General features: G+C 51.0%; 2 protein-coding genes across 7 annotated transcripts; both read left to right on the top strand.

Moving 5' to 3' along the window:
* Positions 1-25,894: 25,894 nt before the first annotated feature.
* On the top strand, positions 25,895-30,489 carry TMEM250 (transmembrane protein 250). Of its 5 annotated transcripts, none has more exons than XM_082327446.1 (4): positions 25,914-26,025; positions 27,550-27,729; positions 27,982-28,063; positions 29,887-30,489. In XM_082327446.1, the coding sequence occupies exon 4, from the start codon at positions 30,020-30,022 to the stop codon at positions 30,437-30,439; it is 420 nt and encodes a 139-aa protein (XP_082183572.1). In that variant the 5' UTR covers positions 25,914-26,025; positions 27,550-27,729; positions 27,982-28,063; positions 29,887-30,019; the 3' UTR covers positions 30,440-30,489. The 5 variants fall into 5 exon arrangements, with proteins under 5 accessions (XP_082183573.1, XP_082183572.1, XP_082183570.1 ...); XM_082327445.1 differs by lacking the exon at positions 27,982-28,063 and adding an exon at positions 26,702-27,306 and having other exon boundaries at positions 25,936-26,025; XM_082327444.1 differs by lacking the exon at positions 27,982-28,063.
* Positions 26,000-110,766, top strand: NACC2 (NACC family member 2). 2 transcript variants are annotated; one of them, XM_082327443.1, is made up of 6 exons: positions 26,000-26,025; positions 93,869-94,795; positions 104,195-104,362; positions 107,190-107,295; positions 107,570-107,667; positions 110,230-110,766. In XM_082327443.1, exons 2-6 carry the CDS (start codon positions 93,931-93,933, stop codon positions 110,727-110,729), a joined length of 1,737 nt encoding a protein of 578 aa, XP_082183569.1. In that variant the 5' UTR covers positions 26,000-26,025; positions 93,869-93,930; the 3' UTR covers positions 110,730-110,766. The 2 variants fall into 2 exon arrangements, with proteins under 2 accessions (XP_082183569.1, XP_082183568.1); XM_082327442.1 differs by lacking the exon at positions 26,000-26,025 and adding an exon at positions 86,690-86,718.
* The last annotated feature ends 12,192 nt before the right edge of the window (positions 110,767-122,958 follow it).

The following is a 122,958-nucleotide window of genomic DNA, read 5'->3' as shown; positions in this document are numbered from 1 at the left end:
GGTTTGCACAATGACAGCACGGTGCTAGGCGCAGTACCAACGTATAGGAAGAGACAGGCAAAGTCTGATGAACTCACAGGCTACGAATCACCTTAGTCCTGCAACAGGCTTGCAGTTGGAGCAAGGCAGGAGTGGACAATCCCTTCACATAACACAAAAGGCTCATTTTTAAATGTTTTTTGCATTGCAACACTTCTTTCCATTCCTGCTCAAGGTCTGTGATTCTCCTGCCACCAACTAACTTGCCTGCTTGCTCGGAGGGGGAGATTTGGGGGCCTGCATCTGTACCTGAGAGCGACTGGGCACCCTGGTGGAGAGCAACTTTATCTGTAGAGACAAGGGTAGAAACAGGGAGTGCAGCTGCGAATCCTGCAGCACGGCGCAGTTAACCAGCGCTCCCATCAAAACAAATGAACTGTGAAATAGAAATAAGCAAGAAACATTTCCTATAGTGAGAAAATGAAGGGCAGGATCCATTTTGCCATATTCTGCCCACAAAGCCCTTTCGCTTGAAACTGCTATATTTACTATTCAGATAATGGAGTTGCTAAGAGTGCAGGAAAGCCTGTGATTAGATAGCTGTACAGCCAGAGCTAATTGAAACTCTCGGTGATGAGGATGAAAACAGAAAAGTATTCTGTGAGTTTTCTCCTTCTCTAAAATGCTTTCAACATTCATCAAGAAATTCCTCGCATTTTTCTGATTTTTTAGGCTTCCTACTTGGAGTTTCACGTCTGAGAGTTATTTTGACGGACAACCCAGTTAAACTATGAATTAGGCATTTACAAGCAACTTTCTTCTGTTTCCACAGTTCAGCTGCAGAATATTAAAGGCTTGTAGGTGTTACTGATAGTCATGTATTGCAGCAATAACGTGTCCTACTGCTATGAACGTCGCTGCAGAATTCATCAATTCCATGAAAAATAGTTCCACGTGCACGAGCGCGTAAGTTCACTGCAGCGCGTGTGCCGGGACTGTGCCGCCGCTGCTGACGGCAATAGACATAGATCACTTCGTGACATTGCTGAACGCTTCCCCACATACATATGAAAATGTCTCTCTGAAATGGAATTCACAATTTTGGGCCCTCCCCAACACCCCCATAGGTACATATGTTCTTGGAGCAACTTAATGTATGTTCTTCTGATAGGCACGGCCTCATCTTTAATATCTTCATTTAAGATAATCCTGCCTGCCTGCCTGTTCTCGGCTTGGATCAGTGTGGTGCGGGGATGGGTGTGAAATCTCCAGAAGTTTTGGGTTAACATAGGGATTCTTATTTCTTTTGGAAATTTGCGTTTCTTATAAATGAAAAATAATTAAGTAACGAATATGAAATCAAAATAAATACACAAACAAGTATACCCTTGTTCGGTGCTCTGGTTGGTGCCATCCGCAGATGTAGCTGCTCACTAGATCCAGTCAGAATGAGGACTCTGTAAATAAAGCTTTTATGACTAATATCATAAGCTACGAACGATCTCTCCTGTTGAAGAAGGCTGCTTCTAATGCAGGCGTCCTTCCTTCAGAGCGCTTGCAGTAGGCATTTAGACTTTACTAAAAGCAATAAGTTAATATATCTCTATAACACATCCTATTTGGTATTTGTGTTTCAGCTGGCAATACAAATCAGAGCAGGCGCAACGACGTTCAGACACAAAGTCATTTCCTAGCTAGCTAGCAAAAGTCCTAATTAATTCTGTACAAAGTGGTTTATTAGACCTGCTCACTAAACCTCTTCCTACCAAGCAGAACCAGGCTGCCCGCTGGGCAGAGGCTCAGGGCGCTGCTTACAGCCCACAGCTGTGTAAATGCCTCCAGGCGAATCCCGTTCACCGCTTCCCAGCCCGCCTTCTGCTGGAGGCTGCTGGGCTGGGAAAGCCCTTTGCGACCGGCCTTTTCTTTCCTTTCTGAGCAGATACGGAATAAACCAAATATTCTCTGTCTTAGTGAAGCTGCAAGGGCTGGTCCTACTGGAAGGTACAATCCTAGAAGGGTTTCAGGAATGGTGTTTGGTTTAGAGGAGTACAAATGGGTACCCTAGATATTGCTGGCAGGTATAAGTTACGTTAGTTTATAGAAATATCCTATAGAAGCTCCGAGCTATAGGGATCTGAGCAGACTGAGCTCAAGTTTGCTCTAAAGGAAGAATGACTACTAAATAAAACGTGTATTCAGAAAAAGGCTCCTTAAAATCTGTCAAGAATAGGAGACTTTAATACCTGAGCAGGTAAAATCAGCTACCAGCTTGTGAAATCTGGCTCCTCAGAAATCGCCTACCAAAGGAGTGTGAGAAACATTTACAATTCTGATGCTCTAGGGCAACTTTCTGGTCTAATTTTACACTTAGGTGAATAAGTTGAGCTGCTTTGAATTTAGCCAAGTGTAATTTAGATCATCATTTGTGCCCCTTCCCCTTCTGTAAAGGTGCTGGGCACAATGTAAGACTGCTGCTGAGACACCCAGCTGTCGGGGCAGGACAGCCACAACTGCGGCCCGAATGCATTCATTTGGGGTGTGGGGATGTCTCCTGTGCTTTTGCCAGCTTTTCTTTATCATTTGCCTTTAGTTAATAGAAGCTCTAGCAATAAAGAGCTAATCAACTTTTGATAGGTATCTATGATTAAAAAGAAATGAAAATGCTCTTTATTCTAGAGGGAGAAAAATAAACTTGCATCTCTCCAGTGAAACAGCAGTTTGGCTGTATAGATACCATGGGAGTAGCCTTAAAACCGTAGTACTTAGACCTGGTGATTTGTGGTTCTGCTGTTCTGAGAGCTCTTATGCTCAAAGTGCTTTATACAGCAAGAGGTCAATTCTGGCTGACTTCTAAGAATATAAGCTAGCAGCAGTAATACGTAAACTGAGAAAGATTTGACCTCTGGACTGTATTTACTGATAGGCAGAGGGCATCTTCGGCTGTACCTCAAAGTAGGACTGGGCAAATAATAAGATACGTTAAATTTAAGCCTGACAATCTTTCGCTACTGGGCCTCTATACTGTGCTGAAAAACCTGTGCAAGCAGAAGTCCTGTTAACCACAAAATAAGCGAGCTCAGTGGGAATATGTGTAAAGTCAAACATGCACGTGGATATTTAGAGGGTTGAAGCCCTCCACAAACATCCTACTCAGTGAATGCCGCAGTTGAAGCCATGAATAAAAGATCTCCGTTTGGCTCAGTGGTCTCTCCAGGCGAGGTTCATTTCTACTTACTGATTATTACTCACCAAATGTATAGTCTATGGAAATCTAACTAATTTGTTGTTGTTTTCTGGTAGCTGCATCCCGCTGAGTTATTGATTGTCTGGACTCAAGGTATGCATGTTATTGTAATAGGCTCCTGAGCTGTTAGCACACCATTGATTCAATATTTCTCCGGAGCAAAAGCCTACTGCCAAGGAATTTCCAGGCACTGGGAGGCTGTAACTGCTTCCCTATAAATTTTCTTCTTAGCACTTTGAACTCGGAGAAAACTCTTCTAGTTGTTGCCAGAACACCATTTCTCGTTATTAGCAGCAGAATTGGGAAGCCGATTAAAAAATGAGAGCAAGAGAAACTCCTTTTCTGAAGGGAAGCTTCTAAATGTGTTTTACTGACGGCGCCGATGTTCTCTCTCTTCCCAGCCCTAAGCCAGGGAGGCAGGACACCCTGGTGACGAGAGTGCAGAAGCAGTAACTAAAACCTCAGTTTTGACCCCAGCTCTGCCTTCAGCTGGCTCTGTGACCCCAGAGTTGGTCCCGCTCACGCTCTTGAGATCTGAAGTTACTCGTTATTTTTCCATGCCTCAGTTTCCCCCTCCACAAACGGGGGTAGTGCTGAGGAGCGATGCACCGTCACTGTTTAGCAGTCGTTAAGCACGTTGAGTCGGAGGGAGTTAGAACAAGTCAGTTTGCTCTTTGTTTTGCCCTGCACTTCTGTAATTCCGGGAAGGAGGCAGAGCTCTGCCATGGAACCGCTCAGCAGGTGAAGCGCAGACCCCCGCAGCCTCCCTTGCTGGTGGGGTTCCCGCCCTGCACGGCTGCTTGTGGCTAGCCCTCCTCCGCAAAGCGTTACTCCCGTTTCACAGGATCACGCGCCGAGGTTTTCTCACTGAGCAAGGACGGAGCGACCCTTGTGCACTATCCTCTTAATTGTTAGCGAGGTATGCAGGCAATTGGGAAACGTTTAGAAAACGAGCGTGTGTGCAGGCAACACCTACATGCGTCAGTTGATTGCAGGGCTCTGCAGGATCATGGCTGGGGATTCTCTAACTTCTCACATAAACATATTCAGTTATGTGCTTGACTTTTTTTGGTTGGCAGAGTACTTCTTGCAGGGGATGTAACATCTCCCGTGGAGTAAGTGGCACTGGGTGGGGTGAGGGCTTTATAACCATAGGTGAGGATCAGCTCGTATTTGTCGGCATGGCTAATCCCTTGCCTGTTTCATCACTGATCCTCCCAGCTGAGCAACAAAGCCTGCAAGGAACCAACTTCAAGAAAAAAAAAAAAAAAAAAACACACCAAAAACCTGCATGAAACTAAAGGAAATCAAAAGCAAATTATTTTCCAGATTATAGCCCTCTAGAGCTGCTGAGATATTGCCCATTTTTCACAGCAGACAAAAACATTTTCCTGGGGATCAATTTAGCTTCCAGAAGTCGGCTCCTTTCAACCCATAATCCATCATATTTCCCCATTTGCAATCTCTCTGTGTCTGAGTGTTTTAAGTTTCCTATGAATTATTTTATAAAGAGTATAAAGAGGCCTTTCTTCCTGCTGAAATGAGGGAGTTGCCTTTCTGCCCTATCAGGTCAGATACCATTAGACTGTTGTACAAGGGGGCCCTGCCATCCATACCTCCATATTGGCAACTACCTTAGTAGGCTCATCTGTCAAAGAGATCTAGTAATCAATCACTGCAGTGATCAATATGCAGCTTATGCATTCATCATTCCTTTGAGGAGACTATTAGGATGAAGTTGTCAGTGAAACAGGAACAAAGGGAGAAATATACTGAGATGGCTGAAGGGGGTGAATGTGTGTTGGGGCACGAAAGAGAAGCTTAAAAAGAGGTAATACAGCTCTACCGAAAAAGAGAAAGAATTTTGCACCTTGAGGGAAGGAGAGGTTTGTGACAGATTTATCTGGATGCCCGGGAACGTGGTGCAGAAGGTGACTCATCTTTCAAGAGGCAGAGTGGTGTAAAAATTTCCAGATCTCTTGATTGGTGTGTCACTATGATTTGTGGGCTGCTCTGCCAAGGTAAAATGGGTACCATGAGGAGCTGGGCACAAGCAAGCCAAGGAGGAAGATGCAGGAAAGCTTGCGAATGAATCCATGAGAAGCGCGTTGAGGCAGGGAGAGGACTATTTATTTATTGCTCTGAACTCGTGCCTTTATTCCATTTAATCTGAGCCCAGGAATTATTGCAAACATTGATGATCGCTTCTGCCTTGAAAAACACACCAGGGTCCCTCCAGGTCTCAGCAGCACAGGCACTTGGAGGCATTTCTGATGAGCATAAGCTCCCTGCCTGCGGCACTCTGACCACAGGCCCCCAAAGCACGCATTAAATCTGCCTCCGAGACAGGATGACGTTTCCATGTTTGCCCTGCCAGGCGATGCTCTGTGCCCACCCTCAGCTCCGTGTCCGCAGGGGCACGGTGTGTTTTGCACGCTGGAGGGAGACGAGTGTGGGAACCGGTGGTGCCAGGGTCAGTACCTTCTGGCTGTGCTGCCCTGGGAGGTGGGCGGCCAGCTCGGGCTGGTTGTGCGCCTTGAAGAGTAGGAAATAAAGCACATATCCCCGGGCTCCCGAGCATGGCCCTCCTCAGTCAGGCGAAATGCTGGCCTCTGGGCAGGTACCCCAGCACAGTGTATTTCTCTTCTTGACCTTGCTGTTGAGTTAAGCTGTAGCAGTTTGCGACCTTACCTTCCTCTCAAAGTGTCTCCTGCTGAGGCAGTGGAACCCAGCAAGAGATGCAGGGAGAAGGGTGTCTCTTCCCTGGTGACTGGAAGGACAGATGCTGTGTTTGTCAGCAGGCAGCTGCAGTTACTGGGATTGCTCTGGTGTTGCCCAGACCTTCATGGATGGTGATAAAAGCATTGGATCAGGCAGGCTCGGCTCCCGCAGTCAAAGGAGTAGGGCTGGTACCCAGCTCTCACACCAGGCCTAGTGGAGTCGGGGGAAAGGGTTAACTCGGTTGGACCTTGGAAGTTGCAGGCTCACTTATGATTATTCCCTTATCCGATGGCAGAGCCATTATTTAGTCACTGTAATAATTTACATTAATTGGATGTAATGCATAACAAATTTATGAGACGGGGGCTAGGCTCCGCTTTTGCATGAAACTCATCATTGTGATGTGCTGACCAAGCACGACGGGCTCAGATCTGGCAGCCAGAGGAGAAGTGGTGCTGGCCCACGTTGCCCGGGGGCAGGAGGGAGACGTGCTCGGCCCTGGGCCGGTGTGCAGACAACATCTCTGCGTAGCAAGGCCATGGCCTCTGTAGGGCCATTCCAGGGAAAACACAGGCAAGGATTCAGCCGTTGCATACATCTGGATGTTGCTAAAAACCCTTCAGCTGCGGTCGCTGTGGGGCTTTTGCCACCATTACCAGTTATGGGTACGTCTCTCCAGCAAACAGGAGCAGTATGTGAGAGCCCATAATAAAACAGTAATAAAAAAGATGCAACAGATAATTAGAGCATACTCCCATTGACTTCCAGCCACCTCCCTAAGGCCCGTGGAAGCCCCTTGCTGGTCCCTGTGGCTCTGCTGTCCTGGGTAGGTGACCAGCATCAGCCCCATCAGATGGCTGAGTGGCCCATCTGCTGGCCTCGCAAGGGAGTGAGCACAGCCGGAAAAAACACCAGGCAATGTGCTATAACCCTGAGGCCCTAGTTTCTTCATCTCTAAACACATTCAGCATATTCCTTTAATGCCAACTCCATACAGATCATCTTTGGATATACGTGTGTATGAGGACTGCCACGGAGAAATGGCGTGCCACACCAAAACCCTGATTCGGGGGGATCTTCCTTCCTTCCCAGCTCTCCACACCCCTTTCTCCTCCTGTTGTGCTGAGCTGCAAGCACAGCTCACACCATTTGGAGAGAGGGATATGGTTGTGTCTGCCATAGGCTGTCTCCTGTCTGGTTGCAAATTGAAATGAAAGAGGAAGAAACCTGGAGGTTTCTTCAGTGGAGTGTCTGAGCCAAGCCAGGGGTCTGTCAGCCAGATAACTGCAGACCAGCGGTGACTGGGAGGCTCTGCTCCGGGGTCAGGGAGGACTCGGAAACAAAGAGGAAAGGGAAAAGCCTGTGATGTGATCCTTGGTGCTAATTAGCTTGACCCCAGTGATTGTGTCTTAAAGCAACACTGATGACCTCTGACCGCGAGGTTCTTCAACTGTGATCCAATAAAAGTTGCAGGAATGAATTTTGCTTTGCATGTGGCCCCAGGGTATTTGTCTCTTAACTAATTCGTAAGAAACCTGGGAAAACATAGAATCCTTCCATTAACCTTCATATCCTCGCTTTACAAGACATAGTTTCCTTCTCAGACCTAATGACCATTCATAAAAACATCGGTCACCTCTAACCTCACGGCTCGGCAGCAGGGCACGTGCGCAGGCACGGGCAGCTCTGCTGCCTGAGGACCACATGGACGTGAGAGATGCTCCAGCATCCCCAGCCAGGGAAAACTCCTCCAGAGGCTCTGAACTGACTTTTTATGGGGCCAGCTGCTGGCAGAGATGTATCCCTCTGCCCTGAAGTCCAGCACGCCCCAAGGGGCCAAGTCCTGCTGTGCTGGTGGCTGGTTCCATTTCGGGTGCTTTCTTCCCCTGGTAACCCCACTCTTTTCCTTGCCGGGGTCTCCCTGCGGTGACTGTTGACCCCAGGCTTGAGTCGCTGTGCCCCGGGACCGGCAGGAGCGGAGCCGGCTCTGTAGTCAGCCCTCTCTGCAGGTGCTGTAGCTGTCAGCGTCGCTGTACTTGCACACAGTTTACCTTCTTGTAGTCTTCCCCAGGCACCTTAAGGAGCTAAGTGATTATTTTGCATTCAACTTCGTGCTAGCTGTAAAACTAACTTTCATCCCTCTCTGACCTTGGTGCGCTGATTTCAAGGGCTTGTTTTTTATACCTTGCTTTGCTCCTCTGAAGCAGATCCTGAATGAGGAACACCCTGTTTAGCAGCAACAGGCCAGACCTTAAAAACCGGTGCAGGCAAAATCCCCATGCGTGAATCGGTCAGATCAGGATGCCAGCTGGAAAAGAAGCAAAGCCTCCAGGTCAAGTGGTACAAAGTACCTATTTTTTAGGGACACTTCTCTTTTGCGCTGAGATAAAGAAATGTCATGCTGGCATTTCTCTAGGCAGGATCCCTGGAAAGCAATGAAGAAACTGTCTTGGCTTTCCCTGAGGTCTGGAGCAGAATTGCCCTTTGCAAAAGCACCAATGTCCCCGGCAGGGACAGACACTGTCCCGACTGCAGACAGAAAACGAGGAGAGGGTCTGGCATCTCTTCTGCTCCACGATGGTCCAACCAGTGAGCAAGACTGAAGTCCTTCTCTCTTGACTGTCTCTTCCAGGGCGCAATGTATCTTAGTCATTTATACTAATAATTTATTACAGAATTAAGTGTATTGCATAGGAAGGATGCCAGTAATGCTTTGCCAGTATATGTACAACACTTTGTTAATTAAAAGTATTAGGCAATATAGACTCCATTGTTGTGAATTAATCAGTTTAATTATGAAGAGGATTAAGTATCATAGTTAAAATAATAGCTTTTCTCATAGACCAAGGTGAACGCCTGGCATGTGATACATATTTTTTTCCTTTAAATAGTAAATCATTGCCCGCGTTCATGTTTCCCTTTGCTGCCGCACTGTGTGGTCACCAAGCCGCTGCCAAGGTGGAGCACAGGGGGAGTGAAAGGGAACGTGCTCCCGTGTTCCCTGTCTTCAGCAAACCCAAACCCTTTTGGAGCCGCTTCTCAAAGGATGAAATCCACTCTGCCTGTTTTCTGTGTGCAGGCTGAAGGCCCAAAGGTTTCTGAGCCTGTTCCAGCGAGGTAGCTCTAAGTTTGGGCTCAGGGGAGAAGAGGTTCAGGAACAAAACCCCTCACCTGCACCGTACTGTGCTGCTCTTTCCCCGGCCCCTTCTCTTTTGTCCACCCTCCTTCTAACCCGGTAATCATGGCCATAGACCTTTTTTATTGGGAATAGTGGGATCTTTTTCACACTAAGAGGAAAAGATCAATTTGCTCTCTTCATTTAAAAAATGATTTATTCTCCTTTTATTTCCCTCTCATAAATCAACCCCGGCCCAGGCTCCAGGAGGACAGGCTCTGGAAAGAATAAAACGCTGAAGCTTGGGGATGTAAATAAAAACTGAATCCCAAACAGATTCCAGGCATCCTCTGGAGCCAAAGATTCATCTCAAAGAAAAATAACAGGATGGCATGGGTTCAGGGCAGTGACAGGCCCCCGAGCCGTGATGTCGCGTTGCTTGCACGAGCAGCCTACAGCTGCAGGGGCTCTGCGCTGATCCTGCTATCAGTCACGCTGGAGCGACCCTGCTGTCCCCAGCCAGCAGGTAGGAGGGAGACAGAAAACGGCTCTTGGTGCGAGAGCGCAGCGCTGGGGACCGCACTGCACCCCAGACCGTGCCACCGCGACCAGCAGCTGCCCTACAGACGCTGCTGCACGTGAGCCAGGGCAAGCCCCACTTTACCCAGGGAGATCCAGTTGCTCGGATAGATGCATAGATCCAGTTGCTCGGATAGCTACGCACACGCAATTCACAGGCATGGGCTGTGCCGCAGCAGTCCCAGGACTCGCTGATTTGGTAGGAGCTGCGTGTGCCCAAGGTGCAGGGAAGTGTGGGAATGGGGAGCAATCCCGGGGCCGGTACAAAACCGGAGGCTGCCGCAGCCGGGAAGGGCAAGTGCTGGACGCAGCACGGAGCTCTCGCTCCTCCTGCGCTCTCTTCAGACCCGCTGGTATTCAGGTGGAGGGCTGGGAGCCCGTGTGGCAATCTCACGGGGCTGCTGGAGCTATCGAAAACTATTTCCCTTATTTATTTGGGGGATTACTCTTTTCTCTCAGGTAGGAGTGGAGCGCAGGGGGGTTGGAGGAGGTTTAATCCCCGAGACAAGAGGAAACCTTCGAAAAGGTTAATTGCTGGGCTTTGCATTTTGCGTAGCGTGGCTGCTCACGTTACAGCAGCGATGCCATCTGCTCAGCACGCCCGCTGCCCTGCATAATTCACCAGCTTCGCATGTCGGTGTGCGGATGAGCGCTTGTGCGCTATTCATGAGGAAGTTACCTCTAGGCAGAGCTCAGGTAACCGGTTACCCGACACCCCGGACTGGCTTCTGCTCTCCTGTCCTTTTGCCCTTATTGTTCCTGCCCCCGGGTTGTGGGAGTCAATAGCCAGGGAGGAGGCGGTGGAGAGGAGCCTGCTGGGTGGTCTGTCCCCAGCCTCCTCCCGCAGAGGCACAGGGCACCCTCCTGTCCCCAGCCCCCCACTCCCCACCCTGCCCTGCTCAAGCATCGCCTCCTCGCTGCAGCGGCACTTGAATCGCTCATTTGGACCGGGATAGCAGGTTTGATGCTATTCCCTACCCAACCCATCTCCTTGCCCTGCGCGTGTGGGCGCGGACACGTGCCGTGCAAGGACGCTTCATTTTTCTTCCCCCCCGTTAAAAGCTCAACCCGTTTGGAAATTCCCTCTTGTTTCTTCAATGGCCACAGGCTCATGCAGGGCTTCACCTGCTGCCAGAGGTGTGCTGTAGGGCTCCAGGCTGCCCAAGAAGCCACTTTACCGATCGTATTGAGGTAATTCATGTACTTCAGCAGCACAATGTGATCAGGATTTTTTCCTGCCTCTCCATGCCCAGGCCTTACGTGGGGTAAGTCGTTTCCATGAGGGTTTTTAACTTGATATTGAGTCAGTCTCCTCTGCCAGCGCACCCTTCTCATCTCTGCTGTGTAACCTGAGTTCTCGCCCCTGGTTTAATAGCTACCTCTCCATGAATATTTAACCAAGGATCTTAGCAGATGAGCTCCAGCTAACATGTGGCAAACAGATTTCCAGTACAATAGGGCCTACTAAAGTGGTGATGCATAAAAGAAACAGTGGAAGGAAAGCAAAGGTTCACGTTCTGGAAAGGGAAAGGCAGTTTGTACCGGGCGAGCTCCCGCCGGCTGCTCCAATCATCTGAGAAAGGGGAGAAAGAGGAGCACTGGGGGCTCTGGCAGAGCGTGCAAGGAGCGCCTTGGTGAGAGACAGAGACAGAAACAGCTTGGGCAAATAAACTGGAGCTCTTTTGGTTGGCCTAAAGCCTTGTGTGCGTGAGTTTGGAGTGGTTTAATTGATATCCTTGCAAGGTTATTGCAACCTGCCTTGTGAGCATCCACAGCTTCTGGCCCGAGAGCCGTCTCTAATGAGGCAGCAGCAAACGCGTAGGGGAAGAGTTTAAAAAAGGGCAATCCTGCTGCTGCCCCTCCAGCAGCCCGCTGACTGGAGGCCTCCGGGGCTGAGCGCCGTGCGTGGCCGTATAACGCGCAAACACGCGGCGTCTTGTTCTGGCTCTTTCACGGTGACAACTTACGCAGCGTCCTCCAGCAGTGAGTTCCACAGTTCGTTAATGCTCTGGGGGAAAAAAATTCAGCCTACTGCCTGATAATTTTACTGTGTGCCACTTAATTCTTCGACAGAGAGGAACCAAGAATAATTATTTTTTACTGCTTTTCTTGGATACAATCATGATTATTTGCAGACGTGCTGTATACAATTTCTCAATATACTCGACCTAGGTAAATCTGTGGTTCTGAGGTTCATTAATTGTGAAAGTGAGGATTAATTTCAGACCTAATGAGAGATTAATTTGGCAATTTCCATTCACCAATGAGGTGAAAAACAGCAGTGCTGTCAATAGCAAAAGGTCTTTCTGCTCTATTGAACAGCCTGAATATTAACAATAATCTCTGCTGCTCTCTTCAGCCAAAAAAGAGATGCTCTGACCCCCAACCCCCAAGGACTCATTAATGATAAAGGGCCCAGATTACCAAATTAAACGGAATTACTTTGACCCAAGTAAGGGCAACAGGTTAATTTTTGCATAAACCATGGCCGTGTTCGTGCCTGAATTGCTCTCCAGTCCCATACCCAGGTGCGGGGCTCAGAGGACACTGAGAGGTGAAGGTCTCCAGAAGTCTGTGTGCTGCTGAAATATTGGTTATTTCACCGGCTTTCCCTTGTGAGAAGGATGAGCAGGATTTACAAGGCAGGGCTGATTTGAACCGAAGCAGCCATTTGCACAGAATAATTTCCTTTTCAAGCCCTAAATTCAGACTTTATGGCTTCCCCTCCTCCTTTTGGTCTGCCGCGTGTTCTTCCCCCCGTTCCCGCTTGCCGTTCGCACACCTTGAAGCTGGGTCTGAGGAGAGGTGGCAAGAGCTTGCGCTCACAGCCTGGCAAATGCAAACCAGGACACCCATTCCAGTTTTTAATCCCCGTATGTGCTTGTACTTCAAGAGGAAATACACCACCAAAGGCAGGCGGTGAGAGCTGGGGGGCTTGAAGCTTTTAACAGAGCCGGACTTTGGGTCTGTGGGTAGAGACTCGGCTTCTTGGGAGACAAATCCAACAACTGATGAGACGAAGGCTTGGCCACCTCTTAGCAAGTCCAGCCAGGAAAGCTGGCACAGAGCCTGGGTTAACTTCCACCCTTCTGAGACCAAGATTCTCCCTCCTAATACACACTTGCAACAGGATTTAAAACAAATCCGTTATGAAAGAAATCCCTCGGGAAAATGTGTGAGGCTTTGAAAAAGGAGCCTCAGCAGTTAGGGCTCTTGCTCCAAACTAAGGATGATAGGAGCAGGGTTTGCAGGGTTAGCTTGCTCCTATCCACCTCCTCTCCCAGGGCCTCCTTGCTCCTTCCCAGCTGCTTGGTTCCCCCAGGGCAATGGGTCCTGAGGGCAAACCAGGGTTCCTCTCGCCGCGGAGCCCGGGGTGCTGCCGGCGATGGCCCCAAGGCGAGCGGGGCGCAGGCTGCTCCGTGAGCAACTTCTCACGTTGTGCTAAGCTCTGCAATTTATTGGTGTTAGTCAGGTTAATGAACTATTACTTTGCATATTAATAATATCTTATTACATTTGTTCTTAAGAGTGGTATCATGTTGAGGCAACGAGGATTAATGGCACCTCAGTAATATTTACATATTTACATTATTAAAAAGCAATACATCTTTTAGACAGCCCCACGCATGGTCTAGAATTGCAGATGCTGTTCCTAAGCCCACCGCAGTTTTCACCCCCGATACCTGTCCTGCTCACAGCCGTCCATCCCGGGCGTTCAGCAGGTTTAGCCACAGCGAGGAGACATGGGCACCCGCTGGGCAGAGCCTGTGGCTCCCGACACCCACCTCCGGCTAAGCCCACCCAGCCGCCTGGCCATGCCCTTCACGTCTCCCTCCTACTCCATGGTCCCAGTGAAGACCTCAGCTCTCCTAAACATCTGAACGAAGGGTGCCCAAAGCACCCACCCCCTCAGCAGCGGGGAGGTGGTGGGGGGACCCGGCGGGACGGCGGTTCCCTCCCTGGCGTGGCTAAGGACAGTGGACAGGGGAGCAAAGGTTTGTCCCTCACCAGCAGCCCACGTCGCTCCCCCAGGGAAAGGCTCTGCGAGTCAGCCGGAGGCTCCCAGTCACCTCTACAGTCCTAAACTTAATTAAAGCTGCCAGCTTCTAATTAAACCACTTAATTAAGTGCCACATTGTCAGTAGGTAAAGATGGAACAGACTTAATTATTTAACACAATGACATAGAAGAAAAAACCCACCTTAAAAGCATGACACCTCCTCGGTGGGCAGGAGCCCCCCAGCCTTGCCCTGTGCCTCGCCGCGGTGTCAGCAGCCCAGCCAGCATTCCCAGCAGCAGCCCGATGTGAGCAAGGCCTTTCGGAGCTATTTTGAGTTTCTCTAGAAAGGAGACATCTAAAATTCCCAATAACCGCATTGTATCACCCCTGCCTGGGACACCCGTCTTCTCGCCGGCTCTCCGCCCTCCCGAATCGCCCCCAGATGTGGATCATTAACCCCGGAGCATGGGGGTGGCATCCTGACCCCACTGGATCAATGAGCAGAACCCAGCTGCCTCCCCAAGGTCAGGTCTTTGCCTTCACAAACTCGCAGAGGCTGCTCGGTGGGCGCTCTCCCTGCCCCGGGGCCTCGCAGAGCAGCACTCCGCTTCACCCGCCAGCTACTTTGTCTTATTTCAATCTTCCTTTAAAAACTTCTCTGGCTAAATGCTCCTGTCTGAAGGGGTGATGTAACCTAAGTGACTCCCAGCCTGGCATTCTGTGGGTAAGATTAACGGCAATGTCTTGTCAATAAATCCATAAAGACCCCAAACTCGGTGATGAACGTGCAGAAGGTAAAGGCAATGGTTAATATCTTCAAAATAGGCCCCAGAGCCTTTGAGTGCAGGGAAAGAGGAAAGCACCGGTGACCCTTGTTAATCTTTTTATTGGCTCCAGCAGCTATTGGCACCTTTCGCTGGCCAGAAATTTGCAAGTCTTCGGGGAGCAATGATTTCACAGTCGGGGTCTCTTTGAGAGAGAAAAAAAATCCCTTTGCTCCTAAAATGGGACCATTCTTCCAAATGAAAATTGACATTTTGGTTTGAACTTCACGACCTCCAGTAATCACACTAATGGCCCTAGCTGGCTGGCTGGGAGGGAGCTGGCTGTGGCCAGGACTGATGGGACCTGTATGGATCGCTGGAAATGGGCTGGGAGATGAGGACAGGAGAGGCTGCTAACGGTGGACTCTAACCGGCCAAGGCACTGCAGGTTATTTCTGACCTGCTCTAAAGACTTTCAACTGCATCAGGTTTGATCAGGGGTATTGGCAAAGACATTGGGAAAGCAGTCACTGAGTGCTCTCAGCCATCCATCCATGCACCCGGGCGTCCGTCCGTCCATCCATCCATGCCGAGCTGTTAAAGCTGACGAGCACCCACAGAGCTGTCTGATTAGCAGCAATGGTGTCAGGAGCAGGGCTAGCCGGGGGCAGCTCCTGATGCGCGCTCACCGGAGAGCAGACCACGGCTCCCAGCCTTTCTTGGACGCTGGCGGTGATCCTCAAGGATCAGCGATGGTGGGTGAGGCTGGAGGGGGGCTCCCTGCCAGCCCCCTCGGCCGCGGGGTCCGAGCCCGGCTGTGCACGGTGGTGGCTGGGAGCAGCGCGAGGGTGCTGGTTCCCAGCGCGGCGGTGTGGCAGGGGCAGCCCCTGCCAGGGCAAAGCCGGAGGCAGGTTTCCCTTCGGCCCCTCTGCAGACACACGGTGGGCGAAGGTGCCCCCCCGCTCCTCCTCGCTGACTTCTTTAAGCAAATGCACTTTTCATGAACTCTTTTCTTAAAAGAAGGACAAATTGTTTAGTCAAAAGAGTTGCTCCCTGCAGTAATCCGTAAAAATGAGGGGGGAAGAAACACAATACGCCAGAGTCGAGACCATAAACCCGACCGAGCATGCCCTGAGCAGCCCCAGCCAGGTCACGTTAACTTCCAGGCTGAACACGTTGAATTAATATTGCTCAGCACTTAGCGCTTCCCTCCCTGCGAGGTGTTGCAGGCATTTTTTCTAGGTTATTTTCAGACCTTCAGTGTATTTTCACTGGGAACATGGGAGGCTTTTGTCTTCTCCCTGCTATGTTTTTTCTTCTTTCTTGTTTTTTCCACTGCTTGGCCCTGATTCAAACGACTTCAGGGTGAGGAGGGGGCGCTGGGGCTGAGACACTTCCATAAGAAACCCCTCATCCTTCTGAAACAGCTCCATTTTATAGCTTGTCCATGGGTTGTAAAATTGGAAAACTTTAAAACGTATTATTCTTTAGTTGCAATCCATCACGGGCTGCCCCGGGAGCTGGGTCACCCTCCGGGGCCAGCCAGCGAGGCAAGCAGTAAAGCTCTCGCCTCTTCTGGATGCTGCAGCCGTCACGGGAAATCCAGGCGGGCGCTGGCGTTTATTGATGTCTCTGCAGCAGCCCAGGCCTGCAGCGGTGCCGCGTTTTGGGGAGGTGATGGGAGAGGTGGTACGGAGCAGCCGCTTTGCCCAGCTAAGGTGTTTTAGGCAGGCTGTCCTGCCGGGTGCGGGGCAGCGTGTCGGCTGGGCACAAGCAGACCTGGAGGTGACAAATGCAGCCTTTTCCATGCTCTTTATTTTCCTGGGTGCAAACAGAGGACCTGTGAGACCTCCCTGAGCGAGGCGTCATGGGTCTGGGCAGGAAAAGTAATGCTATTCCCACTAAAAAGCGGGGAAATGCTTTGGGAGTCAGACAGGAGGATCTCGCCGGCCGCCCAGCCCAGCTCCTCCTCTGGCAAGGGCGACCTGGGGGCCGGGGCGCTGCGTTTCCACAATGATGCGGCCAAGAGAAGAGTTTCTCCTTCCTCCTGTTTGCACAAACCTCCCCCCCGTCTGAAGCATCTGTCCATCAATCTGCTTAATACAAAGGACCGATTTTTAAGTAGTATTGAATAAATTTAAATGAAGTTGCCACTGTCCGGAGGCGTTACGCAGGGTGCCTTGAGCCGGCTGCTCCGACTCTCCTGATGGATGGCGGCAGCCCTGGAGTGGCTTGGGAGGACCCGACACACCTCGCCGGGGCAGCTCTGCTCCTTCGGCATGGCCGAGGCTCCTGGCAAAGTTGAGTTCTGGCACCAGATAAAAATTCTTGGACCATTCAGATGGAAATCCCTGCGGATGGCACGCTGTTGTTATCTGCCTGCATCGTGGTAGCCGGGGTCAGGAACTGGCTGTAACTAAGAATGCAAGAGAGTCCTTTTATTTTATTTTTTAAATACCTCATTTAGTAGGTTAATATTCCATGTTATTTTAGGCTTCTTTCTCCATACATCTGCCACCCAAACCCGTACAGATGTTTTAGGATTCTTTAATCCCGACAAAGGACTTAGCGTTAAGGAAAAATGGGTTACATAAAGATCCTTATCTCCTTAAGAAATAAAGCATGTTTTGGGCATATTGTGTGCAAAACAAGACTAAAATAGAGGCAGAACATTCTGGGGCCACTTACCAGATGTCCAGGTTGGAGGACGCGGGTCTGGTTTGCCTGCAGTTTTCCTGGCTGTCCCCCGGCCCAGTGCTGCCGGGGCGCCCCGCGGCAGAGCAGCAGCCCGGGGCACGCGCTGCCGGGGGAAGAGCGGGGCGTGATTTTGTAGGAGGCAAAAGTACCAGCTCGGACACGGCACGGGGGAATTACTGAGCTCTTATAACGTCCCGCTAACAGCAGCCTCCTGGATTAGACTGCAGGAGTTTTGCTCGGGAGAGGACTTTTCCCAGGACAGTACCAGCTCAGGCTGATGCTCGTTCCTCCCTGCCGAGGGCAGGAAAGGTCACCCCAGTCTGCACGCCTCTCCCAGCCCTGAGCTGCCGGAGTTTCCAGGCTGACGTACAGTATTTCATCCCGTAAAATTGACAAAGTTCTCACATTTTCGTGACTCCGCTGATTGATCCAGCCGTGTAAATTACAAAAAGGAGTTGCAATCCTCTGGGGTCTGAGGCAGAATATCAAAAGAGCATGGGCTCATGCTGCTTTAATTAAAACTTAGTTTAATTAAAAACCTTGAGAGCTTTATTAGACTCAGTAATTGATTTAATTTTCTTGTGGAATTCTATTACAATACACTTCCAGCGTGTTGGCTTTGGGATCCTGGCTCCAGGACCGTCCTCCTCCCCAAACAGCACCTTTGCCCTCTCCAAGGGGCAAATCCGAGTTTCCCCTTGGCCGGCCAAACCGGAGCCTGCCGGGGCATTCCCACTCAGCGGGGCTCTGCCGGCTGTTCCTGCCTGAAACAGGCAGCGGCCTCAAAGCTCTCACCCTGGTAAAATCAAGTCAGTCCCTGTCTCTCAGCTAACAGGGCAGCCAAACTGATCTCCTCCTTCAAAAAGGAGCCAGGGCAATAGCCGCACGTGCGACTCGTGCGCTCAGACGCACTCTGATCTCTCCGAGGCGACGTGAGAAACCCTCCGGGGTCTCTCCAGGGCTGTGCCTACTTTGGCACTCTCGGATAACCATGGTTTTTGCAAACAGACTATTTGCAGGGTGAAGGTAGGAAGCCCTAATCCCCATCATAAAAGATTCTGCGGCAATTCCCAAAATCGAGGGTGCCTGATGCCTCGGTGTGCTACCAGACAGGCTGGCACGCTAACGCTTGGCCTTGCCGAGTTCCCTCTTTGCTCCCGGCTCTGCTCCCCGTTTGCTGCCTTAAACTAAAGCGCGTGGGGCTCAGTGCTAGGAATCAGCTGCCGCGTTTCGCCCCAGCCCAGGCTGTATTTCTGTGGCAGAACGGGCTGGCAGGGGGAAGAGCTCCGTGACTTGCCCCAGCGTCACCTCCCCAGCCATCTGGCAGTGGGTGCTCCGGAGGGATGCCTGGTGTCAAAGCCTTTCTGTCTGGGACACAGGGAATCAAACTGTAAAATAAGAATAATAAAAAAAAAAAAAAACCCACCACACAATGATTGTCTGATCTATATTTATTTCATAACATCCAGAATTAATAGGATACAGGAGTTAAAGCAACCATGGCAACTGAATGCAGAAAGGGCTGTCCTTGTAAATAAATGAATTCATAAATAACTCACAAGTGCTGATAAAAAGTCATGGGAATCTAATGCAATGCTAATGCAATTCAAGCCTTCCCTTTTTTACATGCAGTATTATAATATTAGGTGCGCCTTGCTTTGCTCTGTGCTACAAGTGTCATTCTTAAGATAATAGAACTTGCTAATTGTACCAGGAGCCAGGCTGTGATTGATGAGGGCTTGGGGTTTTTGTCTCCTCCGTGTTCTTGCTTGCAAAATGTTGCACCGTTAAGTTACGGGCCGATCTGCTGGCAACAAATTCAGGAAAGTTAGGGAGAAAGGAGCACGATTCGCCCTGCTGCGCTCCCTGAGCAGGGCGCTGCGGGGGCACCCGCCAGCCAGGCACGGCTCTTTGACAAGACACTGCTGTTCAATGTGGATCTAGCTGAAGACAGTTTTTTCTTATAAATCCTTTGTTCCTTTTTTCTCCATCATTTTTATTGATGGGGATGTTGCTGCTGTTGTGATGCTGGAAGGTCATTTTCTCCTTTGCGCTCCACAGTCTGAGCGTAAGCAATGTCAAAAAGACTCCGGAGATGTAATTAAGCACCAGAAGTTTCTCTCAAACTGACACAAAATATTTCAAAGTTGAGGCCAAACTCCCCCCAGGCACCTCGGGCAGCCACTGCCGATTCCCCTGCGAACGCAGGGGCAAAATTCAGCTTAGCAAAAGGGACAAAGGGTGCAGTTTGCCCAGCACGAGTAGGGTTTGTTTTACCCCCCAGGTACCGGCGGCGGCTCGGGGGCCCGCTGGGCCACGGGCCATGCAGGGGGGTCCCGCTGAGGGTCCCCTTCCCACCTCGCCCCTTCGGTCCATCGGGAGGGACGGGACAGGCCACCCACCGCCCCGGGACCGAGGAGCGGGAGCGCGCCTGGGCAGCGCCTCTTCCCTGCAGAGGGGCTTTGCAAAGCCTCGGAGAGGAGGCTTCGCGCTGGGGAATGCGCTGAATTCAAAGCTTGGCGGTTTTTGGCGTTGCTTTTCCCCCTCTCCCTGCTGCTGCCTCGCCGGCGCCGCAGCAGCATCCCTGGGGCAGGAGCACCGCCCGGCGGGACGCGGCCGCAGGCACAGCCCCGCTCTCAAACCCCCGCTTTAAAAAACAAAAAAAGAAGAATTAAAAAAAAAAAAAAAAAAGAACTCTTACAGTAATTTACCTTAAAATATTATGGACGTATTTTGTGCCCGATAACGAAAAGCACCGGAGGATTCCTGGCCCAGTGAACCCCCTAGTGCTGAAACCGGTGCCATCACAGCTCATCCCGGCGAGCGGGGGCTTGGGCGCTGACTGATGCTCTCTAACGATGCTTAAGAAATATAGGCAAACTCTGCTTTCCATTGATCTCAGAAAAATGAATGCTGTCTCTAAATTTGACATTTAGCCAATGCCCAGAGTAGATGGCTTCATTGATTCACGCTGGAGGGACAGAGGCGGGGGGAGCTCGGGGAAATACACCTTTGCCGAGCGAAGGTTTGTCTCTGCTCTCTCCTGTCACTCTCCATCTTCCCGGGCACCTGCCCTTCCCCTGAATCCAGGTGTTGGATAACTGAGGCTTAAGCATCGGAAAAGGGATGGAAGGAGAACTGGCTGGGGTAGAAGTTCAAGTCTGCCTGGATATCTTGGTGGTGTTTGTGGTTTTTCCTCGTCATCTGTTTTTCTCCAGGAAATTGTTGGGGAATGATGGAGCAAGATCGGGTCTGTGTTTCCTCACTGAAGAGCTCAACCCGAGTCCCCCCGTTTTGCCCGGTGCAGGGCTCCCCGGGCGGTTTTTAGGGTTCAGCTGCTGGCGGTGCTGCGATTTATGCGCAGAGCCATGGCGTGCTCCTGTCGCACCAGGGCAAGCTCCCTGCCCCGAAGCCTTTCTGCTCGAAGTGCCGGTGTGGTGCTGAGCACCCTCCTGGGCTGTTAAAATACCTTTGAAAATAGAGACGGGGACACTGGAAATGCTAGAGACGAGACGTGCCCCAGCTCTGCTGCTGGCCCAGGGGACAGGTTGCTGTTGCTAAGATGACCTTAGAGCAGACAGACCTCCTGACGGGGCTATGCCATGAGTTTAAGAGGACCCGTCTGCTACTGCCATGAGACGATTTGAGATACATTATTAATGACTGGAAAAGCAGGGAACTGAGATTCCCAGAGAAAAGGTGTTATTTTGCCCTGAAATGGCACCCTCTGAGAAGTGCTTGGCAGAGCCAGAGGAGCTGGGAGGCTTCCTGAGCCTGCCCGCCAAACCTCAGCTTCACACGGCAGATATGGATTGGATCTGTTTTAACGCCTCGTGCTTACATTAGACCTAGCCTACAAATGAACAGAAGGCAATAATGACACTTCTCCACAAGAGTTTTCTGCATAATAGGCAGTTTCTGACATCAGCCAGATCGGGGCTAGCCAACATGATGCAGCAACAAGCTTTGGCAGGAGTCCTGTCCCTGGCAGAGCGTCCGATTCTATTTTCATTTGTTTTAGAGACAGTTTCTCACCCACCATATGTGCGCAGCTGGCTCCTGCTCCAGGCCCCGGAGGTCAGCAGGAATCTTTCCATGACTCCAGCATCTCTAAAATAACCACCTTCCCCTTCTCCAGGGTGGAGGGGATGGCCGGGCTAGTGAGGCTCTTTCGCTGTGTTATGGGGGCAGTTAAGCCTCCCTGCTATAGGATGACACACATTTTTTATGTGTATCAACCTTTTGCGGGTTCACTGGGATTCCACCCACACCGGCGCTGGTCTTTCTGTCCTCTTTCGTGCGGCGGGGAGGGAGCAGTCTGCAAGGGCCGAGGGGAGGCACCTGCCCCCAGCCCCACCGAGCACCCCCCGGGCTCGCCTGCTTTTCCGGGCCGTGGAGGCTGGCGGCAGCACCGGGCACGTTATTATGCCAGAAAGCATGCTGATGTGTCACGTATATTGAATACATCAAACATTACCGTCTCACCGTGCCTCACACGAACCATTTATTTCTTTAGAAACTGCAGACTGGTCTAGTTTTATATTTCGCAAGTCACTCGTAAAATATATATCTATAAAAGTTATTACGGGAGCTAGGATTCCTGCAGGGACACGGCGGCCTGCCCTCGTTGTGCTCCGCAACCTTGCCATCTGCGCTGGGATTTCCATTTGTACCTGGCGCTGCTGCTTTCCAGCTTTGCAGCCTGTGTTTTAGTTGGGGGGGTGGCGATGCGTGGACATCACTCGCGCCCTCCGTTTCCAGCGCTACCAAAACCCCAAACACCACCAGGAGCCGAGGCTGCCCCCCTGCAGCCCCGCTGACTTCCCGGGGCTCCGAGCGCTGCTCGGGGGCTGCACGCAGGTATCGCAGTGCTGCAGAAGTGGGAACTGGTTCCACTTTCTGCTACAGATATTTTTATTTGATTAGCCTAATATACTGCATTCTTATTTACCACATGCAAATCTCTTCAAACTGATTAAAGTTGACATTTCAGCTACGAGATGAGATCTGGAAAGAAGTAATAAGGAAAAATTATTTCACAAGCTTTTGCACTTCAGATTTGCAGGGAGGATCGATTACATTTAAAATTTAAGGCCCAGACTTGACCCTAAATCTCCTTTAAGGAAAAGGAAAGAATTAATTCCTTAATTCGTTATATTTCAGCTTTACAGGCTGGCTCAGCAAAACCCAAGGGAGTTTGCACAAGATGCCGTTGGCTTTGAATGGTGTTTTTGGGTACGACTGGAAGGCAGCAGTGAACGCTAGTTTGAAAAATATCACGTTAACACATTTATTATCTTTAAGACCTTAAGAATTACGGCTATCTGTATGGCTATAGAATTACTGTGGAAGCAGTTGTTTCTGGGTCACCGAAGGGAGCTTGTTAGCGATCTTCCTGGATACACTTTTCAGCACACAGATTTTTATTTACTGGTTTCTCCTGGTGACCAAACAGTGCTAGGTGCTATACATTTATAACGCACAATCCCCGTTTCAAATAAAAGGTGACAAAAATGGTCAGTTAGCCTCTGGAAAGTATATTTTGCAGAGAGAGAGAAAAAAAAAAGAGAGAGAGAGGGAGAGTTTTGCAATGATGAGTTCATTCCTCCAGCAGCTATATGGACATTGTTATTTTTTGTAAAACAGGTGTAGAAAGGTTAAAGACCAATAAGGGTCTGATTTTCAGAGGTCCAGGTATTTTATAGGGTGGAATACCTTACAGCCTCCTTCGCATGAACCTGTAAACGAGAACCTCTCCATAAAACCTTGCTTACGCTTGCAAAAATGAGATGTTTAGCTCTCCGCAAGTAATAGTATTGAAAGCTTTTTCTCGACAGGGGTCAGACCCATTTTATTGTAAGTGCAGATCCATTCAAAGTGCAAAAGGATTGAGCTAACGGACATCTCAATATTACAGGGTTGTTACGCCGGCTCCAGCCTCAATGACTTGACCGAGGCTAAAGTATGAATCAGTGCCAGAAAGCAGGGCTGGAAGTTGCAGTTCCCAGCCTTGCGTTCAGAGCAAAAGATCACATTCACAAAATGAGTAAAAAATGTGGAGGGAATGCCTACCTAGGTTTGACTTCTTCACTCATCTCAGCTTGAAATGAGATTGACTCCGTGAGGCTAACACTGAAGTCATTCAACCAGACAAGGTCTATCCATGACGGGCGTTTAAAGGCTTTACTGGAAAAACGTCCCCCCCTAAATGGGAATAAGAAGATGTTTCCATTATAAAATGATTGTGACGACTCAGCTGTTAGTTTTTTCCCCTCAGCCTAGAAAGCATTTCTTGCATTCTCGTCTCAGCGTCCTACCTTAGCGGCCCTTCATGTGCAGCACCATAGTAATTTATCATTACCCAGTCTCCAAATTATTCTAGTGTTGATTAAATTAGTAGATGCAATCACAATCTGAAGCGAGTTAATTGAGAGAATTTATTTGGCCCTGACAGTTTTATGCATGTTTGATTAAGTATTATAAGGTTTGTTTTTGATTTTGCATAATTTAACTTTAAATCCTGCACTGGGGGGGGCCATCAACTATTAATGACCGAAATAAACTCTTTTAAGACGCATATATTTGTGATTTATTTCTAAATGTAATATCTTCCAGATTTTTTTTGTTCTGTTGCCAAAGTGACAAATATGTTTAAAGTAATATTTTGAGCCTTTCGGTTCATGTTATAAATCTTGTGAAATGTATACAATTCATTAAAAGTTTTGAAAGAAGTACAAGTTAGCATTTATATTGCAACAAGTGACATATAAATGTGTATGTTTGTCTTCGAAGCGTGCCATAAAATATATCAGCAGTAGCTGGCCGCTGTGACTAGTACTAATGGCCCGCTCTCTGGGCTGATGATAAGTTTCATCACAAATCTTCAACGCTGTCAACACAAAACTGTTCAATCAACAGGAATATGAGTTGTGTCTTTAGTAAAATTAGCACAGGAAAGAAATACAACCCGGAGCGCTGCCGGAGTGTTGTGGGCGGGTTCCCTTCGGGCTGAGCTACAAGCGCTCCTTCGCGATCGTACCTCTTTGAATGTCAAAGCTTCAATTCACGCCTGACCTGAGGACAGTTTATTTTTTATGAAGATACACGTTCATTTAAGCAGCAAAGGGGTCAAAATATTTCAGGCGGAAAACTGAACGGTGCCGTCTTGCTTTTTTTATCCTGACCTAAGAAACGAAAAGGGTCGGTCTCGGCACCGCTGCTGCGTCGCACCCTTGCGCGCACGCGGTTAGCTTGTGGGGTCGCTCAGCGGAGCTGCCTGCGTTTTCTGGAGGCTGGGAAAGACCTTTCCCACCCCGAGGGGTTCCTGCAGGATGCCAGGAGGCCCCCGTGGCAGCACTTGCATTCAGCAGCATCCCCGTAATTCTCCAAGGCAAAGCTGGAAAACCAAAGTACCTTCATAATTTCATTTCTTGGGCTGAAATTCCCCTCTCTGGGCTGTGGCTCCAGTCCCAGGCAATGGCGGGGGAAATAAATGGAACACGGTTCTCCTGCTTATCCTAGTCACGGAACAGATGTTCCCAGTTTCATGCTATTGGGAAAACCTATCAGCTTCGCACCTCCCCTTCTCCCTCCCACCAGAAGGTTGGTGGGAGACACAGAAACGGCAATTTGCTAGGAGTACGCCACCGCTGATTACCTAGCCTAGAATTTCCCCTTGATCTACGTCCTGCACCTCAGGCCCCTGACTGCGTTTGCAGAATAAAACCGCTCTGCAGGGCAGGCGCTGCCGCCCGTGACCCGGGAGGAAGCAAACCCCCGCGCGATCAGCGAGGCAGCTGGGACGCCGGGAGGTCTTTGGCCTGGCGCCCCGGCTGCCTGTGCGGTGCGGCAGGTCCCAGCCTTGGCAGATGGCTTGAGTTATTATTATTTAATGTTTTTCCAGCGTGGTAGTGCCTAGATGGCAAGCAGGGCTGGGAGCCAGTGACAAAGTTCCGTATTCTTTCCATTATGGAAAGTAATTCCTAATTAAATCTAAGGGAAAACAGCAGGGAGGACGTTTCTTTTCCTTATTTTTATGTATTGCTTTTGAATTTTCCTCCACCCGTTTGTTTTTTAGAAACTTTTTGGATCTCTCTGGCCTCTCCAGAAGCGTGGGTCTCCTACATTTGCTTTTTTAAAAGTGCTCGAGCTCCTTCGGCGGGGTGAGGCCCTGGAGCAGCGCGGTCCCTCTGGCAGCGCAGGCAGGACGCCGCAGGCTCTGCCGGCACACGGGCTCCGAACGCGTAACGGCCCGCGCCGCCCCGGGCGCTGAGCAGGCCTGGATCTGGCCCGTGAGCCCAGCGGCGGCATCCGCCTGGCCACGACACCGCGCGCCGTCACGGAAGGTCCAACCCGCGGGCGACTTGGAGAAATCTTTGCCAAGCTCCTGTTTCAGGCAACGGTGACGCTTTTACTGGGGATGTTCCAGCACCCTCAGGACTCGGTCCGACCCCAGGCCAGGGGGTCCGGGCAGCTGAAACCCCTGCGTGTGGCGACGAACCCAGCCGGCCACACCGATCAGCGCTGCTTTCTGCCGGCCCGGTTTACGTTGGAAGCGACCTTCCGGGCTCCGTCTGCCGTTGCACGGCTCGTCTGCCTGGCCCCAGAGGCCGGAGCGGGGCCGCCGGGCCGCAGCCCCGGGCGCAGGCCGCTCCCCTCGCCCCCCGCCGCCTCCGCGTTGCCCGGGCAACGCGGCGCCCTCCCGCTTCCGGCCGGCGGGGGCGGCGCGGCGCGATGACGCCATCGTTGCGCGCCTCCCCGGCCGCTCCCCGACCGCCGCCGCCGTCACCGGCCGGAACCGGAGCGCCGCTGCCCCCCGCACATGCGCATTGCGGCGCTCGCCTGTAGGCCCGGGCCTTCCATCAGCCCGGGCCCGGGGCGCCTGGCCTTGGCGGCCGCCGCCCGGCGGGGAGCCATGGGCAGGACGGTGAGTGCGGGGCGACGCCCCGGGGCTGGGGGGAGGCGGCGGCGGTAGCGGTAGCGGCGGCCCGGGCCTCGCCCTGCTGCGGCGGGCGCCTCCGCCCCAGGCCCCTTCTGCGCCGGGGCCCGCAGCGAGGGGGCGGCGGCTGCGCTGGGCCCGGGGGGGGCGGCGGCGGCCGGTCACCGGCCGGGCTGGGCCTGGCGGGGCGGCGCGGCCTGCGGGTGCGGGCCGGGCCCGGGGCCCCTGAGCCCGGCCGCCCTGGCCCCCGGCGCTGCGCCGGTCCCCCTGAGGTGAGTGGCGGCCGCGCCCCGGTGGCCGTGCGGGGCTGGCGCTGCCCGCCCCGGTCTGCGGGGCTCGGCGGGGGCTGGGCCGGAGTTTGGCCCTCGCAGGCCCCGGGGAGGTCCTGGCCGAGCGTCCTGCCTGCAGCTGCTTTCCCAAGTCGATGCGGTTTAATTTAGGATCTGGTAGGATGTAGGAGGAGTTCGAGTTTCCCCTCCTTCCGGTACTCCCGGCTTTCGTTTATCAGCACTAACCTTTATTTGTCATTGTCCCTCACCTTGTTCGGCTCCTTCTGGAACGCTTGGGTCCCGCTGGTCCTGACTGATGGTCCTGTCATCTGTGAACCTTGCGGTCTTTCTGTCCTCCCTCCTCCTGCACCAATTATGAGTGCCCTGCGCAACAGCAGCCCTTGCCTGGAATGTGTGATAGATAAAGAGAAGCAGCACTGTTTTTCGGTAGCGTTCTCATCATACACTCCATTTTTAAAGGAGAGGGAGTGAAAACTCACCAAAGTGAATCATAGAATCATAGAACACCAGGCGGGAAGGGACCTCAAGCATCATCTGGTCCAACCTTTCTAGGCAAGAGCGCAGTCTAGACGAGATGGCCCAGCACCCTGTCTAGCTGAGTCTTAAAAGTGTCCAGTGTAACTGAATAGTTATCCAGATTTTTAACCTCCTGACGAGGCCGTCGCTATCGTGATGCTGGGGTAACGGCAGCGTGGCTGACATCGAGTTGCCTGCGCCTTAGAGTTGAAACCCTTTGAGCTGTAGGATGATACCCAGAAGAGACCGACTCAGCTTTCCAGCCTCACAGCCATGTGCTTTAAAACAGAAAGGCCTCAAAAAATAATCTTGAGGAATGGGTGTCCAGATCTGTGTCCAGGCGTCGTGTGCCAACATACAGGTTTGGGGGCCTGCTCCTCCGTGTTCTGTTTGGCTGTGTGTGCTCTCTGCATCGTGTTTCATACGCCCTGGATGAACGGTGATGGTTCTGTGATAGGAGAAGGTGACTGACACGAGTTCCTTATCTGTGATTTTTCTCTTTCCTGTCTTTGTGTATGGCATTGAATACAAGCTAGCTGATCCTTTCCAGCCTGTGTCAGTAAGCTGTAATACATATATTATTGAGCGCATTTTTAGAATCTTGATGGGATTGAAAATTCATGCTTGGGGAGGGGCCTTTTAATTCTGAACTTTTTAACAGACAAAATGAGCAAACTGAAACTTACTCTCTCGTTTTATCTTTTAGATCAACTCATATGTAGAATGTTGTGAGTCTATGAAGCACCTTAGCAGTTTCTTTCACTCTTCCTAGAAGGCCAGGTGTCACAGGAAAACTTCACTTTTTTGTTACAAGAATTAAGTGGCATCCAGAAACGGCAGCGGATTACCGACCTTCTGCTGAGTGGATGGCAGCACCATTAAAAATGTAATATTTCAGAAAGTTTCTTTTATTCTCACAATGTCCCTCTGCTCACGGCTGCTCCTGTGTTGATGTTTGACTTTACCTAAAGAGCGTGAACCTACCAAAGGCTATTTATTTATGTGGTGGGCACAGTAAATGGGAACAAGCTGCTGCTGTTCACAGAGAGTAAGTCTCTGCAGCTGAGCCATTTGAGTGGTTCTTTTGGATTCATCTGTTGAAGGTTTTGTCAGAATCAAAACTCCTTTTCTAAAACAGGGCTCTGACGTGAAGCCGGTGTGTTGGGTTTGCCCCCGCAAACTACAGCTTATGCAGGCGGGGTTTGTGCTGTGTCGCTCAGGTACGGCCTTGCTGAGCGCTGTAATTGTGTGCACGCTGATTTCCCTGTGGCTGCTCGGTGACTCAGATTAAGTAGCTATGTAACAGTTTGCTGGAAAATGAGAAGCTGCCTTTTGTGTCCTGGGGAAAGAGGTTGTAAGGAGAGACTGCATCATCAGATATGGAATGCTCTGAATCCAGAGTATATGAATTTTAACCTATCTTGCTAATTTAGTGCTCCAAAAATACCTCTGAAAACAACCACTGAGCAGTTTATACGCAGCATGTGGGAATCACGTTCGGTTGCATGCTCCAGGCACAAAACTGTGTTGTTTTTAAGTAATGTTGGTTTAGTATCTGACCACTTATACAGCTTGCAAAATACGTTCTTGTAACACACTTCCGAGCTGCTTAGTATTTCCTTTCTAGAGACAGGAAATTATGGCAAAAAGGCACTTAAAATTATGGGGATAATTGAGAACAGACCTTGATTTCCTAAATTCCTTAATCATAAGTTAACCCATGCTCCTTTTTATTAGCACCCGATTCATGCAGAGCCAACAGATTACCTGCCCATTTCTGTAATGGCGAAAAGGAGTTAGAACCTGGGGCCAAGCAGAAGAGATCAGAACTGCAGTTTCCATTTACGTGTCGTTTGAGGCAGGAAGCAGTGAAGAGACTTACCCAGCGATGCACGTTGTATCAGAGAAGGTTTTGGATATTAAAGTACAATTTCCTGCAGTCTTATAATTTACTCTGCGATTAGTTTTGTTATAGCAAAATAAAAAATTCTTGAAGTAACTTTTAAATTACTTTAGTTTTAATTTTAAGAGTAATAGGATTTCTGGTTCAGCAGAGGGAGGATCTGCCCAGATCTGAGTGCCGGGGTCTGAACGCCTGGGTGTGCGAGGAGGCTGGGGAAGTCCCTGTTGTTTTCTGGCATTATCTGATGAGTGCATTGTCATTTCATAATTCCCGGAATTTGGCACATCATAAGCCTGGGGTGAAGCAGAGAGCAGCTAACAGCCTCTGCTCATCACTCGCAGAACAACAATGGGTGTGTGGAAGGATGTTAAGATTATAAATCCTAAACACTCCAGAAGATCAAGATATTTCACTTATCTCTGCGGGTCCCACAGGGAGAAATAAACTAGTAGATGTCTTTGAACGGCTGCCTTGCCATTGGATGCAATGACAGCGAGACCGCAAGGCTGGGCTGAGCAAGGGGAGGTACATCCTGTAGAGTGTGAAAAACATGCTTGCCTCATTGTTCTTGCAAGACCTTCCATTATTTTCAGTTTGTTTATTTGGTGAAGCTTTGCCAGGTTTTGAAATGAGCAGAAATCTAGAATCACCGCTGTGTCTGGGCTGTAGGAGTCACTTGCAAAAGTACTTGGAGAACTTTTTTTTTTTTTTTTCTTTAAAAGCAATATGATCCAATGCAAACACGTACATTAACGTTACTACTCGCATGGGTGGATTCTTGCAGGACTGCTGTTTGAGTAAGAAGGATCTGTGAATTAGCCAGGCTAACTCCAGAACAAAGTTCTCAACTTTCCTGCATTAACACTGTAAAGCTTATAAAAGGTTACGACTAGTGCTGATATTGCATGCTACTAGGGAGCTGTTTGGAATCTGACTTGGTGATGATGGAAACAGAATTGTATTTCTATATGTCTGCCTGGGAAACAATGAGCAAAGAAGCAAAGCAAAGTTGTTTTGAGCGAAGAAGTTGAGTTTTGCCAAGCAGTTGTAAGTAACCGCCAAGCCGGAGCGTATCTGCCGTGCTGCCTCTCCTCCTGCTGGGGCTACTCAAATGTGTTTTCCTTCTCTGCCTTCCTGCAGGTTTCTTCCTTCCTGGAAATTCAGCAAAGAGTTAGCGTTCCCAGGCTGTTGGATCTCTTCCATGTTAATGGATAATATTTGATATGTGCCCTGTAAATCCTGCCCTGGGACTCTGTGACCGGTGGGGTGCCTGATGCCTGTAATCCCCATTCCCCGCCGGGTCCGTTCGTTCCACGGCCCCCACACGACCTGCCTGCATTCGGCCTGTGGCCCGGTAAGGACCACTCACTTGGTGCGCACCAAGTACAACAATTTCGACATCTATCTCAAATCCCGATGGATGTATGGATTCATCCGTTTCCTGCTGTACTTCAGCTGCAGCCTGTTTACCTCCATCCTCTGGGTGGCACTCTCTATCTTGTTTTGCCTTCAGTACCTTGGCATCCGGATCTTTCTGCGTTTCCAGTATAAACTCTCCATCATCCTCCTCTTACTGGGGCGAAGGCGGGTAGACTTCAGCCTCATGAATGAACTGCTCATCTATGGAATTCATGTGACCATGCTGCTAGTGGGGGGGCTGGGATGGTGTTTCATGGTATTTGTGGATATGTAAATAAAACAAGCGCATGTGGGCCAAGAAGGTGACTTTTCTTCTACCCCAAAATGTGTCAATATTTTCTTTTCTTTTTTATATAAATTAATTTATTTATCAGTGCTACTTTTTACTGAGAAATTAACGTACTTGTCTCTGGAATTTGTGTCTTTTTGAGGGTTGAGGTGCCATTTTGATTATCAAAGCGCAACACTCAATGGGGTGTTTTTTCTTTGCACACTGCAAGTTAATATAAATTTCTTCCAGTCCATAGGAGCCTACCTTGCTGCTGTTCCCGTATTCCTGAGAAAGGCAGTGATTTATCTGGAGGACAGAAGCCAGATGACTTTGCACCCCATGCTCTTAATCCATCTTCACCCTTTTTCTAAAGGTGTTCCTCAATATCTCGGGCATGTAACATGTATCCTCCTTGGCCACCGTTATCCTTTATGTAGTTTGCATTTTGCCTATTCCCTGCTAAGAATACGGGGCCAAATTCAACAGAGGGCAGGGGGGTCGGTTTTTTTTTTTTCTGTTTTGTTTTTAGATTTGTGCAAGACGTGCTCTTGACCCACTATACCGTTCAGTTTAACGTAATTATCTGGCTTTGAATGGCTTTGTCCTTTTCAGGCAGTTAGTGCTGAGTAATTGACTCTTACCCTAATGGAACAAATGCACTGGAGTGATGGGAGCAGAGTTTGGTATCACGTGCTCTTGAAATTCCCAGCCGCGGCAAATACGTTATCATTTTGCAGTGATTAAGGGGAACGCATTGCAATGCTCCTTAGTGTTTAGATCTTGGTATTTGGTCCTACTTTTCCCTGAGTTGATGAGTTCCAGTTTTCTCACAGAGGTACTTCTGTCTTACAAAGTATGGTGAGATGAGACTGTCTTACCTAGGAGAGATTGAAAGCAGAGTACTGTCTGAAATGGCAGTAATTGTTTTCTGTGATTACAGAAAACATTCTCCTGCCTCTGCAGCAGTGAGAGCGGGGTCACTGGAGGGCTTCACTAACAGCTCAAGAAGGGAGTTACGCATTGAGTTCAGTTTTACTGGTCTTGATCTAAGATCTCAGACTGTTCCTCTGCAGTCAGTCAAGTAACTATTTATCGAGTCCAGAAGCTAGCTTAAAGTTTATTTTTATTTGTTTTTCCTTTTAATGGAACACCCCGCTTTCCCTTGTGTTCTTTAAAGAACTGTTTAAAAACAAGTTGGTAAAAAAAATGGAGACCGTTTTTTTTCCTCCCCTGAAATCATTGGAGTCGATCATAATGGAATAAGCAAGACTGGAAATACGTGACTGTTCTTTTAAGGTCTCTTTGGCCTGAGACACGAATGTGGCTGAGAACAAAGCCAGGTTGCACACAGGGAAGGACACTTCATATTGCAGTTTGTGAGTGTTGCAGTCCTTTGCTGACGTACTTTGATTTGTAGACTTATGGATGCAAAATAGAGAAGCTTCTGTCTGAAGCCCAAAGCTAAAGCAAACCCAGAAATTATCTCATTATCGAGTGTTACAGATAATGCAGACTGAACACGCAGAGCTGAATAAACAATGGGCCATGGTGGTGTGAACTTTAGATTAGCCCCGCGAGAGCCCAAGGCTGTTTCTGCAGGAAAGATGTGGTGTCAGCATGTCACAGACCGGTGTCTGGAAGTTTCCTCCTAACTGTAGAGCTCCCCAGAGCTTTGTTCTGGGATCGCTCTCCGGACTGCGGGCCCTCGGTGTCCTGCAGGTCCGAGCTACAGCTTGCTCTGTGGCCAGAGGGAATTTCCAGTAATTCCCAGCCCAGTGCTTTCCTCCCCAGTACAGCTGTCAGCCTGGGGCATTGCAGCTCTGGTGTGCAGACTGCGGGGCTCCTGGGGTGGCTGCGCTCAAGAATTTCTGCAGGAAACATGTGACAGATGGCCAGCAAACAGCGCGGGTGCGAGCCGAGGGACCCGCCGGGACGCCAGCGAGGCACAGCCGAGAGCAGCTCGCCCTTCGCCGGAGGCGCAGCGTGGAGACGGGTTGGAGGTCGGGTGGTAGGACCTTGTTCACCTTGGAGTGGCTGTGTTTCAGCACTTCTAAGAATGATGAGTAAAAGGGTGATTTGTGGTACGTGTGGGTGCTGCTGCGCTCCCCACCCGCGCCTGCTTCAGCTGGTGGGTGCTCTTTGTGAGGGATACGCTCGACTGCTCGACCAAACCTGTCGTAGTTTGGTTCAGGCTCCCGGAGGAAGTAAAGGTCTAGGCTGTCACCGGGTCATGAACTTCTCTAGTTCCAACCTGTTCTTTGAAAACCCACACAGGAACAGGGCGACACGGTGAGCTTTGATGTACATGAGCTTGGAAACCGGAACAGCGATCATGCGATTAACACATGAATAGCAGGTGCTTCTTCCAAGACTAATTTGGTCAAGGAACAAAGGAGGTTGTGGGTACAAGGAGTCTCATACTTACCTTTTCCGTCACACGTAATTTGACTACGAGCCAACCACTTTATTCCATAAATATGACAGCCTGAGTGAGCTTTTTTTTGAGCTCTCCCTGCTAAGCAGCTGGCTGCGTGGCAGTGATCTCCCCTTGAGTTGGGACGCCTCTCAAGGTTACTGCTCGAGGTTGAGAGACCCCTTACCAAGTGCAGAGCTTTGGTAAGTGTCCGATGTTGTGCATAACCTGGAATTGCAGGGCATTAAAATTTTGTATTGGTAACTTTGAATCATTATTATATCCTCTGTGCAGTAAGTAATAGATTGAACCTTGCCATTGGACTTTGTTAAGCCTCACTTTTACAACATCCTACTTCAATAAAAGCACTTTTGCTGCTGCCTTTGGCAGTGGTTCTTTTAGCAGGCCAAATCTGCTCCACCACACTCCTGCAGCGGCAGCTGAACGAAGCAGGGCTTCTGCGTGGCGGTGCGTTGCTTTACTGCACAGACTTCCCAGCAGCCCTCTGCATCCAGATTCAGCGGTGCATACCAAGGAAAAAAGTACACGTCCTTAGCAAATCACAAAAAAGAAATGTTTGCCAAATGCCCGAATGTTCCTCGAGAGAGACCTTGGGGCTAAGTTGCTTAGAAGGCAGTGGGAAGCGATTCCCCGGTCTTCTTTTGCAAAGGTGGCCAAGTAGCTACTGTCAGCATGCCCCGAATCTCGGGTCTGCGATTGCACACCAAGGTAGGCAACCCCCAGATGAAATAACGGGGAAGGCGGCCTCGAAGGCGCCGGGAAGATCCAAGTACTCTCATTCTTGGTCATTGCCAGCGCTTGGACGCCTTGCAGTGCCCGGGTGCCGTGATCCTACCAGCGGAGCGGGGGAAGCGAGGTCCCTTTGAAGTCACGCTGGCACGGAAGAGGAATGCATTTTCAAATGATTCCTTTTATGATGTAATAATTTGAATATTTTAGATCTACATGAGTGGAGCAGTGTTTGGCACCTTTACGGCACTTTTCAAAGCATTTTCCAACTGGAGCTAATTAAACCTCACAACATCCCGAGGAGATTGCAGAATAAGTAAGATTTTGGTAATGGTTCAGAATGTAAATTCAGTGTTTTTAAAAATGAGATTTTTTTTTTTTTAAAGCTTTTAGGATTACTTTGCCAAAATATTTTTTCTCAAGGAGCTGAGATTCTGAAAGTTTCTTACAAGCTCAAGGGGAGCCAAGCTACAACTGAGGGAGGGAGAAAGAGGCAGAATCAATGTTAGATTGAGTATATGCAAAGAATAAGCTGGGTGGGGGTTTTTTTTCCCCATTTAGTTTAATTGAAAAACCTGGCATTTTTAATAAAAGAGGGGGAACCAAACTTTGTAGAATACAACAAGTAAGGAGACAAGGGAAGCTGAACTTTCTGCTTTTCAAGAGTCAAACAAGTGGCTTGTTATGATATTTGCCAGAAATCTTTCGTGGTGAGCAGGTACTTGCAAGCAGTGCCCCATCGGGGAAGTTCATATTCTTCTGGATTTTTTTACTCTTTCCAAATTCATCAACACTGGGAGGGATGGATCAGGCTCCAAAATGTGTTAAGTCTTCCCTTCTTACTATATAGGTGGCTGTAACTCTCAAATCTTTTGAAATTTTCATTTCAGCATGCCTTCATGCCGATTCCATCCTGAACAGTGAGAGCCGCTGGTTTGTTCCCTGTCTTTTTTTTTTTTTCTTTCCATGTTTGGGCTTTAAATATTGCTATTATACTTACTGGGTTAAAAACAGCCTCAAGAATGATTAGGAAAAATACTAGAAATACCAATTTGGGAGAGCGTGTCCATCCCAGACCCATCCCAGACCCATGCCCCTTCGGAGAACCTCCCGCGGGAGCCCTGCTCAGCCCAGAGCTTTCCGGGTGTCTGGGCAGCGGAGAGGCTCCGGCTGCGTTGCGCAGACTGGAGACCGGGGATGGCGGTACGTGCGGTGGCAAAGCTGCCTTGGCCTGTTGTTCCGCCTGTGAATGTACGAACGAGACGGAAGTGTTGGAGTTTCACCTTGTTAACTCTTCAGAACATGACACCAGCTGGTGTTTTGGGTGCCTGTTAAATTCCATATGAAACATGCCACCTACATTATACTTATTTTTTTAACATGTTGATGGATTGATTGCTTGGGAAGAAAAAGGAGGAATTCTGTCTTGCGATGCTGGTATCGTCGTGATGCGGGGATATCCTAGATCCTCTGTTTGCACTGGTGCAAACAGTCAGAGCACGTGCATGGTAGGAGAATCAGCCCCTCTGTGGTTAAGCCTCGCTAAGAGTTGGGTAAAATGCCTCTTTTTACGTCCTTGAAGGGTCATTCAGCAACGACTGACAGTGAGCACCAGGAGGAGAGCACAGCCTTCTCGCTCCCAGGCTTTGGCTCTGGTAAGCAGACTGTATTGCCCACTACGAGCGCTTGCGTGATTTGAAGGAGCTGTCACTTCGCATTGAGGTGCCCATCAATTAATTACTAGAAGGCGCTGTCTTTCCTCCCTCCCTTGCGTGGAGCTGAGCTTGCAGTGCGGAGCTGTATTGTTTCAGAAGACAGTTGTGATGGTTCCTATGGGAATAAAGAGGAATATTCCTACTATGATGGACTTTGTAATTCCTGTTGTTCTTATGTGGAAAGTACTACAGTGATGTGCAGCAGCATAAAACCCTGAAACAGATGCTGGAGAGGATTTGTTCTCTGGTGACGGGCAAGGTTGGAGCCGGTGGAGGCACAGGCTTCAGAGAACCAGCACGGAGAGGACCATTGCAGACCGAGCTCCTGGAGAAATAAATATTTGTGTGGACAGAGCAGCCCACATCCCCGGGCGTGTATGAGATGCTCCTTTCTGTTATCCCAACTTAACAGCTGAAGAGTCACAGTGGAGGACTTGAAAGAAAGGGGAAGGAGGTTTCCAATAAAGAGAATGATTTGAGCAAGGGTGGATATATTTTCACTTTCAGTGTTACAGAGGAAACAGTAAGCAATGCTCAAAAATGTGGCCGGTGCTATGAGCACAATGGCAGATGGCAAAGTTGGTCGAGTGCTGAGGAGTATCGGGCTCCATGACAGTAAAAGGCTCAGGAATGTACTATATAAATGTGCATTTTCTATTATTAATGTTATTTTTAAACACATCTCTTGAGCCTTTGCCATCTCCTAGGGGAGAACTCGTTTGCCCAGATCCTAGAGTGAGTTTCTACCCTGGGCACCTCGCGGTGCTGGTGCAACTGGCCCAGGCTGGGAAGCCGAGTGACCCGGTGCCCCGGCCCGAGGGCTCCCCAGGGAACGGCCTAGGGGTTCCTCAAAGGCAGGCGCCGTGCCGTGCCAGCGAGCTCAGCCTGCTCCCGCGGGCGCTCCAAAAGCTGAGCCTTGTGCTCGTGTCTGTACAGCGTCAGGATCAGGATTGCCGTTTCCCGTAAAAGCAAGCTGCGGACAGGTTCTGACCCAGTCTGCCGGGGTAAGTCTCAAACAGGCACGAGGAACAGACTGGAGAAGAGACCGGCCCCTTACCCTAAAGGGCCTTACCTGGCCGAAAGCTCATTGTAATTCTTCCCAGGGTCCTCCTAAATCTCTGCTTTTGTTTCTTTCCCTCCCGGGGAGGTAGGAGACAGCATTTACCACCAGCTGCGGAAAATAGCACAGCACGTTTACTTTCAGGAATGGCTTTGGCTATTCTGGAGCCTCTAGCACACACAGATAGCGTCCTGTTCCCGTGAAGATGTTGCTGGAAAATATGAAGCCTTGTTATCTTTCTGCGTTTTTATTTAGCCAAACAAGGTTTCCATAGCTCCTGGACAGCTCTGCTGCTGGGGGGAAAAAAAACCCAACCCTCTCATTTCTTCACCTGCCAACTCTCTGCACTAATTTTGTCTTCCTGCTTCAAAGCAGTCATCGTGCCCAGAAAATGTCAGTTCAAAGCGAAGTTTTGTCCAGTAATGAGCCGGTGAAAATTGTTTAGCGTAAGATCTTCTTGTGCAGCTATCAAAACCGTGCTTAGGTGAGAGCAGGGCTGGGCTGCCGGGGTCTGCTCAGCTCTCGCTCGGGTGGCTTGAAATCAAGACTGCGTGTGCTGCGCTTCGAGGCTGCGTGCTGGTTTGCCACGGGAGTAGCTCTAAGGTGACACAGATGAAAGCAGCATCCCTGCATCTCCCGCATGCTTCTCAAGCAATACATTCATCTGCTGGGGAAAAAAAGGCCACATAACTTGCACAAGGGCTGTATAAACACGACGCTTTTCTGAGCCGATGGATGTCGGGTTTTGGAGAGCCTCTTCCCCCGCTGACCTCCACCCCACACTCCACGGGCTGCAGAGAGCCTGCTCCAAAAACGTCCCGTGTTCCCCGCGCGGGGGAAGTGGGCGAAAGGGAGTCGTTCCTCCGCCGCTGGCCGCCCTCCGCCAGCGCTCAGCCGCGTGACGGGGGCGGGAAGGGCCGCATCCCGGCCTTGGATGCGCAAGGCTGTAGTAAATCAGAGTCTCTAATACATCCAAGAGCCAACTTTCCCCTGCATGGAAAATGCCGTATGTAACACCAAGAGACAAATACCGAAGTCCTTAGCTGGTTCTTTTAAAAAAAAAATAAATCTCCCATTGGCCCTGGTGAGAGTTTTGCCTGAGTAAGGACGTCAAGATTATGCATGCTAATTAAACGAACCACCCATCCCTTCAGAGCCTGCTCTCTGCTGGGAATTCCCCTCTGAGTAACTTGCTCCCAGTGAGGAAAGGAGTTGCATGAAAAATTTCCCAGATGGTGAATCCGTTAGAGAAAATCACAATCTGTTTGTGGCTTTTTCAAGAAAAAAAGAGCACAGGAGACGCTGCAGAATAAATTTGTTGTTGCAAACCATTTGCTCAGTAATGGAGAGAGTTTAGATGGGCGAAGAGCTTTTTTTCAGAGGGGTCTTATCTCCCTGCCTCTAAAAATGAGCAATGCTTTAAAAAATAAATTACAGCGATGTATATTTTAAAAGCCTAATGCGGCTACTTTAACGATGCCTGTTCATTTATTCTGACATCAAGGGTGTCTGAAGCCGCCGGGGGACGGTGGCCTTGCCCATGCAAACCTCCGAAGGCACAATTGCCGCTGTGTGCTACGCCCGGCTTTGCGTACCCGCCCGGCACAAAGGAGCCGTTTCACACAGAGCCGCCGCGTCCTGGCGAGTCTCCTGCCAGCGTCCCGGCGCACGGGGACCCACGCAGCCCCGGGACCCCGGTCCCCGGCCAGCCCCGCTGAGCGAGCGCAGGGCTGACCCTAACGCCGTCTGTGATCTGGGGCCAAAGCCAGCCCCAGCCGGGGAGGGGGCTTGCGGCGGGCGATGGGGCGGCCTTTGGCTGGGGAAAGGCATTTGGGCTGGGGCAGGCGTTGGCAGAGCCCGGCAGCGGTCCCGGGCAGGAGCTGCCTGCACGTCCCCGGGACGGACGGTGCCGCCTTGTTGCAGGCTCAGCAGAAGGGAACGCGTGCCCACGCGCCTGCCAGCCCCTTCGCCGTCGCTGCCCGGGTGCCTCGAGGTGCCAGGCTGCGCCCCGGGGGCTGCGGTCCCTGCTCCTTCCCGCCAGCCCTGCTGGAAGGGGACGATGTCGGGGCGGGGGGACGCCGGCGGGCGGCTGGAACTGGGGAGGACTTGGATCCCTGCTTCATCCAGCAGAGCCCGAGACACCGCACGGCTGTACGCAGCCTGGCTTTGCTGCGTTACTGATGTGCCTGGATGCATTTCACTTAAAATCTGAATTTCATAAAAAGCTCCAAGCCAAGAATTCTTCTTCCAAGGTTTTCTTTTTTTTTTATTTAAACTTCAAATGAACACTGCTTAATAGTTTCTTGGAAACGCGTTTGCTTGCAGTTATGTGCAATGTAGGCACTGTTACTTCCTTCTTTTCCATGTGAGGCTGACTGCAAGCTGTCTGGTGGCAAACATGAAACCCGGCATTGTGCAATGCAGCGGGGCTGGGGCCGAGGCCAGCGAGCGGGCAGCAGCGTCCACGGCTCCAATGGACTGAATTTCAAACGCGAGGTTTTCTTAGCAAAACCGATGGTGAATTCTTCTCGTGCATGCATTGATTTAATCAGCCAACGTCCTTTTAATAACCCAGTCCTTATTGCTAAGAATTATGTAAACACGCGCTGTCTCAGTTTTGCCAGGTTCGGTTTAGGAGAGATTTATGTGCCTTCAGGATTTGTGCAAGTTGCTGAGCTTCAAGGACTGAGGGTCCGGCGCGAGTCGCGACGGGGACTTGCACGCAGCTCTGTTGTACGCCAGCCTTTCCTAATGAACCAAGCTGGTAGTGCTGATTTGCCAACAAATTTCCTATTTACTGTTCACCAGAGCATCAGTTGTGACAAATAAACAGAAGAAGGCAGCATTTCACTGAAAGCATTTTATGTACTGATTAAGACACTATACAAAGAGCGCTCCTCTGGGTACATGGGAAGGCTTGGTTGCAGAGAGCTATTGCTGTGCTTAAAGGGGCTGCTGCTGGGGCTTTGCAGGCCAGCCAGGTCAGAAACCACAGGAATACAGGCATTGCTGAAATCTGGCTGTCCACAGCCAGGGGAGCGTGCTTGGCTTTGCAATAGCAGGGGGGTGGTTTCCACAGAGATTGTTTGTTTAAATTATGCCTATATTCACACATTGTGAACGCCTTCAGAAAGGGATGAACGCGGTGCCTGGTTCTGAGAAAACACAGGATCATTTTTATGATCAGTAACGACATGATAGCATTGTGCTACAATAAGGGCAAAGCAAATTTCACGCTTCAAGGGCTGTAACTGCTTACCAGAGAGGGCAGGAGGGGACTGATGCTGCTTTTTCTGTTCTTTGGGAATGTTGGGCATGCATGAAAGGGCTGTAGGATTTTTGGTCTCTTCCTCTAAAGCATCAAGCACCAACAAAGAACTGAACCAAGAAGCAAGACCTGTAACCTGGTTATAGCTCTGGATAAACGTCGGCTTCTGCTGGAGTCAATGGCAAACTCTCAGTGCTTTCAGTGAGGTCAGGATTTCACCTTGTGTTCTTCTCAAACAAAACTGCCTGTTCTTGGGGAAATAAATAAAACATTTGAAAGCGATGCTCATAAGGTCAAGTTGCAATGTGCATATGTACAGAAGATGTACGTTGCTTTGCGGCGGTGTGTAGCACAAGAAATTTGAGGCCAAATCCTGAAGTCCCTCATTTCAGGCCACTGCTGTGGGTTTTTTCCCAGGCTGACTTTGCTGCCGGTGTCGGTCCCGCGTTGCTGCCGTGCTTCCCGGCTTGCCTGGAAGCACCCGCAGCCTTTGCGAGCAGCGCGTGGATGGGACCGGCAGGAGGAAGCTGGGTTTGCTTTTCCTGTCTGAACGGCAAGCACGAGGGGCTGAGTTCAGCCCAGGTGTGCAAGCTGCCCCTCCCTGGGGGGGCCAAAAGCCCCCAGCACACGAAGACGCGAGCGGGGCGGACCCCTGCGGCTCAGCCCCCGCGGAGAAACCACCCCGCCGCTGCGGGTCTGCTGGGCAGCCGCGCCCGTCGCCCTCGGCTTGCGCTCTGCGTCGCTGGCTGATGCGGTGCAGCAAAACCACAGAGGACAGAGATGGGCGACGGCCGGGTTCGTTCACAGCCTGCCCGTGACCTTGAACATCTTTTACATCCTTCCAGCGCATGATTCGGGGGAGAACGCAGCGGCGGGGGCGGTGGCACAGTATCGAAACGTTTGTTCAGCAATTGCTGCAAAAAGAAAACTTGCTTCAATCTGCAGAGATGCCAACTGAATTTTGTTTTGGTTTGGTATTTTGGAGGCAAGCCAAAAGCGGGATGTTGGGAAGTCTTCAGCAGCTACTGCCTGCTTGTTCCATACCAAGCATAACTTTGTATATATTTTTATCGGCAAACTCAGTCCCACGCATCTTGATGTGCAAACAAGAGCCCTGGCCGCAGGGCTGCTCTTCCAGGGCGCTGGAGAGAGCAGAGCCGTTTTCCTTCCCTGTTTTCTTAAGTCAGAGTTGCAGGAGCTGGCCTGCAAAGGTATCTTTTTTTCCCTGCCAGCTGCCAGCTGCTAAGAGGAATAGCAAGTGGTTGATTTGATTGGAGAGGGAAAGAAAAACAAGTTCCATACCCGTTGGGGTCCCTGCTCCTCGGTCTCAATACAGGGGAGATTTCAGCACGGTCCTGGCTGCGATCCTGCCAAGGTTGCAGTGAATTTAGGGTATTACTTTTTGCATTTCATGTGGGGATGAGGCGCGTTTCTGCTTTGTCAGCAGAAGGGCCTGCTCTCTCCCTTGCACAATAGAAAGCTGCTGGGTATAAATAGCCTTTCATGCCTGTCACCTCGGTGACTTTAATGGCGATGCCCTGATTTAAGCCCTGCTTCCAGAAGATGCTTCAGGTGTGTGCTCTCCCCACGGGACTGAACACGCATTTAAATTAAACGCCTCTTTAAGAGGCTCGGAGCGGCGACGCGCTAAGCCCGTGTTTTAGCGCTTTCCAGAGCTGGGACCGGCGCGGGGGGGGAGAACTGAGCACCTTGTTGCTGTTTAAGCACTACAACTGTTGCCTTCACAAAGGATCAGTGCTCAGAACAGGGAGACATCTTAAGAGTGTCTGACAAATATATGTACATTTGGGGACCGCGAGCCTTGAATGCGTAATACGGTGAAGGGTATTGAACATGACAGAGCTCCACGGAGGACAGAGCCGACGCTCTACCTGCCTGCCTCAGCAGGGCCGGCTCCAGCAAGCCCCCGGGATCGCCGGGGTGCGACGGCGGCCGCGGGTGGGGGACGGGGCGGGCGCCCAGCACCCAGCGGGCACGGGGCGGGTGGGTGCTCTCTCCTGTCTCCCTTGGTCGTCTCCTGCCTCTTCACGGAGAGCTCGCTCTCATCGCTGTTTTCCAGTGCTTACCACAGCGCAGCCCCAGTGTCGCCTGGGGTCAGTAAGCATCGGCAATTTAATACTAATAATGAAATGATTTCTCTTGGGGCATTTAAGGTGCGGGCTGGGCCGGGTGCAGAATCCCGACCTGAGCGACAGGAGGTCTGTGTCGTGACGAGCTGAGCAGAAGCACCCTGCCGGGGTGACCCAGTCCCACCTCTTCCCTTGCCCCCTTGCCCTGCCTGCATCCCGGTTGCCCCTTTGTTCCCAAGAAAAGCACCCGAGGTGACTATGGATGCCTTCCTAAATGCTCATCGTCACATTATCCATCAGATACATATTTACAATCATTCATTAAATTAGGATGTACGTTTCATTCTTCTTTCTTAGAATATTAATGCCTACTCCTGGCTGAAATGCCATATGAATATTCATTAAAAAATCAATCAATTCCTGTGCCAGGAATGATGTCATTTGAGCAATAACTGAAGCAGTAATCGAGCATGCTATGAAAAAACGATGAATGCCATCAGATCTAATGTTTATTGAACTCCGTGTGGGTAAATCACAGCAGGTTTTTTTCCGTGCTTTTGTGTGCATAAACTGGTGCTCCAGTTCCTCCTTCTGCCTGGCGCCAGCGAGCCCGGCCGGGAGCGGGGAGCCCCTCGGAGCAGGTACGAGACGTCCCGCAGCGCCGGGGGAGTCTGGGGGCCGGGCGGGACCTCACGTCGCGGCAGAGCTCCTAATGAAGAGTGGATTAGAAATTTGTCTTACAACAATGGGAAACAAAAGCTCTCAAACCTGTTGTGGGAAACCTGGAGAATTAATAGGCTGAAGTCTTCTTTCCAATAGATCTTTGGCTGGTGAAGCTCTTTCTCATCACTTAGAGCAGTGTCCTGAGGGAGTTGAAGTGATGGCTTTTCTTGAGTTGTCCTCTCCATTTTTAATGGTGGAGCTACCGGGGCAGATACAGAATAAAGAGTAACAATGCGCCTTGGGAGGGATCATTATTACTCTAAATTTTCTCGAATCAAGACTTTCTCCACAATAGCAAAGGAGCTGTGCCAGCGCACGGGCTCTGACTGTGGCTGCCGTGATAAGACCATGCTCTGGTTGTGTGGGAAATATTAAGAGTTTTGGCTTGAATTCAGCGGCAGGAGTCGCTTTGGAAATCTTTTGTGTGCAGTGCACCAACCTTACAAAAGAGGTCATCGTCAGGGTCTGCTCTTTGCCGCAGCTGCCATATTAAAATCCTCCATCAACTCTGCAGAACGAATTACATGGCGCATTTATCCTGGGGAGAAGTTGGTTTGATTGTAACTATACATATTTTCTAGGATAACTTCAATAGGCAAGATTGTCACCCAAAGAATTTTACATTTTTCCTGTGTAGCAGAGGGAAGCATCAAACACAATAATTTTTTTTCTTTTATTTTTTTCCCCTCCTGATTTCTGCCAAAATTGATACAAAAATAGCCTGAGTTTAAAAAAAAAAATGAGCAAAACCTTGCTTGGAACCGACCGTCAGCCATCAGTTTTGTTCTGCCGAGAGCAGCGCGAGCTCCTGGCCGCGTCTGCGGTGCTTCAGGGGCTGCTGTGTGCACTCGGTTATCTCCTCGCCGGAGCTCAGCCCTGGCAGGAGCCGGAGCAGCGAGAGGCTCCTCCAGAGTAGAAAGGAAAATTAAAATGTGTTTTCTGGTGGGACTCAGGGCTGCTGGAGCCATTCTCACTGGGTGATGGGATGCCACCTTTACAAACAGCTGAAAATCTGGACACAATTCTCTCCTCAAAAATCTCTTCTGTTACATTGGATGCTCCTGATCTGACAGCGCAGGGGTCAGGGATGGCACGACTGCCCAAGAGGGTATGCCCACGACTGCCTTCGGCCACAGCCAGCAGGCAAATACGTGGCTCCTCTCGTTTTTCTGAGTATCTGGGGGGTTGTGCCAGGTTTTATTGGCATTTACACCCGGCCAGCCCCTGCAGAGCATCCTCTACCTGTATCGTTATGCGAGTGCGAAAGGCACGCCAGGACGCAGGGCGCTTTTCCCGCTCGTCATTCCCTGCCCGCCTGTCTCCCTGCTGAGAGGTTTGGCCTGATCCTGTGTTTGCTGAGCACTTCCCAGTTCCCATCCTCTCCTCTCCCCGCAGAGGCTGGGCTGAGTGGGCAGAGGAGGTGGGAGAGGAGCTGGCAGTCGGGTGCTGTTTTCTCAGGACATTCTCACAGTATGTTGGAGCTAAATATTTAGGAAATTTCATAGTCATAAGCCATTAAAATTCTTACCGTGAATTAAGTTATCGCTTAATCATTCAGAACATCACCTTGATCGCTCAGAATAAAAATCCAGACTATCTCATGTCCAGCAGCAATATTTCAGGAGACATCGGGGTCAAGCCCAGGGCTGCTCCATCCCCTCTGCCCCGGCCCATCCGCACGGAGCTGTCGCTGGAGCAGCCAGGAGCCCAGCTCTGCTGGCTTAGCTGTCCACATGCTAACGTTAACGGATAAAACCTTCGGTGGGCGTCGGTATTGGCATTAGCCCGTTTCCAGTGGCGAAAGAGCCACTTGCCAGCAGCGCCTGCCGGTGTCACCGGAGCCTGGGCTCCCGGCGGAGGAGCAGCGGGGAGCCAAGGTTAACCACGTCCACCTCCAGCACTGCAGCATCAACTCATGAATCATGGCTGTGACAAGAGTGACTTGCTGCATCAGTCACAGCACAGACACTTCAAACCAAAATGTTCTTCTATGGAAAGGCAGGGGAAACACAGAGCGATTATGCCGGTCTCTCATTTACATGCTTAGCTTAGAAAAATTAAATGCCCGACTTCATCTCGGGCAGTTTCACACCCTCGTTGAGGACATCACTGTCTCCCGCAGAGCAGACGCGTGGCCACCCGGACCCCTTGCCACCTGGCCGGAGTTATTTGCCCGTCCAAAGGTGACCTGAGCTGCTTGATTTAAGGCATCTTGCTTGTGTTTCTGTGCATCTAAATCACAAAATGGTGAGGGCTGGAGGGGAATCTGTAGGGAGAGGCTGAACACCATTTATTTGCTCAGCGGTCAACTGAGCGATCAACTTTAAATTAATTAAAATTATTATCCAAGACAGACTTTGAAAAAGTGATGGTTGTATCAAAAAAATGAGACATACTGTGTGACAAGCCGGAGACAGCCTGCAGGGAGTTCTGGTTTGAGAGACATCACAGGGTGCTGCTCGGTGTCCCCAAAAGCTCCAGGCTGGCTGCAGGCATCCCTCCGCATCGCCAGGGGCACACAGAGCCCAGCTTCCCCCTCTCTGCTAAACCAGAAAGGGCCGCTCCTTTCCTCCGGTTCGAAACTCTCTGAAGCACGCAGGTGACCCCAAACGCAGCGCCCTGCGGCGGGGGCTGGTCCTAACGGGAGTCCTCGCAGTCACCGCGTCGCTTGGTGCAGGAGTTCCTGCAGTAACGAGCCGTATTCTCACACGGCCAAGTGCAAGGTGATGCATCTGGGAGCAGGAATCACCGTCAGACCTTAAAGAGAAAGCAGGCAGCCAGAGAAGGGCTCGTAACGTCCTGTGAATTGTGCCGGTTTAGGTTAAATACAATTTCTGAGCAGAAAAGGCAATTAAATAGGAAGAGCATTTACAAGAAGAGGTTCTATCCACCACCGCGTTGGGTCTTTGAGATGAAAGTAGATATTTTTGTCAAAATTTTGTTTTAATGCTGCTCCTGGGAAAAAAAGTCTGCAGTCTGAGTCTAGGGAGGTCAGGAGCCTTCCAGCATCAGAGCCCAGCAGCTTCAGCCTAACCGAGGCGTGTAGTCCCTGCGCACGAATTAACGGCCGGAGGGAAGACGCCTCCCAGGACTGGGTTTTCTCTTCTCCTGCCTGGGCAGTCACCATACCATTATATAACAAATAACTACCAAAACAGGCCAACGATAGATGATTATTTCCCTTGTTGTCCTACTCTCACCTCGTGGGAGGCCCAGCTGGAGACAAGCGGTGCCTTGCTCTTCTGGCGCAATTCTCACGACAAGAGCGGAAGGATTTCTGTATTTACAAACAAGTAAAGCCTTCTTACACACGACCTTGTACCAGTTTGGTGAGGACAACGCGGCCACCTTGGAAACACTCTCATTTCTGTTTGTTTTAACTTATTCCTAATCATTTTAATGTGAACCAAATAAGCCTGGTTGTAGTCAAAATAATCCCTGTTTGCACCGTGTCAAAACTGTGTGGTCTAGGGCAATGCCCCAGCCTTGCGTAGATATCGAATGTAAAGAACTCACAACTTTATTTACTTTATTTATAAAAAATAACAACTCTTACATCCGATTCCATTGCATCGGCTCCCTGCGAGCGCTGTCGTATCCCGTCAGGGACTTCGCCGCTTTACTGGGGACGCTGATGGGGGGAAGCCCTGCCCAGAGGCGCGAGGTGGCAGAGCCCGCTGGCGGTGTTCCCCATTTTCTGGTCGGCATTACGCGGGCTGGAGCCGAGGGAGGGTTGGGATAGCTGGGGCTGCCGCACCACGTTCAAAGCTGGAAAGGAGGATACCCAGGGGAGAAAAAATAACTGAGCTGAACGGCCACCAAAGACAACAAGCGAAAGGCTTTCTTGGGGCAGAAATTGTCTCGCCGGGTCCTGCAGCTTTGGCTGAGCAAAGATTTCAGGGGCTGGTCCCGAAATGCAGTGTTAGCACCCCGTCCCTCCTCAAGCGTGATGGGTGACAGCACGGTGCGGCGAATGCGCCGTTCATCGTCCCATCACGGCTGATGGCGCCTGGCAATCGCAATTACTGACGTTACAAATGGGCTGCAATGACAGTTATCTCCCAGGGTCACGGTCTGGTTCAGGGAGCTCAGACACCGTCAAAATGCCAATTCTCAGCCCTGGGCCTCCCGGGAGGTCTCTGCGGGGCTGACACGAAAACATTGCTGGGCTGGAATGAGACCCCCCGTGACCCAGGAGAGATTTACCGCAGCAGGGTTAGAGCTTTCCCAGTGAAATACATGCCAGCGAGGCTCCCTAATGGGAGCAGAGTGTAATTCCGGAGTGGGAAGTGAAATGAAGACACCACAAAGCGGTCAAGGAGCAGAGAAGCAGGAGACTAACGAGGCAGAGCCAGCAGATAAATTCCCGGGATGGTCACAGTTGTCATTTAACCTCTTTATCTCCATTTTCCAAAGGGGAAGGCAGGCGTAACACCTACCTTCAGACCCGTTTCGAGCTGCGTGGCTGGGAGGTGTGTACCTAGGTGGTCACTGCTCTGTGTGGCCAGAACCCCTGTGCCCTCCCACACCACTCAGCTCCACTACGCTGGCTGCAACAAATCCCCCAAGGAACCAACTCTTTCCTCCCTTACGGTGTTTTAGTTTTGTGCAAGGACATTAAAGATTGTCTCTATTCATGCAGGCTGGAGCACAACAAGCAGAACGCATCATCTGGCAAAGTTCACTTAGCTGGTATGATGGGGAGAGGAAAAGGCAAATCCCTCTGCCATAAATAAATAACGTATGTAAACGAGGGTTTCCGATGCATTTTGTTTTGTCATTTGCTGCTACTCATGGTGGGATGTTAATCCCAATGAACTTTATGTGGCTGTAATAGAGCTGCTGTGTCCTCGCCTCTCCCCTGTGAATACCAGTTACGCCGAAGTGTTAGCTAAACGTACCATCGAAGGACAGGTTTCTGGTAGCAGGTGATTTTCTCTCCCTGCCAGACTGCCTCGCCCCTCACAGCGCGATGCAAATATCGGTTGCATGTGTTGGGCTGGGTAGATAATACTGTTCCTACCTACAAAGAACGCTTCTGTCCCAGTTGCAAAAATTCATCCTAATATGACACTGGATCTGCTTTGCAAAGTCCTCTGAAGGATTGCTTCAGAAAAAGGAGGCTCTCAGGCAGACTGCTTAATTTTTGCGTTTCTTCCAGCATCCCCTTCCAGCCCGGAGCCGCTCTGCTGTGCGTACGTGGCGATTCCCACGGCCGCGGCGTGCCGGCGAGCCGCCCAGCCCGGTCCGCAGCCACATCGCCGGCCACCCCACGGCAGCGCGGCTGGCGGTGGGAAGATCGGAAAGATCTTGCAGGTCGTGTTCATTACTGATTTTGCTGGAAAGTCACGTCTCTGCCCAAAATAAATCTGTCCTCTGCTCCCTGGTTTCACCAGAGGTTGGTGCAGCGGGGCTTTGCCGTGGGCTCCCTGGCCGCCGCGAGCCTGGTACCCAGCCCGGCCGGCTCCCTCGCACAGGCGTTCAGAAATGCAACTGGGAAGCAAGACGCAAAGTGTATTTTAACCATCATCTTCAGCGTCCTTAGAGCCCGGAATTTGGAGAAGGCGCAAAACCTCCAAAGCTTTGCAGTGAACAGCTAATGTTTAACCAAAGAGCTGCAGCCAGGAAGGGTTAAACGGATGTGGGATGCTGCAGAATTGTTTCTTTTGCTTCGCTGAACTACTGTTCAGATGGGGAAAAAAAAAAGTTAGCTTTTCTTCTGCAAGAATGTAAATGTTGGGTATTTTATCAAGTGATTTCTTCAGCCCTCGAGCCATTCTTCAATTTGAAGTGCTAGATTAAAAAAAAAAAAAAAGCAGGGAAGAGGGAGAAAGAAAGAAAATATTTTCGTCAGCCCAAGAACACTTTGCAGACATTATGGAAAATGTTGCCTGTTTTGTTTCCTCTAGTTGCTGAACCAATCTTTTGCATTAAAATCAGCATAGTAGTAAATAAACATGTTTTCTCTAGCCCTGGAGCCATTCCGAGACATCAAATGGTACTTAAGAAATGTTTCTTTCTCCATCACAGAACATTTTTTAAATGTCCATGGCTGAAGGGAGGGAAGATGCTCTCTTGGCTGAAGCATTAGCAGGCTTTCTGCTCGCTCAAAGCTGGGGGAGGCCCTGGGCAAGTCACGGAGCTCGGATTTTCTGTCCTGCTTAAGCACTTGGGGAAGAAGAGGAGTTTTCCAGCTACGCAGCATCTCACAGCTCCCCGTGGATGCGGCTGGATTTCCCGTCAAGCTTGGAGAGGCGCAGGGGGCTTCCGAAATCCACGCCACCGCCCCCCGTCCCCGCGCTGAGCCTGAGCTCTGCTGGAAAACGTAGCCAGTAAAGGAAGCGTCCCGGGGCAATGGGAATTACTCGAGTCGCGTCCCCACGTCCTCTGCAACGTGGGGATGCTCTGACGTGAGCTGTGGTCCCTCCAGGAGGGGCAAGGGGACGGTGCTGGCCGTCCCCCCAGGGATGGTTGCCCCCGAGGACCAGTGCCGCAGCCCCAGGAGGTGGCCGCGGTGGTCCGGCCGCGGTGGCCCGGCCGGGCTCACCCGGGGCGTCTCCTGCCACAGGGGAGCTCTTGCAGGGGGTATTTCACATATTTGTACTGCAATGAGACTCAGCGGCTCCGCTCTGTCAGGAAAGTGGCCAAATGGGCCACCACTGGCCCATTCCCTTCTCCGGGAATGTGGGTGTCCGTGCGGGTGCTGAAGCGTTCGTAGCATCACGTTGAGATGCTTCAATGGAAAAGAAGGGAGGGGAGCAGGGAACGTCACGCTTTAAGGGCGGTATGATTGCTCTATCTCAGAAAACAGTTTTGGGACATATTTCTCATGCATCATTTCTAAAAAAACCTGATTTTATCTTGCGCAGCAAAGAAAATGTGTTTGTCCTGACCTGACACTGTTTTTTAAAGTGTCAAGTGCTAATGAAATTCCTCAGCCTTGAGCAGTTCTAGGCATCCAATGTTGATTTTTAAAATATGGGGATATTTTGCTGCAGATTTTTAAGGCAGCCTCGAAATGATAAATGTTTGAGAGTGTGAGAGAAAAGAAACTTCCAGATTCAAAGAAGTTCTGACACAATCTTGCACGCAAAACAGACAGAAAGAGGCTCGTGCTTTAAAGAGGTTTTTTGTTATTCCTTTGAAATTTATTTAGAAGATGTAGGGCTAACACTGCGCACTTTAATCATGCAAATAGGTTGGCTCATTTTAATATTTTGGGCTTAGAGAAGCAAGAAAGGAAAAGGACTTTTTTTTTAGGCTATAGGATGAAATTTGGAATGAAAATTTGCCCACAAGTCTCAAGCAGTCCCACCTCGGATAACTCTGGTTTGTGTGTAACGCTTAAAAGGCTTTTTACCGCAGGAGAAGGCTGCGGGAGAAGAGAGCGGAGCTGGAGGCGGCCCGGGAGGCTCAGCTCCAGCCCAGGTCTCGGTTTGCTGGGGACACCTTCCTCCCATATTAAAATCCGGGCCGTGAGACCATCGAAAACCCAAACTCCCCTGGGTTTTGCTGGGGATGGGAGCTCCGTGCCCCCGTGGGCTTCCCTCGGTGCTTACCACGGGCTGCGGGCGCGCAGCAGCCGTCACCCCGTCCCGCCCTGCAGCGCTCGGCCCCCTGCAAGCGGAGCGGCTCCTGCGCACGGTGACTCCGAGCCCAATCCCTTGGGATGCAGCCAGGGGGATTCGGTGATGCCCCGTGCCCGCGGAGCCGGCCCCTCGCCAACGTGCAAAGTGCAGCATATGCACCGATGTTTATAAAATCAGGGCCCAAATGAGTAAATGTTTGCAGGGACTGCGCAGCAAATGGGAAGGAGGAGGCGTAGGTGGCCAGATCTCATTAATTACAGACATAAACCAGATAAGGGGCTGAAAAACCACTCGGCTGCCTCGAATAAACTGGGGGAGCCGCAGGCGCGGGGGGCAGCTCAGCGGGGCTGGGAAGACGGACGGGGACACACCGGCATTTCCCCAGTGCGATCGTTAAGCGAATCCCATAGGATTCCCTCTCCAAAGGGAACCGCGGGCGCTCAGAGCCCACGGCGTGGCCATGGACCAGCCCCATCACAGCGCAGGAGCGGCTGCACGGCGTTCGGGATGACGCGAAGAAGGATCCTTCACGATCCCGAGATCCCACGGTGCGAGCGTCGGATGAGGGATGGAGGCAGGCGAGTGGCGAGGGAGCAGAAGCAGGGGATGAAGCCGGGCCCGCACGGGCCCGGTGCCGCCGCAGCCCCCGGGCTGAGCCGTTTGCCCGCTCTGAGTCTCTGCGTCGCCGTTGGGTTCCGAGCAGCAGGATGTATAACCGAGAGAGGTTCGGAATAGGAAAATTTCCATCTCCCTTGGTGGTTTTTCTTCTGTTTCTTTCTTTAATATTCCGAATGAAGCTTTGGGAGAAGGGTAAAAATGTCTTTTATTGGAACGGGCAACCGAGCGTTCGAAAAGCCCGGTGCGGCAGCTGCCAGGTAACGCCGGGCGCCATCGCAGGCAAGAGCCTGAAATTATTTAAATTTGGGGCGAAAGCAAGGGCTTGGGCTGGGAGCCTCTGCGAACGCACAGACGCGTTCAGCGTCGCGCGGCACGCGGCGACTGCGCGGCACCCGTGTAACCGTCGCGTCCCGCTGCTTGCATCCCGCCGAAAGCCGGAGCCTCGGCGCGGGGCGGCGCGGGAAGCGCGGTGGGAAGGTGGCCGGGAGCGGCTGGAGGCGGGCAGGGTGCCCGCGCGGTGCCCGGCCCGGGCAGCGGTATGGGCGGGCGGGTGGGTGGGACGGGGGGGCTCTGCGCGCTCCGGTTGACATCCTATAGGAAATAAATAAATTTAAAAAAATGAAATAATAAAATGAAATAATAAGGCAGTTGGCAGTTGGCCTAGATGATCATTGTAGGTCCCTTCCAACTGAACTATTCTATTTTATTCTCTTAAAATGAAATAAAATACAATAAATACAAATTTAAAATAATAAAAGGAAATAAAAAATGAAACAAAAAAATAAATAATAAAATGAAAAAAGTAAAAGAATAAAGTAGAGCAAAGGTAAATAAAAAGAAATAAAAATGGTAAAATAAATGAAAAATAATAAAATGAAATTAAAAAAATAAAAGTAAAAAAGGAATAAAAGTAAAAAGGAAGTAAAAATGAAATAATAAAATGAAAGAAAACATAAACCCATAAAACAATAAAATGAAATAAAGTGAAAAAAAAAACCAAAAAATGAAAAAAATAAATAAAATTAAAATAATAAATAATAAATAGATAAAATAATAAACAAATAGATAGATAAAATAATAAATAGATACAATAATAAATAAATAGATAAAATAATAAATAAATAAGAACATAAGATAAAGTAAATAAGAAAATAAGATAAATAATGCAATAAGATAAAAGACATAAGAAAATAAGATACAATAATGCAATAAGATAAAAGACATAAGAAAATAAGATAAAATAATGCAATAAGATAAAAGAAATAAGAAAATAAGAGAAAATAAATAATGAAATAAGATAAAAGAAATAAGAAAATAAGATAAATAAATACGGAAATCGGATAAAATAAATAATGAACTGGGGTGGGGTGGGGTGGGACGGGACGGGATGACCTGACCTGACAGCGCTCTCTGCCCCGGGCCCGGCCGGGGGTGTCCGTGCCCGCGTCCCGCCCCCCCGCGGCCCCGGCCCCGAGTGGGAGCATCCCCGCGGCGGGGGGCGGGGGGAGAGGGGCGGCGGCGGCGGGAGGTGGGACCGGCCCCCCCCCCCCCGGTCCCACCTCCCACCTCCCGCCGCCGCCCCTCTCTCCCCGCCCCCCGGCCGGCAGCGGGGCGGCCCGGTCCCGTCGGGGCCGGCGGTCTGCGGCGGCGGCGGCTGCCGGCGCGGCTGGGCGAGGTCAGGGAGAGCCCGCGCCAGGAGCGGCCGGAATCACTTCCTGCCGCCGCCGGGACCGCGGGCGCCGCCGCCGCTAGGCCCAGGGCAGCGTCCATGGGGCCGGCGCCCCGCAGGTGAGCGCCGCGGCCGCCCCGGGACCCCCGGCGGGGCGGGGGAGCGCGGGGGGGGGGGCGGCGCAGCTACCAGCATCCCCCCCTTTCATATTTTCATAAGTATAACCCCCGCAACGTGAGAACTCGCGGAAAGCTGTGCAACACCCCGACGCGCCTCAGCCCCCCCCCTTTTTTTTGGGGGGGGGGGGACACACGCTCACATCGCGCCTTTAATAATCTTTCCTTACCACCCTGCGGTTACCCCGGGGTGCCGGGGGGGGGTTGGGACACGGGGGGGGTGCTGGGAGGGGGAAGGGGTGACCCAGGGGTGCCGGGTCCCCCCTGCCCGCGGGAAGCGGGGTTTGGGGATGAATCGGGTCGGTTCCCGCTGTGTTTTCAAGTCTTGCGCGAATATGGAAAATCGGGTTATTATTAGAAATACCTTTCTGAAGAGGCTGCGGTGCTGGCTGGATATTTTATTTTTTAATGGCTAAATGCAGACGCAGGCTCGTACTTTCTCTCCCAGGGGAGGAAAGCGCTGCGAAAGGGGAGATATTAAACGACAAAACCTGGCCGAATGCCTAAATTCGGAGTTCAGGAACGATCCCCGAGGTCCTCGGGGTGCCCTCCTCACGCAGCCGGGGGCTTGCTGCGGGACCGGCCGCCGTGCCCCCCGTCCCCGCACGCCAGAGCCGGCCGCCGGCGAGGGGCAGGGCGTTACATCTGCCCGGTGGTGCCTAAGCGGGGAAAAATTGGGGTAGGTGGTTGGGTTTTTATTGGGTAAGCGCTTTCCCGAGCGCCGGCGCGTTGCCCTGCCTGCTGCAGTCTGCAGCCTGCTGTAGTTAAAGTGCGTTTGCTGTGCTCAAGGACTTCTCCAAACATCTTCCCTGCTGTAGGAAAATAAAACGACAGCAGTCCGTCGCGTGCTGCGCTCCGCCGGGCTCACCCCTTCCCACCAACGGCAAAGCGCAGGATCGCTTCCAGCCAAGTCTCCATTACCCGCTGGGTCGTTAATTTGAATATTCACTTTTTTTCCTCCTTTCAGGAGGCACTTGCGAGGTTGCGGGCAGCTCGATGTGCTTCGTGCCTGCCAAATGTTTGCCTCGCGCCCCGCGTAATTGAGGGGCTGGCGTGCCGGTTTGCCTTCTCCAGCTGAAATATTAAACAGTAGGAGAAGCTGAAATCGGTAAACAAACCGGAATGATTGCTGCCCGCTCGGTGGCACGTTGGCTTCTCGGCGGTGATAGCCGCGGCGGGTCCGGGGCGGCTCCGGCGGCGGCCAGGCAAACCCCGTGGGGTGCCTGGTGGCCACCGGGTGCCGGCGGGCCGAGACGACCGGTCCCGCTCAAAAGCGTGGCGTTCAAGCAGAGCTAAACCCAAATTACCTGCTTTATTCATAGCCTGCTATTAAATAAAACCCTTCAACTAAAAGAATAAAGCTGAGCCTTTCCTTATTAGCTAAATTGATGTTGTTTGCCCAGCCTGGGACAATAAGTCTGTGACCTCAAGGTGTGGGTAATGGAGGTAATAACAGTTTGGTCTGAAGTCAGCAGCAAATATAAAATAATTAGGGATCTTGTCCTCCTCCTCCTGAGAATAAATGTCCTTCCGTAGCTGTAACTACTGGGGGCGTGGGGTTTCGCCTCCCGTAGAGGCCTTGTAATTAAGGCTGCATGGGCGAAAAGTGGTAATATTTGAACATTAACAGTGGGGATGGATTTCTAGAACTTAAAATTCGTCAAAGAAAACTTCCAAAGCTTGCTGAATCGTACGAGTAGTTGGGTAAAAGTCCGGCGTCGGTAAGCGCACGAGCAGGAGGTCTCCGAATCGTTTGAAGGGGGCCGCTGGGGTGAAACGCGGTTGGTGCTGCGGCCGGGCCGCGCGCCGGCGCGGGGCAGCGTTCCCCGGAACGCCTTCGGCTCCCCGCCCCGGACCCCCTTCCCTGGGCGCTCCCCCTTCGGGCCAGCCCGCGCTTGCTCCGCTGGCGAAGAACCGGCTCCCGGGGAAATTCTCCCTTTCCGCCCCTCCGGCCCCAGCTCCAGCATGGGGCGTGCCGTCGGGATCGCTCACCGCGGTCCGGAGCTGCCGGCACCGGTTGGTTTTGGTTGTTCAGGTCTCCTCAGGGTTTTCCCAGAGTCCTCCTTTGTTCCTAGAAGATGGACGCTGTTAGATAAGATGCGCGCGCTGATGCTCTATCTTGTTATTTTGGAAGCGGTGTTTTCAGTGCCCTCTTGTTCCCTCCCCCAGCCGTAACCCCGTGCTTTCCCGAGGGAGTCTCCCTGGATTTGGGGCAGGGGGGCAGATTTCGGTTCCTCTCAACAGGTGCCAGCGACAGGTCAGCGTCCCCGCGGGGCGGTTGTTGTGCCGGTCCAGGCAGGTGTAGAGCATCCTTACGCTACTAAGTCCAGGAAAGAAAAATCCCCTCTCCTTGAACTTGAAGGAACCGGCCCATGGAGTCTGTGGGAGTCCTTTCCGGACTAGGTTTTGGTTCAAACCCCAAGCCGAGGTGCCAGGAGGTGCGAGGCGGCTTTGCGGCATTGCCGGTCGGCACTGGGGGGAAAAGCGCCAAGAAATCTCCTGCGAGAGCCCGTTCGGCTCGGTGAGATTTGGGTTTGCTTCAGAGAAACCTCCAGGCTGGCGTGTGCGCACCCGACGGGGTGGAAATACTTATTTTGGAGTGTCATCTTATACGGTCCGATTTCCCTGCCAGGCCTTCGGGGGCTCGGGCCGGGCTGCGGCGCTCTGCGGGGACGTGCCGTACCTGAGAGCTGGCTTTATTGCCATACTAGCGCTTGAATCGGTACCGGCTCTGGGGCGCGCGGTGAAGGATGGCGTGGGGATAAACATAGCGAAACGACCTGCCAACGGGTGATGTGGCTCCGCTCTTGCTTTGCTCTGTACAATGCCTGTGTTTAAAAATACCCAGGCCTGACAAAATGGGGTTAGAAAGAGGCTTCACCCATGGGTTTGAATTTTCCCAGGTTTTCTGAGCCAGGCAGCTTTTTAGGTGGGGAAATCGGGTGGGCTGTGCCGGGTTGAAAGGAACAGGTCCTGGCGAGCTCTGGGGATGCTGAGGAGCAGGGGCAGGGGCTGCACTTTAATTGCCTTTTTTTTTTTTTTCCCCTTTTCCTACATTTCTTTGAGTTTAGTTGAATGCAATGAAAGAAATAAAATACAGGCATTCAGCTGGAGGAAATTAAACTGAATTGTAAGTTCCCTGCCATACTTAATGGCCAGAGAGAGCATTGTATCTTGCTGCAATTAGCCTTCAAGTCGAGCCCGAGCCCGCGTTTGCCGTCTGAAGAGCAGCCTCCCAGCCCATCTCTTCTTCGTCTGGGGGAGTGGAAGCAGATCCGATAGCCTTCAGCGCCCAGCTGGGTTGGGCACACCTCAAAGGGGTGTCGTGGGGTTTTTTTTTCTTTAAACCAAGCCTGTAGAGCAATTGAGAAATAGGTGAAGCATGCTTAAAAGAGGGTGAGGCTGTTGGTTTTCTCTACCTGACTTTATTTGCGAAGTGACAGGAATTTTGACAGGCTTTGTGTCTTTTTTAGCAAATCAAGTGTCATGCCAGGTTTGCCTGTGGATGAGATCATTTGCAAAATATGTTTCCCAGCTTGCTTCAGGCATAATTCATTGTGTCAACTGCAATTGCTCATTTGCTAGGAACTGTGATTCATTAGTGTTTTGTCTTTTTTTTTTTTAAGTTCAACTTGTTTTTAAGCAAATGTTTGGAGGCAGAAGAGAAATTTAAAAAAATATTAAATCTTACTGTCTTTGTATCCATAAATGCTGCTGTTAAGGGAAAACTTGCTAAAATGCCGCGATCCCAGGGAGGGAGACGCAATCCCCAGGCGAGCTCGGCTGCGCAGGATTGCGCTCGGTTTTGTCATGTGGTTACTCCTAAATGGGGACGGAGGTAATAAAAATCAGACTGCTGGGACGGAGCCTGCCACGTAGAGCCCTGGATGGTGGAAGGAGCGTGCGGAGCTTCCTCCTCCTCTTCAACGGTGGGGGGTTTCAGCCCGCTGAAGGTACCACACTCTTCCTCATCCCCGGATTCGGCTGGGGCAGAGGCTGCCCTGCGGATGGACTGACGGACGGGGAGGGCAAGACAGACAGGGGGGCTGCTGGTATTTGCAGCCCGTGCAGGACACCAGCGTCTCCTCTGAGCTCCTGGCCGGAGGAGGCGTTGGGGCCGGTGGTGAGGAGCGCGGGTGTTCCCGTGGTGCAGTGACCGAGACCCTGCGAAAGCTCGCGGCTCAACGGGATGAAATGAAGATAAACAGCGCTTGGCACGCGTTTTGTGCTGTCTGTGTTCCCGGGGCTGTTCACAGGCGTCGCAGTTTGGCTTCAGTCTTTTTAGAGGTCCTCACATCAGACTTTTTAAAAAAAATTTGCATGTCAAGTACATTTTTGTGTTCCATTTCCTATGAAGACAAATATCTCGGTGCATTTTTTCCCTTAGGTGGGTGGATGGGGGGGCAGAAATCAGTGCTACTGCTTCAGCAGCCACAAACTACCCTCCAGTAACAAACCGGTGTGTGTGGGCTGAATAAATTGATATACTTTTCACAAAAAGATTGATTTTATTTTTTTAAAACTTCTTCTAAGTGATTATGAACTGTACATTTAAACATAAGTAACTTGAAAGGGTTTTTTTTTCCCCTGCGCAACAATTCTCTATAAAGTACTCTTAAAATGTTGTGTGGGTTTTTTTTTTTCTGAGTGTTTGTGTATTCTCTCTCTTTTTCTCCCAATTTCAGTTTTTTAAAAGCCAAAAGAATTGGGAAGAGGGGAGAGGGAGCACAGTAACGTGGGGAGTCTGCTGACTTCTGGCTCGCCGGCGCCGTGCCCAAGCGCTGCCGGTTTGCTTCGGCGGCCGGTGCCAGGAGCAAAGGGCAGCGGAGCGTGAGGGGAGGGAGGTGACACCATCAGAGTGACCATATATAGTCACTGGAATGAGATTAAATACTTCACCTCCCGGTGTCATCCCCCCGGCAATAAAGCCAATATCAGGATCTATTAATCACTTGCAAAAACAGGAGAGGAAAAATCCTCTTCTTTGCAGCATCTCATTCGTAGCACTCAGGGCTCTTCTGGATCTATCGATCTGGGGAGAGGAGCCAGATGTTTTTCATCCCTGGGTGTCTGGAGACCAAATTTCGGCAGCACGGTGAAGAATAGTGGGTGCGAAGAATTGCAAGTTAAATATGACCGAGCTTGTGCTTACTCAGGCTCGTGGGCTCGGTGGCAGAGCGGTTGTGTGGAAAGGGTCCTGTGTTCGGGTGCCAGCGCTGGCTCGGCTCCACGCGCGCGTTCCTATCATGATATCCACTGGGGAAGCATATGGCAGCCTCGGTTATATATATATATTGTGTGGGGGTACATGTTTTACATGCCAGTTCTCTCTGTCATAGGACAAACATTTACGCTCCGATTATGTGAAGCATTAGGGAAACAAGGGTTAGGCTTGGAAATAACATAATTCCTTGCAGAGATGCTGTAGAAGACAGTGTTTAGTGACGACACGGCAAAGGAGTGATAACGTTTCGGTGCTCAGCGCTTTCCGGGGCACTAAGCTTTGAAGGGATTATGCTGCATAGAGGTGTAACATGCAGGTGTATAAATAAAGGGCTGGCATTTCAAGACGCGCCATGCAGAAGGCAATGGCCACGTGCCCGAGAGACATAAGGAGCGAGGTTTTATACATTTGAAGGTGGTTAAAATGACTTGATTTTCAAGGGAAGAGGCCAATGGGCCTGGCCAGCGTTGGGTGGGAGCCCTCCAGCGGGATGGGATGTGCCTGGCTCCCCCGGTGCACCTATAGCCCTCCTGGGGAAAGGCTCTTCTCTTGGATGCAAAGCTGGTGGCTGAGATCCTGCTGGAATGAAATTCCCAGAGTCAGGGGTAACCCCTCTTCGTAGGTGCCCCTTCACTGGAAACCTGCCCCAGTGCTGCACCGTGACCTTCATAGGACTAAATCCGAGTAGGATAACGTGCTTTTTGGTTATGGTCTGTTATGGTTGGAATCACACTCGCATTGCAAACTTAGGGGTTTATGAATTGCTAACGGTTGAATGGAGGGTTTATATCACTCTGACTAGGTCGTCTCCCTTCTAACAAGTTCTGATGGACTGCGAAGTAAAACACTGTGGTTTTTGCGTTGCTCCTATAGCTGCAGCCCAGCCTCACCGGCCGGTGAAGGTATCTGTACCGCTCAGTCACTTATTTCTACAAAGAAAAGTTGTTTGAAATTTCATCTGTCTGCTCAGCAATTATCTCCTCCTTTTCTGCATCCCTCTGTTTGTACATGCTAACATCATCAATACATGCCCATGCTTAATGAAACATTACTGCTTAGGTTTAATTGTCTTCTAATTAAGAAGTAAAATAGAATTTTGCACGGTGGTTGTAACTGCATCTTTCATGTCTGTGAACGCTGCTGTGGGCACGGTACCTGAGCCTGCGGAGCGGTGCCGGCAACGGCGGTGCCCTTCAGTAAAGAGGGTGATGGACAACAGCAGAAGCCTCCTCTGAAGCTGCTGCTCCGGTATATCACCCTGATTAATTTAGATTAATTGCCAGGTTTAAAGCACGCTTTTTTTGGATAAACCTATGCATGCGTTTGGTAATGCTGCCTGGGTCATTGCTTCAGCACAACGCTGCTGAAGGACACACACCTGGGGGCGTGCGGGATATCTGGGGAAGGCAAAGAGAGGGCACGCAACTGTAGCGCTGAATTTTTGACTCTTGTGTGAATACGGTTCCTACTCTTAATGCATCATTAACATGCTTTTCTGCATTTCACTCTGTTCCCATTACAGCACTCAGTTCTGTCTGTTAATTTTGGTATGTTGATATCTTTGTTGTCAGCAGTTTTTTTCTTTTTTGAAGCATATAAAACCGTTAGTGTGAAAGAAGATTAAAAAGATACATTACAATTAAAATGTTAATGAAATCGGCATCATACAACTTTCGAAACCATTTAGGCATTAATCTTTCTTGGTCTTATGTCCATTAACTCGGGCGATTCTTATTCTACACTGACCCCTGCTGAGAGAACTGTGCTATAATTGGATTTTAAAAACTGGGGGGAAGAAACGGAGGGAGAGAGTAAAGACTTTTAAAAAAGTAGGAGTTGGGAAGGTTGTGTTAGCTTTCTGCGTGGGTGCCCATGGAAATGAAGCCAACAGAAAAGAGCCTCCCATCTCCATCGCTCCCCTGCCTGCATCCTGCCTGCGCTCTCCCCACCAGGGCAGGTCTTGCCCATGGGCTGCTGCTCCGCAGCCCGGGAACGCCGGCATCGGTGGCTGGGGCAGAGCCCCGGGAATCGCCGGGCTTGGCTCCTCCTCGGCAGCTTGCTGTCACCGTGACCTTGGCAGGACGCGAGCACCACACTCCTCTTCGGTTTATCCGAGTGTAATGTGAGCCGGGCCGTAGCGGGATGGTGGGAAGCCTTTTTAAGGCTCTTGGAGGAAGGGAATGGGAAAACAGCAAGTAATCGTTTGCCATTATGGCTTCAGCTTTCCCTTATTCCTCCAAAATAGTATTTCTGCAGATTAATTGGGTTTGTTTTTTTAAAATAGTTTTTGTGCAGCTTACACAATATTTGTATGGGGGCCAGCCCCCCCCGCCCCCAGCCCGTGGGGTAGGCGAAAGAGGAGGATTGACTAATTCACAGGCTGTCTACTGAATCAAACAACGGGACTTCTTGACTCATCAGCCAGCTCCCAGGATCCGTGCCACGGCTCCGTCCGGGCCATGGGCTGTGCTCGGCCGCTCCAGCCTCGCCAAGCCTCCAGCCCATCCAGAACACTCTGTGCCGGTCGGCCCGAGGCTTAGACTCACTTGGCTACTGGGTGCCTTCTCCAGAGCTTTGCGCTGTGCTGTCCAAGAACTCCATGTCTCCCGCACCTCCCGTGGGATGCTGGAGAAGCTGGGAAGGGCAGGTCCTTTAGGGAGGAGCGCAGCTCTCCTTGCCAGGATCGGGACGGGGCATCGACTTGGTCAGAGGGTGGGTGTGCTGCTAACGAGGCAGCGACGCAGCTCACGAGCGGATGAGCTGTAAGTCGAAGGATGAGCACATCCCGACGAGGGAGGAGTGGAGTACCAGCCCAGCTTGCATTTATGCTGCAAGCATGAATTTAAAAAAAAAAAAAAAAAAAAGGCTAAATAGAAATTTGGAAGTTGCAGAGCTGTCATCTTCCAGCTGCTCTGCTCTCCTCTGAGCTCGCTCTGCCATCGCACGGTGCTTTACTGCGGGCAGGCGAAGGAGGGAGTGGATATTGGTGCGTTGGCCGGGAGGCCCGCTTGAGCCGAAACATCTGCAGGGGTTGGGAGAAAACGATGGCAGTTTCTTGGGGCTGGGTTCATGCCTTGTGAAGCGAGCCGTGAAGCACAGAGCGTGCTGCTGGCACCTCATCACAGGGGCTCGGATGTTGGACGGCAGAGGCGATGCAGCCGCTTGCTTGGAGCTCTGAACTGGCTATTCACACACAGCAGAGGCTGGGGTTTAATTGTTTTATTCCCTTTTTATGTGGGTAAAAATGTAATTTATACTGTTGTTGTTTTGTGTCAAGTGTTTAGGCATCGTGTGAATTTATAACCTGAGACAATTTGGGACGAGGATCCAAAATCATCTTATTTGTTCAGGAATGGGGGAGACCTCGCTGGAGTGTGACCCATCCGTGCCCCAGCTCTGCTGGTCGGATGAACTGGGGGTGTATTGCTGGCACAGGCGTACCCCAGGGTCGCTTTTTGTGCTCGTGGGTGAAACCTGTGGTGTTTATGCCAGTAAAGTTAAACTGCCTTTGGGGATGAGAGGGGAAATCACGCCCCCAGAGCGACGAAGAGACCGACAGAATAATATCCTGGGGTGTTCAGCATCCGTCTCTGCCTTCCCATCCTACGGTCCCATGGGGATCCGGCACGAGGAGGGAATTCCCGAGGGCAGGAGGGCTGGGAGGCTCCCGAGGGGTACCTGCAGGTCTGGTCAGAGATACGGCCAGGGAACGACCACCGTGGAGACGACCACCCGGGATGGAGATGGGAGCTGCAGCATCTGTGTTGCACGCTCCTTCTCCTGCGTGGGCATTGAGGCTTCCCGTGCTCTGCCATCTCAGCGTGGTGGCAGATGTGCAGGCAGGGAACAAGGAAACTACTGTTGGAAATTCCTGGCTTATTTTATTGATGTGCATTGGCAATTGTAGGCCAAGGAAAAGGGAGCGAAACAAAGCAACCCCAAATATTCCCAAACGTGCACTCCTGGCCCCGCACGCAGGTGGGATTTCTAGCGAGGTGAATTTCTGTGTTGCAGGCTGAGCAAGAAGCGCACCAGAATCAATATCTGAGTAGTCCAATAAAATCTGAGGAAATTTCATTTCAAGTCATTTCAAGCAATCTAATAACTGGTCTTTCAGATGACTGTTGGGTGGTTTGTTTTTTCTTTTTTTTCATTGGTGTTTTTTGTCGTGCAACTGTAAAAATGTAGATTGAGGCCAATGTACGTGTAGTGCTTTTGGTTTTGCAAAGTAAGTGTTGAGCCCAAGGCTGGTTTCCTCTGGAGTGGGGCAGCGAGGGCTGGAGAACCCACGTTACCAGCTGGGGTGGCTTGGCTCTGGGTCAGTTTTCAGATCCACTAATGGTGGCGATGCTTCTGCTTCCAGATTGCAACGCTGGTTTCAGCACATAGGCAGCTTTTATATCCTTGCACGGCGTTGTTAAGATTTCTAGGGCTGCATCCTTGAAGATTTATGAACCGGTTTGGGGAAGAGCCCGTGATGCGTTGTCCCGTTCTGCTCCCCGGTGGGCACCAGCCTGGAGAGGAGCATGGGAGCCAGGTTCATCTCAAGCCGTTGCCTTCTCAGAGCCCGTCACAGTTGTGGGTAAGGCCGGTTGATGTCCTGCTGTCAGTAATGCCTGTGCCAGTGTCTGTCCCCCTCCCTGGCCTTACGCAGGCTCCCACTGGAGACCCTTCTCGGCTCTAGGCTTGGACAAGCGCCCGTGCGTTTCCTTGGGAGTCGGTGGGCACTGGAGGTACCCGAGCCACTTGGGATCTTCGTGAATATTTTTACAATGAAATTTAGGAAGTTTCCTCATTTATCTTCCCCTTAAGATCCCAAACAGGCTATTGCCTTGTTTGTGAGTGGCCTTAGGGGAGGTGTATCCTGCAGCACTTGCTGACTGGTCTGGATTCGGCACAAGAAACGACGCAAAAGGGAGGACTTAACTTTTGGCTCTTTGGAAGGGAGCTGAGGCTGGGGCGGTGGGACAGGAGGGCAGTGCAGCTTGGAGGGGGTGGAGAACCAAGTGATGAAATCACTGCCTGTCCCGGGAGGCAGCAGTCGCGTGCGCGGCAGGGCTTGGAGCTGAGCAGTCCTGGCAGCGCTCGCGCTGCACAGATAGGTTGTTTTCTGCAGATAGCCCAGAGCTGTTCGGTTTTTACCAGGGCTCGCAGATCTTACCGACACCGCTAATTATTTTTTTACCAAACTCCGATGGGTACTTTCAGAAGGATCCAGTCCGTGCTCGCCGGAGCGCTGCTGGGCCGGCCAGCCCCTGCAGAAGGGCTCGATGGCAGGGAGCTGCTGCCTCCTGGCAGCTCCTGCCTGAGAGATGAGAAAAGATCTCCTGCAGGCTCTCGGAGGTCACCTGCCTGGCACCGTGATGAGCTCTGGGCAGACCTCGCTCATGGTCTGCATCCAGAGCAGAACCTGCAGTCTGAGTGTGGCTGGTTCAGGCCCCGCACCTCTCTACAGCAGAGCATGGCATCGAGCATTATTTTTTCTGCTTGGCCACCAACAAAATACAGAGGAGCACTACAGCAGTACATGTGTCCACTGGTGATGTCCACAGTGCATCGTGTTGCTTTTTAATTGATTTCAATGAACAAAAATATTCCAGTAGCCTTTACTACTGTTTTGTAAGGTTTTATATAGTGAAAATCATGATTTTATACCACCTTGAAGAACAAATGCAGCCCTCGCACTGCCAAACTGGTATTTTCTCCCCCCCGGATTCTTAAAGCAGTTTATATACAGTTCAATTGCAATATATTTATAAAGCAACACAAATTAATGCCGAGCACCAGCCCAACAGGAGCCCTGCTCTTGCAGCCTCCCTTGACTGTGCAGCACGGATGCGTGCTGGCGAAATGACTTGGGTGTCTCGCAGACAGTCGGTAAGGCGGGTGTCCGCTCCCCACCCTCCAGCCTGCTCCTAACCTCCTCCTCTCTGTCTCAGAAATGTTATGTAAAATGCAACGTGCAGCATTAGCAATAGAAATGTTTGGTTCAGGCAGCTCCCGAGGCGGTTCCCACACCCTTGTCATCTCCCAAGCGCACATGGTGACGGCTGCGGTGTTTGCTGGGGCTTCGGAGCGGCTTTCCCTCGTGGTGTCCAGGCCGTGGCTGTCAGGCATGCAGGAGGTGGGTAGGGGGCATATGAATTGCATTTGGTGGTACCACCCCCCCATATGGATGGATATGTCAGTTTGGGGAAGGAAGGGAGAGATTTGCTTGCAATTTTTGAAAAAAACCAAGTTCCCAAGGCTGCTTGCATTGCTCGGTGTCCCTGAGCGGTCAGGGCATTAGGGGCTTCACCCCGGGACCCACCGTGCTGCAGCATCGGGAAGAAGGATCGGTTTTGATCTGGTACTCGGAGAGGTGGGCAAATTCATGCCCACGCTGCTGTTCGCAGAGACTTTTCTGCAGGTTTGCTGGAGACACAGCTGGATGTGGCTGGAGGTGGTGGTGGCTTTGTGCGCAGGGTGGCCGCCCCTTCATGGGCTTTCTGTGCGACTGCATTCCCCGCGAGCCGGTGGCCAGGCTTCCTTGCCACGGTCACAGCTCACATCTCCACAAACCGAGTCAGCTGGTTTTAAATCTGCTCATTAAAGAGTTGTAACGAGTTCTGTGCCCAGCACCAGGTCTGCAGCATCCAGCAGCCGCTCCTGCGCCCTGACCCCCTACTGCCATTCGGTGTGTGCCGTGCCTGCGGGCACGGTCCGCGCTGGAGCATGAGACCCTGGGGCAGCCGCTGATTTTCCCTTCTTCCAGGGTTGGTTTTCATTTTGGTCACCGTTACACGAGTTTTGGAGCTGCAGAGGAGCCTGGTGCCCCAACTCCAGCACAGAGATGAGGACGCTGCCGGTGGGTTCGGCGTCGGTGTTTCTGGTGGTGAGAGCAAGGTGTTTGCAAACCCGTTCGAGGAAGCCTGTGATGAGCTGTAGCAAAGGGACTGCTTGAAACTCATTAAGAGGTATGAAAAGGAGAGGAGTGGAGGATTGTTAGAGGATTAGCCGGGCTGCTTCCAGGTGGGGTGTGCTGGGACCTGACAATCCCCTGCCAAGTGTCTGGCCCCGCGGCGTGCTGAACAGTGGGGGGAGATGGAGGGGTTTGCATCCGCAGTGCCGGGGCGCCTGTAGGTACAGCCTGCTGGGTGACGGCTCAGGGTGCTGAAGGCCCAGCAAAATCATCTGAGCATGTTCACGGGCTACTGACACTGCGACAGCCAACGCCACCAAGGGATGAGTGTCTGCAAAAATGCTCCCGAAACCCTTTCTAGCCGATCTGTGGTCTGAGAACTTACCCTGGTTGTTCCGCCTGTCGCTGGACAAATTCTGCAAGTTACCAGAACTTGTAGGGGAGAGGAACGCTCACAGGTCTGTGTTACGATTTCTATACCGAGTACAGCAGTTGAGCAGAAACAAGTCCCTTGCCGAGCTCACTCTGACATGTGAGAGGCTATTTTCTCCGTGCCTTGACTGCACGGATCTGGTATTTGAATTTTAGACTGAGTTTTGTAGGTGGGGAAAAAACCCACCCACCCTCAGTGCTGAATGATGCCCTGTTGTACATGTTAGAGGCGTGGGTAGCGCTGGCTGGACTATATGTACTTTCCTCTGTGGTCCTGAGGATGCTCCGGGCAGAGGCTGGGGACGCTTGCTTTCTGGGGCACATACTGGCGTTGGCACTGCATGGCAATGCTCTCGGGAGCACAGCCTACGCCGTGGATCCTGCCTCATGTTTTCCTCCAAATCTGAGACCGTTACATCATTTGTATGATGAGAAATAGATTGGTCTGAACGTGTTGTCCTTCTTTGCTTCATTGAAATGTATGACTCCTGTATTTTATTGCCTTGTGCAAGGGCTGTCCCAAGAACCTCTCTGAATTCCTTTTGCCGTTTTATTTTAGTTCAGGGAAGGTTAGCTCAGGTTTAAACCACTTGGGATGTGGTTGGTAAGTCTTAGTGACATATTAAGCATTTAATATCCAAGTGCATTAGCTTCCCACCCACATCCCCTGTTTGAGATGGGTTGAAGGAAATTGTCGGTGCCCACATCTAATAGGATGCTGCTTGGCATGCCCGTATAAATGGCTTCCTCCTGGACCTCCTCTCTTTATGTTTAGTTCCTGACCTAATTAGGCATGAACGATGGCGTTAGCGGAGATCTTGTGACTGCATCAGACAACACCTAATCCCTCGGAGAGATTTCGGGAAGATTGCTGGCTGCCGGAGGGGACACCGTATCGTGCGGCAGGGACACGGCAGTGGTGGCGCGGTCTTAATTCCCTAGGTGCTGTAAATGGCTCCGCAGCCAGCCGGGCAAAAGAAGAAACCCAGATAAACCAGTGTCACCGGTACCTGGTGGCAATTAGGGTATGCCCCGGTGCTGCCGCCTCCACTCGGTGTTACCTCGCGGCTCGGCAGCATGGCACGGCTTGGTGCGAGTACGGAGGGGAGAATCCACCTTAATTGCTGTGGTACGTCTAATTGTATTATATCTTAATTTCTAGGTCCTTGCTTAACTCGTGCAGTGCATCAGAAGCTCTTGTGAAATGTAATGTGCTGGAGCATCAGCACAGGAAAAAGCTCTGCCTTCTGTGAAGCCAGACTGTTGCAGCGTAATTTGTTTTGTAGGATTTTGAAAGGCAGTGTTGCAATCTGTAACAGTAGAATAGTGGGAAGATGGTCAGGTGGTTCTTGGGACTTCAACAGACAGATTTCATGTCTGTGTGTTTTTGCAACACCTTTCTATAAAGGGAAACATAATTTAAAATATGATTACTTAGTGTTGTAACAGTCTTCTCAAACGTTTTTGCATTATGCAGAGATCATTATCAGAGGCTGATATTAACTTGCAAAGAATATTATGCAAATCATTCTCCTGTTCTTCTAAAAAGAAATTTCCTTCATAATGCAAAGCGTGACAAAAAAAATTGTGCAGAGGCTTTTGGCAAAATTACATTCAGAAGATGTAACAGTTTTTCTGCTTACTAGCACAATCCATTTGTGCCTTTCTGCTGGATTTTCTCAACTCAAGCTGATAAAGGATGAATTTTAAAATGAGGGCTGGATTGGGGGGGAGAATATTGTACCTCATGGGTTCAGGAATAGGCAGGGAGGCTTTTTGTGTTTAGATCGTTGTTTCAAATCCGTACTGATCGTCATTACGAGCTGTGATAGCTTTCAGCTATTCATCGCTCTCTGGAGTTATTTGGTGGTGCGTCTCGTATTTCCAACGGGCAGGGGTGCACGGCATCGCCTTCGCCACGAGCAGCGGCTTGTGGTGCCTGACTTAAACACACTGAACAGTGCCGGACTCCCCAGATGTCCGATATTAGGTATTTATTGCACTGCTAAGGCTCTGTATCGCTGGTACCAGTAAGACCGTCCTGGATGGGGGGCACTGCCTGGGCGATGGGGCGTTGGAGCACGGACAGCCGCGGTGGGACGGGGGGTCCTGCCCCGAGGCGGTCCAGCCCTGGCGTCTTCTCTGGGTTTCTCTGAGCATCAGCACCTTCCTGGAGGAGATCCTGGCCCTGGCTGAAGTCATTCATTGTGGATTTTGCCACTGGCTTCATCCCTCCTCCATATTTTTGTTATTTTGTCTTTTTTTGTTGTAGAAACTGGTTGTATCAGTTCAGCACTGCCCCTTTCTAATACAGAAACCAGACTGCACTAAAATCGAAGGGATTGTTTTATAGGTATCGGCTGTTCTGCTCTTATTGTAGATCGATTGACAAAACCAGACCCTAATAAATATTGTAACTGGCTTAAATGACTAAAATATTCACAGGCCGTGGATCGCAGTCAGAGTTGGAAAGGCTCATTCCCTGTAGAACCCCATTTTTCAGGCACTTAAGATCATTTTGAAAAACTGTAGCCTTTGTCCTGATTTTTTTTTAGACGTTTCTCAATACAAATGTGATTGAGAAAAGTCAGTAATATTCAGAGATATGTATTGAATTATAGCGTCATAAAATGGCAGAGAGAGTTTTCACTAGCATGGGAAATTTTCAGCCTCTTTTTTGCGTCTGGTTAGATAACTCGATATTTTAAAATCAAACCAAATTAGATAAATAAGCTGGAAGTCGTAGTTAGCATTCGTCAGGCAACTTAGGCTGGATGTTCAGGCGCTGGCTGACTCCACCTCTAGCTGCAGGGTTTCCCTGTTATGAACGGGTGAATACTAATCCTTGTTTATTCTCTGCTGCAGAGAAATAGATTCATCGGGAGGTTTCGATCTTTAGAAGCAGCCCTTGGTGAGAGCCGGGTTGGAGCACCCTGGGCGGGTGGATTTACCTGTGCGACGTGCACGGCAGCGCTCCGCTGGCTACCACCGTTTATGCCTCGTGCCAACACGAAATACCGTCCTTCGGTGGCAGGGAGAAGAACTTTTAATACCCCGAAAGCGGCCCCAGGGTGTGGTTGCGATGTGATAATTCCAGCGAGCGATTACAAGAGTTGGCTCTGCCCTGTGCTTCCTCTGGCCTGCCCTGGGCATCTCCTGGAGTCCCGCTCGCCCCGTAACGGGCGGCTGGTTGAGCGTGGGGTACACGCAGGAACCCACTGAAGGAATTACTGGGAAAGGAGTTTGTTTTTTTGTTTTTCTTAAAGATTGCATGGAAGGATGAATCAAAGTAGGGAAGTGTTTTACTCTAAGCATGGTGGCAGAAAGGAATCCTTTTTATCTTCGGGGTTTCTTTGTTTTCTGAATGTTTCGTAATGCAGACTGGCTAGCAGAGCGGTGTTAATTACGTTTCTGCAAATCTCCTTCTGGTATCCTCTTGAAAATGGTGATGCCGCCAAATGAGAACCAAATATTTAGCTCTAAGCTTTCTTTTTTTTTTTTTACTCCCAAGGACTCTCCTTTTTGACTGTATTTGCTTAGCCCAGAGTACAGGCTGAGGAGTGCCCAGCAGCCATCCCGCCGAGAGCCTCCGTCCCTGCAGATCCCGGGGAACGTGCGGCTGTAGACTTGCAGCGACCGCTCCTTGGGTTGTCCCGGGCGGGCTCCGTCCTCGGAGCCGGGCTGCGCTGCCGGGCTTGCTGCCGTTGGCTCTGCCCGTCCCGCTGTGTGCGTGCCCAGGGCCGGGCTTAACCAGGACAGCAGGGTTATCTCTCTTGCTGGACAACTGATTTCTCTTTTTCCACGTTGCCCTCGTATTTCCAGCTGGAAATATATCCGGGAATATTCCCTGTCAATGGGGTAGAGTGAATTTTGTTCCCTTGAACTGCTGCAGCAGTTAGGAAATTTAAAAACCAACACCAGCCCTGCATATAAATAGCTGCTTTTTTTCTTTTTCTTTTGAAAAAGACTGTAAGTGCAAAGATGAGGAGTGCCGTATGGCAGCGGGCCGGGGTGTGACCCCGGCGTGGAGCTGGGTCGTGTCGAGAGCAGCACCAGCACCCGGACCGGCAGCAGGGTGCCCGGGTGCCCGGTCAGGGCACCCTGTTCCCTTCGCGTGAGTCGCGGCTTCCCCTTTGGGAACCTCTCCAGCGACGGGGCAAAACGCTCAGAAAACTTGTCCAGGTTGAAGAAAGACCTCAGAGTCTTTTAAAATACAGTGACATTTTCTAGACTCTAAACTATTCTTTCTGTAGGGAGGCCCAGCCTCTGTGAAGGGCTGCAGTATGAAGAAATGGAATTTCTTTGGGTTTTATGGTGTTTCTTAGAAGGGCATTTGCAGTGCTAATCATCAAGCTCCTTCCCTTTGTTTTCCCCCATTTCCCAATTAACCTCATAGTAGACTGTGCGTATCGACAGTGGCTTTTATCTTCTACTGCTCTTCAGCAGGTTTTATATTCCTGCCTGCCTCGCGACAGCCACCTCCTTGCCATCGTGCCTTAAAACCAAAGCAGAGGCCAGTGTGATCTTCCGCTGTCTCTGTGTCTGCTGGAGGGAACCTCTTCCCAACAGAGTGAAAATTGCAACTGGTTATGTAAATTATGGGCAAGGAATAAAAAAAATATTCAAACCTGGTTTAATTTGTGAGTATATGTCTTGGGAATAAGTTATACTAGCGCGTAGCAGAGGTTATTCTAATGTGAATTACGGGCTCACCCTTCTGCAAGCGCGATGCTAGCTCACGGATGTGGAAGCAGATATTACAACCTTGAAGAATCTTGTAGGACGTAAAAGTTTTAATTAAAAATCTGGCTTGGTTGAGGGTATTTTGGTTTAGTATGAATGTCTTCATTTCTTTTGAAAAAGAATTAAATGAAACCCTTAGTATTTTTTTATTTCTGCATATTTATTCTTGAAGTTGAAGCATTAGAAAATAATTGAGTAAAACAAAATCCACAAGGCTTCAAATTACCTCTAGCTTAATGTTTTATTTAAAAGGTTTGCTAACTGGCATTCTTTATAATGAATTAGGTCACGCGGCTCTAAAGAGTGTTGGGGGTTTTCTTCTTTACATTTAAATTTGAGGCTGCTTCCCTCGAAACTTGGGCTCCGCTGCCGTGAACTGCTGTACGGTTGTGGCTCCCGGGCTCCCTGGCTCGGGTAATCTTGCTCTAATTATTCTCAATCACACTAGTGCAAATGAATATATCCATGTTTGGAGGATCGAAGCGGTGTTGTCATGGCAATCTCCGTAAGGTCATGAGAAACTCGTGGATACTCTTTGCCGCCTCTCCCGGGAGACCTCTCCTACCTTTGCAAAACTACGGATTTGGGGGATTTGGGGAGTAACTTTAAAGCACGATTTTGTAACAATTTGGCTAAAAGGATTCTCTGCTGAATAACGCGCTTGTGTGTTGCTGTGGGTGAGTGCTGGGTGCCCCCAAACAGCCCCTTTCAGCAGCTGGGGCCGACGATGCCCATCGATGGCTGCACAAGCCACCCTGCTCCGTACCGGGTAGCTGACGGCACTGTGGTTCGGGTGAAGCTGATTGCGGCTGTGGCTCGTGTCTCACGTGCTGACTAGCCATCTTCCTCTGGGAGCTCCAGCTCCCCAGCTCCCCAGCCGGTACGAGGGCCAGGCTCGCTCGGGAAGGTGGGATCCTTATAAACCACAGGGGCAGCGGAGGGGACCCGTTTGGTGGGCGCTGGTTAATGGTGCTCAGTGTGCTGAGATGGGCTCTGGCCTGGGTTTTGTTGGGAAAGGGTTTGCTTATATGCAATTTAAAAAAGACAAAACAACAAAAATAGCTAAAACCAACCAAACAAAAAACCTCTCAAAAAACCCAACCCCCCAAAAAACCCAAACCCAACTCAACTTTCTTAATTGCAGGAGGTGGTGCTAGCTGGAGCTGTAGCAATAGGAGCCCCTCAAAGCTGTCCCTGTCCCCCAGCGTGGCTGCGGGGTGTCACCCCGAGTCCGTCCCTTCCCTCCACGGCTGTAGCAGCGCCGGGAGCGCTGATGGTGCCGAGTGCTGCAGTCACTGCAAAGGAATGTGGGCGATGAAATAAATGCATTGCTGGGCCGTCACTGCCTGGATCATGCGTACCGCTCTGCTGCTTCCCGTGCATCGGGCGGGAGGGGATTCATGTGAAAAATATGTGAACAGTAAACACTGGAAGAAGTGGCAGAGGGACGTTTGCTTAGCCCTGCTGGGGCAGAGCTCTCCTCTCCTAAAAGAGATAATGGCAAAGTCACAGGATGGTTTTGGTTGGGTTTTGAAAGGCAAGAAACTGATAACAAAGTGCATCTACCTGGGTAGCAAGAGGTTTTATAGATGCAAGTGTAAGTCTCTGTGCTTTTATGAACTTCTGTTTGTGAAAGGTGCTAAATCTTAACTTAGAATTAAAGCTAAATTTAAAAAAAAAAAATGTAAAAGTGATCCAAAAATTTAATTTTGTTTAATCACATGTATGGAAACCCTTTGCATGTTGGACTGCAGCAGCAACACCAATGACTTTACAAATGTCTTGTGTAGTAGGAGAAATGAATTCACTAAAATTGGCCTTTCGCAGATCCTGGTTTAGGTGATCCAGGTAGTTGTGGGTTTATGGTTTTGTATTTCTATGTTCTTTTTGTTTTTTAAAAAACCCAAGCAACACCAAGAAAACAAAACCAAAAATAAGTCTTATTGATAGAGAGCCATTAAAGCATTTTGATTTGCAACTAAATGCATGTTAAGTCTGCAATTCTTTTGCTAGCCCAAAGAAGTTGTACGTACATACATACACCCCCCCGCCCCCATCTTCATTTGAGCCTTTAGACAGATTTAACACATACGTGTGCAAATTTTTTGTGTCCAGGTTACTTGGTTTGAAAGATCTGACATGATTTAATGATTGATATCAATATTCTACAAAAAGGTATGAGATCCATATTTAAAATTTTTAAAAAATCTTAAATTTTATTGGCTGTAGAAGAGACGTGACTACACCTGACAGGGTGCCATGTAAGTCTGTTACGTTATATCTGTTCTCTACACTTAATTGCTTCTGGTTGCCGCATCTTTCAAGATTTTGAGCCTAGCCAGTCTTGTCCTCTCACACCCAACATGCACTCACGGATGAGAGGAAGAAAACAGGTTTTCACGGGTTTTTGCACCTTGCAGGTGTGCAGACTGGTTCACCCTTCCCGTGCAAGGCCTGGCTTGCAGAGCCCCTGCCCTGGGCTGGGTTTGCCCCTGCCCGTGCAGGCAGCGGCCGTGCCGCCCCGGGCCGCGGGGTGCCCTGGCACGGGGGGTCCCGCACACGGTGGGGGACACCCCAGACCGTCACCTCCGCCCTGCAACTTGTCTGCCCATCACAGGGTCCATTTTGACCTGACTTTCTCTAGAACTTTGCAAACGTGTCAGGTTAAAGGTTTTTAAATTAGAATTTTAGGTAATTGCTGTAAGTCAAAGAAGGGCTTCCTAGTTTTGAGTGTAGATATGAGTTGGGTTTAAAAAAAACAACAAAACACTAAGCAAATGGAATTTATAATTAAAGGCCTATTTACATTTAAATAATTATTTTAAATGATGTCCTTCTCTCTGCTTTCTGCAGAGGGATGGAGCAGAGGTTGGGCTGAAAGCGAAGCTGGCTTTCTCAGCTGACCTTCTGGCACACGGGCTTTCTCATTTACTGCTGCCTCGGCATCCACACGCGTGCACGCGGGGCTTCAGCCCTTCGTCTTGGCACCTGTAGTATATCCGTTAATGCTTCCAGGGCTTCAGGACTTGCTGAGAAGCCCTCTAAACAACTTCTTCTGTCCTATTCTGGCTTGTATACCCAACACTTGGAGAAGTGGCCAGCGAGCTGCTGTCCCGTGTGAGGGGGCTCAGTGTGTCCGATGAGGTTAAAAAAGGCACAGTGGAGGCTTTGATGCTGGGAAAGCAATTAACTGCAACTTCTGCAATATTTAACATTGCTTCAAAACCCTCCCATTATCCCTTCCATTGGCTTTTGTCGATCGTTGGGTTGACTAACATGTTCCTTTCAGCTTTGGTGACAATAACATGTGAGTAAGCAGAATACCCAAATTTCTGAACGATGGCTTGTGGCAATTTCCTAATTTCCTGAGTGAGCGCAGGCTTCTTGGGGTTTCAGTCCTGTGCCAGAAAGACTATTTGCTCATACAAAGTTCTTCATTGTAATAGGAAAAAAATCAATTTGATTACTTTCATGTCAGCATGCATGTCTAATGGCTTAGAAGTTATTGCAGCCATAAAATATACAGTATCATTTCTCTCTCACTCTGAAATTTGACAGGATTAATATAGTCAGCATGAAATCTTAGTCATAAAGTCGACCATAAGTGATGGTAAAATTAGCTGCTGAAATCGTCTGCTTATGGAAAGCATCTTCTGTTTTTCCTTCTGGGAAAAAATATCAAGGGGCTGGTGTGCGGATCGGAATGGGAGTTTTCTGCATTTCAGGCTCTAATACAAATATGTCCGTTTCATCTCGCGCTCTTCTAAGGAGAGATAGCGAGCGCCGTTCGGCTCTGATGTCCCGAGTAGCCTGGAGTGCAGCTTCGCAGCCGCTCATCGGCTGCCTGGGCGCTGGCGGTGGGGCTGGCTCTCGTGCCCAGCGCAGCCGTGGCGCGGGGATCGTGCCTCTCCCGCATCCCACCCTCCCCTGTAAGTCATTCCCTGCGTGAGCCGAAGCGCGGTACGAGGGCCTGAAAAGCATCTCCGCCATCGGAGGTCGGACTTTGGGTTAGAAACCGGGGGGTTGTGGTGTGGCCCTTCGACGACGTACGTCCTTCGGGGGCGGGCGACGTTTGCCTGCCCAGTGAGTGAACGATGAGTGAACCTGCTGAGTGAACGATGCACCGATTTACCTCATGCAGTGCAAGCCTTGTCGTGGTTGAGAAGCTGTTTCTTTCCGTGGGTCAGTGCTCCAGGGAGGTCGGAGGGAGGCGAGGTCCAGGTGGGCTGAGCTTTGCCCATGGTCTTCACCCATGGGCTTTAGCAGATGCTCTTCTGCTGGTGCAAGCCTTCTAGCTGATCACCCACTGTCCTCCTCGCACAGTCCCCTTGGGGAGCAGGCTGACCACCTTCATCGGGGTGGGAGAAATGCCCCGTAGAAAGCCACCCTGCTCTGAGCTGAGACTGAGAAACCTCTGCTTGAAGCTGAGTTTGCTCCTGCCGAGTGACTGCGCTGGGTGCCAGCAGCTGGCCAGGGCAGCCTCTCCTCCCTGCTCCTCCGCCTCCAAAACTGCCCTTGGAAGTGGAGCTGAAGTGCTGGGGTTAGGCAGGGAGATGTTTGCTGACGTGTGATCCTTCACCAGCCCAGCCTTATGAATTCCTTGTTAATGGTTTTGTTTAATGACATCTTGTTTCGGCTGCCTTGTGTAAGGCACCCATAGCTGTTTCTTCTGCTTACGAAGCTGGTTCCAGAAAGAAGAAAGAAGCTAGGTGTTGATATCTTTATTATCAACTTTAAAATTAGACCAAGGGAAGACAGCATCTCGCCTCTGGGCCTCATTTACCCGCCCCATGAAGTCCAAGACCAGAGTTTCATTGCTAGCCCTTGGCCTGCTTGGCTTTGCACGGGGAAATTTCTCCTGCCTCTTGAGCAAAGACGTGCAGGGTTTTACTTCTCCAGGGAGGCTCGGCGTCCCTCCCGTCGTATCTAGATGCTCCCACCTCTGCTGGAAGCTGTCGTCCTGCTGGTTTCGCATGTTCTGCCTCCCTTGGCAGCCCATTGTGAAAAGTTAATATCTGGTCATTGGTTTTGGCTGCATCTCCAAGGCAACTTCATTCATACGCTCCGGGTTCATACTGATCCGGACATGCCTAGATGACTAACTCCCGTCTCCTGTTACACCGTCCCAGAAGAGCTGTTAACTCCTTCTGCCCAGGTGGGTGGTGATTCAGCAGGGAATGGGCAGAGCCGGTGGATGCCATAAACACCTGGCAAATGCCGACTTGCTCTGTTCCCCCTCCGTCCTTTCTGCTTTGGTTTGCTTCCCAGCGCTGCCTCCAGCATGGAGAGCAAAGAGCTCATCGCTATTTAAGATCCTTTTCAGCGCGGAAAGGCCTCAGACTAAGTTTGTTTCTCCTGAAATTTTCATGCTTCATTATCCTTTGGTTTGGGCAGAACGTTGCCTTTGGGATCTAAACTTACTGAAAAATTTCATGTAAAAAAAAAAAGAACTTGGCTGCGTGCTAGCAATACGCTCTGAAATGCAGCTAAAATTTCATTTTGCATTTCATGCAAGGCAAGGGGATTTTCCTGCAAAGGGCAGGCGATGCGGCGAGGCCACTGCATTCCCGGTGCGTGTTCGGGGTCTGTGAAGCCTGCGAGATGGAGCTGTAACAGGTTAAACGTGGAGACACCCGGCGTTGCTGCAGCGCCTGGTCCCTCCCTGATGTGCCTATTTCTGTATGGGTTTGTCAGATAGATACAGATTTACAGCCCCCAGAAACTCCTCTTGATTCTCACCAAAAGATGTAGGAAGGAGGAAAATGAGCCAAACTCAGGTTTTTTTTTTTGCAGTTTGTTTCTCTCCCGGCAGTGCTGAGAGGTGCCGTTGCTCTAGATGCTATGTCCTTATAATCCGCACCACTCGCTGGGATGGGTCCCGCAGCAATGGTGATTCCCTGTTGGAGCGAGTGGCCGGTCCCCAGCCCCGTGCCGAGGTTTGACCGCGGGACTCTTCTTCCAGCCTGGGTCTCTGGAAAGCATCCGACCCCGGGAAGGAGTGGGGCTGGGTGGGGCAGAGCAGGTCTAGCTCACACCAGCACCAAGCAAAGTTTGGCTTGAGCTTGACGAGCATCGCTAGGATGCGATGCTGGATTCTTCCCTTGGTGCATTTGAATACTGACGTGGTCCATGTATCCGACGGGTATGTCGTGACGCCGTTTTTCTCGGGGTCCCGGAGATGATTTGGCAGGAGTGTAGGCACAGGTAGGAAAAGCACATAGGGTTTTACTGGTCACGTTCCTGTCCTCCTTGCAACCTAAGTGGAGTATCGCAGCAGAAATCAAGGGTCAAGATAGCCCTGAGGATCGCTAAGATGTACAAACTTGAAACCCTGTTCACTTTTTAACGCCTAATGCGTTTTGGGAGATCCCTTACGCTGAAACATCAGGCAGAGAATTAAACACGCTGGGAATATGAACCTGCCGTGACTCGCGACCGTGCCGGAGTGGCAGGACGAGGCTGCTCGCCGCAGCGGTGCTGGTACGCTGCGGGAGAGTTAATTAGGGAAATATTGGAGAGATTACCCCAAGGACCTGGGGTACAACTCGGTCGGAGACCGTTACCCCGTGCACCACATATGAAATCCTCTGTCTCGCCAACCTCCCTCCTCCAGGTGCTGCTTTCCCTTCCTAGAGCAGAAAAACTGCTGTAGGACTGTTTGAAATGTAGCTGCTATAACTCTTAAATTTTAATAATAGATTACCATTAGTATCAGCCTTATATAATGCACACCTCATTATTGCTTACTCAGAATAATTTCTCAGCCTCCTTATAGAACCTTGGAACTTTATTTGCTGAGTATAAAATATGCAGAAATGCATGAATAGTTTTAAGACTTGGTACCCTAAACTAATACAGCGTGCTTTTTTTTTTTCTGCACCATGATTGAAGTCAAATTAACATATTTACCTTCAGTGCTCCCAGGAGTAGCATTAAAAAATTCAAGAGGTGATTCAGAATAGTCTCCGATTTACTGTGTTCAAAGCTGGATTTCATTTCTCAATAAAACCATGCAAACACTTGACTCCCTTTCAGCTTTGCAGCCTCTTTCCTCCCTGTGCAGGTCCTTGGACTTATCAACAGATGGTAGCGGTATTATTACCGCCCTGTTCCCAAAAGGAAGCTTTTTATTTTATTTTATTGGGTTTTCAGGATGGGGGAGAAAGCAGGGACAGAGAATAAGGAAGGGAATGAGTTATAGCAAATAGCACAGAAGCGTAGCAGCTATTTTAATGTGAAATAAGGAAAGGTATTGAGCGTGATTTTGTTGTGCTGGCTGCGAGCACTGCTTCGCTCTGTAATGTTGGTTACGTTATCGTGCTCTGCCTCAGTTTATCTGTGTGCGATAACTGTTTCCTAGGGCAAATCATGAAGCTTAATTTTTGCTGTATGTTGACATCTTCCCAGGAAGAAAAGCCATGTAAATGCAGGGGTAGGAAATGGAAACGGTTGCTTTATTGCCCAGCGGTTTCTTTATTCTTACCAACGATTACCCAGGAGCTGTCCTGCCTGTGCCGTGATTTATTCCTACAGCTATAGGATGCAGCTCCTATGGCTCCCAGGATTTCAGACCCCACAACAGTCAGGTTCAGGGGTGCAAATTTGTGCCCCGAAGCCCCAGGCTGCTCCACCATCGCCTCTGCCATGGGCTCCTCCGGGGAAGTGCCGTCTCTTAAGCGTTATCAGTGCTGCAGGGAAAGCTTCGACCCCATCGGTTTTCCTGACCAGATAATAAATATTCTGGGGAGAGGGTCTGCGTAAGAAGCCCCGGCACTTGAAGTCGGTACCTTCCAAGTGGAACAACTCTGCCTGAAAATCTTGTTTACCATGGACTAGAGATACTTGCAGCAGCTTTTTTTCCATGCCTGCTCCTAGATTAGGAAGTTATTTCAGCAGATGTTGTTTCCTAAGAAAATGGGTTAATGCTTGGTGGTTAGAACGGTGTGGCAAAAAAGCTTATTTGTGTGAGGTTTTGGCTAATTGCCTTGCAAGTGTTACAGAGCGTTGCAGCAAATTTCCTGGATTTCGCAATCATGATGGTTCTGGTTTAACTGGCCAGAGAGATTTTCAAAAATACAAAAATAAATGGAAGAATAGAGGCAAATCACTTGCTGTGTTGCTGCAAAAAGCTGAGGGACCTTAAGTCTGGGGTGAAAAGTCTCCAGGTATCTGAGCGAGTAACTGCGACTCAGGGCTGAACAGATCTCGGAGTTTTATCATCTTTTAATTGATGAAAGATGGATGTTGCTCTGGGGCAGGCCAGAACAAGCCCCTCTTAGAAATAAGAAGTAATTGCCAGGCTAAGAGGTCCCTGGGAGAACTGGGATGTTTTTCCTTCCCAGTTCACGGGAATGGAAATGTCTTTGCAGGGTTGGTGCGTGGGGAGGGGAAGGCTGCTGGCGTGCAAACCGTCCTCCGCTGCGAGGGCAGGGACCTCGGAGGTGGTGGCTCTCAGCTCGGACGTGGAAGCTCTTTCTCCGCATGGAAAGCCCTTGGGGGCCACATTCCCTTGTTTTGTCCTGGGAGGTGAGTGTCCGGGCGCCGCAGGGACTGCCTGGGGCTGCTCTCGTCCCGGCCTGCCAGCAGCAGGCTTCGGGGACGATGCTGCTGAGCTGGGGTTACTCTTTGGGGTCACCCCCGTGCTCACATGCACGTGGTGCCCAGCCCCATCGGGGCTTTTTTCCACACCTGCTCCTACGTTGGCCCGTGATGAAGGACCGAGGCTTGTTCTCTGGGTTCCCCAGTTCGGGGGCAAGCGAGGTGGCTGCCGCCAGCACCCCGCGCCCAGCCCTGCTGCTGCCTCCTCCCGCTCTGCATCTCCGCCGGCTCCCCGGGAGCAGGGGCACCGCACTGGCAGGCAATAAAAAAAGGAGAGGAGAGGTATTTCACACACTTATGAAACGCATCTGTGGAAGGCACTGGTGCAGGTGAAAACAGAGCCTGGACTGAGAAATAGGGTTGTTTTATGTTCGATAATACTTATGCGATGAGTCCTGCTGCTCCGTACCGTGACAGTCGCATCGTGTGTCTCGCTAACATAAAACCATCTTGGTGGGAAAGCTGCCTGTCCCCGGCCTCACCCACTGGCATCCCAGCCGCCGGCGGCAGGACCGCTCCCCACCGCTGCCTCGGCTCGCGGCACCAATCCCTCCGGGGACTGATGGAGGTGGAAAGTGTGCTGAGCACGAAGGACAAGGAGGGGTTTCAGTCTGCACACAGTGAAGCCAGCAATTCAGTAAGAAAGGCAGGTGCCCAGGAAAATGCAAATCAGGTGCTGCTATTTCTAAGGGCATCACTGTAAAAAGACTTTTACTGGGTCAAAAAGTGCGATGGCGATGAACTGGGGCTGGCGGGGCTGGGAGGAGACCTCGGGCTCTCTCCTGGGCGCCTCCGCACTGCCCGCCCTCGGGATGCTCTAGGGAAGGGTGGCCGCCGTGTCCTCCTCCAGCCGGTCCCGCTGTCCTGTGCCGCGGAGAAAACCTGTTTCTGGGCCAGAGTCCCCGGGGCCACGTGCCGGCACAGCTGCGGGTCGGGGGCTCGCGGCATCGGCCAACACCGCATCCCCACGCTGCCGGTTAAATCGCTAATTAGATTCCATCCGAGCAGCAACATAAACCAGGAATAAATGGACTTGGCTTCATAAACTTAGCACTTAAATATTTTCCCAGGCAGGAAAAAAAACATTTGCTTTCCATGCAAAACATATAAATCTTGGAAAAGTTCCCGAAGTTGCGTGTTTAACTGTTCAGATCTGTGCCTTTGTAAAATAGAAGTGGTTGTTCCCCTGCATAATTATTTTTCTTTTTAAAAGGAAGCTGAAATGTTTGCGAGGAAGACATTTTAAGCAACTGCTGGGGATGAACAAGAGTGAAGGGAGAGTCAGGTTTAATGATGATTGCTTCGCTTTGCTTTATCGCTGTTGGAAATGAAGCACCTTCTCCTCATCCCCTCCCCGCAAGGACTGACGACAAATGCCGCTTTTACCGTTGTGTTTTGGGGCTGTTTCTGCTCGTCTTATGAGTTTTATTGAAACGTGTCTGGTTGCTAGTTTCTTTTCAATCCCACCAAAATACAAGAGCTGTTACTGGAGTTTATTTAACACGATGGATACTTTATATAGTTAAAACTGTGGATGCTGTATGAAACACACGCTCTCCCTTCCTTCCCAAAGGCCCTGGTGCAGAAGACGCTGCAGTCGGATGCTCCCGTATTTAAGCGGTGTGGGCAAGGGGTGCAAGGGGAGGGAGCAGCCTCCTCCAGCCGGGCCGGTGCGTGGAGGGGAAGGGCCGTCGGTGCCGCTCGCCCCTTCTCCGTTTGCTGCGGCGGCAGGCGAGGGGTGCCCGCGGGAAACGGGGGGCTGACACGCAGCAGGGGGGCTTCTGCCTCCGGGCACCGGCACCGCTCGCCCAGGTTGGAGATTTCCAGAGCGGCGGGTGAGCTTTCTGCAGATAGATCCATCGGTTATTTTCTGTACTGCCCCTCCCTCGTGCTCACCCCACGAGCGACCCCACTATAACTATATCAATATAGAGATACAGAGCATAGATTTATTTCTGCATAAAATCACCGTTCCACATAAAATCCCGGAGGAGATGCTGTGGAGACCCGTCGCCGCGGCTGGCGGGACGCACAGCCTGCGTCGGCATCGTCCTGTCCCCGTCCTGGGGGTGCGGGTGGGCGGCGGGGGGGCAGCACCCCAGCCCCGCCGCGGCACTGGGATGCAGTTAGGGATGGGGACTGGAGAAGCGGGTCTGTGGTGACTGTCCTGCCTGGAACAGGTCAGGTTTTGGCCTGTGGACAAGTGAAATGAGTTTGGTGGTCTCTGTATTTCATGGACTGGCAAAAGAAGATTATCAGGGTTTTCTCGGAGCTGGGATAAGGTGGGGTTGGGGTGCGCCCAGCAGGAATTTTCCCAGGACGGCGGTGTGCTGGAGGAGGCTTTTCAGCACGTTGGCCCTTCATGAGCACCATGAACACGTGGTTTGAAAGAAGCTAGAAAATAAAACCACACAACAGTCTCCTATGCAGAGAAAAAATCCCCAATAACCATCCTACAGCTTCTCTCCATGAGCACTTTCTGCATGCTTTGCTGTCATTAACAGTCACCAGTCCGGAGCTAGAGATGTTTAATTTATCTGTGTTCTCCTGACACCTTTCTCTTTCGTAACAGTAATCACCTCTCCCGGTTTGGCCGGGCAGCAGCGGTGTCTGCCACGCTCCCCGTAATCCAGGAGTGAATCAAAGCAACTTTTTACAAAACAAGATTCTCTCGTTGTTGCAAAAGAGCTTTGGGGAAATCTGGTTTTTGTGGTTAAGGATCTTACTCTGATGCACAAGGAAAATTATGTGTAGCTTTTATTTGGCCCAAAGGATTCTTACAACATTATCCGTATTTCCTTTAATTTGTGGGATTTCTAGTAAATGGGCTTAAAAATAGGTCCGGGCAAGATGCCAGGGTACATACGAACAGCAAAAAAGCTTTGCAGGCTGTGAGCAGCTCGCTTTCACTTCTCCCTCGGCGCGGGCCGGGGGGACGGAGCAAACGCTCACCTTTTGGGGTTAGATTTCATGACATCTCTGGAATTCTTTGGAAGTCGATATTGCAGAAAAGATCCTTTAACTCTTTAATAGAACCAATGCAATATTGTTGTTGAGCTGGACCCAAGTCTGGAAAGGGAGCAGGATGAGCTGTAGTGCCAGGGGGGGACAAGAGCATGGGGGGACCTGGGGGGGGCCCCCACGCAGGTTCCCGGACCCGCTCACTGATGGGATTTGGGGACCCTGGAAACCCAGCGTACGAGCAGGAGCAGAACATGGCGATGATACACGTTTGGGTTTTTTTTTCCTTTTAGCTTTTCATTCTCAGAAGTCTCTTTAAGCCTTTCATAAGACGGGAAAAATCTAATAAGGGAGAGGCTATGGCTCGGAGCCACGCTCCCAGCCGGGGCGACTGCCGGGTGCCCAGCTCCCTTTGGTGATGTTTAGCTGCCTCTTTCTTCAAAATCAGCCTCAGTTCAAGTGACTTAAAAATGCATTTTTCCCTGGGGACAGCCACCCACAAAAGCCTTTCATTAAGACGTAGTGAGTTTATGCAGCTGGAGTCCCAGGCGTAAAGGGAAGGTAAGTGGGAAAGGATGCCGGCCGCGCCGTGCGGCAGCCAGCCCGCCTCGCTCCGCGTTCCTCTGCCAGGCAAGGGCGCCATACGGCTTCCCAAACTGTGCGATGTTTGTCCTACTTCTGCAAGATTTGGTTCATTTGATTTTAATTAAATCTTTGGGCATAAATCTGTAAATCTGTAAAAGTTTATTTTATTTTGAGTACCGTGGATGCTGCGCCTCTTCATTGTGAGTAGCTTCTTGGGAGATGAAGAGGAGGAATGGGGAGCTGGATGAAGAGGAGGAATGGGGAGCTGGATGAAGAGGAGGAATGGGGAGCTGGATGAAGAGGAGGAAGGTTTTGAGCATCCTGGGAGCGGCAGCAGCGTGTGGGATCGGTGCGGGGAAGGGCAGGAGCGCGGCAGCAGGGCCAGGGCTGGGTTGGGGCTGCGGCAGGTCCTGCGGGTCGCGGCTGCGAGGAACGCGCCTTGCAGGGAGCGGCGGGTGGGTGCGAGCTCACGCCGTGCCCCTGCCAGCGCTCTTGAACTAAAAACATGCATTTTCACGTGTTGGTGGTGATGGACTTCCATAAAATCAAGAGGACCCCCATGCCTGATGCAGAAGCAAGCCTGTTAAAGGGAAATCATTTATGCCATTGGCAGGAATGTGCTAATAATACTTCTCATCCGAGGATATCGAGTTGCTTCTTTACAGATATTAAGTCTTCTGATGCCTCTGTGAAGTGGGGGAAGTGTGGTTAATTCGGTTGGGCAGGTGAGGACACCAGGCCTCAGCTCTGCTCCGAGCGCAGCCTGGCTCCTCTCCTGTGCCACACCGGGATGCGCTTTTCCTTAAAAGTCGATAACTTGGGAGTTATCGTGGGAAGCGACCTTCCAGGATCGTGGTGGCTGGGGACTGAAGTCCCACGAGCCGTTAATGACACCCCCCGGGTCCCCAGTACCCTTTCTGGAGGAGGCAGGTGAATTTGCTCTAGCTGTTATAATAAGGGATAATGTCTGGGCTGTGCCTGGCGGGCACCCGGCTCTGTCACCACGCCTTCCCGTCGGACGGCATTGCCGTCAGCTGAACGGGATCTCAAGCCTTTTCCATGGGACTGGTGCGGGTGGGTGCCGGCAGCGGGTGCCAGAGCAGGCGTGGGAGCACCGCGGGGCAGCTCCCGCTCCGAGTTCTCTTCCATGTTTCAGGAAAAAGCAGAGCAGAGAAAAACACCCCGTGCTACTCCGGCATGGTTTCGGTAGGTTATGAACAGAAATCATCCGTTTCTCATGGACTGGGAGCTGCTGAATCCAAGCTCCCCAGGACACCTCTTTTCTCACTAAACCTTGAGGTTTAGCAGTTTCCAGCCCCGGGGATGCTTTCCCTCCCGCGCCGGCTCGCGATGCTGAAGCACCAACCTCCGGCCAGCCCAGCGCCGTAGCACAAGTTCACATTCAAGCTGATTCTTCAAATTTGCCTCCTTTACTGGAGATCAGCTTTCCCGGCTGCCCCGGAGGAGAAGGCTCCTGTTGTTTCTTCAAAGGCCAAGGTTAAATGAGCAGCCGCAGCGCAGCTCGGTGGTGAACGCGGGGTTTTTAGGGGATGGGGAGGTGAGGTGGTGCCCGCGCTGCCCGAGGCGTCGCAGCCGGGGCTGCTGCTGGGGTCCAGCGCCAGGGTTGGGGCTTGGACGTCTGAGCCCCCCTCTTAAAACAGTGTCATCCCCGCTACACACGCCTGTAAGCCCCTTTGATTTTTCTTTTTAAAAATAATTGGGTTTGTGCATGTGGTTTGGTTTTTTTGGTTTTTTTGTTTTTTTTTTTTTTTAAAGATTTTTAACTGAGAGACAGCAAATTTAGTATTTTCTGTGTCTTGGATGTGTTGTGATTTACATTTGATTTTAGGCATAATTAGAAATGCAAGTAGAGCGCTTTGTGTTTTACCTCTGCTTCAACTATTTATGGCATGATATGCAAATGAAGCAAGCTATGAATATTAAAGATTAGAGTATGTTACAAAGTATCACTGTCTTTAATGAGTTCGGTAATGGGCACGGGCTTTGCACACACTTTAATATGGAGGTATTTTATGTTGTGTGCCGTCTCTGCGGCTCTGCAGCTATCGATGCCGTGTTTGGTTACATCCCAGGAGAGCGGGGCCGTGATTTAAACCCTATCGAGCCCCGGATCGGCTGCAGTAGGTAGGTGCGATTTCCAAGCGTGCCCATGACAAAGGCGGCTGCGGCTGGCGAAGGGTGTTGATGGATTATTTCACAGAGACTGTTTCAGTTCTCGTCTAGGTCAATCCGTTTCATCTGCTGCAGTGTTGTAGATGGATCTGAGAATATGAAAGTGCTCGTCGACCTTTCAAGGTGCTTTGCAGCACTGGGAGGGAATCTTAAACACGCTCCTGCCAAAATGGAGCTGCTGCCTGTAACATCACAGAGACCCCAAGAAATTCATTGTGCCGTTCCTCGCCAATTAGACTTATTGACGTAGAATTATTTGGGGGTTTATTGACACATCCGAAGGCATTTGAAGGAACATCTTACCTACTGGATAGCAGAGGGTTGGGAAGCGGGGCTTCTCGCGTTAACCCTTTCTTGCCGTAGGAGTCTGGGCAGCCCGGTTAGCACAGGTTTACCTCTAAACCAGTAAACGGTTTTATTTCTAAACCAGCATTGTAATTATAAAAGAGGAAGGTAACGGTGGGTTTGGGCGCTGCAGTGCATACCGAGATTTCATCCACGGGTAATCTGAAGAGCAAACTTCTGCTTGAGCACGGGGGTCCCTGCGGGATGCAGCGGATGCTGCGGGGTGATGCCGGGGGGCTGCGGGGGGGGAACCAGCGGACAGGGAAAGCAGTGGATTTAATGGCAAATGGGGCTTGGGGAGGGAGAATGAAGCGTGCCCCAGGGAGTGTGCTTTTCAGATTTGAGGTATTTAAATTACAAATTTTGATGAGGAAGATTGTCAGCAGTATTCAAAACAGTGCTTAAATTCTTTTGAAACACTGTCGAGCTGTGCTGTGGCAGTTGAAAAGTTTGGCACACAAGAACTTGGCCCAGAAGTTGCTGCTTGGGTTTTTTTCCTTTAAAACTCAATTCATCTGTATTCAAGTATCCCACATGCTAAAGAAGAAAAACCCACCAGGCTCGCACTGGTTTGAGACAGACCCTTGTGTGCGAGGGAAGCTGCAGAAGTGATTGATCTCTAATATTAGGGGGTTTCCTTGTCGGTTAATGAGCATTAATAACTATTTATACTTGTGTATTTAAAAAAAAAAAAATATATAGTGTTTGTGTCTACTCATAAAAACAACCAGGAAGCTAAACTGGGAGTTAGAATATGCTTGTGATCCACTGGATTCCTAGTCCCTATGCGTTAGCTATACCTAGCTATACCGTTTTTGATGGGTCGATCGGTGTGGGATCAGCTCAGCGTTTGCAGCCCACGTCTGCAGCACGTTGTGAACGCTGGGGAGACTTTCTTGTCTCCAAGCTCGGACCCTGCTCTGCTGCATGAGGCTCGGATCTCTGTTAGACCCCCAAATTTAAGCAATGTATCCTGTGCTTCAGCTAGAGCGGTGCCTCAGCGGGGCTGTCCCGCGGCCGCTGGCTGTTCAGCCGTGGCACAGCACCGCCAAACTTGTCAGATGTTAGTGGTGGCTCTGAAGACGTACTTGACCATATATTTTTATATATATATACACCTTAATAATATAATATATATAATATATTGACCCTATATAATATATATTGTAACATCATATATAAAAAATATAATCTGGGCTGCAGAGTTGTCTGGGGGTGGTTTAGGGCGCGTTACAGAAATAGCCACATTCTGAAGCTTTGGGCAGAATTTGTTGGAGCGGTGATGGGGTTTGTTGCAGGAGCAGAGAAGTCAGAAATGAGAAGGCGGCGTTGAGTCCCGTATACGTGCCTGCCGTGATGCTGCCACCCCCAGGGTGGGAGCTGAGGGAAGGGGGGAGAGGGAGGCCTGTTTGCTGAGGGTAAGCGATAAATGCCGTGCACGACGAGCGCGGGTCTTCTGCTTTGCCCCCGTCGGCCTGGGGAAGGCGGGCGTCAGGCTGAGGGGACCGCCTCAGGTCACAAATTTTAAGTTTCTCAGGGTTTTTCCTCAATGACCAGAAACCTCAGTTTTGAAAACCACCCTGTGCAATCTAGTATTTGCTTCTTTAAACCTGGAAGTACGGAGTTAAATTTCTGCAGTATGTAACTTTCCTTTTCTGCACGCTTATATTTCCATTAAGGATCAAGCTCAGATGCAATTGTAGCTTCGCTTTATAGAGTATTAAAAGTTTAATGTATAAATGTCTTCCTTCGCCAGAACTTTTTGGCAGTATTGTTTTCCAGTGCTGAAATTTCTACAAAAATATAGAGATCCCGATAGCTGCAAGGGCACAGCTGCCCTTGAAGGGTTAATTATGTCATGCCTACTATTTTTTCTTTTAAAGCAGGGAGAATAAGCTGTAGCCAAAAGTAAAAGTCATTAATTTTAAGACAGAGATGTAAGCAAAGTTTCCTTCCCCTCTGCAGGTTGGTCAGGGTAGGCTATGCAGTAATTGAAAAGTAAAGGCAATTGAATTACAGGCTCCTGTCCAAACGGAGCGCGATTTCGTCTTTTTTTTTTTTTTTTTTTTTTTTTTACAACCTCCATTGCATCAGAACTAGGCAGTATTCCTGATGTTCTCATGTGTGTTAATGCTGACTCACAGACTAACTTGCACAAGAAAAAAAACACACAGGCAGCTCCACCATACTAGGTAATGAGCTCTAGCAAGAAGCAGCGTCTGATGTTTTGTAAGCTTTTTTTAATTGACCTTTTAAGATATTTACTTTATTTTAAGGCTTTCTGTTCCGTAGTGGCACGATGGTAGAACTGAGTCATGCATGTTATATATTGCTAGCTCTGCTGTTGTGTACTAGGAGTGAGGAGAATACAATTCAGCATGGCACTTGTCTTTTTGATGTGTTACGGATGTGAATTAATGTTTGCGATGGGCTGCAGGCAATGCACGCTTTGCAGAAGGCATGGTAATGGGGTGCTGTATGCTTTCTGGTGGACGTAACTTGGTCGGGGTCTTGAGCTTTTATTAGATTGCAAAAAATTAAATTCTGCAGAATAATTGTATGTTTTATCCATGTCTCTCCCTTACCCTTTTCCTTGCAGCAATCTGCAAAAAATTTAAAACGTTGCATTTTCTATTTTCTCCTTGCTTTGAGAGCTCTTAAAATCAGTGATAGATAAGGAAAAAAAAAAAAACTCATTAATGGCAATAACACGCTTCGCCTTGGCTGAATGACTGCACTTTTTGGAGGCAGCAGCCTGCCGGGTGGGTGACCTCGAGCGGTGGTGTTGCGCCCAGGCTGCCGGTGACTCACCTTGCAGCAGGACGGAGCCCGGGGAGCTGCCGCCGGTGCCGGGGTCCCCAGGGAGAGCTCCTGGGGCCGTGCAGGGTCCCCAAGCCGAGCTCCCGGGGCTGTGCGGGGTCCCCAGGGAGAGCTCCCGGGGCTGTGCCGGGGTCCCCAGGGAGAGCTCCCGGGGCCGTGCGGGGTCCCCAGGGAGAGCTCCCAGGGCTGTGCGGGGTCCCCAAGCCGAGCTCCCGGGGCTGTGCGGGGTCCCCAAGCCGAGCTCCCGGGGCTGTGCCGGGGTCCCCAAGCCGAGCTCCTGGGGCCGTGCGGGGTCCCCAAGCCGAGCTCCTGGGGCCGTGCGGGGTCCCCAAGCCGAGCTCCCGGGGCTGTGCCGGGGTCCCCAAGCCGAGCTCCCGGCGCCCCATCCCCGGGCTGCCCTGGCAGAGGGGCTGCGTGCGCCCGGCTGGGCTGGGTCATCGGCATTAATTTAATTCACTTTTCCATCTTTTCCCCCATTCCCCTGCCCGAGCCTCCGGATCTTTACTTTCTGTGTGAACTTTTAGGGTTATAAAGCAAAGGTAGCTCCGTGCTGCATGTCTGCTGCGTGTGTTGCTTATGTGTTAACTGAGTAATATTTGCAAATTCAGTTTCTGCTATCTTAATAAGGCAAAAATAATCTTCTTTCACCCATTGCCACTGGCTGCTACACTAAAAATAGGGTATGTTAGCACTGCTTGCTGCTTGCCACTTGCAGCATTTCAAAAATAAATACTTTGGAGCTGCAGAAACAAATGCTGCAGAAGAGAAGAGGAGTCTCGGCATGACTGTCATTTGATTACCAAACTTAACCTTGTTTTCCTTCCCTTGCCAAAGACGGGCATTAAACTGTGCAGGCATTCACGGCGTTTCACATTTGTGCCCCAGTCCCTCTCCCTTCCCCTCCCCGGGTTTTCTCGCCCCGAACCCCGACGCGGGCAGAGGGGAGGCTCGGTTTTGGGGTGGGGGGTGCAAAGACTTTTCTTTTTTGCTTCTGAGTTCCCGGACACAGCGACCTGCGGTGCATGGGGGGGGGGGATGCACAGCGTGGATGTGAAGTGCATTTTATTTGACTTTATTTAACTATTTATTTATTTAAGGCATTACAGCAGCTCCGTGCTCGGGGAATGGTACTTCGCCACTGAGTTTTGCAGTTAGCTGTTGCGTATTTTCCTTCGGGCTTATGTAAAAAGTGCATTTCCTTTTCATTAAAAGGGGGGAAAAAAACCCCAAACCCTGTAGCAAGAGCTGGGCGGGTGGCAGCCCTGTGCCCGAGGGGGACTGGGGACAGCCCCGGGGTGGCGGGCAGCTTTGGGGTCCCCCTGCTAGCCTCAAATCCAAGGGTGGGATTTTCCCCCTCGCTCCTCATTTACAGAAGAAAGGGAAGTTTCCTTTGACCCTTTGGGGCCTTCAAGGGCAGGACTTTTCAGCTCTTTTCTTTTGAGGGGCTTTGGCTGGGTGGGGGTGAAAGCCCATGGCCGCTTTGTCTCCCACCGCCGGAGGGTCCCTGCCTTTGTCCCTGCCCAGCTGCTGCCCAGCGCACCTTCCTGCGGGAAACGTAGGGCTCTGGGGGCTTTGGGGTGGTTTTTTGGGGGGGGAGTGAAGTCTCCAAGTCTCTTTGTGTGTTGGCTAAGGAAAAAGACAATTTAAATACATTATCTAATTATTTCTGATTACTCCTGGGGGAGCTCTGATGCCAGCATCTTATTCTAGGTCGATGCTTTTTTCCTTTGTTGTTGTCGCCTTTCAGGCCTCGGAGCAGGAAAGTAGTTTCGAAAAGAGCAAACCTGCTTTTTTATCCCCAAAGCATGTGAATGCAGAAACTAGGAATTCTCAGACTCTCATGGAAGTTGTATCAAATAACAGCTGCATTTTTTATGAACATCTTGTGACAAAGGCTATGACTTTACAAAAATCATGCAGACATGTACAAATTGTCCTGCTATATCCAAGAGCTGGAAAAAAAGAGGCTGCCATTAGAAAACAAAATGATGTTTTGCTTGAACGGTCACATATCTTAAATGATCGGCGGGGCTTGGCTGGTTTTAATCCAGTTTTGTCCAAGTTTTCCCGTTTGGTAGGAGGTGTCCATCTGATGATGTGTCACCTGTAGGACGTGGCAGCCCAAAGGGGACGGGATTTTTTTGGGTGGCAATGGTGCTGGGGGCTCCTCCTGCACCCTGGGGCACAGCTCAGCCTGGGAGACGAGATTGCAAAATACAGTTTACATCTGTAATTGCTAAGGTCATTTTTCCTGCAGCATAGTTCTTCCCATGTCAAATGGACTGAAGCCATTTCAAACCATTCAAAAGTAGCTTGGTGCTCTATTTAAAAAAAAAAAAAAAAGAAAAAAAGCAGTGTATTTTGTAGAGGAGATTTTTAAGTTAGACATTATCAAGTGTTATTGCATTCACTATCTAGTCGCTAATATTTTGTTGCTGTTGTTTTTAGGGGATGTGAGGTCTTGTGGTGAGCAGGTTCTCCTTGGCTTTCAAGACTGCCTTTTATTTCTTGGATTCCCGGGGGGGTTTGGCTTGTTGATGGTTTTGTGTTGGTTTTTTTTTTTTTTTCTATAGTCCGGTCATAAAAAGGCAGGGGCAAAGAGGGGAGGAAGAACCAGAAATCCAGCAGCCCTGGCCTACGGTTTGTTGAAGTGGTTTGGACTTCTGCAGCTCGCTGGGACGGCTTTGCTTGCGTTCCTTGGTGCTGTTTCTGGACCAAACACAGTTACTTTTTCCACCATTTCCCTGTGAGCGTGTCTCAAGGCCTTTTTTCTCCGGGAAGACTGGAGGTTTAGACCATCACTGAGTGCCACCAGCAAGCTCACCTGCTCGCTTGGCCGTTTTGTGACCAGCAGCTATGAAAGCTACTGGAATCAGAGAAAAGGCCACCGGGAGCTGGAGTGATGCAGTGCTGGGGTGAGATCCCTTCGGGGTGGTCAGGCCAGGCTGCAGCCCTGCGGAAGGCATACCCCGGGAGGGATCGGTTGTGTGGAGCATCTTTGTTCAAACTCTGATGTCTCCTGGGAGGTTTTAAATGAAATCTGCCAATAATTTGCTAGGCTGGGGCACTCTGGTGCTTCTCACCAGCTTAAATGTATCCTGAACAGGCATAATTTTGGTGTTTTTAGACAGAGACGTGGGTTCCTCCTGGCATGCCTGGCTTATTTATAGAGCAGATTCTAAGCAATATTAATAATTGATATCTATTTCAAGTTGGTTTGTTCTGTGCTACCAAGCTGTCCTTGGCTGGTCCCACTCATCCTGTTGGGTTTCTCCAAGGCAGGGATTGTGAGCAGGTCCAGGGAGGTCCCATCCAGTGCCTCCCTGGTCTCTCCTCCAGCTCTAAGGGAGTTCTTGCTGGAAGAAAAAAGGAGGAGATCCTTCTCCACCCGTGGTCTGCTATCTGCACAGACAAGGCTTCCTTCAGGTGCCTGAGTGGCAAAGTTATGTTTCTATAAAGCACATTTAATTTCAGTAATTTTCACAGATCCAGAGCAGATCTGCATTTGCCAGGGCAGACTCCTTTCCTTCTCCAAAAGAGGTTGGTGGTGTCATGGTTGGAAGAGGTCTTGGGCTTGGCTATCATGGTGTCCTCTCTGACCTCCTTGCAAGATGTCACCTTGGTCCCCTCTCGGTGCCTTAGCCTCCTCATCAACACCAGGCAGAGATCTCATTGACCTCACACCAGGTTTGGATGAACCCGTTAAATGTTCCCGGCGCATGGAGGTCCTGGAGGTCCTCAGCTGGGAGCGTCACGCCTCTGCCAAGCCCTGGGAGGCTGCAGGTCCTGTGGGATGCAGAACAGATGTGTTAGTGCCGTTTGCTGGAAGAGCAGGGGAAGGCAGCCAGCCCTTGGGCGGTCGGGAGTGGCAGCAGTTTGCTGTCTGTGGAGTTGAACTTAATGCACCAAACATCTCTTTGGCCAGTGGAAGCGGAGGAAGCGTGCAATCGGCAGGGAGGGGTCGCGCCGGAGCATCACCGGCCCTGTCTGCGCTCCCCACAGTTATCCTCCTCTAAGGATGGCTTCACCTCTAATCTCTTAAATTTTAACTGTGTGTGAGCATCCGAGCGGAGCCATTGCAACAAATCTGAGAGCAACGGCAGAAATAAAAACGCTCTGGGCAAGAGAGAAGTAAGCAAAGTGAGGCCCCACCCTCTTTCCCAGAAAAAAGCACCAAACATGCTCAATAAATGCGAAGGTAATTTAAAATCTGAATCCAGGAGACAATGTGACTAGGATTTCATTACTTAAGCAAATGGATTTGCTTTTAGTGGATTCAGCCACAGACTGAAAGAAGCTTTCCCCAAGGGGTAAACATTTTTCCTGCATTTGAAAGGCTTTCTTGGGGGGCGGGGGGGCGAGTTTGGGGTGGGTCAGGACTGTGGCTGCCCACAGAGCACCTTTATTTTGGGGCAGATTTGGGCATTCCCAGAGCTCTCCTTTTGGGCTGCTGGTTTTGGGGAGCCCCTGGGGTGGGGCGGGGGGAGGCTGGGGGATGCTCGCCGCCCCTGCCCTGCGCCTTCCTCTGGCGCAGGAGTTAACCAGCAGCAGTGCCAGCTCTGCAGACTGTTTGGAATAGTTTAAATGCTTTGACACTCTGGATGTACTAGATGGCAGGGGAGGCAGTTTACAGCGTAATTCATATGCAAAACTGCACTATAAATTTAAAACCTGTCTCAGTTGCCGTGGCACCACTAAGCATTTCATCAGCATACAGTACAGTATTTCTGCCATCTTTGTTTGCATTGCAGTGACTCATCAAAAGTCTGTCTTGTACCAACACTGAGAGCATTCCTCTGGCACTGATATTTCTCTGTTTTTAAAGCTTCGGTTTGAAACTGGCATTTACTTCAGGTCCCTAATCAAAGGGCTCTATTCATTGCAGAGAGCAGCCTGAATGTTAATCTGCATCCGGCCTATTCATTTAGATGCTGTGCACTGCCGGGGAGATTTGACTTGGTAAAAGCTTGAGCTACAGCAGATACAAACCCAGGGTTTGATACTATATATTTTTTTTTTTTCCCCCCCTCCCCTGAGTGATCATCGTCGCTGCGTATAGCGTGGCGGCCGGGGCGATACGGAGGGACGCAGAGCCCCTCCGGCGAGCGGCCGCTGCTGAAGGTACGTTCGCTCCCAGCCAGGCGAGGGGACCGGGAACTTCCTCGCTCGGAAGAATTTTTTTTAACCATGCAGATACAATTAAATTGGCTCCGAGTGTGTTCCCTTTTCTTCCTGTTACCCCGTGGCCTTGCAGATAGGACTTTTTTTTTTTCCCAGCAGTGGGAACAGAGCAGCTCTTTGTGGGTTATTATTTTCTTTTCAGAGATTTTTTTTTTTTATCTTTCTCAGATAAACTTCTTTTTTTTTTTTTTTCCTTTTTTTTAATATTGTTCTTATGAGCTTTCAGTACTAGTTAACCATAGTTTTTCTTTGGTAGTATTGAAGGCAAACAGGATTTTAAATCTCCTGGACTCTTGCGTGGAGCTTGGGGGGGGCCGGGGGGGTTTGGGCTCCGGCTGGTGTCGGTGAATCCGCAGTGATTTGCTTCGCTGGAGTTTCGGTGCACGGGCTGCACTAACGCTACCTGCTCCGCCGTTGCACGGGGGTTTGTGCACGAGGTCCCTTCGAACGCAAGGCTTTATTTGGTCGGTGAGAGGAGGAATTATCCCCATGGCCAAAAGGTACAGCTGGCCTTAAAGAGCGGCCGCGGTGGGATGCAGAGCCGGAGCCGTCGCCTCGAGCCCGTTTCGTGTGAGGTTGCTCGGGGGGTCCCCGATGCCGCTGGGCTGGGGCCGGTACCCCCGGCCGGGGGGCGAGGGGCTGGGGGGCCGGGGAGGGGCTGGGCTGGGGCTCCCCCTGCCCCACTTTGGATGTAGGGGAGAAAAATAAGGAGACAACTTGGTAGGCGGCTCGCTGCGGCACGTTGGTTTGTTTTATTGGGGCTCAAATATCTGGCTTAATTTGGAGATAAGCCGCGTTTTGTTGGAGGATAAATCTGTTGAGAAGGGGTTTAACTGTTGAAATGCTCCCTCTTTCTGGTGCAAATGGGAAGATTGCTTTTCAAAGTGCTTTTTCCTGGGAGCTGTCGCTCCGGCAGAATCCTGTATTTATTTCAGGCAGAATGGCACATTGTTTTATAAATATCTTTTCTGTAGTTTCAACATAGCTGCTGGTTGTTGTGTTTCTTATATAATGCTACCCAAGATCTGCCTATGTTACGTTTGCTTTACTGTTCACTCCTCTCCCATTACCGTTCAGATTTTTCTGCATAAAGTAAAACACCCGGGGGAATAAATCAGTGGTGCTTATTTAAACAGACCACAACTTGAAGAAAATACTTGCATTTTTGGAATATCCTTTGCCATCCACCGATAGCATTTCCAACATTGTTTGAAACCATCAATAAGTAATTTTTGTAAGCGATTGCTTTTCTGCATCGGCCCTCAGAGCTTAGCTTTGAGCCTGCGATGTCGGGTGAGGTGGGTTCCTCTGCTTCTGCCTGCTTTGGTGAACTGTCTAAAAACGCTGTGCCTCTCTCCCTGCCTTCTCCGTTTTTCAGATGTGCCCTACTTTGGATATTCCTGCATTGAATGTCTGAGGAGCTCCAGCCGATCCTGAGCCATGTCGCAGATGTTGCACATAGAGATTCCCAACTTTGGGAACACTGTTCTGGGCTGCCTGAACGAGCAGCGGCTGCTGGGGCTGTACTGCGATGTCTCCATCGTGGTGAAGGGCCAAGCCTTCAAGGCGCACCGGGCGGTCCTGGCCGCCAGCAGCCTCTACTTCCGAGACTTGTTCAGTGGGAACAGCAAAAACGCCTTTGAGCTGCCAGGTACCGTCCCCCCTGCTTGCTTCCAGCAGATCCTCTCCTTCTGCTACACCGGGAAGCTGACCATGGCGGCGAGCGAGCAGCTGGTGGTGATGTACACGGCGGGCTTCCTGCAGATCCAGCACATCGTGGAGAAAGGGACGGACTTGATGTTCAAGGTCAGCTCTCCCCACTGTGACTCTCAGACCACCATGATCGAAGACCCCAGCTCGGAGCCGCAGAGTCCCTGTAACCAGCTGCAGTCGGCCTCGGCGCCCTACGTCATGTCCCCCTCCATGCCCATCCCACTCCTCACGCGCGTCAAACACGAGAACCTCGAGCTGCAGGCAGCTGCCCTGCCCGGCCTGCCCGGCAAGCGGCCCCTCGAGCCCGGTGCCCGGGAGGGGGCAGGCGGCGGTGGCCCCAACACCGGTCCCCTGAAGCTCTCCCGCGTCTCCTACTACGGGATGCCCAACCTGGCCACCCTCATCCCCAACGTCCAGCAGGTCCAGTACTCGCAGGGGGAGCGGACGAGCCCCGGCGCCAGCAGCATTCCCACCACTGACAGCCCCACCTCCTACCACAACGAGGAGGATGAGGAGGACGACGAGGCATATGACACCATGGTGGAGGAGCAGTATGGGCAGATGTACATCAAGTCCTCGGGAGGCTACTCTGGTAATGGACGGTCTCTCTCCTTGGGTTTGCTGCTCTCCTTCAGTTGTTGCTTGGTCCTTCTCCAGCCAGCACGGGTAGTTTTGGGCTTGTTTGTCAGGCTTTTGTTTTCGGGGGCTCGGTTTGTTTATCTGTGTAGCGCGGTGCAGAAGGCGGTACACGTGGTGGGCTCGGTGCTGGTGTCCGAGTGTGGCATGGGCAGGTCCCCCCGTGCCATTGCTCATGGGCCGTGTCCCCAGCTGAGAGGCTCTTTAGATAAGAGAGGCTGCGTCATCCGCCACGGTTGGCTTAGCCCTTCGCGTTTTGGCTGAGGCTGTCGACAAGCCTGGCGGTTACGCGAGCCGTGCAGTGGTGACACCCATCCCATGGCGATGGCTGAGCTCACCTGCCGTGGGTCATCCGAGAGGGATGGGCATCCGTGGGAATGGAAGCCTTGGCCCTTGGTTAGGTGGTCGGTCTGGGAGTTAGTCTTCAGCGAGGTGCAGTGCACGTTCCTTCTGTCCTGCCCTTTTAGAACAAAATTTTTTAAGAAGTGATGAACATGTGACATTTGGAGGAAGGGAGAAAAACATCAAATAAATCATTTTCATAGATGTTAATTAGGAATATCTGCAAATAGAAGAAAAGAAGGACTTTTATGCCTACTGCCTGAAGTGACTGCCCTTTCCTTTGCCAGCCTTGCCCAGCACATTGCTGTCAAAAAGGAAAAAGCAATTTGGGGGCCTCTTGATAATATTTTGTTTCTCTGTCAGGTGCGTCCCTAGGCGTGCCTTAGACAGAGGAGGTGGCTTCACTTTGGTGGTGCTCAGCCGGGAGCTGCCGGCTCAGCCCCAGGATGGGTGCGGGGGCACGAGGCCCCATCCCTCTCGCTTCCCGCGCAGGAGAGGGCTTCCTCGGGCGTGCACACCCTGCCCCCGAGCACCTTGCAGGGCTCGGACCCCATTGAGGAGCAGGGGCCGGTTGGGGGTACGGAGCCAGGGGCTCAGGACCAGAGGGGGAGATGCCCGGCTGGGTCGCTTGCATGCCTGCATCCCACGCGGAGGCAGCTCGCAGCACCCCGTGCAGATGAAGCTCGCAGCATCCCGCACGGAGGCTCGGCCTCGGCGCAGCGGCCTCCCCGTCGGAGCTGCAGGTGTTTGTGGCGGCAGCTTTGATCCGCGGGCGCTCCCCGGGGAGGGACATCTTCCCGCCGGCTCTGGCAGCGTGGGGCATCCTCTCGCCTGGAGCCACTTTCCAGCAAAATTGCTGGACTGATTTTGCAAATATTTAACTCTTGTTTGTTGGAAAGCTGGCGTGCTTTCCTCAAAGCCGTTTGATTTTATTCTTAAGCAAGGGAGAAGATTTGACAAATACGGCCTTTTCCGTTACCTAAAGCCAGGCTTTCCCTAATACTGAGAACTGGCTCATCCCCATCCCGTCCCAAAGAGCAGGAGCTCAGCGTCCCCTTGGCATGTCGCCCTCCCAGGTAGCAAGCAGATAAGCAACATTTTCCAAGCGTTTTTACCCAGCCAAATGCGAAAGGGGGAAAGCATACTGGTAGCAATGTTACTATTTTAATATCAGAAATATTTGCTGAGAAAAGTAGACAAGCCTGTTGTAGAAAATGAGCCTCAAAAGCCTCTCTGCTCTCTGTGCCGCGCTCCAAGTCCCAGCGGTTGGTACCGGGCAGCGAGGAGGAGTGGGATCAGGGGATGGGGACAAGGTCAAGGTCTCCTCCACAGCCACCCACCCCGCTGGAGCGGGGCCCCGTGCCCCGGCTGCTGTTAGAGCCAGACCGAAGAGAAACCAGGCTGTTTTCCCACACACTGGTTTTGTTTTTATTTTGCTTTGCACTTCCCCGCTGTAGAGCACGCGGTGAGTAATGTGGGTTTGCCTTCAGCGCCTGGGCTCACAGCATTATTCCTCAGAGCAATGGGATTATACCCTTGGACACGGTGTTTTCCTTCGCTGTCACGGGGCCAGTTCATGCAGTGACAGAACAAAATAAATGCAGAAGGCGAGGGCAGGACCAGCCCTGGGATGGTGCAGGCAGCAGCTATTAGGCTGTACCTGATTCTTGCGGTGCGGGAGTCATCCCGGTTGGAAAAGTGAAAATATGAGCGGCTTTTTTGGGCATCGCTGGAGATGCTGCAGCCATCCAGCCCTCGTGTCGGAGCTGGGCATCTCGCAGCGAAGTTTTCCTACTTGGTTTCTGTAGGGGGAAGACTTGAACCGCGTCGCGATGCCAAGGCAAGGGCCATGCAGGGAGCAGGCAGGTCGGGAGCACGACGCTGCCCGGCCCGGCTGTAAGGCTCTAATATACCACATTACTGCTAAAATATCTCTTCCGCACCAGCACATTTCAAGGGAGTTTCCTGTTTTAAATAAGCCAGCTCTAGTATCAGGCTTCCTGGAAAAGAGGGCACACAAAAAAGAGATTAAAAAAAATAAAACCTAAGCTATTCCATTATGGTTTGGACTTGTACAGCTAACTGTGTTTTAATTACTCGGGATAAACTGTACCCTCAAAAGGTGCAGAATAATAAAACCATAAGATGGAAGAGAGAAAGCCAGCTAATCCTGCTCCTGGCATGTAGATCCCGACAGCCTTACAAAGGCCTGGGGGAGGGGGGAGCCCTTTAAAATAGTGATTGCCAAGGTTTCCAAGAGCCCCGTTTGTAAAAACAAAAACAAAGCCAAAGAAGAGCACAGCAGATGAAGCCCTGAATTTCAGAGAGGTTTTTTTTTTTTTCCTCCTTTTTCTACGCTTTCTCATTCCGCGGCTGAAGCATTGACTGAGCTAACGCCGGCGAGCGTGTGGTGGGACGCCGATGCTCCTCGCTTCCCTTGAGCATCGCTTGCCTTGGGCATCACCCACCGCCCGCGAGGCCGGGCAGCGCGGGGCAGGGGAAGGCGCTTGGCAGGACCGTGCTGAGCCCAGGGGCTCACGAGGCTGGGGGGGGCGGTATTTCTTCACCCCTTTTTATAGTCAAAACCACACCAAATCTCCAAAGCCGGGATCAGAGACGCATCTCCAAAGCCGGGATCAGAGAGACAAGGAGCACATCATCACCTTGGCCAAGGGTTTGATGGTGGTAGAGGGAGCGAGGAGGAGGTCTCGTTAAGTGACGTGCCTCCCGCCGCGGTGGCACTGGTGTGATGGACCAGGGAAGGTGTTGGACCTGCAAAAGCAGCAGCAGATAAATGGAAGGATAAGCTCAGTCTTAAACACAGGCCGATGGGAGGGTTAGGTTTAGGTGCCAGTAGACGGGATGGCACCTTGCAGAGGGATGTAGGAAAAGGTGCATCAGCTCCCACCTCCTTCTGGCCGCATTCGGTGGCCGTGGTGTCACCGCCGCCATCCCCGCGCCCGCCTGCTGCTGTGGCAGGCTGGGAGCATCACGGTAAAATGGCTCCTTATTCTATAACTAGATCTGGTTGTGGAGAACATGTGGGCCTTGAGGACACGAGTGAGACTTAATGAGGTTTCTAGCATCTGATCTGAGGAATGCACAACTCCAGAAAATATTAAACAAAAGCAAAGTATTTTTATCCTTGTTAATTACAGTGTCGTGGGCCTGATCTGAAGTGGGTTTCAGCAGGACTTGCAGATGCTCGGCGTTTTTCTGCACTGAACCGCATTCTTGTCAGTCAGCTTGCTGCTTAGCAGATACAGTTAATTTAATTTTGACAGGCGCAAGCGAAGTTGCGAGGGTCCATCCTCCTCCCCTCCTCCTGCTGCGCCGGTTTGCAGGGGAGAGGAGAAATCTTTATGCAGCAAATGGCTGGAACGTAAAGGCTGGACTTGAAAGTTATGAAATTCCGAACTGACAAGAGCACACTTCATTAAAAATTCATCTAAAATAGCCATTATAGAATAGTTGTGGTAATTAGCTGAGAGAATAGTTTTCTCTCCTGGCCTCTGATTCCTGACAGTAAGGAAAGAGGGCAAGAAACAACCCAGAATCCGTAATGAGCGGCTCCGGCGCAGAGCCGTGCAGCATCCCGAACGAAGCCTGGGAACGACACGCTGCAACGATGTAAATCACGGCTCGCGCCGCCAGATAATTGCCGCCGTAATAAAGTAGCTGGTTCTAACTGCGGGAAGGGTGATCTGATCCTGCGAGGCCCGGTGCCGGCGGTGGCCGGTCTGACGCTGTGCTGCGCGCCGGGGGATGCTCGCCAGCGAACAGCTAGTGGGTTTTTTAGGAAATAAAGTGGTGAAAAGAGGATGCCCTGTTTATTCGCCAGAGCACTTTTCCTTTGGCTTTTCATTGAGGGTCTTTGAACGGCTGCAAACAGCCCCACGGCTGAACGTGCCGCTGTGTGCCGACGGGAGCCGGCCAGCGCCGGCATCGCCCATCCCGGCACGGGGACGGCTGGCGCTGAGCAGCCGGAGGAAGGCAGAGCCCCACGCCGGGGGCACGCAGCCTCTGGCCTTTTTTGGCGTTAAACTTCCAGTCCCCGTTTCCTCCCCGTAAAACACAGATGTTTAATTTTAGGTTGGCAGATGTTTCACTCCTGGCTGAGATCTGAAACGAAGGCAAGATAGGGGTATTTATAAACCAGTAATATTTTTCCTATACTAATTCCAGATTACCTCCCTGTATAAATAGGTCACAAATCAAATCTCTACATTCCAGTACGTTGTTATAAACGTACTATTTGTAAAACATAAACTATCCCGGTTGGGACTATATCATATATCTGTCCCGCGGTGCGTGCGTGTGTCCTCTGTGGTACAGGTTTACATACGCAGGCAGATGCTGGCGATGCCAGGGCTGCGGCGGGGATGCTATTTTTGGGGTAGTCTCACTGCCAGTGGAAAATAGGCTAATGGGATAAAAATGTCTGTAAAATATTGCTATTTGAAAAGAAACTTCTCGCCGTGTAGAGAACAGGGGAGAATTATCCATGTGTTTGCATACATGGTGACTGGTGGTGGAGCGGATGGAGACGGTTTTGTAGCCATCGTGGTGGACCAGGGCTCGTGACTTGTGGTTCCATGTTGGGGCTCTGTAAACGTTAACTTTTGGGTGAGGGTCCGTCACTCTGATCTTTCTGTATCTCAAAATTCCATTCCTAAAACAGAAATGGTTGTTCCTAACACACAGGAGTATGTTGAGGTTTATATCCAGTAAATGGTCAGGAGGAGAACCCAGACTGGTGGGAATTGGGTGTTCATGAACAATTTTGAAGCCCTGGTGTTTCGATTGTCAGGAACTAGAATAAGTGAATAGTGGTGCCCGGTGCGTGGCCAGCAGTTCCCAGCACTGCCAGACCCCGGGCACTCGCCCAAGCAGCTTGTTGCCCATCACCGATGAGGGTCAACAGGAGCTGTGTGGGCTCAGCATCTTTGGTCCCAGGCACCTGGGGCAGGACGTGCAACCGTCCTGGTGTCACCAAAACCATCACGGGCTCAGCAAGAGAGTGGTGTAATGGACCTCTAAGCTGGACGGTACGTTTTAGGGACAAGGAGGACATGTGCCCCTAGCATCACGCAAAGCCCAGAGCCACGGAGCCCCGGTAATTCCCGCGACTCCAGCATTCCTCTGAGCACGGACCAGTGAGTTGGTGTGAGGTTGCTTCTTCAGGCAGAAAACCCGGGATATTTCCCATTCTGGACCACTTGTTGCCAGCTGCAGCATCCATATAAGTTGGAGATGAAAGCATATATCTGAATAAATAAAATATACCAGTGTTCGGCTGGCAGCTTTCATTGCTTCCTCTGTAATGATTTCCTGCCCCTCTCTGCTAGCTGGTAGGCTCTTTTCTTGGTCGAGAACAAAACTGTATTAAACAATACTTCACATTGTTTGCCCTTTCATTCAAAGGGAAGGAGCCGCTGCCCTCCGAAGATACAAATTAATTAGAAGTAAATACTATCCTGTTCTTCAGAGCATAAAGGCCAAACAGACTGGCTTTCTTTGAAAACATGGGACCAAAGTGTCTCTTGTATCCTGCTTCTTTACATAACCGATTGCTATCTGCTGAATCGAGGTGGCACTGAAAGGCCTAAATCTTCGGTCGGTTTTGTTTAGTATTGAATTGTTGAATTTGTGCTAGTGCTTTAATGGAAACAAAGTCCAAAAAATGATTCATGCTCATGTTTAATAAGAGATTTATAGACAGCGAGCCAGCAGGACAGATGTAACTGAAATAGAATAGCGGATTGAGTTACATTTGGGTATTTTAGCCCAAATTTTAGTTTGTTTTGTGAAGTATTTGATTTCACAGGAAGAAATGATGGCTTCTTGATGGCTCTGTGTGTAGGAAATGCGATGTCTTCAAAAGCAAAGAATTTCTTCAAGGCAGGATTGTCACCGACCTCTCGGCGCAGGTCTCGGTGTGACAGCATTTTTTTCCTGAAAAGCTGCTTTTCTTTCAGGAAACAGGCTTGACACCAAACCCTTCGAAATTTCTCCAGGAAGGTAGCATGAACACAGTGCTTGTGCTGATCTGTCTCTTGCCTGCCTCATTATTGCTACCTTAGGATCTGTTTGGCCCAAAATGTGGGTTTTATTGAGTGTTTGCCTGTGGAAGGTGGTAGAGGAGGTAGGTTTGCCCTTGTCCGCTGTAGCTGTTTGCCAGTTGGATGTTGTAGGTGTTTAATTTCTTCAGTGACGGCAGTCTTGATGAAGAAGCGGGCAGGAGACGGGCATGGCTGATGGCCGTTCCAGGCTGAATTCTATTCTATATTATATTCTATATATTCTATATTATTTTCTATATATTCTGTATTCTATATTATATTCTATATATTCTATATTCTGTATTATATTCTATCCTATATTATAGCAGTATTGGGTCACAAGCAGTGAGGACCTTCTCCCTGCCACTCCTGCTCTGAACTCTGTCTCCTTTGGGGTATTGATTGCAGCTACTTTCCCTGGAGACCCGCAGCCTTTATACCGCTCAAAAAATAACTGGAGGCCTCTAAGAAACTTTCTGAGAATCCGTACCAGTCTGCCCAGCTTCATGTCAGCAGCTTAACATCTGCTGGTTTTTAGGTGGTGATGAATATCGTGGGTGCTTTTGACCTGAGTCATTAGGTAAAAGTAAAAATAAAAAGTGAAAAATGCAGTTTTACACAGCCTGGGCAGAGGGTTGTGCTTGTGAGGGGCTGCGATGGTTTTCGTGCCTCTGCCGGGCAGCTGAAGCGGTGGCTCCGGGGAGAGCCCGGCGCTGGGGAGCGCTCGCCCTGACGAGCTGCCTGTGATTAGCAGGAGCCCCAGGAGCCCCATGCACGGGCACGGCCTCACCCTCACCTATCCCATCGCCTCATAGCTCAGGGACGTGCATTTAGCACAAAAACCTCTTGCCAAATTCTGTTTTACCCCTAATAGCATCATACACCTATCTTTTGTTGCCAGAAGAGAACATCCCCGTCTGGTTTCTGGGATTTATCAGCAGAACAGTAGGGCACGTGTGGCGGATATATAATTTTACCTTTTAGTTCAGCCTGTGTGTAACTCTGGGTGGGAGGTGATGGTGGTGTCCTCCATCCCTGCTGCTTCCTCTCCCCTCAAGATCCGCATTTATTTTGCAGCGGCCCTTGCACTGCTGTAGCCCGCCTTGGCGAGCACGCCTTGCCAGAGCCAAAAAGCCCGTGAAGGACAGCAAAGCGGGCCCTCTCTGCGTGTTGGTTCCCCCATACCTAGCGCCCATCTGCTTTTGATTTGTTTAAGCTGGAAAAAATACCAGTATTTAATTGGATATACTCTGCTTATCACTGTTTGAAAGCACCAGAAACGTAGCAGGTCTTTTAGATGCTTCCTCTGTGCGTGCGGAAGATGACTCCCATCTCCAAGGAGAGGATGCCTGGATGCTTGGGAATGCTATTAAACAGGGAAATACTGCAGCTGGTGGAAATTCTTTATGTCGATGGGACTGCACACCAGCACCCCAAAGCCCTGCCACTTTGCACAGACAGGCTGTGATAGCGAGAGAAGTTAGTTTTAAAACATCATGTGAGTTGTTCTGCTGCTGTTGGTTCGTGATCACTGAAGGAAACGCCGCTCTGCCGCGGTGCGGCTCCACGGGCAAGGGGCATCCTCCTGGTATTCCAGCTTTTTAGGGAAGCAGGGAGCGGGGAGGGTGGGGGTGCTCCCAGCCCCATGCCTGCGATAGGATGCCATGGCACAGCACGGCGTCGCGGGGCATGTCCTAGTTAGAACACTGCTCCCATTGTCCGGCAGCCATCACCCTTTGGTTACTGCAGCAACAAGTCTGCAAAACTTGTTATTTTATCTCGAGAGAGGAAAAACGTCCCCCAGAACACAGAAATAATTGCAGGAAAAGACACCTCTTGAGTAGGAGACACTTTGAGTTCAGAAACGCTAATTTCTGGGGTTTCTTCTTCTCTCTGTATTCACGGGTATTGAAGCACAGAGCCAGGTTTGATTTTGTGTGTGGCACTTGCCACCTTGTCAAAACTTTTGGGGCAAAAAGACGGATCATTGTCGAGCTGGGCTGCCATTCGGAGCTGTCATCCAGCTCCCAGCACGTCCCAGTGCAGCTGGAGTTGATGTACACCCGTGTCAGCCCTCTTTTGCTGTCAAAAGTTGTAATTTTAAGCAAGCCTGTGGACTGGCGTGGTGCTGGTAGGATAGCTCAGTGGTTTCAGCTTTTCGATGTTAATGGTTGCTGACGGGCAGTGGTGGGCTCCGGGGATGGTACGTCGGGGCAAGTCCCAGCTGCATCCTGGCAAAACCAGTGATTTGGTTTTGAAGCCACAGCTTAATAACATTTTTTGGCTTGTTGGCTGGGGTCTCTCTTGTTATTGAGAGGAAACGTTAGCCTGCGAAAGGGAGAATACCAGAAGGTGCTGCGGGGGGAGAGTTGGAGCTTGCAGGAGGTGGCTGGTGGGTGCCGTCCTCAGGGGAGGCTCCAGTGACCTTTCTCGATGCGGTGGGTATCTGCAGAGTCTGACTTTTAACTTCAGCAGGAAAAAAAACATCAAGAGAAGTAGTTACGGTACTGAGGCAGGTATTTATCAAACTCGGGCAGTTTATTGCCTGTTTTAGAAACCCCTGGTGAAGTAACCCGTGGTTCTTCTGGGGGTGTTTGGGGAAGGCAGCTCCGTATGCTGCACTTCCAGAATGATGCCAGCTGTGCAGAGTTGCCCATTTTCATAAATGATTAACTTAGGCAAAGTTGAAGCATAATTAGATTCCAAGAATCCTTCTCGCAGAACCCGAACCTGCATACGAGACTGCTGCGGCGGGTGGTGGGAGAGCCCAGGGCATCTTTCCACGCTGCCAGGTGGCATCTGCCCTGCGGTCGATAGCCCTGGCGAATGGTTGTGTTTCTGGAGGGAGGAATATTTCCAAGAGCTACCTGAAAAAGTCAAAATCTGACCTTCTGTTAATGTTGTGCCTGCATAATAAACTGGTTCAATCGTTTTCCCTTTTCATTTTTAAGTTGCTCAAGAGAAGCCAGAGCAGATCCCACTGGAGAACCGCTCCTGTGTCCTCATACGACGGGATCTAGTTGCTCTCCCAGCCAGTCTTATCAGTCAAATCGGATACCGTTGTCACCCAAAACTCTACTCAGAGGGAGATCCTGGAGAAAAACTTGAGCTCGTTGCAGGTAATAAGGGGGCAGCTTTTCTTTGCTTGAGAATGCCTGGAGATCACCGATGTTTTCCTTCTTGAAATGTGTTCTTCATCTTCCTTGCACCATTGCTGGGGTCGTGCGTCTTGTGTGCCCTTGCTGTGTCTTTCTGGATTATTCATCACCAATTATCTTCTAAAAAGTTCTAAGTTTCATTTAATTCGGTGATAGAAAAATGTGTCATTAACAGGATTTATTAAATTGAATTAATTTCACATTTTAATTGAATTCTCCAGCTTGTATTTTTCCTGATTGGTGTGGGCTGCATCACAGTTGTGTTTGGATTTAGATGCACAGATCTGAAAAAAAAAAAACATTGCATTATAAGATTTACAAAGCAATGGAGATAAAATTTGTGTCCGTGAACAAGGTTCAAAAAACCTGTAAAAGTTTTTTTTTAAAATTGGGGGTGTTATTAAACGGTCAAACGCTGCAGTAGGAAGGGAGAGAAGGAATTGGTTTTGGTCCTATCTTTATTTTCATTCTGGGGGGAATTTACAATTTACTTCTCTATAGAGGATTTATGGCCAACTTGAGGTGGAAGATGGTGCTGTTTAGCTCTTAGTGATACTGGTGGTGTAGAGCTGGGTAAAGAGAGAAATCCGGTAGCCCTGAAACCCTGGCCATGCTAGCCTGCAGCCGGGTACCCGAGTGCTGCACAGAAGACGGATGTTTGACTGGGGTGTCCAGATCAAATCCCAGTTTAAATAGCGATACTCTGCTTTTATAAGTTCCCCCCAGCTTCTCCTTGCTGCAATAGTCTCCTCAGCTTATAGCCCACGCTGTTGTCAAGTTTTTTCCCTTGAACGCAGCTATGTTTAGATGAAGCGCTCTTTGCACGACAGCCCGTACCTGCTGCCCGGGCGGGGAGGTTTAATTAATACCTGTAAAGCCCTTGGTACAAAAAGGACATGTGGCAGCGCGATCAATCCAAATCAGTTGCCTTTTCTTTGTGGTCATTTATCTCTTGGTGAGTAGCATGGTTTTATTTTCAGTCTGTAGAAGGAATCTGGATTTCAGGGGATGCCCAGAAAGCTTTCCATCAGATCGAGGATGGGTCTTTGATGGAAGGCAGGAGTAAAACGCACACACCGCAGCGCAGCGTACAACCACAAGTATTTATTTGGTATCTGGAATATTCATTTTGTACCCATTTACATTTTATGTGAGACTTCTTAAAACCATCAAGTGGTGCAGGTTATTTTCACAGTGAAAGCTGCAAATTGGCTCGAGGCAGCTCTGCTTGATTTACATTTTTCAATCTGGAAAAAAAGCAGATTAATATCTTTAACCGATAGTGGCTGCCTCGGTTATTTTTTATTTATTAAAGTGAAGTTACCCTCAGTAGCATCTGGCGTTCCCTCTGATGGCTTATCTCTCAAAATACTGCTGCCAAAGAAAGGCTCCGCAGCTAATTGCTGTCGCAAACCCGGTGAGACCTGGGGGGGGGCTGACCCCAGGGCACGCAGGAGCATCCTGCAGCGAAAGTTTTCCTCAACTCTCCGTTTGGAGTATTCTTCTTTTGTCTCTGATTTTTCATGCCATAATTCATTCTGCAAACTTCAGCAGCCCTCTCCGAGAGGGTATTCAACAAGCTTTGCAGTCATGGTAGTACATCTGATGGACGGGTACTGTGCACGGAGCGCGGCGAGAAGCAGGATGGCTCTGAGATCCGGAGCGGCGCTTGCGTTTTCTGGGGCAGGAGCGGTGGCCTGGGCTGCCCGCGGCGGCAGGGAAGGCGCAGGCAGCTGCCGTCCCGGGGCAGGGGGTCGGGCTTGGGGAGCTGCTGGGTGCCTGCCCCGGCGCAGACCGCCGGCCTGGGCTGCTCCACAGCTCTGTCTTCATCCACAAGATCAGGGACAATCATCTGTAGGCTTTCCTGGAAATCCAGGAGGTCATTTTATTTCTCCAGTAGATATTTTAATATCTTGAGAACAGAGCGTGTTCTGGATCCAGATGTGACCCATTATTTAATCTTAATTAAAAGCAAATACCAGAACCCTCTCGCATAACAGTACGCTTGAAAAACGGAGTAACCTCCCCTGCAAGCCGATGCTGAGGCAGGAGCGGTTTGGTCTGTGTGAGCTATGTGCAGAGTGAAAGTCTTTGATACGAAACCTGCTGTAAAGCACTGCCAAAGCCCTGGACGTGTGACGCCGCTTTGGCAGGGGCTACTTTTTCTTCTGGAGAACATCCTTAAAAGCAGGGTATTTCAAAGTCAGCAGTTCTCTGCATTAGAAGGAAAATTCCCTGCTCACCAGATGGGCTGGCGTTTTTGGAAATGGTCAGATCTGTAGTGTAACCGAGTACCTTTCCTGTGCTAGACGGTTTTTTTCCTTTTCTTTCTAGTTATATGTTCTGTGATATTTGACTTGAGAAAAGAAAAAGCCAAATGGATTGGGGCTTTCTTCCTTCAGAAAGAATAAATAATCTGATCTGCACATATAAAATCACAGAATAAAGGCTCGCACTGTGTGTCTTTGCAAAAAAAAAAAAAAAAAAAAGAGTCCTTTCATTTGATTTCCATAGACTTCCTTTCTGTACAGATAAAATCAGGAATTATTATTAGCTGGGACTTGCCAAGACCCCAAGGGACTGCAATAGCAGTCCCTGCTAGGCTCTTCCAAAAATCCTGCCGTCCTTGTTGGGCTTTCGGAGCAGCACATGAAGAACGTGCTCCCTCCCGTGTCACCGCGGCGTCGGACCAGCCGGCACGGGAGGAGCGGTTTGTTCGTGGCTCGGAGGCGGTGCTGCCAGCGAGGCAAGGGTTTAATTCTGAATTCTCCCTCTCCAACCCTTCCAGGCTCAGGTGTTTACATCACCCGCGGGCAGCTGATGAATTGCCACTTATGTGCCGGTGTCAAACACAAGGTCCTTCTGAGACGTCTTCTGGCCACCTTCTTTGATCGGTACGTGCTTGTTGTGCTCTCCCAAGGGATTCAGTTTATTTTTGGCTGTTTTAACCACATTAATAGATAATGTGTTGTGAGTGCTTCATCCTCTGTATATGCCGCACTGATTTCTGTGCTTTTTCTCAATGATGCTTCAACCCGAGCACCCATTTCTCCGATTCCTTGGCTTAAAATCACGTAAAGTGGTGATCCCTCCGTAAGAACCTACAGGGAAGCGGATGATGTCCCCTGGCGTCCCCGGTGTAAGGGTCCTTCTCTGCCTTTCTTGCAGGAACACGCTTGCCAACAGCTGCGGAACTGGAATCCGGTCCTCCACGAGCGATCCCAGCAGGAAGCCCCTGGACAGCAGGGTTCTTAACGCAGTCAAATGTAAGGAGAGAGATTTACTGCTGCTCTGTTGGAACAGCATGCCGAGAGCAAAGCCGAAACCTAAGCAGGGAAGGCCATCTCTGTTGAGGAATATGGGAACTATATATGGTGAAATTAGGTTATAGGAAAATTAATTTATTTTTTGTTTTGCATAATTTTGGGGAGGATGAAGTGAGTATTTTTTTATTATTATTCGTGTGGCAGTATCTTAATATAAACCATTATTGCTACTTGACTATTTTGCTATATTTTAAAGCAGTAATGTCGCAGTTAATTATTTTATTGATAGGTGCTCTAAGAAGGAAATGGAAATTATGTTTTTGGCAACGTTCAGGGCTTGATACTGCTGAAACAGGCCGTCTCTGTGTGCTGGCTTTTATGCCCCCAGGCTCCAGCTTGCATTCGGATTCATCTGAGTGCAGGGCTCTGCCAGGTCCCCTGGTTCCCAGGAGGGGAGCGTGCAGCTCCGATCCATCTCCCAGGGACGTCCTCCGCGCGTCTCTCGGAGGTGCTGGCCCCGCGGTGCCTGGGCCATGGCGGTGCCCGAGAGCAGCCGTGCTTTGCGGTGCCCCGGGCTTTTGGGGCTGTGGGTCTTCAGCAGTGGTCGGGCCCCAGGGCTCAGGGAACCCACTGGCTGCTTCAGCCCTGGCGTGGGGGGATCTGCTCTCCGTCTCGCTGGCAGCCTTTCTGTTAGGTTTGCAGTCTATTGCCTTGAATATACTTTGTAAACAACTTCTTTTTTTTTTAAATATGTAAAATGGGAGCCCTGCCACAAATAATTGCCTTTTTAAAAGATTGCATAAAGCAACAGGAGCTTTTGTTTTTAACGTGTGAACTCCACACAAAGTTCTGCATCGTGCCGTGCAGCTCAGCTAGTCGGTCTGTCTGTCTGTCGAGCCGCTGAGCTCTGTCTCAGAGCTGGGGGTACAACAGGTTCAGCTCTTTAACACCCCTCTTGCTGTCCTGCAGGTAAGATCCCCTGTCTGTGCATGATTACACAGCGCCCTAACTTCACCCAGGGCTGGGATGTGCAGGGCTCCCTGACGGATGGCCCTTCCCTGTGCACGTTTGTGCCCAACGTCTGGTGTTTATACAAGAAAAAGAGAGTTTTGTTACTTCCATCGAGGTCGTTTAATTATTTATGGCAGGCACCAGAAACAAACGGTTAAATATTTGGCTCTTGCAGTCACCCTTGAATAGAAGGAGCGTGCTGTGGGACAAAAGGTGCCTGCTGGGGAGTGAGGACCTGGGTGGTGCAGGGAACCCCGATGGGTTAGTGCAGCGAAGCCCGGTTACCGTGGGCTTGATGTACAGTGGAAAGCAATGTGTTCTCTCACCCTCACTGGATTCTGGATAGTAAATCTTTATGTAAATATTATTGCGCTGGAAAATGAAACTCTAAGCAATTCTTTTTTTTTTTAATTTTTTAAGATTTGGAAGATAAATCTTTCCTCTCCCTAATTGTTGCTGTGTTGCTGAACTCCAGGGGCCTTCCAGCCACCCTCTGAGATCTGTAGCATGCGGAGAAAAGGGATAAGATGGCAGATGTTCAGTACATAAAGACAAAATCGCTGGACTGTGCTGTTGGTGCTTGTCCCTAGCTTGTGCGTGGTGCTCTCCTGAGCAGCCTCCCTGTTAGCAGCTTCACCCTGGAGAGCCCTGCGTCTGGACTTTCCAGCCTTGGCCCTTGCTGAGGCTTGCAAAGAGTTTCAGAGGCTGGAAAGGCGGCGTTGTCCAGTGACCGTGCCTACGACGCTCTGTCGTGTGTCAGGGCATAAGATGAAATCTTACTGCCTGAATTTTACAGAGAAATATCCCGTGCACAAGCTTTAGTTGATAATGATTCACCATGGCAGTGTGATGCTGTTGCTCCATGCCATCAGGTGCTTGGCCCCCGTGGAGGAGCGGGGCTGCGGCCGAGGTATGGCTGGGCCATGGTGGGATACGGGAGCAGCCACGCTGGCCGGGCCGGTGGTCCATGCAGCGTTGGTTGGCCTTGCGGTGGCCGGTGTGAGCCGTGGGACGGGCAGAGGACGGGCCTTCAGGCTCCACCGCTTGGTCGAGAGCGGCTCTGAGATTTCCCGGCCCCACAGCTGTGCCTGCACCACCGTGGTTTTAAGAGCCGTTCATGGCTCTGCTGTTGAGGAGTTTGTGTTGACCTTTTCTGTGTCCGTCCTTTGGCCATCCCAGCGTGCTGTGGCCGTGGTGCCGTGCTCCGGCTGGAGGCTGGGTCCTGCAGGCAGGAGCCTGGTACCTCTGGGGCTCGCTGGGTCCCTGGGGCGAGTGGTCCTTCTCCAGCCCCCTTCCCCGTGCCACCTGGGATTTTTATGCCTTCTGGTTTTCTCTGTTCTGGGTTGTGTCTGTCTCGAGCTGAGGAGTTCTTGTCTGTAAGTCTCTCCTTGCGAGAGCTCTGGCCCAAGGGTGAACCTGCGCTCCGTGGCATCTGCCCACGCTAAGCCTTGCGGCAGGTCTCTAGGATGGGGCAGAGGCTGTGATCACCTTTGTGCCGCCTTTGTACTGCTTTCTCTGAATCCTCAGCTCTATGTATCCCTGTCTTTGCAGTGTATTGTCAGAATTTTGCCCCGAGCTTTAAGGAAAGCGAGATGAATGTTATAGCAGCCGATATGTGCACCAACGCCCGCCGGGTCCGCAAGCGCTGGCTGCCGAAGATTAAGTCCATGCTGCCGGAAGGGATGGAGATGTACCGCACGGTCATGGGCTCCACCACAAACAGTGTCCCCCTGGATCCTGAATTCCAGCCCAACACTGCTCAGGTCTTTGAGCAGCGAATCTATGCAGAAAGGAGGAGCGATTCAGGAACTATAGTAGCCTTGAGAACTAACACAGTGAACGTAGAGCTAAGCAATGGATCCAACCAGTCCTTCGAACAGAGCGAGGATGCCGAAGGGGCTGGCTCTGTGATACAGGAGGCAGCTGCCACAGATGCTATGGCATCGGATACCCAAAGCACTCCGCAACCTTTTGAACAAGGTTCGGGCTCCTCCAGCAGGCCCGAAACTCCCGTGAGAAGACAAGATGGTACTTACGGAGGGACTTTATAAAGAGAGCAAACGTTTCGTGACCTATAAGGGATCTGTAATACTAAAGCTGCTTGCATGCATTACTAATACAAAACAAAAAATGTGATCAAGCCACTTACCTACTGAACTGCTACTGTTGCCTGAAAAAAATGTGATTTTTATTCTGCTTGTATTTAAAATTTATGAAGGAAATAATCGCATTCGTTATACTGTAAATGACTAGGTCTGTGGCGACCTACTTAAAAAAAAATATTGGGCTCCTTTTTTGATATTCCTGAGGTTAGTCTATAAGATTGTAGCTTTTTTCTTTTTTTTTTCCTTTTTTTTTTTTTTTTTTTAATTTGAAGAAGGGGAGGAGAAAAGCTAGCCACCCCCCCAACCACCACCACGCCCCGTCATCACCACCCCATCCATTACTCAGCTCAGAAGTAAAGCCATCGTTAACCTTGTCCTCTAAAGAAAGTTTTACCATCACTTAACAGGAAAGCGAGGTGTGTTAGGGTACAAGTGCTGTGACTGGCGATGTTTGTCTCTAGCAGAAGGGCTCTAGCCAAGTGGGACAGGGTGGGGGAAATCGTTAAAGGCTTCTGGTGTCGGAGAGAGCCCCTTGCCGTGGGTGCTGCGGGGCAGGGTGCTGCGGGGCAGGGTGCCACGGTGCCCGGCTGCTGCCGGAGGCTGGCGGGGGCTCGGTGCCGTTGTCTCGGGGAGTTTTGTCTGGTTCCCCGGAGCAGGGATGCTTCCGCAGGAGTTCAGGCTTGCACGTGTCGGGAGGACTGCGTGGGATGCAGGTGGAGACCCTGGCCAGTGTAGTGGTTGTTGTCGGTTTTTTCCCCAATACGGCTGGGTTTTGGGTTTGGTTTCTCTCTCCCGCCCTCCCAGCGACTCGTTTTCGTTTGCTTCTCCTTGCTTGCACCTTCACGTCACCCGCTTCTCGGGCGAACGGGCTCGCGTCACCCCACTGCACCCCATCGCCTCGGGGCAACGGGGCATGCGGGTAGGTGGACCAAGTCCAGGGGCCACCTCCCATGGGGGGGAGTAGCCCCCTCAGCCGCCTGCGAAGGGCTTTGGAGAGGAATCTGAGCACAGAAAGCATGTTGTTCTTGTTCCGAAGGGCACGGAGCTGGGAGCTCTTGGCATCGGCTCCTGGCAGCATCCGCACCAGAGGCAGAGCACGGTGCAGCCGCCGGCGTGCAGGGCTTGCCCGCTGCCCCCTCCCCTCTGCCCCGGGCCAGCAGCAGCCTCCTCTCGCTTTTTAATAATTTGAAGTGTATTGGATGCAAAAAGGTTTAAAAAAAAAAAAAAAAATTAGCTTTGTGCCCTTCCGTGAAGAGGTTTTGAGGAAGAGGAAGCGTTTCGCCTCTTGCTCATCCTCCAGACACGCCCTTCTGGGGAAAAAGCCCAATGTTGAGTCTTTTGTCATTTTTTTTCTGTTGAAAGCTGATGTCCCCAGGCTGTGTTGGCTTTGGTGGCCCTGGCTGGCCTCAACTCGGTTGGAATGGGACCTGCAGGTGCCCCTGGAGCCGGGCCGGGCAGCGGGTACCAGCTCACCCCCTGCCCGCTGCCTCCTGCCTGCGTCGGCTCTGCCCGCTTGCCCTTAGAAACCCCCCACAGTGACCGCGATCCTTCCTGCAGACCCGGCTCCCCCCGGCTCTGGGCGCAGTCCCCGCTCGCCGCTTCGCCCTGGGGGATGCCGGGCGCCCGCCGGGGTGCCGAGGCCGGGGTGCCTCCAGGGGACGGGGGCAGTGACGTGAAAGCCAAGTATGGCTTTTTTCTTTTCTTTTTTAATTATTATTTTTACTGTGACTAAACGGCCTGCTTTAATGATATTTACAGCTTGTTTTTTAACAAGTTTGGGACTATGAACAAGTGCAAGGTGCACAGAGAGTCACTTTTGAAGGCTACTGTGGCTGTGCTCTTCTTTTCTTTCCTGCTTTGGTTCCTGAATCCAGACAGCGCTTTGCTCAGGGTTTTCTTCCTTCTTTGTATTTCCATTGGGAAGGGGTGGGGGGGAGAGGATAACCCAACTTTTGGCCATTTGTTTTGTTTTCTTCGATACTTGAAGCAGTTTTTTGCATCCTAATAACAAAGCTGTCCGGCGCTTAACCTGTTCCACTGCTCCTTGCCCTGAGAAAAAAAAAAAGAAATCAATGACGGGGTGGTTTCTGCCTCACGTCTTGCACAGCTCTTGGGTTTTGGCATGGCTTGGCTTGGGCGAACCGCGATGCCCTGGACCGGGTGCCCTGCCACCGGCGGCGCGGGGGGGCCGGCGCGGGTGGCGGCACGATGAGCTGGTGCGGAGGAACGCGATGCTTCAGGGGAGCGAGGACGAGCGCGGCTGGGGGCTCTATTTGCACTTTACCCATGCCAGCAAACAAAAGTCACGCTCTTGCCGAAGCCTGGAGCCAGTGCAGCTCGTCTGCTGCCCGGCAGCACCGCGGGAGGAGGACAAACCTGAGCAGGGGGACCAGAGAGCTGAGCTTGAGGTGGGCTTCTTCCCCAGCCACCCCTGAGGAGATGGAGCGGTTCAGTTCCGTGGCCCTGGGGTGTCCCCGTGCCCGTGGCTGCGGGGGTCCAGCCCTTGGGCAGCTCGGCCGGGTTGGCGGGGCTCGGGGCGTCAGTTTTGGCAGAGGATCCCCCTGATCCCCCCATCACCTCCCCAAAAGTTTGGGTTTGCCAAAAGTTTGAGGCAAGCTGGGAGCGGATCCAGGCGTTGGAGATCAAAAGTTGTCCCTTCTGTGTGTGTCTGTGTGCATATATATATATATAAAAAAATATATATATTTTAAAGATATTGCAAAGGGTTCCTCCTCCTTTTTGGCACTTGCTGGGCTTTGGTGAGCAGGCCGAGCCCTCCGGCCGGGGTTCGCAGTTGGCTGTAGGTATTAATTCTGGACCAAACCCGCGCCCAGAGAGACGGCCCCGGCTGGCGGGGCCACCCCGGGGGGCAGCAGCAGCAGTACTTGAATGGCTTAGGACAGAGAGTCTGAAGAGAGTCAAGTTGCACAGTGAAAATATATATTTTTATACCTAGCACAACTTCCTGTATATTTTTGGGGTTTTTTCTTTCTTTTTTTTTTTTTTCTTTCCTTTTTTTTTTTTTAATTTGGGTTTGTTTATTTTATTAATTATTATTATTAGGAAGGCAAACTTCTAAAATGTGAAGGGCGTTGGGTTTTTTCCTTATCTGGTAGATGAGGGCAAGCATTTTGCACTAATGTTTCCTGTGTGTGGAGGATTAATGATATGTTTGAAAATGTTATATGGTAATGATTGTATTCTTCCGAGAAAAAAAAAAACAAAAAAAAAATAACCCCTTTAAAATACTGAATGTAAGGTGAGAACAGAGCAGTCCATCGATTGTATGCGGCTTTCCTGAGTGCCTTAGAATTTTTTGATCATTTTTTCCAAGGAAAACAGATTAAGAAGATCAGATCATAACCGACTCCTTCCTCCTCTTTGTTTACGACACTATTTTAAATTATAGAATTTGGGGCTGCTTTATAATGTGAATAGGAAACTGCGTTCATCTAGGTCTGATAGTGTAAAATCAAAGCATCAGTATTTATGGTATGTCTGCACCTTTATTCTTATGCTTGACTATTAGCAATATTACATGTATATTATATATCTAAAGTTATACCAAGCACCTTTAAAGAAAACGGAGTGTAAGCATACAAGTTACCTGCAGCTGCCATATAGAGTAGAAGCCAGCCCCTCTCCTCGTTAGCGCCAATTAACACCACCATCCCCAGGGCTGCTGCTTTGCGGAAGGGCTGCATGACCTTCTGCCGCGCCGCCGTCCCGCGGCTCGCCGTCCCGCGGCTCCAGCTTTGGCCAGGGGTCGCGGCGAGCCCCCCGGTGTCCCGTGGGCTGGGGAGGTTCCCGCGCCGGTTTGGTCGCGGTGACGCCGGCGCAGGCAGGAGCTGCCCGCGGAGGGGGCTCGGGAGGAGGGACGGTGCTGGCGTTGCCGGCAGAAGGTGGGGATCGCGTCCTTTTTGCCACCTTGATGGTTTAATTCTTCTAACTGTGGTTTCACCCTAGAAATTCCCCCAGAGGGACTGGGGGGTTGCGGGGCTGGTGGTGGGGAGCCCAGCCATGGGTGGCACGCACCGGGGCTCCCCTCCGCCAGCCGGGCGAGGGGTTCAACGCGACCCGGCCCCCCAAAACTGGAATTGCTCACGGCTTCCCCGGCGTTTGAGGGAGCGGAGCATCCTAGCCGTGGTGTTACGCAGGGGGCTGCCGCCTCCCCTCAGCCCTTTGCCACCAGGGTTTTTGCTCAGATCGCTTGTTTTTCTGGAAATAGCTCGCTGCGAGTGGAGAAGGGCCAACGGGAAACCGGGACGAGCCCCGGCCGCCTCCGCGGCAGTAAATCCCCGCCACCACATTCCCAGTCCGCAGCCATCTTGGGCTTCAACTGCTGTTCACAGTGTTCCTGCTGTCCGAATCGGTCGTGCCGTCGGCAAGCGAGCCCCGCGCGCGGGGTGGGAGGGCAGCGAGCGGGGAGCTCCCCGGCCCCGCTCGCCGGGGGGCTGACGTCTAACGCACTCACATTGGAAACCCCTCAACTCCTCCGATGAGTTTCTTCCACTGTTAAGCGTTTTGCACACGAAATTGTGATTTTTATGTCAAGGTAAAAGCCAAAACTTGCAATACTATTTTTAGCAGACAAAAAAAAAAAAAAAAGATAATAAATAAATAAAAAACAACTGAGTATAAATGTATAAATATTTTTGACTTGAACATTTGGATGGCACTTGATTCAAATAGAACATTAATCCTTTGGACAGGATGTTTGGGAAAAAAAGGACTTAAAGTACAAGGTTGTTTTTAAAGCGTCTTCATAGGGTATTACGTAGTACTGTAATTCATGACTGTTAAAAATACTTTCTGTGCTGTAAGGAAATCTCACAGTACCACTGAATTATGTTCCTCAACTGTCTCAGCCACGAACGATGCTAGCTTCTTTTTTTTTTTTTTTATCGTGCATTATTCACTAGTATTTATGTGCTCTTACTCTGTATAGTTAAGACTGTTATTTTGTAGCCATGGCTGACACGATATATCAGTAACTAAAAAAGAAGAGAAAAGATTAAGACCCCCGAGTTGGAACTGTGCTCATAGCTGTTTTCATACAATGAAAAATCCATTTAAAAAAAAAACCCCAATGTGATCATTAATTGTAAAACGCTTTGTAAAATTCACATTTACAAAATAATAAAGTAAATGACAATTAAAAGCTTTTCTTTGCTCTGTTTTCTTTCTTTCTAGGTCGTGGATGTTGTTAATCAGAAGCGGTTGTTGATAGGTGCTGAAGGGGCTCCGCGGCCCCGTGCTGCCCCGAGAGAATCATAGAATCATAGAATCGTTACGGTTGGAAAAGACCCTTAAGATCGTCGAGTCCAACCGTTAACCCAGCACTGCCAAGTCCATCTATACCCTGTCCTCATGTCTGTCCGTTCTTTAAATCCCCCCAGGGATGGGGACTCAGCCCCTGCCCCGGGCAGCCTGGGCCAGGGCCTGACAGCCCTTTGGGGGAAGAAGTTTTTCCTAATATCCAACCCAAACCTGCCCTGGCGCAGCCTGAGGCCGTTCCCTCTCGTCCCATTGCTTGTTCCTGGGGAGAAGAGGCCAGGCTCCACTTCGAGGCATGAAACAAAGCCCAGCCTTGGCCATCTGAATGGTTTTGCCCAAATTGGGGGGTTTTTGGAGGTCCCTGCCCTGCCCTGGGCTCTCCCCCCACCTCACCCGAGCTGGCTTATAGAATCATAAAATCATAGAATCGTTTAGGTTGGAAAAGACCTTTAAGATCATCGAGTCCAACCGCTAACCCAGCACTGCCAAGGCCACCACTAACCCATGGCCCTCAGCACCACATCTCCCCGGCTTTTAAATCCCCCCAGGGAGGGGGACTCAGCCCCTGCCCCGGGCAGCCTGGGCCAGGCTTCGGCATCTCTTGGCTTTTTGTCCTGGACACATCACGCTCTCCCTCCCTCCTACGCTCACTTTATTTATTATTATTTTTTAAAATTGAATTCACAGGCCCCCAAATCGGCGCTCGGGCGCTTTGCCAGAGAGCGGGGCCAAGGTCGGAGGATGCCGCGTCAGCCGAACCCGCCGCTTCCCCGCTCCGCTGAGCCCTTTCTGCCTGTTCATCGAGGGAAAACCTTAACCGGGCTCCGAAAATACCGGCAGGTAAATTATTGTTGCAGGGGGCAGCTCCGCCAGCCGGCTCCCCTGCACCCCGGCCGGGCAGCCCCGCTTCCAGGGTGGGAGTCAGCACCCAGGCCGCGGACACCTGTGATGAGTTTGCCAGGCCTCGGGCAGCGGGTGGCTCGAGGCCGACCCCGGCGCAGGATGAGGATGCTCCGTGAGATGTGGCTTTGCGGCTGCATTCGCCGTCCCTGCTGCGGGGGGATGAGGGACCGGCGCGGATGGGGACGATGCTCCGGCGGTGAGGCCGTAGGAGAGCGCCGGGAGGTCCGAGCCCTGCGCCGGGGCTCCGGCCTCGGGCTCTGCCCAGGGATGGGGTTGCTGCAGAGGGTTGACGTTGTCTTTGGGATGGGGAGGAGGGAAAAGGGTTGCAAAGCCCCCAGCAAAGCCAAAGAGGCTGAGGTGCCCTTGCAAGGGGGTGGAGCGGGATGCAAGGACCCCCCAGGTGGGAGGGAGGGCTGGGGGTGTCGGGGCGACTGGGAGCAGAGGGGGCTGCGAGGGTGGTAATTCTGCTCTTCCTAATTTTTCTCTGTCTTTTCTTTTTCCCCAACCCAATTGGCCATAAAATTGCTGAGAAGCTGCATTTCCTCTGCTTAGCAAAAAAAAAAAAAAAAAAGTGCCCAAAACCACTTGCATTTGGGGCTTCATTTAATCTCATCTCACTGAAAGGAAAAACACAGAAACTTGGATGCTCATGTACGGCACACACCGCCATGTTATATAAACCATTTCAAACTGATTTATTCTAAATGAGTTGTTATAATCAGAATTTTCCTTATGAGCAGCTTTCTTGCAAACGTCAGTATTTCAGGAAAAAACCATCATACGACCACTCCAATATTTCAAACTGATTACTTATAAACACCATTTCTAAAATTAGGTCTTTGGTGTGCGGTATTGTCAGAGTGGGTGTATTATGATCTGCAGAGAGTATAAAAAGATAAATGAGTTATTTAACCAAGTAAACGACATTGCCGTAGAAATGTGCAGAGGGAAAGTGCGCGGAGTGGGGGGCAGGCCCGGGCTGCAACGTGCCTCGCGTTGCGGCGGCCGAGAGGGGCCGGCACGGCGTGTGCGGAAACCGGTGGAGCGAAGGCAGGGTGGATGGAGGAAGGTTAATGTTGTTATTTTTATTGCTATTGTTATAAAATGGCCGGTCCCCCCCTGGCTGGCACAGGGCCGTGATTTCGGCAGCGCCCTCCAGGTGAGAGGGAGGAGGCTGAGCCACGGGGCAATGGGTGCACCCATGGGTGCACTCTTCCCCGGGGCATTACAAAATGACTATTTTTTGATGCTGTATTGGATCACAGCTGATTTCTGGGAGGCAGCTCTGGGTTTTAGACTCAACCTGTCTTCATTTTCTCGGGATCTGCTCCAGAGGGAGAGACACCGAAGTACTGCACCCGCTCAGACTCGCGGAATCTGGCTCTTACCTCCATCCCCGCCGGTTTTTGGCCCCAGGGTGTCACAGGGCTGCCCTGGGTGTGGCTTGTCCCCACCACGGGCCCCCAGGGACACAGCCAGGTGGGCACTGGGGTCAGGGACCACCAGCCCCAGGGCAGCAGGGACACTGCACTGCCCTCCGTGGCCGGGGCAAAATACATCCAGGTCCCTCACAGTGCCCAGCGGCTCCCTCCTCCTATAGGAAAAAAAAGCCCAGATTGAGTGAAAGCTGTTCCGCTTCTTGCAGTCCCCGCTGGGCTGCAGATTTAGGCTGCTTTTTCATTTTTTTGTAGTTTATCTTTTCCAGCGCTGCTCTGCACCAGCTGCTGGTGTCGTACCGCCCCAGGAGGGCGAAGGGGAGCTCATCACCCACCGCAGCGGAGGAGGTGAGGCCACCCAGCTGCGACCAAACACGGCCGAGCCGAAAGGGCCAGGAACTTGCGCCTGGGTGCCTGGGGAGGTCCCAAAATGTGAGCTGTCGGTAGGGGAAAGCGGGAGGCTCTGGAAGGCAGCTGGCCAGGACCACATCCAGGAGCGCCAGGGAGCAGCATGGCCCCGGGCAGACTTCTCCATGTTGGCCATTGCAGGAGGTGTTGGCCATTGCAGGAGGTATTGGTCACTGCAGGAGGTGTTGGCCATTGCAGGAGGCGTTGGCCATTGCAGGAGGTGTTGGCCATTGCAGGAGGTGTTGGCCATTGGCGTTGGCCATTGCAGGAGGTGTTGGCCATTGGTATTGGCCATTGCAAGGGGCGCTGGCCATTGCAGATGGCGTTGACCATTGCAGGAGGTGTTGGTCACTGCAGAAGGCGTTGGCCATTGCAGAAGGCGTTGGTCCTTGCCTTTACAGCTGGGGGATGACAGCAGGCGGCCAGCGGGTGCCGGGGGCTGCGGTGTCCCAGTGCCGCGCTGCTCCACCTGCACCAAGCTCCTGTGTGAGCCCGGCACCGTCCTTGCTTTCAGCCCTGTGGGAAAGAGGAGAGAACAAGAGCTGTGCCTGGCCAGAGCCACGCCATGGAGTACGGCTGGACCCATCCCGGCTCACCTCCCTTTCCGCGAGACCGCTGCCCGGGAGGGGGGCGCGTGGGGGACGGCGGGGAGGGTGGGCGCCCGCGGGTGCTGGGGGTGCCGCCGCTCCCTCTCCCTAACTCCGTACATGTGAATGAAGTGTGAGATTTATGTCAGAGAGGCCCATCGAGCAGATGCTATAAATCACGGCCGCGAGCGCTCCCTGCACCGGCGGCTGAGGAACACTTCACGGCTTCTCTTATTTATATGCATCTTTTGCACCAAGCCATTTTATAATAGACTGTGGAGCGGCACTCCAGCACGGGCGATGGCTGATATATATCGTGCAGGACAGAAAATACAAATAAAGGGTGAAGGGTAGGAACTGCATCATTCCCGACGCACGCTGCCGTGCCCGCCTTGCTCTGCGGTGCTGACTTGGGTGCACCGGCGCTGAATTAAGATTGCCACCGGCACATAAATCAGCCCCGGCAAGCGGGGCTGCAGGCAGGGTCTTTGGAGTGTTATTGTAGGGTAGCTTAACAGTAATAAAAATAGTAACGATAATGCCCCGGCTTTGGCGAAGGGTTGGTGGGGAGCGGCAGGGATGGGTTGGGGTGTGAGCGTGGCGGCTGGCCACGTACGCGGGGTCACGCCAGGACGGCGACAGCCAGCGACAGCGGCAGCGGCACAGCAGCAATTAACGTGTTCCTGCAGGAAAGCTGCCACCGGCGTGCAGGTAATTAATGTGCGGCCGCTCCCCGAGCAGCTAACGGGGGGATGCGTTGCGGGAGGGCGGCTGAGCGAGCCAGGCGCTTGATTTTTGGCCCCGGCTGATGCTGTCTGCGCTGGGGCTGGGATGGAGGCGATGACAGCAGGGCGGCACCCCAGGTCCTCGGTGGCGGGGTCCGGTCCTTGCCCGGTTGGGCAGGGTCCCACGGGGCCGGCAGCCCTCGTCCAGCCCTCATCTCCCTGGGGCTCTGCTCCCTCCAGGAGAGGAATTAGATCAGTCTAATTCAATGCAAGGACAAAAAGGAAAAAAAAAGGAAGAAATGCCGAGCCACAAACCAAGATGACAGATAAATCCAGGAGGGGAATGTAATCTCACTCGCTGGGCCCAACCAGAAGTTACAATACATAAATTATTGCGCCTAAAAGCTTCTATAATTTCACTTCTGTTTGATTCACCATAAAGTACCACAATGCCCTCTGCATCTACCCGTTTGATTATACGTTTGTACCAAGACACAGCTTATGCTTAAAATAACATTACTGGAATAGAGACGGACAAGAGAATTCATTTGAATGGAAATCAATTTGATTAGAAAAGTAAATTACCCAGAGTATATGAGCAGCATATTGCGGTTCTGAATAATAATAAAAAAAAAAATAAATCAGTGGCAGCAAAGGATCTTAAATGTTTTCACGGAACGGAGCGGCTCGGGCAGGGACGGGCTGTGATCGCTGCCCAGCACGGAGCCGGGGCTGGGTCCCTGTGCCTGGGCACCCCCGGGCAGCGCTGCCCCGTGTCCCCGGGCCGCTGGGACCCGCCGCAGAGGCCGAGCCCGCTCGCGTCTGCCAGCGGCACCTCGCCGCCCGAAAGCGATGTGCACAGCTCGGCGGGGGCGCGGGGCCGCAGGTGATGGGCATGGCTGTGCACGGCCGGAGGGGACGTGCACGGGTTTACGTGGCTGGAGGTGCCCTCAGGGGTGTGATTTTATGTGCCCAGGGGTCAGAAACAGCCATCGGCGGAGCCGCGGTCCCCTCCGGCCGCCGGACTGGGAGTCACCGCCCCGATTTGGGTGTCGCTTGGGATAGACAGCACGCCGGGGCGCTGGCCTGGCTGGGGGGAGGATGGCAGCGTCCCTCCCTTCGCGTCCATCCTCCGCTGCCCAAAAAGGAGCCAAGGACAAGGTGGCAAGCGGCCGGGGAGGCCAGTGGCCATCGGTGCCCAGCAAAAGCCGGGGCAGGACCCCAGTCGCTCCCTAAAAGTGCGTTTCCCCCACGCCAGCTGCAGTGCGAGAAGATGGCTGAGTTGCACACTTTGCTGAGCTGTGATATTTTATAAATAATCAATTGGTATTTAATTCCCATGTGATAACTGTCTTATTAAATCGAAATTTAATGTGTATTTGGGAAACCCTAATTTAAAGTGTTACTGCATGCACCATCTGGTGTGCTCTCTAAATACAAATGTAATAACATAATTCAGAATTACATCATAAAAGTAAGTTATAAGAGATTAAAATGCACAACTATGTTCTTCAGTCAAGGCAGCTTTTATGCTTTTTCTCCTGATTTAGACACAAATCACAGCCGAAACATCCCTACCCCGATTAAGTGATGTTCCGCAGGGATTTTTGCGGCAGCGGCGCGCAGGAGCGCTCGGGGGGGAGGTCAGAGCAGGGCGCGAGCAGGTGCCAGGCCCTGCTGCCATTGAAGACGCTGTGGAAACCCTCTGCTCGCCGGTGCCGGGGCCCCGAGCGCTGCCTGGGGTGGGGAGAGGGGACGGGCACGGGCGCCCGGGGGGCTGCGTCCCCCCAGCCCAGCAGCGAGCTCCCCTGGCACCGGGGACGGCTCCTCGCCCGAAGCACCGATTTCTTTAAAGGCGATGCCTTAGCGCTGGGCAGGGCATCCCCTCCCAGCCCCTGTCCGCCGGCTGGGCCGAGCCGGGCGCAGGGGAGGCTCGGCGACCCCCCGGGCTGCCTTTTGTTGAACAACCGGTCAAATATAACCCGGAGGTCGGTGCATCAATGATCTTTTATAGTGGCAGTAAATCTAATATCTTTGCAAAAACCCCTATTTTCTCTCTACGTTGAATGAAACATGAGATTCCTTAATAGAGAGGGAAATTAAAATCTAGTTTTATTGCAGTTCCTGTAACTGGTATCTAAGCTATTAATAATCAATCCATTCTTGCTTAAAAGCTAACATTTATCACGCCAGCTAAGATGAGCTGACGGGCACTGGGGGGAAAGTACAATTGACTGCAATTACACTTTGAAAAATGTTATCTGTGCCACTGACCACTGGGGATAAATGATGAGATTTCATTTGTTTCTTCAAGCTTCGGATTCGTTTTCCCAACTTTTTTTTGTTGGGTTTTCTTTTTTTTTTCCCCCCCCACTTTTGCCTATAGGTCGCCCCCGCGCTGAGCCGCTCAGCGCAGGGCCTGAGGGAACTGCAGTGCCCCAAAGCCGCGGGGATCCTCCACGCTGCGCCCTGGTGAGGGCAAGTGCCATCCCTCTGCCCCCGCCCTGTCTGGGGACATCGCACCTTCCTCCTCCTCACCTGGGGACATCGTGCCTGGGGACATCGTGCCTAGGGACATTGCACCTTCCTCATCCTCACCTGGGGACATCGTGCCTAGGGACATCACACCTTCCTCATCCTCACCTGGGGACATCGTGCCTAGGGACATCGCACCTTGCTCGTCCTCACCTGGGGACATCGTGCCTAGGGACATCGCACCTTGCTCATCCTCACCTGGGGACATCGTGCCTGGGGACATCGCACCTTCCTCATCCGCACCTGGGGACATCGTGCCTAGGGACATCGCACCTTGCTCATCCTCACCTGGGGACATCGTGCC

This window comes from Platalea leucorodia (assembly GCF_965183815.1).
Source record: "Platalea leucorodia genome assembly, chromosome: 15".
Classification (NCBI taxonomy): domain Eukaryota; kingdom Metazoa; phylum Chordata; class Aves; order Pelecaniformes; family Threskiornithidae; genus Platalea; species Platalea leucorodia.
This window is presented reverse-complemented; position numbering and strand designations above follow the sequence as displayed.

Bases quoted from the DNA above. Each gene is read 5' to 3' on its own strand.
- TMEM250 (XM_082327447.1), top strand. From the start codon at position 30,020: ATGCCTGTAATCCCCATTCCCCGCCGGGTCCGTTCGTTCCACGGCCCC.
- NACC2 (XM_082327443.1), top strand. From the start codon at position 93,931: ATGTCGCAGATGTTGCACATAGAGATTCCCAACTTTGGGAACACTGTT. The intron at 94,796-104,194 runs GTAATGGACGGT...TTCATTTTTAAG, and splicing joins GTCCTCGGGAGGCTACTCTG to TTGCTCAAGAGAAGCCAGAG. The intron at 107,296-107,569 runs GTACGTGCTTGT...CCTTTCTTGCAG, and splicing joins CTGGCCACCTTCTTTGATCG to GAACACGCTTGCCAACAGCT.